General features: G+C 43.8%; 1 protein-coding gene across 2 annotated transcripts; it reads left to right on the top strand.

The window, feature by feature from the left end:
* Window positions 1-45,375: 45,375 nt before the first annotated feature.
* YPEL2 (yippee like 2) lies at window positions 45,376-104,164 on the top strand. Of its 2 annotated transcripts, none has more exons than XM_032871913.1 (5): window positions 45,376-45,552; window positions 65,269-65,582; window positions 97,173-97,216; window positions 98,235-98,343; window positions 102,254-104,164. In XM_032871913.1, the coding sequence occupies exons 2-5, from the start codon at window positions 65,466-65,468 to the stop codon at window positions 102,341-102,343; spliced, it is 360 nt and encodes a 119-aa protein (XP_032727804.1). In that variant the 5' UTR covers window positions 45,376-45,552; window positions 65,269-65,465; the 3' UTR covers window positions 102,344-104,164. The 2 variants fall into 2 exon arrangements, with proteins under 2 accessions (XP_032727804.1, XP_032727805.1); XM_032871914.1 differs by lacking the exon at window positions 45,376-45,552 and adding an exon at window positions 64,892-65,135.
* Window positions 104,165-117,324: the final 13,160 nt, after the last annotated feature.

Raw genomic sequence — 117,324 nt, 5'->3', positions numbered from 1 at the left:
TCAGATCAGCTCATATCATAAGGCCAGCATATATTTTGTGTCAACAGTAGGAGATAAAGTACCCTATATGGTAAAGATGTTTAGGAAGTCATATTTTAAAAGCCTGCTAATTCTAGGATGCCTGCCTGGCTCTGTTGGTAGAGCATATAGTTCTTGATCTCAGGGTTGTGAATTTGAGCCCCATGTTGGGAGTAGTTTACTTAAAAAAAAAAAAAAAGTTTGCTGATTTTATAGTCGAGGTGACTTTAATTCACTTAACGTAAGTATTTACAATAACAAGAGAGTTGATATTCATGACCAGATAACATCTCAGTACTGCTTTACTGATTGAAGCATCACATTTTATCTGTTTATTTATTTACAGTAATCTCTATGCCCAATGTGGGGCTCAGACTCCAAGACCCCAAGATCAAGAATCACATACTCTACTCCAACTGAGCCAGCCAGGATCCCCTGGAACATCACTTTTTTTTTTTTTTAAGGTTTAGTTTATTTATTAGAGAGAGAGAGCGCACACGTGCACAGGAGTGGGGGTGGAGTGAGGGGCATAGGGAGAGGGAGAGAGAGAGAAGCAGACTCCCTGCTGAGCAGGGAGCCCGATGTGGGGCTCCATCCCAGGACCCCGGGATCATGACTTGAGCTAAAGGCAGACGCTTAACCGACTGAGTCCAGGCACCTCATGGAGCATCACATTTTAAAAGAGCTTAAATACTCTTTCATTTTGAGATAGCTATTGCTAGGCATAGCGGGAAAGGTTGAGAACTGGTCACAAGATATGATTAGACCTTTCTACTGGGATGAAGCTGGCAGTAAATATGACAGGCCCAGCTATATGTCTAGTCTAGCATGCCAACAGTAGCCTAAGTATGTGGCAATAGGCAACAGTTGATCAAGCATTTTAGCAAGTAATTGGCAGGAGGGAGTTTTAATAAGAAGTAGTGAGAGCTTCCCTATAGGACTAAAGACCTAGGCATGTTACCAAGGCAAAACAGAACACAAGGTAGTAGTGAGAGCTTCCCTATAGGACTAAAGTCCTAGGCATGTTACCAAGGCAAAACAGAACACAAGGTAGTAGATGGGGTTCCTGGGTGGCTCAGTTGTTAAGTGTCTGCCTTCGGCTCAGGTCATGATCTCAAGGTCCTGGGATCAAGCCCTGCATCAAGCTCCCTGCTCTGCAGGAAGCCTGCTTCTCTCTCTCCCACTCTGCCTGCTTGTGTTCCCTCTCTCGCTATGTCTCTCTCTCTGTCAAATAAATAAAATCTTTAAAAAATTTTAAAAAGCTCACAAGGTACTAGGACTAGGACCCAGGTCTTAGAAAGAAGCTCATTTAATAGAACTGAAGAACAGAGTGATAACATTGGACTAATTATAGGAGTAAGATGCTACTGAGTCCCAGAATTATTAAACCTCATGTTTCTGGCCAGGACTGGTTCTAGAAATAGGAGTGGGGCCCTAACAACAAGTGGGCATCTAGGAGCCACAACTGTGGAGAAAGAATGGCTGCAATGGGTTGGGAAAAGAGAACATAAAACATAAATTGTAGGATGTTGTAGTATGGGAAATCATTAACAGAATGACTCATACATGAATGATTCTGCTTAGAGCTGTGCAACATGGTGGTGGTGGAAAGGTGCATTTAAACAGTATACAGGGAGGGGCGCCTGGGTGGCTCAGTTGGTTAAGCATCTGCCTTTGGCTCAGGCCATGGTCTTGGGGTCCTAGAATTGAGCCCCGCATCAGGCTTCCTGTATTCAGTGGGGAGTCTGCTTGTCACTCTTCCTCTGCTCCTTCTCCCTGCTCATGCTCTCTCTCTCTCTCTCAAACAAATAAAATCTTAGGAAAAAAAGAAAAAGTTACAGTTGAAGGAAAGTCATGAGTGCCAGGTTAAAGAGTCTGTTCTGAATAGAACCTCTTTCAAGCCAGTGGCTAAACTCAAGACATTAAAAACAAGAACCAGGGTCACCTGGGTGGCTCAGTGAGTTGGGCCTCTGCCTTCGACTCAGGTCGTGATTTCGGGGTCCTGGTTCCGAGCCCCACATCGGGCTTTCTGCTTAGCGGGGAGCCTGCTTCTCTGCCTGCTCCCTCTGCCTGCCTCTCTGCCTACTTGTGATCTCTCTCTGTCACATAAATAAATAAAATCTTTAAATAATAATAATAATAATAATAATAAGAAGAAGAAGAAGAAGAAGAAGAAGAAGAAGAACCAAAACTGCTAGGCAGTAATATGACATAATCATTTTAGTACCAAAAGGAAAATGTAATTCACTGTCAGACCAGGCACCAAAATAAGATCAGAACTAAAGCAGTCAGATCCAGGAATCAAAGAGATCAGAATGCTAAGAGCATTCCTAAAGACAATCCCAAGACAATTCCTAAAGCTATGAGTGATGTCTAGCTTTTCTAACTCTTAACATAGCAGACACACTGGAAAGTGGGAACATCCTATAGTATGAAGGAAAGATACAAGCCTAGACCAGAGAACAGTCCAGAAATCGGGTCAGAAGGCTAACCAGATCCAGTTGATCTTAAATTGCACACAAACTAATTTGGCAATAGTGTACAGACTGGGAGACTCTTGCAGCAATCCAGGCCTGAGGTAATAAGGGTGCAAATGAAAGTGGTGGCAATGTAAGTAGAGAAACAATGAATTTACGTTTCTCTGAAAGGAGGAATTAATAAGAGTTTGTGACTAGAGCTTAAAAGGAGAAGGGAAAGTCAGTACTCATTCCAAAGTGGCGAGAAAATGGGGAACTTGAAGAAGGGAACCAGTATGATGGTAAAAATAATGACTGTTGTGCTTTTTAAAATGACAGAAAGTTTGAAAGGAGAGAAAGACATTTGAGTGGCTGTGCTTTAAGTATATTAGCCCTTGGAGGAAAGGCTAGTTGGAGAAATAGATTTAGGAGTTTTGTATGCTTTCTAGGTACGATTTTGCAAAGGTAGTACTTTAGAGGTGATGTTAATTCCTTCTCAGGATTCTACGTGCAATTTGAATAGGTTGCTACGCCATACATTTGTCTTGTTTGTCCAGTGGTTTTAAAATTCAGAGGGAAGGTTTCATCATAAGATAACAAGAGGGACCCAGACAGCTTCTACTGGGGGGATGGGGATGACCATGCTAAGAGAAGGCTGAGCAGGTATAGCTTTGTGTTACCCATTCCCAGTTTGACCAGAACTGCTTCACTTTTTTCTGTTTCATATGTGAGTTCCACATAAGGTTTGATTTAAAACAGGAGTTTTCTGCAAAAAATTTTTTTGGCTTTTACAATCTTTGATCTAAGATCTTTTTCCTTTCCAGGCTTTTCCTTCTTCCTTCCCTTCCTTACTTCCTAACTCACTCTAAGCCTTTTTCTTTTCTTTTCTTTTTTAAAGATTTTATTTATTTGAGAGAGAACTGTGCAAGTGCAGGGGTGGGGGGTAGGAGAAGCGGGGCAGCGGGAGAGAATCTTCAAGCAGATTCCACACTGAGCGGAAATCTTTTTTAAAATATTTTATTTATTTATTTATTTGAGAGAGAGGGAGCACGAGCTGGGGCAGAGAGAGAAGGAGAAGCACACTCCCTGCTAAGCAGGGAGCCAGATGTGTGGGACTCAATTCCTGGACCCTGGGATCATGACCTGAGCTGAAGGCACATGCTTAACCTACTGAGCCATCCAGGCATCCCTGACACTATCTTTAAATACATCCTGTCATTCAGAAATTCCAGTGCTATAAATAACATCCTAAGAAAACAGGATAAATGCCCCAACAGTAACTATGAAGAATGAAAAGCTGGAAACAATCTTAACTATGCAACATGAAGGAACTAGTTAAATAAATTACAGATGCACTGAATGATCTCATATTACTGTTCTATATCTACTATTAAGTGAAAAGACATCATAAAGCTGTGCACTGTGTAAACAAAAATATACATACTCATTTTATTTTTTAAAAATGTTTTATTTATTCATTGGACAGAGAGAGACACATTGAAAGAGGGAACACAAGCAGGGGTAGTGGGAGAGGAAGAAGCAGGCTTCCTGCAGAGCAGGAAGCCCAATCCGGGGCTCGATTCTAGGACCCTGGGATCATGACCTGAGCCAAAGGCAGAGGCTTAAGAACTGAGCAACCCAGGTGCCCCTACATACTCATTTTTAAAACTGAAATGATATCAAAGTTTCAGTTGTGGTTTTTATGATATTGGTATTATAAGTGACTTATTTTTACTTATCTAGTTTTCCAGCTTTATCTACAATGAATAGACATCAATTTTAATTAATCAAAATTAATGAAAAATCACTCTTAAAAAAAAAAAGGCTGTCCAGCTACTATAGAGTTGTCCAGGACCTTAGCAAGGGACTCTTCTCCAAATCTGGTGTTCTTTCTTAAGAAAAGAAACCGTTGGCCAGACAACCTCTCTACTGTCCTACCTGCCACTCCCTTGCATTGTATTCAATAAACTTCTACTTCCTTTGGGGAAAAGAAAAAAAAGGGAAAGAAACCTTTAACTGCCAACTTGGAGTTAACCAAAGAATCCAGGTTTCCTGCTAAGTCCACAAATCAGGAAGGAGGGATTATGGTTTTGCTTTGGATATGATCTAGAGATTAGAAATGCATAATTTTTGGAAATTCATAATTCCACAACTCAAAGACAGCTATTTGTTATTAATTTTTGCTCTATTCCATTATTTTTCACAGTACATAATTTTAGAGGTTTTTACATGATTATGACATATTGTATAAATACTTTCATATCCTGTGTTTTTTTTCTTACCTCATATAACATGAACAGTTTCCCATGTTACAAATTCTTTAAAAATATGGAATGCTGGGGGCCCCTGGGTGGCTTAGCCAGTTGGGCATCTGACTCTTGGTTTAGGCTGAGGTTGTGATTTCATGGGTCATGGGACTGAGTCTAGTCAGGTTCTGTGCTCAGGGGGGAGTCTGCTAGAAGATTCTCTCCCTCTGCCCGTCCCCCTCCCCCGCATGTGAACATGTGTGCTTTCTCTCTCTCTGTAAAATGAATAAGTCTTAAAAAAAATGAATACTGTTTAATCAAGTAGATGTGCCATGATTTACTTAACTATTACCCTGTCATTAGAAATTTAAGTTGTTTCTAATTGTTTATTAGTATAAATAATGCTGTGATGGACATTCTTAGGTACACCTTATTCATTCCCTCCCAATCATGAAATCCTGTGATGCCCGAGTTTTTGTGTCCAAGAGACCACCAAGGAGCCAAGCACCGATGCAATCCCATGAGGGTTTATTTGACAAGCTTAAGCTTGGGCCCAAGTATACCCAACACAGAGGAGTTGGGACTTGGACCTCGAGGCTAGTTAAGGCAGGGGTTTTAAATGGGTCATTACAAGAGGCTTGGGGGAGGAGGAGAAGTTTCAGACTTTCTGCAGTAAGCTGATTAGCTGTTGCCGGGGTGTTGCAGGGTGGGGTACTTTCTTGGAACTAAAGCAGGGTGGGGGGTCCCTGGAACTAAAGCAAAGTAGGGGAAAGTTCAGCCGTTGGTCACAGGGGCCTGAGATGGCTGCTGAAGCTAAGATGGCTGTAGTTATGCTAAGGCTAAACCTGAGGTGGGATGGCCTTAATTCTTCTCAGCCTCCACAATCCTAGATACCGAATCTATTCAATTCTTCCCAGCCCCACTGCCACATGCTAGTACAAACCACCATCATCTCTGGACTGAAACAGTACAACTGCTTTCTTTTTTTCCAATTTTAATGAAATTTATTTTTGAATAGCTAACATAGTCCTGGTTCATACAGTACAAAAGGGTATACAGTGACATTTCTCTTTCCTCCCATCCCCCAATCACTGAATTCCCTCTCTGGATGACATAGGAAATTGATGTTGTCATTCATTTTTGCAGTAAATATTTACTGAGCACCTCCTGTAGGTTAGTCACTTATTAGGTCTGGGGTATGGTATAACAGTGAGCAAGAGAGACATGGTATATAGGCTCATGGATCTTACATTCCGTTTGAGAATATAAACAAAAAGAGCAAACAAATATGACAACTTCAAGTTGAAGCAAATATTCTGAAAGACATAGAACAAGGATTGCGATGAGAATAAAGTCGAGCTTATTTCAGGTAAAGGGTCAAGATAGGCCTCTTTGAGGAGGTGGCATTTACACTGAAATCTAAAGAAGAAGAATGAACCATGCAAAGAAAATGAGGAAGAGTGTTCTAAGCAGCTGGAAAATGCAAAGGCCCTGAGGCAGGAAAGAGCTTGGAGGGTACTAAGAATAAAGGAAGAGGAAGAACACAAGTGGAGAGGTTAGCTTTTCATGAAAATAAGGACTTTTCCACCATTGTAAATGAAAATAATCAAGGCACAAATAAAAACAGGGCTTTATAGTTTGGGTGGTAGGGAAATTAGAATTTTCATCCAGTGGTTTCTAATTTTTCCATGATAGCTGAGCCAAGGTCTTTGCTAAAACTCAAAATGGAGAAAGAGAAAGAAAAGTTTTGAGGAAAGAGAAGGCTTTCTTTCACAGTCATCTTCAGGAGTGGGAATGTGTTCCTATTAGAGAGACATTGTGGGGTTCCTGGGCTGTTCTGAGGGGTGATTTGAGGCTTGAGATACTGTATTTGAAACAAAACAATCAACCTGGCTGTAATTTCTGGAGTCACTAACAAAAGAGTTAACCAAGAGGAGAAAAAACACAAAAAACAAAAAACAACTCTTAAAGGAAGTGAGTAGGGAAAAAGAGAGCAGAGAGTTAAGCCTTAGGATATGCCCAAAAGAGACAGAAAAGGTGTGGTCTGAGAAACAGAAGTAGGAAAGTACAGTGTGCACAATCCCATGGAAATAGAGATTTTAATAAAGAAGGTAGTTATCAACAGTGTCCTAAATAGGACACTGAGATCAAGGAAGGTAGGGGCTGGACGAGGATGACTGCATTTGGTTTTAAAGGAGGCCTCCATTTTTTTTTTCCTTAAGATTTTGTCGGGGAGAGAGAGAGAGGGAGAAGGAGAGAACATAGCGCCGAGCAGCAGCAGACTCCCTGCTGAGCAAGGAGCCTTATGTGGGACTCAATCCCAGGACCCTGAGATCATCACCTGAGCCAAAGGCAGCTACTTAACCAACTGAGCCACCCAGGTGCCCCTTAAAGGAAGCCTCCTTAACTACGGTTTATTTATTAATTGATGGCAGATTGCAAAGGAATGAAGAGGACTGAATGATACTAAATGAGGCTAGTAAAAATCAGTCATTTATTCAAAGAAATTGGAGAACCAGGACATTTGAAAAGGCAGTGTGGTATCAAGCGGGTTGTGTTCTGAATGGGGAGGCTTATCAATGTGTGAAAGCAAGAAGGAAGTAGTGGAGAGAACTGGAGCTATGGAGAGAGGACATGTGAGCAAGGATTTCTTTCAATCAAGACTGAACGGGTTGTAACTTATTCAATAAATGTTTTTGAATCCCTGCCATGCGGGATGCCTGGCTTACGGCTATGAAGCCTACAGAACAGCGCCTGCCCTCCTTAGTGTTTACGGTCTAGTTAGGCAATTGAGAACAAAGAGAAAAGGAGGCAGAGGTCATCTTTTGTTGTTATACTCCAGTGAAGAATAGGAGTATAAAAATAGGATGTTGGCTCAGTCGGTAGGTCAAACATCTGCCTTCGGGTCAGGTCATGATCCCAGAGTCATAGGATTGAGGCCCTGCATCCAGCTCCTTGCTCAGGAGAAAGCCGGTTTCTCGCTCTCCCTCTGCCCCTCCCCTTGCTTGTGTTCTCTCTCTCTCTCTCACATACAAATAAATAAAATCTAAAAAACAAAAAAACCTTGGATGTTGGGGTGACCAGGTGGCTCTGTTGGTTGAGTCAAGACCTGAGCTGATATCAAGAGTCAGATGCTTAGCCGGGTGAGCCACCCAGGTGCCCCAAGAGAGACCTCTTATTAAAAGGACATCAGTCTATCCGATTAGGGCCCTACCTTTAGGTCCCCATTTAACCTTAATTATTAAAGGCTCTACCTCCAAATATAGTCACACTGAGGGTTAGGGCTTCAACATCTGAATATTGGGGGCACAATTTAGTCCCCCTAAAATTCAGGGAGTCTATAACACTTGGGGCAAAGTGGGAGAGCAGGAGATCGATTATGTGTGGGACAAGGTAGAGATGGGAAGGGTAAATTGAGGAAATCTGAGAGATTTGGAGAAGGAAACACTGCGGCCACCTATGGTAGGGCTAGGTTAGACAGGAAATCTAGCATGGCCCAGAAGTATTAGAAAGACGCTGATGTTTATTTCTTAGTTTTCGAGGATAACTAATTGGAGATTTACAGACAGCTGATACCAAACAAGCCCACAGATTGCTAGAGGAAAACAAACAAACACCTTTTCAAACATTTAAATTCAAAGTAAGATTCAAGTAACAGTGAGTTTGAAAATTTGGGTATTGCTGAATAATGGTAATATATTACATCTATATAAGTATTTAGGTTTTATTCATTTTTACATACATTCTCATGTATTTTTTACAATAACCTGGCAGAGTAGGTTGATCAACATTCCTGTATTTTAGCTGAAACTGAAATTAGGGAAATGACAGAGTCACCTAACTAGAACTGATGTAACTGCATCTTCTTAACTTTCCCTTTCATTCTGATTTTTCTAGTTTGTCTTCAATTCACCATTCAATACTGAGAGAAACATTAAAAACCAGGTCGAAGAGAAGGTTATAATGTGATACTATGAAAAGTGAACTTTCTAAATAAAAGCTACAAAGGAGAAAATCTCAGGTGCTTGGGTGGCTTGGTGGGTTAAGCAGTCAGGTCATGATCCTGGAGTCCTGGGATTGAGTTCAGCATCAGGCTCTCTGCTCAGTGGGGAGTCTACTTCTCTCTCTGACCCTCCCCCGTCCCCGGCCTCGTGTTCTCATTCTCTCTCTCTCTCAAATAAATAAATAAAATCTCTTAAAAAAAAGGAAACTCTCCACATGTCAAATGCATTTACTATTCTCTGACACGGCTTCAACAATATTGGTAGTACATGGAAATGGGAATCAATGGCCAATATTCCCAACAGTAACTGATCGTATCAACAGTGGGAGCAGATGAAAAACTGTGCCACCACTTTTGATAGAATTAAGAAATCACAGCTAAAAACAAAAAAGTAAGTTAATATTTGCGAGTCTAACATCCAGAACTGACAACCATTAATATGTGATTACATGAGCCTTTGTGGTTTTCTTTTTTTTATGATTTTATTTTTTTCAGTAAACTCTATACCCAACCTGGGGCTCAAACTTACAACCCCAAGATCAAGAATCACATGCTCCACCAGCTGAGACTTTGTCTTTTCTAGTGGAAAACAAAAAATAAAAAACAAAAAAAAACCGTATAGACAGATGTTATCTAAGTCCTATTACCAGTCCCATTCTCCTTACAGTTTCACCAATGGGAACCTATTATGAGATCAGAGAGAGAGAGAGAGAGAGAAGAGAGATTGGTATTGATTTTCTCTATAAAATTGCTTTGGGAGGGGATGCCTGGGTGGCTCAGTTAGTTGAATGTCTGCCTTCAGCTCAGGTCATGATCTCAAGGTCCTGGGATCCAGCCTCGCATCAGGCTCCCTACTCACTGGGGAGGCTGCTTCTCCCTCTCCCTCTGTTGCTCTCCCCTGCTTGTGTTGTGCTCTCTTGCTCTCTCTCTGTCAAATAAATAAATCTTTTTTAAAAAATTGCTTTGGGCTAAGTCCCTTGACTGAAGGGCAAGCTCATTTCAAGTTGGTTCTGTCTCCAGCATGCTCTCCTTTTAAGTTCCAATAACAGCTCCCAAGCTTCCTACATTTCATGGCTTGGAGAGCCTTGGGCATATCACTATCCTTACTTCCTCATACCTTTGTAAATGATCTCTTATTAGACAATACTCAAATTATTCTAAATTGAGTATGCATCTATTTCCTGCTTGTTCCCCGGCCAATTCAATTCTTCTTCTCTTTAGCTGATTCATTTCCCTTTTTCTTGGGTATTCCCAAAGTCATCATTTTTAGGTCATGTGATTATGAAATAAGAAGCATATAAGCAGCTTTGCAAAATGAAACAGGATACACCTGGCCCTATTAATCACTTGGCACAATCCAAATTTAACCTATCCAGAACTTAGATAAATGATATCATCATGGAAGAAATAACCTCTTGGCTCAGGTGGGAAATGCTAAGAAGAAGTATAGCAACATTTTTCTCGGGAAAAAAGATGTCTTTTTCTAAATTCAGTTTTTGGAATCTCTCCCAAATAATTTGTTTTAAAAATTTATGAGAACAGGGGCATCTGGGTGGCTCAATTGGTTAAGCGTCTGCCTTGGGCTCAGGTTGTGAGCTAAGGGTCCTGGTATGGAGACACGTGTCAGGCTCCGGGCTCAGTGGGGAGTTTGCTTCTCCCTCACCCTTTGTCTCTCTCTCCCTGCTCCAGCTTACTCTCCGTCTCTCAAATAAATAAATAAAATCTTCTAAAAAAAATAAAATTTACGGGGCGCATGGGTGGTTTAGTCAGTTAAGTGTCTGCCTTTGGCTCAGGTCATGATCCCAGCGTCCTGGGATTGAGCCCTGTATCAGGCTTCCTGCTGAAGGACGCCTGCTTCTCCCTCTCCCTCTGCTCCTCCCCTGTTTGTGTTCTCTCTCTCTCTCTGTCAAATAAATAAATAAATAAATAAAAATTTAAAAAAATTATGAGAACAACAACAAATTTATGAGAACCATCTCACAATCATTACAATGGCTACTACAAAATTTTTTTCAGAAAATAAGTGTTGGCAAAACTATGGAGAAATTGGAACACTTGTGCCCTGTTGGTGGGACTATAAAACGGTGCAGCTTGCTATGGAAAAATAGTAGGGCAATTCCTTAAAAAAATTTAAAAATGGAATTATCCTATAGCAATTCCACTCCTGGGTACATATACAAAATAACTGAAAATAGGAATTTGTCGCCAAGATACTTATACACCTATGTTCATTCTTCACCACAGTCAACGGGCAGAAGCAACCTAAGTGTCCACTGATAGATAAATACATATAATGGAATATTATTCAGCCTTGATAAAGAAGGAGAATTGGCAATATGCTATTACATGGATGAACTCTGAGGACATTACATTAAGTGAAATAAGGCAGTCACAAAAATACAAATATTATATGATTCCATTTATATGAAGTACCTAGAATAGTCAACTTCATACAGACAGAGTAAAATGGCAGATGGCCAAGGACTAGGGCAGGGGGGAATGAGGAGTTTGCTTAATGGATAGAGTTTCAGTTTTATAAGATTAGAAGACTTCTAGAAATAAATGGTAGCGAATGCACAACAATGTTATTATGTTTAATACCACTGAAATGTACACTTAAAAATGGTTAGGATGGGGGCACCTGGCTAGCTCAGTCAGTAGAGGGTGCTGATCCTGATTTCTGGGATTGTGAGTTTGAGCCACACATTGAGTGTAGAGATCACTAAAAAAATAAAATCCTTTAAAAAATGGTTAGGACAGATTAAATAAAGGTATGGTTCAAAAAAAATAAGTTCGAAATTAATTTTTAATACATTTTTGATGGTAGATAATTAGGGCTTTCTATCTGTAGAGTCATTCCAAAAGTTACAAGGGGGGCCTGTAATTTTTGGCAAAGCATGCAACCTTACTCATTTAAAAACAAAATGTGAAAGTTTATCTGTATAAAACTGGTTAGCTGACATTTACTAAAACTCCACCTAAAACTTAAAAAAAATTAAGAGGCTAAATTTTATGTTATGTATAATTTGCCACAATTATTTTTTTTTTTAATTTTTAAAAAGATTGTTATTTATTTATCTGACACAGAGAGAGATCACAAGTAAGGAGAGAAGCAGGCAGAGAGAGAGGGGGAAGCAGGCTCCCCGCTGAGCAGGGAGCCTGATGTGGGGCTCAATCCCAGGACTCTGGGATCATGACCTGAGCTGAAGGCAGAGGCTTTAACCCACTGAGCCACCCAGGTGCCTCCACTTTTTTTTTTTTCAATTTTTTATTTAAATTCTAGTTAATATTGGCTTCAGGAGTAGAATTTAGTGATTCATCACTTACATATAATACCTGGTGCTCAACACAGGTACCCTCCTTAATACCCGCACCCATTTACCATATGCCCCTACCTACCTCCCCTCCAGCAACCCTGTTTTTATTTTGTAGTTAAAAGTCTCTTATGGTTTGCTGCCCTCTCTTTTCTTTCTTCCCCCCTTCCCTTATGTTCACCTGTTTTCTTTTTCTTTTTTAAAGATTTTATTTATTTATTTGAGAGAGAGATAGTGAGACAGAGCAAGAGCGCAGGAGAGGGAGAAGCAGGTTCCCCACTGAGCAGGAAGCCTGATGTGGGGCTAGATCCTAGGATCCTGGGACTTCTCTCTCTCTGTATCAAATAAATAAAAAAATTTAAAAAATTAAAAAATTAAAAAAATAAAATCACATTCATTAACATAGTGTAATCAGGGCGCCTGGGTGACTCAGTCGGTTAAGCATCTGCCTTCCATTCAGGTCATGATCCTGGGGTCCTGGGATTGAGCCCTGGATCAGGCTCCCTGTTCCGTGGGGGGCCTGCTTCTCCCTCCCCCACCCTCCCCTTGCTTGTGTTCCCTCTCTTGTTGTGTCTCTCTCTCTGTCAAATAAATAAATAGAAATCTTCAAAAAAAAGGTGTAATCATTTTATTGCTGGTATCAGGATAGGACGGACTCTGGTGCAACAAGATCACTATTTCTTTTTTTACTTTATTTTATTTTATTTATTTATTTGGAAGAGAGAGAGATCACAAGTAGGCAGAGAGGCAGGCAGAGAGAGGAAGGGAAGCAGGCTTCCTGCTGAGCAGAGAGCCCGACGTGGGACTCAATCCCAGGACCCTGAGATCATGACCTGAGCTGAAGGCAGAAGCTTAACCCACTGAGCCACCCAGATGCCCCAATGAATGTGATTTTAGTGTCTGTGTTCTAACTTACTCTGCTTTTTCAGTACATGTCTTCTGGTCTTCTGGAAACATCAGAGGGTAAAAATGTTCTATTTTTTAAATCTAAAAATTATAGATACATGTAGAGGAAAATAATGGTTCTTTCATTCCTCATCCAGTTCCACATCGCAAAGATGACAACTGTCCATCATGTGTCCAGAATATTTTCAAGTATAAACAAATCATTCTGTTTTTATCACAAATGATATCATAGTATTTGTATTGTTCCATAGCTTCCTCTTCTCATTTTGCAATCTCTTCTGTGTTGTTTAATTATCCAAAAATATTCTGTTCACAGGATATTTTGAGGCATCAGTAAAATCACAGTGAGGGCTTCAACAGAGGATTGTGGATTTTCACGTGTTTGTCTTGCCACTTCCTTATCCAATTAAAACTTTCTCACAAACCAAAGATTTGATATGTATAATATCGAAACATGAGCTAAGGTAAAACAAATTTAAAATCTGGCAAATTGCTTTTGAAGAGCTCCATAGGAAAACATACAAGTTAATGACCTTTACCGTATTTTGAATTTCTATTATCTTTCTTTTGGGTTCTTGAAATGAATTATTAGTACTAATTCCTGAAAAATCCCTGACCAACAGAAGTCCTGTAGCCTCACAAGTACCCTATTTCCATCTGGGGTTGATTGATTCTTCTTGTAGGAACTTCTTTGTTCCACATTCTTCCTTTTGCATTCCATTTGAAATGTTGTTTATATTTTACTACCTGACCTATACTCCCCTATGCAACTGGTATTTGGTTTAGGGTAAAGTCTGAGATTCTGCCAGTCCTTGTAGAAATAACTTCTATGGGGTGCCTGGCTGGCTCAGTCAGTGGAGCTTGCGATTCTTGATCTTGGAGTTGTGGGTTCGAGCCCCATGTTGGGTGTAGAGATTACTTAAAAATAAAACCTTAGAAAAAGAAAAAACAACTATGATATTTCTGACATACAGTCACTCAGATTCTAAGTGGAAATGTCAGTATGTACTCTATGAGCAAAATCTCAAGGACTGGAAGAGTAGCCCCAAGAACTTTACTGTAGAAAGATCTGCACTGTGTTCCTACTTCATCAGGATTAAAAGACTTACACAATCAGAGAAAGACAATTATCATATGACCTCATGATATGAGGAATTTGAGAAACAAGACAGAGGATCATAAGGGAAGGGAGGGGAAAATGAAAGAAGATGAAACCACAGTGGGAGAGAAACCATAAGAGACTCTTAATCTCAGGAAACAAACTGAAGGTTGCTGGAGGGGAGGGGGGTGGGAGGGATAGGGTGGCTGGGTGATGGACATTGAGGAGGGTATGTGCTATGGGGAGTGCTGTGAATTGTTTAAGACTGATGAATTACAGATCTGTACCACTGAAACAAATAATACATTATATGTTAATGAAAAAAGATTAAGAGACTTATGAAACATAACAGCTAGAGGCATCATTCTGGATTAAATTCTGGTTTTGATAAGCCAGCTGTAAAGGCCATTTGGAGATTGTTGAAATTTGTATACGGGTGTTAAATGAGATGAACAATTACCGAAATGAACAGGTCAAGATCATTAAATTGAAGCGGGTTATAAAGTAACAAGTATACAATCTCATTTTGGTAAAAATGCATATATCTATATATCTTACCAAAGAAAAATATCTCAAAAAAATTACTCAAATATATAGTAAGATAATCTTTGACTGTGTTAGACGTTTTTGTATTTTCTAATTTTTTCTAATTTTCTAAAATGCTCACAAACTGATTTTATAATACTAAAAGCTAATTTTTTGTTTGGAAATAAAAACTACAGTTTCTAGAAAAATAGAAATTTGAATTAAGCTCATTATAAAGATAGTATTTCAAACCAGTTGGAAAATGGGATTATACATATGGTATGTGACACCTGGTAATCACCTGGGAAATAAAAACTAAGAATCCCTGCCACATATGTTATTACAAAACAAAATCAAAATGAAGTAAAGATTTAAGTTTCAGAATGAAACCATAAAAATTTTTTTTTTTTTAAAGATTTTATTTATTTACTTGAGAGAGAGAGAGACAGTGAGAGAGAGCACAAGTGAAGAGAAGGTCAGAGAGAGAAGCAGACTCCCCGTGGAGCTGGGAGCCCGATGCAGGACTCGATCCCCGGACTCCAGGATCATGACCTGAGCCGAAGGCAGTCGTCCAACCAACTGAGCCACCCAGGCGTCCCGAAACCATAAAAATTTTTTATAAAAATAGGCTAAATTGGAGCCCCTGGGTGGCTCAGTCAGTTAAGCATCTGCCTTCGGCTCAAGTCCTGATCCCAGGTCCACATCAGGCTCCCTGCTCGGTAGGGAGTCTGCTTCTCCCTCTTCCTCTACCCCTTCCCCCAACCCTGCTCATGCTCTCTTTCTCTCAAATAAATGAAATCTTAAAAAAAAAAATAGGCTAAAATAATGTTATATTGTAAAAGCCTTTCCTAAAAACAAAATCCAAAACCAAAGAAGGAAAATATATATACATTTGACTACATAAAAAAAGAAACCTTCTGGATGTATGATATATTAATTATATCCCAACGAGCTGTTGAAAATTTGGACCATATATGCAAAAGTACTCTAAAATCAAAAGAACTGGGAAAAATATTTGCAGCACATAGGATAGTTAAAGGATTAAGTTCTTTATCTTATGTAGAGCTCACACAAATGAAGAAAGAAAAGATGAAGAACCCAAAAGAAATAGGGGCAAATAATATAAATAGGCAAGTTAGAGAAAAAAAACAAACAAACAATTCTGATGTTTGCTGTTGCTTTAAACCAAAAGTTTTGAGGCCATCTGATCTTTAGAATTCTTTCATGGTGCTTCTCTTTCCCAGAGCCTGTGATCCTTAGTTGGTCTTTTAATTGCCTGATATCTTTGCATTTTATAGTCTGGTTAGTTTAATTAATTGGAACCTGAGTTAATGAGATACCCACGTGACTTCTGACCCCCATTAGAATATGTCACTTCTGCCGGAGAGCCATTTCATGTCACCGAACCCAGGCAATCTGCCTCACAAATGTGTGCCATTATCCACAGGAAAACTGAGAGAAATGGTGTGGCTTGTTCATTGCAAACTATTGAGAAAACTTGAGGCACCATATCTGACTGATATTGTTAGTAAAATTATCTTTATTTTTTTTTAAAGATTTTATTTATTTATTTGACAGAGAGAGATCACAAGTAGACAGAGAGGCAGGCAGAGAGAGAGAGAGAGAGAGAGAGAAGCAGACTCTCTGCTGAGCAGAGAGCCCGATGTGGGACTCGATCCCAGGACCCTGAGATCATGACCTGAGCCAAAGGCAGCGGTTTAACCCACTGAGCCACCCAGGCGCCCCATATCTTTATTTTTTAATAAAGATTTTATTTATTTATTTGACAGAGAGAGACACAGTGGGAGAGGGAACACAAAGTGGGAGCACAGGCAGGGGGAGAGGGAGAAGCAGGCTTTCCGCTGAGGAGCGAGTCCTGTGCAGGGCTGGACCCTGGACCCTGGGATCATGACCTGAGCCAAAGGCAGATGCTTAACCAACTGAACCACCCAGGTGCCCCTGTAAAATTATCTTCAAAATAAAAGGCATCAACATTATCAGCCTTGGAGTGATTTTTTTACTTAATGTGCATATTCCATTTTCTTTAGTTAATACATACCTGTGGAGTGTCTAATGAGTAGAAAACTCTGGGGTTGGGCCCTACCATCAGGAAAATCATAGAGAAAGGACTTAGACTAAACGCTTAATGGTTCAAGGACAGTTGCTAACTTGGCATCTTATATTCAGTTACTACCCTAATAATAATCTATAAATTTTGTAAAAGTTGCTATGGAACAGCTGATATTTCTATGGTAAAATATGCCTTCAATCAAAACTAAGCATCTTCTATGGACCAGGCCCTGTCCTAGATGTTGCAGATTTAATAAGAAATAAGATATAGTCCCTACTCTTGAGAGAGATTAGTGGGAATGTAATTGAGGCACAGGGGTACAAAAGCACCTGGCTCCTGGGATCCCAAACAGATCAGATGTGGCCACTCACCACTGACAAAAATCCAAAGGCAGAGAAACAAGTGGCAGTGAGACAAGAAAGGAATTTATTTCAATGAGGCCAATATAGGGAAGACAGAGGACTAGTGTCTCGAAGACTGTCTCGAAAGTGTCAAAAATACTTCTGGGTTTATAGAAGGAAAATGTGAGACCAAAGCCCAGTAGGTACAAGCAGGTGGACAGTAAAGGTCAGGTCATCATTGTCTCGGGCTCAGTCATGCAGGAGTCTTGCTGTTTCAGGCAATCCTTATTGCCTGAGAGGATTTCAATTCCAATCATGAGATGCTTTGCCAGCAAGGTCTTTTTTTTTTTTTTTTTTTTTGCCAGCAAGGTCTTTTGCCTGAGTTTAGAGATAAGCTAGAAATAAGAACTTAATCAATTAGAAAATTATAGACTGAGGTAAAAATGGAGGTAGTAGAAGTCATCCTTCAGGAACTTGTAACTTATAAGGCATTTGTATATGTATTTCCTTCAGTGATTCTTACAGGAGTTCTGTGAAGGAGTCATGAAGAGACAGAAGCTCAGAGTTCCAAGAATTGCCCATGGTTGACAATCAAGTAAATCCCAGAGTATTCAAACAGGTTTTCTGATGGCAGAAAATCTCATGATCTATATAAAGATTAATATTTAGTATCTGATGATATGATACTATACATGGAAAACCCAAAAGACTCCACTCCAAAACTGCTAGAACTTGTACAGGAATTCAGTAAAGTGTCAGGATATAAAATCAATGCACAGAAATCAGTTGCATTTCTCTACACCAACAACAAGACAGAAGAAAGAGAAATTAAGGAGTCAATCCCATTTACAATTGCACCCAAAACTATAAGATACCTAGGAATAAACCTAACCAAAGAGGCTAAGAATCTATACACAGAAAACTATAAAGTACTCATGAAAGAAATCGAGGAAGACACAAAGAAATGGAAAAATGTTCCATGCTCCTGGATTGGAAGAATAAATATTGTGAAAATGTCTATGCTACCTAAAGCAATCTACATTTAATGCAATTCCTATCAAAGTACCATCCATTTTTTTCAAAGAAATGGAACAAATAATCCTAAAATTTATATGGAACCAGAAAAGACCTCAAATAGCCAAAGGAATATTGAAAAAGAAAGCCAAAGTCGGTGGCATCACAATTCCGGACTTCAAGCTCTATTACGAAGCTGTCATCATCAAGACAGCATGGTACTGGCACGAAAACAGACACATAGATCAATGGAACAGAATAGAGAGCCCAGAAATAGACCCTCAACTCTATGGTCAACTAATCTTCGACAAAGCAGGAAAGAATGTCCAATGGAAAAAAGACAGCCTCTTCAATAAATGGTGTTGGGAAAATTGGATAGCCACATGCAGAAAAATGAAATTAGATCATTTCCTTACACCACACACGAAATAGACTCAAAATGGATGAAGGACCTCAATGTGAGAAAGGAATCCATCAAAATCCTTGAGGAGAACACAGGCAGCAACCTCTTCAACCTCAGCCGCAACATCTTCATAGGAACATCGCCAAAGGCATCAGAAGCAAGGGCAAAAATGAACTATTGGGATTTTATCAAGATCAAAAGCTTTTGCACAGCAAAGGAAACAGTTAACAAAACCAAAGACAACTGACAGAATGGGAGAAGATATTTGCAAACGACATATCAGATAAAGGGCTAGTGTCCAAAATCTATAAAGAACTTAGCAAACTCAACACCCAAAGAACAAATAATCCAATCAAGAAATGGGAGGAAGACATGAACAGACATTTCTGCAAAGAAGACATCCAGATGGCCAACAGACACATGAAAAAGTGCTCCATATCACTAAGCATCAGGGAAATACAAATCAAAACCACAATGATATATCACCCCACACCAGTCAGAATGGCTAAAATTAACTAGTCAGGAAATGACAGATGCTGGCGAGGATGCGGAGAAAGGAGAACCCTCCTACACTGTTGGTGGGAATGCAAGCTGGTGCAACCACTCTGGAAAACAGCATGGAGGTTCCTCAAAATGTTGAAAATAGAACTACCCTATGACCCAGCAATTGCACTACTGGGTATTTACCCTAAAGATACAAACGTAGTGATCCAAAGGGGCACGTGCACCCGAATGTTTATAGCAGCAATGTCTACAATAGCCAAACTACGGAAAGAACCTAGATGCCTATCAACAGATGAATGGATAAAGAAGATGTGGTATATATACACAATGGAATACTATGCAGCCATCAAAAGAAATGAAATCTTGCCATTTGCGACGACGTGGATGGAACTAGAGGGTATCATGTTTAGCGAAATAAGTCAATCGGAGAAAGACAACTATCATATGATCTCCCTGATATGAGGGAGAGGAGATGCAACATGGGGGGTTAAGGGGGTAGGAGAAGAGTAAATGAAACAAGATGGGATTGGGAGGGAGACAAACCATAAGTGACTCTTAATCTCACAAAACAAACTGAGGGTTGATGGGGGGAGGGGGGTTGGGAGATGGGGAGTGGGGTTATGGACATTGGGGAGGGTATGTGCTATGGTGAGTGCTGTGAAGTGTGTAAACCTGGCGATTCACAGACCTGTACCCCTGGGGATAAAAATATATTATATGTTTATAAAAAATAAAATAAAACAAAATATTTAGTATCTGAACTTGGAGAGAACCTGGAGATCTGACTTATGTCTCTCTATTTCTTTTCTTTTTTATAGTAGGCAAAAGGAAATTTTCATTCTTCACCCGTAGTGCATTGGTACTTAATATTTCGGAGAACCATTCATGTTCTGGCTATTTACCTCTTGAGACCACTTAGGCAATAATCTTTAAACGATCTTAAATGATAGCATAACAACTCCAAAGTGCTCTTGTTGGACTTTTTGTTTTTGTCATAAAACTAAGTAATTTCCAGTACAGCAGAGATTTCTTACATTTTTCTTTTTCGTCTGCAATATGTAGTGTAGTTACATGAATTCCACTTTCCCTTCGGCTGTTAAAGTCATGTACAAAAATCTTTCATTACACTGAGATTCTGTTGTGAACAAAGCTCGTCTTACTCACCTCTGCTCTTACTCTCTTTCCCAACTTGGTGAAATGCATCTGAGGTACACGACAGATCCTCATTAAAACTTCAAGTTGAAAAGAGCAAGAAAAGAGGAACTGAGTCATGAAAATTTTGGGATGGATAACAGCAACATTCTTCAGGGTTCATATTTCAGATAATTTAATCTCATATTTGCAATTAGAAAAATCAGCTTGGGGCGCGTGGGTGGCTCAGTGGGTTAAAGCCTCTGCCTCTGCCTCTGCCGAAGCTCAGGTCGTGATCTCAGGGTCCTGGGATCGAGGCCCACATCGGGCTCTCTGCTCAGCGGGGAGCCTGCTTCCTCCTTTCTCTCTCTGCCTGCCTCTCTGCCTACTTGTGATCTCTGTCTGTCGAATAAATAAATAAAATCTTAACAAAAAAAAAAAAAGAAAGAAAAATCAGCTGGGAGCCCTATGAACTTCTTTCAGTATTTAGTGAATGAAGGTAACATAAATTTCTTTGTGTATATAAGAGCATTCTGGTTTGGGGTTTGTTTTGTTTGGGTCAGAATTTTCTTCTGTAATCAGCAGTCTGAAAAACAACTGAAGGGGAAAAAAGCTTTGACTGCAGAAGATGTGATCTGGAGGTTGAGCAAGGTTGTAAACATTGACTCTGCTCTTACTGTCTGATGTTGGCCAACCTGAAAGAGGACGTCAGCTAGTTCCATTTTGACCGCAAACTCTTTAATTGATAAAGTTCTTCTTTCCAGCTTATCTCCAAACTCAGGCAAAAGATCTTGCAGGCAAAGCATCCCTTGCCCCCTCAAGCAGTAAGGACTGCCCTGAGCCAGCAATATCTCGACTGTGACTGACCCCAAGACAATGATGACCTGACCTTCACTGCTCACCTGCATGTACCCACTGACCTTTGTCCCACATTTTCCTTCTCTAAACCTGGAGGTATTTTTGGCACTTTAGAGACAGTCTTTGAGATTCTAGTAAATTCTTTTCTTGTTCCATTGCTGCCTGTCTCTTTGCTTTGGATTTTTGTCAGTGGTGAGTGGCCGCACCTGGTCTATTTGGGATCCCAGAAGCCAGGTGCTCTTGCACCCCTGTGTCCTGGCTACAGTACCCAAAATTGTGTTTAATACCACAGACTGAGGAAAACATGAAATGTAGTATATATATAGCTTTCTTCTTAAGCGTGAACAGAGAGTTTATTATAATGTATTCACTCAACAAACATTTGAGCATTCACATTGTAGAGAGTCTAGGGACACAGTAGCAAAAAACACACACAAGGTCTCTGACCTGAAAACCCATTTTGAAAATGTTAATCCAAATGTGTGCAGGTTGATTGAATCCCTATTTTGTATTATTGAACTGTAAGCAACCTTTTCTCTTTTACTAACTCTCCATGAAAAAGAACAATGTAAGAGCAGAAAATATGATTATCATCTGATTCTAGTTGACTAAAGGGATTAGTATCCCTTTTCTTTCTTGGAAAAGGGATTACTCTCTACTGCCTAGAAAAAAGGAATGCCAAGTACTACAGGTAAAAGCTATATACATGCAACATGAACCAGTTTTGTTTTTGTGCTTTTCCATTTCCAAGATGTGCCCTTAACTGCATTTTGGAAATATAAGTTCCTTCAACTGTTATTCTTTTTGTTTTTCTTTTTAAAATTTATTTATTCATGAGAGACAGAGAGAGGCAGAGGCAGGTTCCCCTGCAGAGCAGGGATCCTGATGTGGGACTCGATCCCAGGATTGTGGGATCATGACCTGAGCGGAAGATGGATGCCCAACTAACTGAGCCACCCAGGTGCCCAGTTGTTATTTCTATCTTTTATCTTTTATCTTCTATCTTTTATACTTCTGTGTGACATCAAGCAGAGAGTTGGAAAACTTTGGGAAGGACCAGACAGTAAATATTTTAGGCTTCTCAGGCTATAGGGTCTCTATCACAACTACTCAAGGCAGCTGTTAAAATGCAAAAGCAATCACGGATTCTACCTAAATGGGTAAGTGGGGCTGTGTTCCAATAAAAATTTACTTATGGGGCGCCTGGGTGGCTCAGTGGGTTGGAGCCTCTGCCTTCGGCTCAGGTCATGATCTCGGGGTCCTGGGATCGAGCCCCACATCGGGCTCTCTGCTCAGCGGGGAGCCTGCTTCCCTCTCTCCCTCTGTCTGCCTCTGCCTACTCTCTGTCAAATAAATAAATTAAATCTTTAAAAAAAAATGTACTTATGGGGGCGCCTGGTTGGCTCAGTGGGTTAACCCTCTGTCTTCGGCTCAGGTCATGATCTCCAGGCAGTCTGCTTCTCCCTCTCTCTCTGCCTGCCTCTCTGCCTACTTGTGATCTCTCTGTCAAATAAATAAATAAAATCTTTTAAAAAATTATTTATGGACACTGAAATTTACATTTCACATAAGTTTCACACATGACAAGATATTATTCTTATTTTTATTTTTTTCCCAACCATCTAAAAATGTAAAAACTGTTCTTAGATTGTGGGCCATATAAAAGGTGAAATTTGGCCCATGAGTCATAGTTGGCCAAGCCTTCATAAGAAGGACTGTTTAGTTCATTTAATTAGGCCCTGGTGATGCAGCCAGGTCTGTGGATTTATTCCTCACATAAATGATTACATCAGCTTTGCACTGGTGAACCTCTGTAACTTCAAGTTCCACCCTCAATCCCGGACAGTGGCTGGAAGATGCGGGCCATTAGTTGTCACCAGTAGAAGCCAGTGAAAAATGCCACTTCCTCATGCTTTCTTTTCTAGCAAAGCATTATTCACACTTTTTCTGTCGCTTGAAAATTTCTGAATTCCACTTCCTCAAAGTAAGGTAACACAAATCGTTGCGTGTTCTCGCCCTCTCATTAAGGCAGGAAAGGCAGAAATCTATTTTGTCACATAGAAAAACTGACTCATAAGCATTTTGGATAATTTTCTGAGAAAGTGAAACAGCTATGTTGGGCATATTTAGTATTAATTTCAAACTTTTTATTGACCAGGATCATTTCATTCTGTGAATGAAGAAATTCCCTTAGGAATTCCCTAAGCCACTCCCTTAGGTTTGCTCTCCTATTGGGAAATAAGAAGAATATTTTTGCTTCCTGTTTAGGTCATTTCTAAGCACTTCTGTACAACTTAGAGCTCTGTTTACCTTAACTAAGTATTTCAGATAGCTTTGTGCTATGTTCTTATGAAAAAGCATTAGTTTTCCTGACCTAGATTCCCTTGCCTCTTTCACATCTCTTAATTCTCTGCTTTTGAAATGGCTTTGTTTTTGAGGTAAAACCACTGGCCATGGGGCATTTGTAAAGTGTGTAGAGCCTTTGGGGAACATTTATAAACAAAGCCAATCTTTGTCAGTTATAATTGTAAATTGGCTTAAATTCTTCCAGTAGGAACAATTTCTTGATTACAATGTAAGTAGGTTCAAGGCTATTCCAGCAAAGCTTTGTCACAGGAGCTTTCTCTTAAACTTGATGTTACTACATTGAGGTTTGAAAGAGTGACCCCTGCTGGATTCTTTGTGTGATCAATCATACCAAAAAGTTTGTACAAAAGTCTGCTCAAGTCTGAAAACCTGGAATCATGCTTGATACTCTTTTTCTTGTATCTCAATCCCATCCAAGAATGCTGTCATGTTTACATTCAAAACGCATCCAAAATCGGATCCCTCCTTATTTCTTCGTACAGTGCCACAACCCTGACCCAAGCCCGAACCAGCTCTCTCCTGGATTACTGCAAAAGCTCTCCCTCCTTTTCCCTGCTCTGCTTCTTCCCTTGGTCTTCTTTAGTCTACTCTTAACAAAGCAGCCAAAGTGGTCCAGTTAAAAACTCAAGTTAGATCACATCTGTTCTGTTTTTAAAACCCTCCAATGGGGAGGCCTGTGTGGCTCAGTTGATTGAGTTTGAGTGTCTGCCTTTGGTTCAGGTCATCATCCCAGGGTCCTGGCATCGAGTTCCACATAGGGCTCTCTGCTCAATATAGTAGCTGCTCACTCTCTCTCCCTCTCTCTGACAAATAAATAAGTAAAATCTTAAAACAAACAAACAAACAAACAAAAACCTCCAATGATTTCTTCTCTATTTCAGCATAAAGCCAAAGGTCTTAAAATGGCTTATTTTAGCCTCCTCAGCCCCCCTACCTCTCACCTCATCTCTTATTACTCTCTCCATTGCTTACTCAATACCAGCCACACTGACCCCTTTGCTTCCCTTGAAACCTTTGTACTGCTCTTCCAGAGACAAGGTATTCCAAGCAGTGCATACTGCTTCAGGTCTGTGCTAAAAAATCACTTAACAAACACACAGAATGGCTGAGATGAAAAAGACTGACACAGTGAAGTGTTAGCAGGGATGTGGAGGGGCCTGAACCACCATACACCGCCAAGAGGAGTATAAATGGGTTCAATCACTGTTCATCATTAATTACTAAAGTTAAACACATGCCGACTCCATGACCTAGCAATTCTAGTCCTGGGCAGATACCTAAGAGAAATGAGTGCATACCCCTAGAGACATAGACAAGAACAGTCACAGCAACTTTCTTCATAATAGTCCCACATTGGAAGTAATCCAACTTTTATCAAGGGGAGAAGGGACTGGATTCGCATGGGTGGCTCAGTCATACAAGCAGCTGACTCTTGATTTCGGCTCAGGTCATGGTCTTGGGGTCTTGGGATTGAGCCCTGTGTTGGGCTTCACACCCAGTAGGGGGTCTGCTTTTCTCCCTCTCCCTCTGTCCCTCCTCCTGCTCATGTGTTCTTTCTCTCTAAAATAAATCTTTTAAAAAAAGAGGAAAATGGATAAATTGTGAATATAATCATGAAACGGAATCCTATATAGTAATGAAGGGGACAGCTCCCTTAACTTTAAACAGTATGGATTCATCTCACAGACATTATGCTCAGTGGAAGAAACCAGACACAAATACATACATATTTTAGGATTCCACTTTTTTTTGAAGTTCAGGAATAGGTAAAATTCATCAACAGTGATAGAAGTCAGAACAGTAGCTTGCTCTTGGTGGGCGCTAACTGGGAAGGGGCACAGGGGAACCTTCTGGGATGTTGTAAATGTTCTGTTTCCTTGTCCTGGGCAGTGATTATATGAGTGTGTGTAAAAATTCACCAAGTTGTGCACAGCTGTATAGTTTACATACCTTAGAGTATGTATGTTTATCTTGATAGTTAAAAAAAGAAAAATAAAGCAAATTCACTTATCTAAGACAGCCTTTTTAGGGCGCCTGTGTGGCTCAGTCATTAAGCGTTTGCCTTTGGCTCAGGTCATGGTCCCAGGGTCCTGGGATCAACCCCTGCATCGGGCTCCCAGCTCATCAGGAAGCCTGCTTCTCCCTCTCCCATTCCCCCTGCCTGTGTTCCCTCTCTCACTGTGTCTCTCTCTGCCAAATAAATAAATAAAATCTTAAAAAAAAAAAAGCAAATAGCCTTTTCTACCTTCTCATCTCTTTTCCCTCTTACTCTTTTTTTATCCATAGCACATATCACCAGCTGACACGTTTTATATACTTAATATATTGGCTTATTTATTATCCCTCTCTCCCACCAGGATGCAAGTTCCATGAGAGGGAGGACTGGGTTTCATTTACTGCTATATCTTAGAGCTTAGAACAATGCTTGGCACATAGATCTCAATAAAGATTTATTAAATAAATGAATTGCTATATTGTAGCTTCAGCTCTGGATGTACTCACAAATCAATTTTTGTCTGGAACAGGAGATACTCTTCTTTCCCTATAATCAGCACTATGACTAATTTACAAACTGCTTACAGATTGTGAAATGGGCTTGGGGACAATGATGTCAATCTTTGGGTTGAGTTGCAGGTTTTATTGACAAAGACATTAGTTGGTTGACTTCTGGGCCCAAAGCTAAGAAGGCAGAAGAGTGGGGGACATTGGTTCATATTTCTCACTCTCCCAAGATTGTTGAGTTGTTCAGTATTATTTTCTCAGAAGCCAGAAAAGGAAAATAAATAAGCCATTGTCTCCCTAAGCAAAATTGCCTATAGGCAAGATTTTTTTTAAAGGTTTTATTTATTTATTTGAGAGACAGAAAGATAGCAAGAGAGGGAATACAAGCAGGGAGAGTGGGAGAGGGAGAAGCAGGCTTCCCACTGAGCAGGGAGCCCGATGTGGGGCTTGATCCCAGGACCCTGGGATCATGACCTGAGCCGAAGGCAGACGCTTAATGACTGAGCCACCCAGGCACCCCTATAGTCAAGATTTTTGACCCTGGAATCAGGTAGAAAAAGTTAGTGAAGCAAAGCTTAAGAAATATGATATAATGAAAGGGGACAAGATGGAGGAGGTGGTGCCTCCAGACCTAGAATGGTGCTGTTGATTCGAAAGGTCAAATGCAGGGAGAGGATGAGGAACGTATAACAAAAAGGTATTTGTGTTAGGGTAGAAGTGTAAGAATGTAGACATGAAAAATGAAATGGGTAGAGGATTTTGAGAATTACAGGAGCATGAAAACAGTGATAAGTACAACTGTCAACTTTTCCAACTATAAGCTTAATCATAAAGGTAGGACCTGGCATGGTTGGAAATAACATTTATCAAATACTTACTACATGTTTAGCATTTAACAGATTTTTCACTTAGTTCCTGCAACAGGTATTTAGGTAGGTGTTATTAGCTTTGTTATTTTATTAAGGGTCAGGCAAATGAGGTTCAAAGGGCTACAAAATTTGTTCACAGATGATGATGGGAAGAGCTGGAATTCCTACCCAGGTCTGATTTCAGGGATAAGATCATCCTCTGAAGTAATAACTCCCTCCTCTCCATGCCCACAGTTATTACTATTTGTGCCATTCATCATCACTTTATTATTTATTTGATTTCATCACTCCATTGCCTGTAGGTTGAGTTCCGTATGGCATGCAACACCTTTCACAATCTGACTCCCCACCATCTTTCCTGTCTACTCCCTTCCCATTCTAAGCCATCCTTGGTGACAGAATAGTTTTTGTTGGAAGCTAGTTCTTTTTTTCTTTAAAAAATTTTTAGGGTGCCTGGGTGGCTCAGTGGTTAAAGCCTCTGCCTTCGGTTCAGGTCATGATCCCAGGGTCCTGGGATCGAGCCTCACATCGGGCTCTCTGCTTGGCAGGGAGCCTGCCTCCTCCTCCTCTCTCTCTCTGCCTGCCTCTCTGCCTACTTGTGATCTGTCTGTCAAATAAATAAAAATCTATTAAAAAAAATTTTTTTAAATTGGGGCGCCTGGGTGGCTCAGTGGGTTAAAGCCTCTGCCTTCAGCTCAGGTCATGACCCCAGGGTCCTGGGATTGAGCCCGGCTTTGGCCTCGGGCTCTCTGCTCAGCAGGGAGCCTGCTTCTCCCTTTCTCTCTCTCTGCCTGCCTCTCTGCCTATTTGTAATCTTTGTCAAATAAATAAATAAATAAAATCTTAAAAAAGGAGAAGGGAGTTGAGGGAAATTGGAAGGGGAGGTGAACCATGAGAGACTACGGACTCTGAAAAACAACCTAAGGGTCTTGAAGGGGTGGGGGGTGGGAGGCTGGGGGAACAAGGTGGTGGGTATTAGGGAGGGCACGTATTGCATGGAGCACTGGGTGTGGTGCAAACACAATGAATTCTGTTATACTGAAAAGAAATTTAAAAAACGAATACAAATTTTTAAGAATTAATTAATTAATTAATTTTTAAAAGATTTTATTTATTCATTTGGCAGACAGAGATCACAAGTAGACAGAGAGGCAGACAGAGAGAGAGAGAGAGGAGGAGGAAGCAGGCTCCCTGCTAAGCAGAGAGCCTGATGCGGGGCTTGATCCCAGGACCATGGGATCGTGACCTGAGCCGAAGGCAGAGGCTTTAACCCACTGAGCCACCCAGGCGCCCCTAAATTTATTTTAAATAAGATTTTATTTAGGGTCATCTGAGTGGCTCAGTCAGTTAAGGTTCTGCCTTTGGCTCAGGTCATGATCCCGGGGTCCCAGAATTAAGTCCCACGTTGGGACTTTCTTCTCCCTCTTCCCTTCGCCCTGTTTGTGCTTGCTCACACATGCTCTCTCTCTCTCTCTGACAAATAAATAGATAAAACAAAAAACAAATAAATAAAAGGCATCCCAAGAGAGGAGTACACCATGTGAAGACAGAAACACACAGAGAAAAGAGAGCTGTGTGGCTGTGGAGGTAGAGATTGGAGTTATTTATCCGTAGTAGTCCCCCCGCTTATATCGTTTGGGGGGGGGTATGTTGCAAGAACCCCTTGCATACCTGAATCCACAGATAGCACTGAACCCTATAAAAATGATTTTTTTCCTGTATAATACATACCTACAATAAAGTTTAATTTATAAATTAGGCAAGTAGGAGATTAGCCACAAAGACTAATAATCATATAGAACAATTATAACAATGTACTGAAATAAAAGTTACGTGAATGTGTCTCTCTCAAAATATCTTATGGTACTGTACTCACACTTCTCGTGGTGATGTGAGACGATACCTCGCTGACGTAATAAGACGAAGTGAGAGGACTGACGCAGGCATATGACGTAGTGCTGGGCGGTATGGACCGTCCCAGGATTCGTCAGGAAGATCATCTGCTTCCCGAAGGCAGTTGACCGTGGGTAAGTAAAGCCACAGAAATTGAAACCATGGATAAGGGGTCTCATACCACTGTATAAGCCAAGAAATACCAAGGATTGCCAGCACAACAACACAAGCTAGAATAAAAAAGGAAGAATTTCAGAGGAATCGGGGCCTTTCTAACACCTTGGTTTTGCTTGTCTCCGGACTGTGAGGCAGTACATTTCTTACATTTTAAGCAACCCACTTTGTGGTAGTTTGTTATGACAGCCCTAGGAAAGTAATACACTATTCTTGGGGAGTAATTAATATGAATAAACATATGTATTCAAGGATCCTCGTCGAAATATTTATTTATTTTTAAATTCAATTAATTAACAGTGTATTCTTAGTTTCAGAGGTAGAGTTCAGTGATTCATCAGTTGCATATAACACAGTACTCAGGGACACCTGGGTGGCTCAGTCAGTGAAGCATCTGCCTTTGGCACAGGGCATGATCCTGGGGTCCTGGGTTCGAGCCCCACATTGGGCTCGCTGCTCAGTGGGAAACCTGCTTCTCCCTCTCCCACTCCCCCTGCTTGTATTCCCTCTCTTACTGTCTCTCTCTGTCAAATAAATAAAATCTTAAAAAAAACCCAAACCAAACAGTACTCTTTATTCGCCTTCCCTCTTTAATGTCCATCACCCAGTTACCCCAACCCCCACCCACCCCCTTGAATTATATATAATTATGAAATTTAGAAGTCACCAGAATGTTTAAGCAATAGTGGGAATCATTAAATGAAATATATTTATAAGGTGCCAATAAAAATAATATTTTTGAAAATCCAGGTAAATGTTTCACAATATAATAGTGAGAAAAGGCAGGAAATAACACTGTATATGCCATGTCATTCAAATTTCATATTAAAAATCATAAGTCATTACATATTTATAGAAAAAACTGGTAGTAAACACTATTTATTTTAAGATTTTACTTATTTATTTGCCAGAGAGAGAGAGAGCACCAGCACAAATAAGGGGAGCCACAGAAGCAGAGGGAGAAGCCGGCTGAGCAGAGAGCCCAATGCAGGGCTTGAACCCAGGATCCCAGGATCATGACCTGAGTCAAAGGCAGATGCTTAACTAAGTGAGCCACCCAGGTGCCCTTTGTGGTAAATACTTTAAAGGGCTAATAGTGGTTAGATTTTTTTTTCTCTAATTTTCTACAGTTATAGCAAAGTATAGATGTTAGAAACATCAGAAGGAGACAGTATATATAAATTTGATGGTCTCGAAGATAAAGATACAAAGACAAAAAAAAATTATATGTATCCAATTTTTTTTGAAGATTTTATTTATTTATTTGACAGATCACAAGCAGGCAGAGAGGCAAGCAGAGAGAGAGAGGAAGGGAAGCAGGCTCCTCGCTGATCAGAGAGCCCGATGCGGGGCTCGATCCCAGGACCCTGAGATATGACCTGAGCCGAAGACAGAGGCTTTAACCCACTGAGCTACCCAGGTGCCCCTATGTATCCAATTTATACTATTCATTTCTCCATACAGCTGGGATTTGTTTTACCCTGGAAATACGGACTATTAGCGCAAAGGTGGCAAAGACTTTCAGGCCCAAGCCTTTGTTTCGTAATGCAAAACCAAAGGTAGAGGCTATGAATTGACTTATATATTTGTTTCCTTTATAGCCTATGCAGCCTAAGAGAAAGCACTTAGCAGATTCTAATGAAAACCAGAGGGTATATGTTCTCAGCTGAAATGCTCAGTTATATTTCAGGATTACCCAAGTGCCCAGCAATGAATGAAAACTCACATGCCTATGGGAAGGACAAGAAGGGCCAAATGGGGACATTTACAGGAGGGGGACGGGGCGCCACAGTGGCAAGGGCTGTGGACACTCACAGGGAAGCAAGGCCTAAGCCAACATCATGCAGCTGAAGGCTCTGCATAATTGCCAGAAATATGAGGTACATTCCTTCACTGCAAGTTCTCTGAGGAGTGATGAAATCCAAGGCCTTTTTGTGTCTCTCCTCCCCTACACAAATTTTCCTGGTTAAAGTGATCTCAAAACATACTTTACCTACAGATTTGCATTGTTAGGAAGACAATTTGCCCACGAAAGCAACATAATCTAATTAAAAACTTATTCCTAGGGCAGTTGGGTGGCTCAGGTTAAGTATCTGACTCTTGATTGCAGCTCAGGTCATGATCTCGCCACGCTCAGCAGGAAGTTCCTCCCTCTGTCCCTCCCCCAATAATTCCTAATAATTAAGCTAACTTTAAAATGACTCATTGTTGGGCGCCTGGGTGGCCCAGTTGATTAAGGGTCTGCCTTCAGCTCGGGTCATGATCCCAGGGCTCTGGGATCGAGTCCCTTATTTGGCCCCCTGCTCCTCTGTGAGCCTGCTTCTCCCTCTGCCCCTCCCCAACTCGTGGGCTCTCTTATACTCTCTCATAAATAAATAAAATCTTACCAAAAAAATGACTCATGGGATTGTAGTAAAAATGGTTGCTTTTTTTTTTTTTAATGGTCCCATTTTGCATTGCCTGTGGCATTGGAAACTGGTACAGTCTTTTAGAAATATGACATAAGTATCAAGAGCCTTAAGGGGGAAAAAAAGAAAAGAAAAGAAAGAAAAAAGAAAAAGAATAACAGTAATTTGTCTATTTGCCATCATCTATATGATGTACTTGGCATACACAATTTCGTTTAATCATTACCACAATCCCCGGAGGATCAGGGAGCTTAAGCAAATCATTCAAGTTGCACAGGTGGTAATGGACAGAACTGAGTTTTGGACCCAGGCTGCCTGGTTCCAAATTCAATATTCTTATCCATTCTGTGTTGCCATATAGTGTTTACATTTTGACCCTAAGAATTGGACTCCTAGAAAGGTACCCTTAAGAAATACTTTAAAGGGGTGCCTGGGTGGCTCAGTGGGTTAAAGCCTCTGCCTCCGGCTCAGGTCATGATCCCAGGGTCCTGGGATTGAGTCCCACATCGGGCTCTCTGCTTGGCAGGGAGCCTTCTTCTTCCTCTCTCTCTGCCTGCCTCTCTGTCTACTTGTGATCTCTGTCTGTCAAATAGTAAATAAAATCTTTAAAGAAAAAATAAAGAAATACTTTAAAGAAAAATACTATATGGCAACATCAGAAAACAGAACAATTTGAAACAGTATAATTGTCTAACTAGAACAGCCATAGTATGGTTTACCTTCATAATGGATTATCATAGACTTTAGGAAAGGTAATGGGAACTCTAAGGATATGAAAAAATACTTCACATACAATATTCAGTAAAAAAAAAGTGGAATACAATAGCTTATATTCATTGCACAAACAATAATATATATGTATAGGAGAGCAATCAAAAGTTTTAGATTGCAGTTGTAATAGACTGGGTGTAATTTTTTCCCTCAAAATTTAGTTGTTGTTTTTTTTAAAAGATTTTATTTTATTTATTTGACAGACAGAGATCACAAGTAGGCAGAGAGACAGGCAGAGAGAGAGGGGGAAGCAGGCTCCCTGCTGAGCAGAGAGCCCGATGTGGGGCTCGATCTTAGGAACCTGGGATCATGACCTGAGCCGAAGGCAGAGGCTTTAACCCACTGAGCCACCCAAGCACCCCTCAAAATTTAGTTTATTATTTATTTCAGAGAGAGAAAGAACATGTGTGTGTGGGCAGAGGGGAAGGGCTGAGGGAGAGGGACAGAGAAACCTTAGCGGACTCCAAACTGAGCAAAGAGCCTGACACTATCCTGAGATCAAGACCTAAGCCAAAACTAGGAGTTGGATGCTTAGCTGATTGTGCCCCTCCAAATTTAGTTTTTAAAAAATTATCTGAAAAAAAAATTATCTGAAATGAAGAGTTTTATCACATAATCACCTTCTCAAAATACTGGCCCCAGTCGAGTTTCTTTCTCTACCTGCACCTCTTCTGCTCTGAACAGCTTTCCATTTACTGTCCTCTTCTGTTCAGCTCCACAGCATGAGCTCTTGCCACTCATATTCATGTGAACAAGGTTGACCCAAATAGAAATTGCACATTCCCAGAAGTCACTTGACCATTTCCTCTGTGCTGTGACAGTGTCGAGCCACACATTTTATTGAAGAATTTGTCCTCTTTTTTTTTTTCCCCACAAAACAGGCTCCCCCACCCCCGACCCTATTATAACGGTATTCCTTTGAGCATAGCTGTAGCTGTGCACCTGTACACTGCCTTGACCACAAGGCTTCTCAACCTCTGCATTCTTGGCCTCTTACTACTAGACATCAGTAGCATCTCCTCCTAAAAGTCTGACTACTAAAGACATCTCCAGATGTTGCCAAAGGGTTTCAAGGGCTGGGGAGTAAAACCCTGTGGAGAAACACTGGACTGAAGGGATTATCAGTGGCGGAAGGGGAGAACCTGTAGTTGGCCAGTTATGCCCTCATTTAACCACAAGAGGTCTCCCTAGACCTCATTATGGTTCTAATCTGGCAATTACAGGGCTATGGCCACCACCAAATAGGTTAATTGTCGTGACTGGGTGGGAGGTGACGGCAAAAGGTTTACAAACAGAAGCATGAGATCAATCTCCTGTGCAGGAAAAATTCCAAATAAATTATGTAGATATTCCATAGTAAAGGACAGTAGTATGAATCCCAAAAGTGTGCTGTATGCAGGGACTTCCTGCCAAAGAATACAGTATTGAAAGGGGAGTTGTGGGGGTGGCAACGGGGTGGCTCAGTGGGTTAAAGCCTCTGCCTTGGGCTCAGGTCATGATTCCAGGGTCCTGAGATCGACCCCCCCAGCCCCTCATCAGGCTCTCTGCTCAGCGGGGAGCCTGTTTCCCCCCCACTTCTCTCTGCTGCCTCTCTGCCTACTTGTGATCTCTGTCAAATAAATGAGTAAAATCTTTTTAAAAAATAACAAAAATCAAAGGGGAGTGGGGAGTAACCACAGTGGAGGAAGCTGACAAACGACCTCAGCCAGGTGTTGGAGGTCAACATCAACACCAACAAATCATATTGATAGTTTACGTCCCCTTGAAATGATGTGATAAAAATGGTACTTTACCTCCACGATCTTTCTCCCCAAACCCCATAATCTCAGCCTGATCATGAGAAAAATATCAGATAAATTCCAGTTGAGAGGCAGCCTACCAATACCTGACCCGAACTCCTCAAAGCTGTCGAGCTCATTAAAAACACGGAAAAGTCTGCCCCACATGAGGCTCCCTGCTCAGCAGGGAGTCTGCTTCTCCCACCGCCCCTCACTCCGCTCTTGTGCTTTCTCTCTCTCAAATAAGTAAATAAAATCTTAAAAAAATTAAAAGGAATCACTTGGTGACTATAACTAGAAATGCCACCATCATGAACCAATCAGTATCAGGCAAGAAAATCAACGATTGATACCGAAGACAACTTAATAAAGGAGCCCAAATAGTTAAAAACAATCTTGGAGATCATTTCTATACTATCAAGTAGGTAAATGTGGCACGATCATGTCATGAGAATATCAACTGTTAAATCTCACTGATACCCCCTTTGAAGCGGGTTCTATAGTCCAGTACTATATTCAGGTGAGGAAGATTGAGTCTCAAAGAGATAACATAGTTGCTTAAGATCATGGAGCTAGTAAGTAGCAAAACTAAAATTCAGATTTTTACATCCGATTGTAAAGTCTTCGCTTTTGACTCCTGCGCGTTATTTTCGGCCTATATTTGGCAGCCGAGGTTATCAACCTTCACCGTAGAGTTAAGTATTGCATAATTAAAAGGGTGCTGAGCAAAAAACAGAAGTCTGGGGCCTCGGGCAGCTCAGGATATCAATTTCCTTACCAGAAAATTGTGGATAATGATACCCTCACTGGGTTATTTAAAGAGTCAAATGAAAGAATATATAAGAAAATGTCTTGCAACCGGTGAAGTGTGGCGTTGTATCATTAACACGTTTTTTTTTTGTTTTTTTTTTTTTAAAGATTTTATTTATTTATTTGACAGAGATCACAAGTAGGCAGAGAGGCAGGGAAAGAGAGGAAGGGAAGCAGGCTCCCCGCCAAGCAGAGAGCCTGATGCGGGACTCGATCCCCAGACCCTGGGACCATGACCCGAGCCGAAGGCAGTGGCCCAACCCACTGAGCCACCCAGGCACCCCTCATTAACATGTTTTTACTTTCTTAGCTTTTTGCAAACATGTCTTCGAGCTAATTGCAAAACGGGATGTGAGCAGATGATTGAAGGGAGCTTCAGAGCAGAAGGCTTACAAGAGAATTGTGTCAGCTTCAAGCCTTTGAATGTAAGATCTCAAGTCTGTGGTCTTCATCACTGACAGCACATATCACCTGGGGACTTTCAAAGGCATCCGCGCCTAGGTCCTTGGGCCCCAGACCAATTAAATTACAATGGCTGGGAGTAGGGCACAGTCAGTGCTGTGCTTAAAAGGCTCTCCTGGTGATTCTAATATGCAATGAAGATTGAGCACTGCCATTCTAATTGATCTAAAGTCCAGTTCCCTGCATAGGCTGCTCCTTACCCCTGGAAATTACTGGAGTTTGAATATTACCATCAGGCAGTGAGGCTAAAATAAAAGTCTGGTCAGCCAAGCTGCTAGGACAGCTGATGATCTTGTCATTTGACTAAAGAAAATGGATCTATTTTGGTTTTATTCAAAGAAGGAAGAGTCCAGTCATGGGAGAGAGAATCCTGCAGAGGCTGGCTAATGCCATCAGTTAGCAGTCTGCCACCGTCACCGGCCAGGCTAGCAGAGAGGCTGCTCCGAAGTCTTTGCAAACTCTGCTCTGCACGTTGGTTTATCTTGACTATCATGTGGTCGGTCTGAGAGCCTTTGTTGGGCTCCTGAGCCTTCGTGCCAGGCAGACCAAAGCAACAATCAGCTTACAAATCAGCAAATCAACAGTATTCAAAACCTGAGGCCATAGAAGAAAAAAAGCTGTTGAGCAAGAATAACATTAGATATGTTACAGATTAATGTAATTCAGAGCTAGAAAACCCCTTCTTTTAGAAATAGGCCCAGCCAGTTTCCTAAATGTACTGCCTTTTAGGGTCTTTGGTGGAAGAGTTTAGGTTACTGCCAACCACCGCTATGAGAGAGTACCGAGAAGTCATCTGGGGGAACTGAGGGTCCCTGTCATGTAGGGTCTGGGCATCACCGTCACAAATCCAGGAACTTATTATGTCATAACTCTCAGAAGTGAGCAGTCTCTTGGGAATAAACCCACATTAACCAAGCTCACAAGAAGTCCAATGCTGAATTACACAATGACCAGACATTAACACCAGATGGTACATTCTCTCCTTGTAAGAAAGACAACATTCGGAGCCACATTTGAACCATAAATTATACTTGAAAGTCAAGGATATAATTAAGAAATTAGTTGGGTGATCGTAAAAGATGGTACCATCAAGCTAGCTAGAGTAGTTGGATTCACTCCATCTCTCTGTAAGCGTAACCAGTGAAGTAGAATAAAATACCTCAGACTCTGGCTGGGCACCCTCTGTCTGGATCACGCTGGAGAGTCACTGACAAATTCTTGCTCTCCAGGAGTCAGTTTTTCAAACCAGAGATCTCCAAACTTCTTTTCTGGTTGTGTGTTCCTAACAGAAAAAAAAAAAATTATAATCCATTTTTCATACGATCTGCAGATAATTTTGATTTTTTTTTTTTTTGGTATCATCTTCTTGTCAGACCTGACAAGAAGGTTACTGCTTTTACTGAATAATGTAGCTGACAGCTTATATTAAAGGTAATAGAAATGTCAACCCTACGATTTTACAGTTTGCTTGTGCTTTAATTATTAGTATCCTCTTTAATTTGTGGTTTCTTTGCAGGAATTTTGTTAAGCCCTTGTCCATTTCGTGAGAATCAACTAAGGGAAAACCTGAGTACTACTGACAGAATATAATCTGTAAATAATCCGCTGAACAGGGTTTAGTAAACTGCAAGGTGCCACACGCTATGCTGAGAGGTAAGCAGTGAGTGAGGTACCACTGTCAACCCTCCCGTTGTGGAATTCCCATTCTTCACTGGGATACCTCAGGAATGAATGAGGCTATTCTTCAGACAACGTATAATACAGTGCATTCACTCAGAGCCTAGAATATTTTGCAGCTTGAGATACAATAGCTATATATAGTTGTCCTTAGAACAATAGTTTTAAGTTCTAAAACAATAGTTCTAGAAATTATGCCCTAATCCTTAACTGGACAGTGGCACTCTTAAATCTCCGAGTCCCTAGGTGACTCAAGTCAGTTAAGCGTCTGCCTTCGGCTCAGGTCATGATCCCAGGGTCCTGGAATCAAGCCCAGCATTGGGCTCCCTGCTCTGCAGAGAAGCCTGCTTCTCCTTCTCCCTCTGTAGCTCCCCTTCTTTCTCTCTCTGTCAAGTAAATAAAAAAATAAAATCTTTTAAAAAAAGCAAACTCTACCTATTTGCTGACTATGTGAGTCTTTTGTGTAGATGTTCAATATCTTTCATCATATTTTGATTCTGCTTATTGTTATGTCCTGAGGGAAACTTTATCTGAAGATTTGGGGGTGACTATTGACTCTATTGCTTTGTAAGAACCACGAAATGAGTATGAGGGAGCCATCGTTATCACATTTTACTATTAGGAGAGTGGCTTTGTTCAAACTCAGAAGCAAAACAGCTGAACAGAGTTAATTTGGTTGAAAGGCTCAGGATGAACTAGTTTTGTACCTCTCTCTTCAGAGATTTCACATACAGGGCTTCCCAGGAGTGGGAAGCCTTCCACAGAGTTTGAAAACTACGGCTCCAGAACATGAAAAAATTGGTTGAGATGGAATTTTGCTATAATTAGTGCTGTGTTATAAGTAAGTCTCCAGGAACTAGAGACAAAGGAGATCCTATGTACAGTTTGTTTGCAATGAATTAAGAAAAACAACAAAATTCTGATCCATGTTTTATCCTAAAGATATTATAGCATAGAGTTTTAGAATTTGAACTCTATAGTCAGACAGTGTTGGGCTGTTATTTTTATTTCCTCCACAGAGAATTTAATTTTATTTTTAAATAGGTAATGCACGCACATGATACTAAATGGTAAGGCTCTCCCTCTCATTCCTAAGCTCCCCTCCTCTAGTTCTTCTCCACAGTGGCAACCACAGTTACAAACTTCTTGTGTATTTTCCTAGAGGTAGCAAAGGCATATCAAAACATATATATATATATATATATATATATATATATCACATGTAAATATATATTTTAAAACAAATGGTGGCATGCTCTGTACAATTGTTCTGCACCATGCGTTTTTAAAAAAACTTAATTCTTGGAATTTGCTCACTTTCTATTCAATATTTATTTATATATTTATTGAGCATTGTGATAGGTTGCAATATTCTTCTCTATTCCTCATGATAGGGTTACACATCCTACTGACTTTGGAGGCTCTTCTAGTTAAGAAAAGTGTAATAAACTTCTCTCTTGATTTAGGGCTTGGCCATATTTTCTTTGGCCAATGGATTGTAGGTAGAAGTGACAGTGTGTCATTCAAAGTAGAGGTTTTAAGGGGCATCATATGTCTTCATGTGCTTCTTGTATAGCAGTGTCCCCTAAATGAGAAGATACTAGAAGCCAGTCTAAACCTAACGTGTGTGACCCTCAGCCTAGAGCAGTGCCCTGCATATCAATGACGGAAAAAGAAATGTTTTGGGGTCACTTGTTACCACAGCCAGAAGCAAATTAATGCTGCTATATGCTTAGACAATTTCCTAGGTGTTTAAGTTCATTAGGGAACAAAAGATCCTCACCCTTATGAAATATACAGAGCTACATATAGATCTACTTCTTTTTTTTTTTTTAAGATTTTATTTATTTGAGAGAGAGAGAGAGAGAGCACACAACTGGTGGGAAGACCAGAGGGAGAGAGAGAGAAGCAGACTCCCCACTGAGCAGGGAGCCTGACATTGGGCTTGACCCTAGGAACCCGAGATCATGACCTGAGCCAAAAGCAGATGTTTAACTCATTGAGCCACCCAGGTGCCCCTAGACCTTCCTCTTTTTAATGGCTGCATAGTATTCCTTTGTATAAAGGCACTGTGATTTATTTAACCAGTCCTTTACTGATGGATTTAGGTTATCTCAATGCATCAGTCTCAAAAGGTAAAAATCATATATTTTTTAAAGATTTTAATTATTTATTTGACAGACAGAGATCACAAGTAGGCAGAGAGGCAGGTAGAGAGAGAGAAAAAGAAACAGGCTCCCTGCTGAGCAGAGAGCCCAATGTGGGGCTTGATCCCAGGACCCTGAGACCATGACCTGAACCGAAGGCAGAGGCTTAACCCACTGAGCCACCCAGGCGCCCCCAAAATCATATTTCTAATACAAATGCATAGAAAGCATATATTCAAGTTTTATTTAACCTATAATGAAGAACCCACCAGGATGACAAAGTTGGTTTGAAGGAGAGTATGAGGGATACCTGGGGGGGCTCAATTAGCTGAGCATCTGACTCTTGATTTCAGCTCAGGTCATGATCCCAGGGTCATGAGACCGAGCCCTGAGTTGGGCTCTGTGCTGAGCATGGAACCTGCTTAAGATTCTCTCCCACTGCCCCTGCTCCCTCCCCCATGCACTCTTTCTCTCTCTCAAAGAAAAAAAAGAGAGAGAGAGAGAGAGAGAGAGAGAAAGAAAGAAAGAAAGAAAGAACATCTGAAAATTGAAAATTGTAGTCAGTGGATAAAAAGAAATTCTAAAATAAAATTGTTAGTTTTTCAAAAAGATTTATTTATTTTATTTGAGAAAGAACAAGCAAGCAGGGGGAGTGGCAGAGGGAAACAATCCTCAAATAGACTCCCAGTTGAGCAGGGAGCCCAAAGTGGGGCTTGATTCCAGGACCCTGAGAACAGGACCTGAGCTGAATCAAGAGTCAGATGCTTAACTGACTAAGCCACTCAGGTGCCCCTGAAATTGTTAATTTTCATACAAAACTGGCTACTGGCCTATGGGCTAAAAATAATTTCTGAGATTTTCTTCTACAGGATAGAGGAAATAATCATCTCCCATTATCAGTTTTCATTATCAGTTTTAGAGAGCTGTAAAATGTCTGGCCTTTCATCAACAGCAAAGTTAAATTCCCCAGAGAGAGTTTTTGCTAATACGAACCATGCTACAATATACTTTTATATTCATTTTTGTGCACATGTGTGAGTGTATCTTAAGGATAAGTCCCTCGAAGTGAACTTTTGAGAACATTAATTTCTACTTTTGAGAGAGGTTACCAAATTGCCCTTCATAGAAATCATACCAATTTACCTCACTGCGAACATTTTAATGGCTGTTTCTTCATATCTTCTCCAATACAATGTTATCGAACATTTTACTACCTGCCAATCTGATAGGATAAAAATAGTACCTCATTATGATTCCAATTTAAATTTTTTCTTATTACTATGGTTGAATATTTTCTTCATATCTTTATAAGTTATTTCTTTTTCCTCTACCATGAATTGTCATTTCAATCTTTGCCTTCAGAAAAATGAGCCCTTATCCATCATAGGTGTTCCAAATTTTGTTTTCACAGTTTTAGACAGATTTTTCATCCTAGCTCTATTGTTCACTAGCTGTGTGACCTTGGGCAAATTAATTAACATCTCTGAGCTTAAGTTTACTCATCTATTAAATAGGGAAATGACATAGTCCTTGATCCCATATTTGGAATCCTGAGAGAGAGGTTTTTAATTCTAGGAGCTTTCAGGGCATACACTATATATCACACAAAACCCTAGGGAGTATGAGCTCTTCAAGCATTAATATTCCCACAAGAAACATATGAATATACTAGATGGGATTAATAAAGCCTACGAATGACCTCATATCAGTTGAAGTTTGCCATCAAATGAGCTGCATCAATTTTTTTTTCTTGAAAAGTGGAGCATGGAAAAATCTTCCATGATTTATTATATTAGTTTGTTGAAAGTTAAAAATTGTGCAAAAGAGAGACATCCTCAACAGTATTGTAACCGATTGAGAGATACAACCTATTGATTAGACAAATATTGAGACAAGTCCACGTGGGAAGGACTGGGAATGAAAAGAAGCTCTGTGAGAGTGCTATTAGTAGCTTATGAAAATAAAGGAAGAAAAATATAATTGCTTGTATCCTGTCAAGTGTTTTTTTACCCTACAGATTTTACTTATTGAATACTAGTGTTCTGTTATTGTTCCATATGAGCTCTGCCGAACTTACTTTTTGATTTTCAGAGCTTTTTGGATTTTGAACAGTGCTTAAGGTATAGAGAACTGTGGTACCTTGTTGTGAAGATTGGATTAAATGAAACAAGGCATGTAAAGTGTCTATACTAGCTCCTAGAACATAGGAAGAATAAGATAAATATTATTGTTCCTGTTGTTTTTAAGATGGAAGTGTTATGCCCTTACAACTCCTGTTTCCAGGCCCTTTAGCTTGGCATAGGGCTTTGCTTTGTTGGTAGTTTGATGTTCAGATGAGTTTCCTTGAAGAGGAGAGAAGCATTTTTAATCTTTGTTGGTGTAGAAGAAAGAAACTGAATGGACTTTGAAGCTAGATAGATCAGGGTTCAAATTCCATAAGATGCGCTTTAAAGAGAGAGAGAGAAGAAATTACCTCTCTTCCAGGTTGCTTTGAGGGTTAAATACAACTAGATAGACTAGAAACTGCTCGGTGCACAATACATACTCACTAAATGATGGCAGCTTTTTTGTTGGAGTATGTTCAGGAGGACTTAGGTACAACACTTTACCCATTTACAGTCTGAAAAGCATTTAATCAGCCACTTTCATGACTGAAAATGAGGGACTTGGACAAGGATCAGAGAAAGCATTTATTGTACATAAAGAAACAAAGCACTGTAACCAAGATCTGTCCACAGAAGATGACACCAGGCCCTCCTCTGTGATGTAATGTCATGGGATTTTACTTGTTGGGGGAGGAGGGGTACAATAAAGCACAGGAGGGGTAACTTCCCCACCTCACACAGGCAGAAGGGAATGTTTCCCATCTGATATGGTAGTGTGAGAGCCTATAGCATTTAGCCTCCAGGAACTTTCTGTTGTACTGTGATTTTAAAATGCCTGCTTCCCTTTTATTATAGAATATCCTTCACGTTTCAGGTTTAAAGTCATACTGCAAAGTAAGACTGCTATCTGTTGATCGGTATACTCTGAGGACAGACCCTATCTGCTTCTGTTTGGATCCCTACTGGATTCAATTCAGATACAAACCTTGAGAAGGGGCCTGCCATGTGTCAGCTGCTGAAAACACAAAGACATCCGGTAAGGTTCCAGCCCAGGAGGGACTGGCAGGAGGATGGATAACTGATAACTGAGTGATATAATAGGACTATGGATAAAGTACTATGAGGGTACTGAAGAGAAAAAAATAATTTTTTTAGGGAGGTTAAGGGAAACTCTCCAAAAAAGTGACATTTGATCTGATTTTTGGCCTGAGTCGTTCAGCAAAAGGCTTTGAGATAGAATGATGAGAGGAAGAAGTGGTGGGGGAAGGTCGGGGGGTTAAGGAGAGAAAAACGTTCCAAGTGAAGGAAACTGTGGGGTCAAGGGTGTGAGGCAGTAGGCATATTTATTTATTTATTTGTTCAGTTATTTATTGAACAAACAAATATTGGTTGAATGTCAGATCCTCTTGGCACAGGGAAAACAACAGGAAGCAAGATAGACAAGGTCCCTGATGCTCTCATATAGTTGACACTTGAGAGCTGGATGGGACAGAAACAGAAAACAAATAAATAAGTGTATACAGTAATTTCAGAGAGTGATATGTGTTATGATGAAAATAAGGTGGGAGATGTGATAGAGAGTACCTTGACGGGGGGAGGCATGAAGATTGGGTAGTAAGGACAGGGGGCTCTCTGGAGGAGGCATTTGACCTGGGAACCAAGCGGCAAGGAGGCGGTCTTCTGGGGCAAAGTGTTTCAGGTGGAGGGAACAGCAAATAAAAATACTATAACAGGCCTAGGCCTGGTGTATTTGAGGAAAAGAAAGGGAGCCCCCTTGACTGGAACAGCATGAGCAAAGGAGCTATAGGGGAAAACCTGGGAGGTTGGCAGACCTTGTTAGTAGGGCCTTACGGGTCATCATAAGGGGTTTGTTCTGAAAAAGCACCATTTGGTGTTGTGTAGAGAATGGATCGAAAGCAGGGAGATGTTGGGAGGCTGTTGCTTACTCCAGGCAAGGGATGTTGGTGGCTCCAATCAGGTGACAGCCGCAGAGACAGATGTGTTCAGAGCAAATATACATTTAAGTAGAGCTGACAAGACCTGCTGATGGATGGTGTGGGGGTGAGGGAAAGGAAGATGTAAACATATCAAATTCTACGACGTGGATGTGGCAACGGTGGGAACATGGGGTAGGAGAGAAGATGCTGGAAAAGAATGACTGTTCGGCTTTGGGAATGACTTTGGCCTCACACAGAGGAGACAAGTGGGCTGGGCCACTAACAAAGCCAGGCTGATAACCTGTCTGTGAGGCCAGGAACCTCTCAAACTTTTACCATCAAGGGTTGTTGTTGTTGTTGCTGTTTTTTAAACAAATAAACCAACAAAAAAAAACCTCTCTGGCTAAATTTGAACAAATTTATGTCTTTCCCTATATTCTCTCCATCTCATTTTTTGCCCTACAGGATAAATATCTGTCTGTTCTCCCACACTCTCCATTGGTCCCAGCTTCTCTCCTCAGCAGATTCTTCAGAATACTACCATGCAGGTAGGAAAATTCTGCACGTAATAGGCACTGAGAATGTATGTACTCGGGCAATTAGAGGTGCTTGCTTTCAGAGAGACAGAAGGTGCTTCTACTACTTTGTTCCACTTCTACCTTCATGCTTAGCAACTCACCATACTTGGCTCTTTTGACTGGGAGTAGGTATGATCAGACTTATTAAATTTTTTTGTTGTTGTCCTTGGCTGGCTGGCTGGTTCTATTGTCTCCTGGTCCTACCGTCCTGTTCCCTTCTCCAGTCCCCTGCATACACACTGCAGGCCTGCAGGGGTCCTCAGATCTCCCTCTGAACCACTGCACCAGGCTTGTCCTCCTTAGCTAACATTATCTTTTATTTAAACAGAAACAGTAGCCACCAATCTTGTTACATAACATCCCGGTTTCCTAGGGTGTTAAACTAATGCCGCATCTACTGTTGGGGAGTGTTGATCTGGCAACACAAATATTCACTAGGAGAATATTGCTGAAATGTTGTAACAAGTTTGACTTCCTGGCCTTCCTTAGAATTTTGGAGGGGAAGGGACTTTAGAAATCATGCTATCTCAATCTTAGTTTTCAACTGTAAAAATGAAGGCCTAGAGAGACAAAGAAATTTGCCCAGAAGGCACATCAGAGCTAGATAGAAGTCAACCTCTTGATCCTCTAAAAAGAGTCCATTACATTTCAGAGAAAGGAATGTTAAACCTTTCTTTCCAAGTTTGTCAAATGCGAACAGTGACAGTGACGTGGTGCTCCTGCTTACACCCGGATTGCAAATTTGAGGCTGATACAGAAGTAATGAATGGATTTGAGGCACTTTTCTTGTTTATACAAACATTTTACTGACATTAGGACTGGATTCACATCCAACCATGCAAGGTATATTAACTGAACCCGATGGGAATGCAATGTATAGTAACTGAATCAGATATAGTTTAAACACAGCTGGCTAGAGCTGCAGGTGAAGTTAGAGCCACATGGGGGTCTACTCCAGTAACATTCTCAGTTTATGTGCAAACCGGCATATGGAAGGGGGTGGAGTCAGCTGTACCTCCAGGGGCATCTTACATCCTGAGAGCTGTTCAGTAAAACATGGGGTTTCTTACCGCTCTCTGAGGAACTGCAGAACCTTGGTGGTGACGTGAAAAGGCTGGGATCCTCTCTTCCCCTCACCCCTGCCAGCATTCTTTCTCAAATTGACCTGTTTTCCTGCGGGGAGACTACCCCACTCCACCCACCTGGTGCCTTCCTGGATTTCCTGACTGCCTGGGCTTATTTTTTAACCTTCTCTTCCTTGAAAAGCACTGATTCAGAACGTGGGCTCCTCCCCTCTGGTCACTGACCATCTTACTTTTCTAGGCTAACCATCCGCATTTCCCTGCAAAAGCTTTGGAAAATCAGCAGCAATAGGAGGCTGGGGGCCTTCCAATTCCCCTACCACATCTTTCCTACTCTTAACTCTCTGAAATTACTAGCAGAACACAGAGAAGTGGAGAAATGCCTTGCTTCAGACTAGGGCCTGGGCAGGTTTGGCATTATCTTACTAAATTCAGCTGGCCGGGGTCCTGAGGCCCTCTTCAGGTAACTCAGGCTCTGAGTTAGAAATGACTAAGGTAAGGAGGGAGTTGCTGCTTTGGCCCTACAAGTCTAAGTACTATACAGCCTCCCCACTCCTAACCCTAGGTTCCAGGAATCCCAGCCTTGACCTGGGGACAAAACCCAAACGCAAATAAACGGTCTCTTCCCAAGCACTGAAAGCCAACCATCCTCATCACTCTGTCTCTCTGTTCCTTCAGTCGGTGGCCCTGCTTAGCCAAGCTTTGCCGGCGGAGCCGCGCCGGGCCAGACCGGGCTCTGGAAGCACTCCCCGCACCCCAGCCGGCCCAGGACAGAGCGGTGGGGGGTGGGAGGTTGGGGAAGCGGGGGGGCGGAGTTCCGTCCTTCGCTGATTGGCTTCGGGAGGATGGGCTGCGGCCGAGCCGAGCCAACCCGCGGCATGTTGCTATGTGCTAAGGCGAGGGGATAGGCGCGGGGGCGCGTCCGTCACAGGGCAGCCCCCGGCCCCGACCCGAGGGATGCGGAGTGGCGGCGGCGGCAGTGGCGGAGACTGTGGCTTTAAGAGCGCGCCCGGAGCCCGGGAGCCAGCCGGGCGGTCCTTCGCTGCTGCGCACCCCGGCGGAGCTGAGCCCAGCGCTGGCCGGACGGGGCAGCCTGCTGCCCGGTAAGCAGACCTGGCGCGCGGCGCGGGCCGGGCGCGCGTGGGCGTGGGGCGCGCTGTCAGCGCGGACGCCTCGCACCCGGCGCGGGGCTCGGGTCCCGTAGCCCCTCCTGCCCGGCCAGGGCGGAGCGCGCGGCACCCCTTGCGCTGCGCCGCCGAGGCGGGGTTCTGCGTGGGGTCCCCGTGGGGGCCGCGGGCGCGCGGGGTGGGAAGCGGGCCGCCGGGGCCACGTGACCGGTTTGTTTACAAACACTGCCGGCCCTGCGGCTGGCTGCGGAGGGACCCGTGGCGGCTCGGGTTCCCGGGTCGGCGTCGGGGACTTGCGCGAGGAGCCGGGCAAGTCTAGGGTGCGTGCTTTGGTGGATGGGACTTGGACACCGGGTCGCTGCTGCTTCTCAGCATACTTTTTGCGGGTTCGGGCTCCCTGGGGGTCGGGAGGGGTGCTTCGGGCGTTTTCTGTCCCTGGTGACGCTGGGCCTCCGCTAGAGACACTGGGTTCGAGGCCGCCGCCCTCGGGGCCCCCCGCCTGTGGGGGACTGGCAGCCCACGAAACTCCCAGGAGCGCTTGGCCGGCCCTGGGCCGAGGTAACTGCAGCCGAGTTCCTGCCTGGCCGCTTCCCGGAGCCTCCCCACTGCCCTTGCCAAGGGGGTGGGCGCCGAGTTCTCTCCTGCCCGATGGAATGTAGGGGCCTCTCCAGCGAGTACCTCCCAGGAACTGGCGCAGAGGGGCAGACCCGACCTCTCACTGCTTTAAGTTCACCCTCCTTGGCCGCTGACCTCCTCTGGGTGTCTTGACTCAAGTTGGGGGTTGGGGTAGCCACCTGTTCTTTTGGACGAAGCCCAGGAGACTGCCACCTCTGACTTCACTCTCCTCTTACAAGCACTTAAAAAGCCAAGTGAGTGAGTGTCCTCCGTTTGTCTCTGTTGCAAGTTAGCAGACCCTCCCGTAGTCCCACCGCCATGAACAGCACACGAAACTGCACCTGGGTTTGCTGGGGTTTTTGCTTTTTGGCCTTCTCGTCCGTTTGCTGCCTTGGGGTTACAAGGCTCTTTTAAGTGAGTCCTTGCTTCTGGTGAATCTAAGCGCTAACAAGACCTCTAGCTATTTATCTATTCTTTGCCCTTCCTCTGTTGTTCTCTTTTGGTCCAGCAAGATGGGGTTCCCTGTCCTAGGGCGTTGGACAAGCAGGGAAGTTTTCTGCTTCCCTGTATCCCATTTGGTGACTGAACATGGGCAGAGCAAGGAGCTTGGGGTTAGAACTTAAGTGACTTGCCAGAGGTAACTCCTGTCACTCACTGGCTCTGGGGAGGGACTTGATTTCACGTGCTTGATGCTCTTCAGTACTCTCCTGGTTGTGAGAAATCCGTTTGTAATCAGTGGGCTTGGATGACCACTCCCTAGCTTTCCTTTGTCAACTTCATGGCCACAGGATGCAAAGATGGGCGGAATCTGAGTTCTATTCCTCTCCTCATTTCCTTAGCACTTAGACTAAGGATGAATCTTGCTCCTGATGAGGAACATTTTAATTCCTCTGAACTGTGATATGAGTGGCTAAAAGTTCTTTACCAAGGAACAGGTCCAGCCTGAGGAGAGTTGTGCCACCTTCCCTTTGGCACCATCCTTTATCCCCAGCTTCATGGTAAGGGTCTCAGACAAGAGTGGGGGCCTTGGGGCTCATACCTCTCCTTAACTTATTTACCTTATTGGTTTAGTATTTGATAATAGAATTTCTGGGATCTGTCTTGGGATCTGTGCTTGAACTAAAATAAAAAAACTTGAAGTTAGGGGTGGAAAATGGGAAATAAACATCATGTACAAGGGTACCGTTTTCCTTCTTCCCTCAAGGAGAGTGGTTTCAAACTTTGGGATCCAAAGTAAGGAATACCTTTTCACTGCACTGAGGTCCACAACTGTGGTAAGTTCCAGGAAACAAATGTTCTTGCTACCTGCAGTGTGCTATTTTTTTCCCCTCCATTAAAAAACAAACAAAAAACCCAACTGCTGGTCATGGCCTGTTAATTTGATTTCTTTAGCAAATGGGTGAATGGGTGATGGCCCACCGTTTAAGAAACATTGCTTTAGGACAGAGGTCCTCAAACTTGAATGTGCACCAAGATGACCTGAAAAGTGTTTAAAAATGCAGTCTGTCAGTCAACTCTGGAGATGTTTATTCTCAGTGGGGTGCATTTTTATTAAGTGGACCATGAGATTGTGATGCAGGTGGTCAATGAGAAACCCAGATCTAATGGGAATTGGGGGCAATGAACAATGAAAGGCATTATTAACTGGATATGAAGCATGCAGAGCCTTAGTCACATATGTAACCTATTCTGTGCAAACTCAAGATCACTCATCTGCTGGTCACACTAGCCTAGGCTTTGAAAAGTCCAAGAGTGTGTTTGCTTTTAGCTGCTGTGAAGCCTTGGCCATAGGAACCCCGCATCCCTCCCACACCACTCTGCTCAGTCCATTTGAAGACTGCTGTTTGGTGTTCTGTATGGCTGGATGTTTCTAGGTGTGTGGGATGGGGGTTGTGAGTAGTGCTGATGAGTATGCTATACTATTCATAGATTATTAAAATCATTAAACAGTGAAAAATCAGATAGTTTTGAGGCAGTGACATAGTTATTATCCCTGGGGTATTAACAATTGGCCTGTAGAAAATGTCAGTGTTGTTTAATAGCTGAGTATTCCAAGCCATGTGGCCTGGGGGAAGGGCAGGCAGGCTGTTGATTTTGTTTGGGAGTATGGGGGAGTCAGGGGTTTGTCAACAGTTGTTAATGATATTAGCATAAGTTGTTAATAAGATGAGTTGTTAATAAGAGTTTCCCTGACCTCCTTGCCTACCTCAGCCCTGGTTCTTTCCTGTGATGACATCTTGGCTCCTTTGTGCAGGTGAATCTTGTTACCTCTATCTCTACCTTCAGGCACAAACATACCCACACCTGATGCATCCCCGTGTTAGAAGTTTTCCTCTTATTGAGTCCAAACATGTTGGTAAAAGAAATTTCCTTGAATTAATCAAAGCTGCATTTAGCTTCAAATAGAACTCTGTCCCAGTTCAAATTCAACAGTGGTCCTTCCTGCCAAAGGTATGCTTAATATGGGAATACTAACTGTAGGCTTGTTGAAATGAATGATGTTCAGTATGGTCAAGCCACTCACATTTAGGATGTCTGTTTTTGAGCCTGTAATAAAGAAGAAAGCAACAAATGGATGGCAGAGGATAGGATGTCCTAGTATAGAAAAGGAGAGGGAGGAGATGTCCAGGTAGTACTCAAATGGAGGATAAGTGTCAGTTTCCTTTGTCAGTTATCTTGGCATTTCCCTAGGGTCCATCAACAAACCACTAGGTGCTCTGTTACATTCCCTTAGCCTGAAGGGGTCTAAAACTGTGGAAAGGGAGTCCTCTTTTTTAAACTTGAGCTTCCCAATTTTGGAAAGCCAGGGCCTGCAGGCTAATGGTATTTTGTTAGAGTTGATAGTTTTTAATGATCTTTTCCTTAACAAAAGATGAGACATGCATCTTTAAAGGACCACACCTACCCGAATTTTCCTGAGATTTGGGAATATAGCCCCTGGAGGGTTTAAAATAAAATCGGATTATGCTATTCTCCTGGTTAAAGTTTTCCAGTGGCTTCCTATAATCCAGCTCCCTTCCCTGTGGGCATTGTACATCTTGTCTCCTTCCTCCAGCCTCTTTCCCCTCATCTCCTACAGGTCCTTGCCAGGTCCGTGTGTGCCAGCTTTCCTCCGGTTTCTGAAATGTTGAAGGTTTGTTTTTGTCATTGGGCTTTTCTACTGGTAGTTATTCTTTCCAGAATGCGATTCTCTATAAATTTTTACCTGATTGGCTCTTGGGTCTCCGGAGAACCTCTCTCAGATCAGTTATCTAGAACAACAACTCCCGTCCCTGCCCCTCTTAATCCCCTTAATTTTATTTTTTTCAAGGGACTTTAATACCATCTGGAAATACATTATCTGCTTGATGGCTAGATGCTTCTATCTCACTGCTGACAGTACCTCGCATCCGTAGCTCTGGATAAGTATCTACCCATCAGTGGAATGAATGAATAAAGAGAGCCAAGGTTTTGAGTCTCTAAGAGTAGGAAATAATACTTTCATTTTCAAGAGGAGAAGAGGAAAAGAATTTTTCTCTCCCTTTTCCTGGGGTGTGATAGTGTTCCCTTGGAATTTATTTCAGGATTTCCGCTTTTCACTATTTTTCACCCTTTTACACTTTTTAGTAGGTCTCTAGAAGTTCCGTTGTCATTTTGTTGTGTTAATAAACCGCCCCCACCTCCCCCAGTAGCTTTATTTTGTTTTCACTTTTCCTGACAAACAAGCATTTCTACCACTAATCACATTTCATTAATACTAGGAGGTACTATTAAGTAGGGCTAAGAACCTGGGCTTTGGAACCAAAAAGACCTGGATAATTAGCTTTGTGACCTTGGGCAATTTGCTAAAAATCTCTAAATCTCTGTTCTTTATTCTTTATTTGTAAAATAGGACTAATAATAGTTATTGTCTCACATAATTGATAAGGACAAAATGAGGGGATGTATAGGAAACCAGGCACAGAGCCTGGCACATAAACACTTGCTGTTAGCTTTTATTTATTTATTTTAAAGAGAAAGCACGTGGGCATGCGATCTGGACGGGGAGAGGGGCAGAGGAGAGAATCTCAAGCCTACTTTGGCCCACGTGTTCAGCCTGACTTGACCCTGAGATCATGACCTTAGAGCTGAAAACAAGAGCCCCACACTTAACCGACTGAGCCACCCAGGCTCCCTGCTGTTAGCTTTTAATAATAACACTCACAGTTAGATTTCCCTCCTCTCTTTGGCAGGAATTCCCAGCCCATTGATTTGGGAGTGTGCAGTAAGAGGGAGAAAACCACCCTATCTTAAATTAGTGCCAGTAAATGAAGACCCAACATGTCACGGAGATCTAAGACTAGAGTGGAAGTTAGGAATCCTCTAATCACAGACTGCTACCCACCTTTTGATGATAACACCTACGTGAAAGAAGTCGTGGGAGTTTTTGGAAGGACAGGTCGTCTGCCTGTTCCTCTGGCCATTCTTAGTTTATCCTTCGATTAAGCTAGGCTGGCTGAAAGCTGCATATTTGGACCATGTTACCTCAGCCCCTCCAGAATTATTTTCACTGAGATGAACTTGGGTGTCCTGCCCTTTGCTTTCATGGAGGGACACAGTCCTAAACAGCTTTATAACTCTAGTATATTTCTCAAAAAGGGATGATGTTGCTGCTCCTTTAAGCTACAGTTTCACTTAGTATTCCCTGTAAGTAGTTAATAGGAGAAATTTCGTTCAGGGGCAAGTGCCAGAAAAAGCTTTTGCCTCTTCTGAGGAATGGGCATGATATTTCTTTGTGGACAATTGGAAATGTATAACTGATCCTGTTTCTCTTTTTTGCTTTGGGGGCCAGGAAGCACAGAGCCAAATGTGTGGCCTGACTTCAGTAACTTTAGGGCCCCTCATCCTAATTTTTTCCTTGTAATTTGTATTTTCTCTAATTTCAAGTTAATGATTTATCATTCTTTTTTTAATTGGATGGCTGCTGATTTGGGTATTAAAATCATTTCAGATTTTCCATTTTAGAGATACAAACATTGAGGTTCAAGTAGGCAAAAAGGACTTGGTTAAGACAGAGCTAATTAAGGCAAAACAGAGACTGTAAACCATACCTTTCATTTCTAGGCCCAGAGTTCTTTCTGTTCCTCTATGTTCTTGAAGAATGTCAACTCCTGAATAAACCTCCCGATAACCCATAATGTCCTGATCCTAGGTAAAGCCTACCTCCTTTCTGTGATGAGGCAAAGTAATATTCTGCCTATGAGGTAACAACACTGCCACTCACATTCCTGGTTGGGTCAGCAGCCCTGTGCTCTCCTGTTTCCTGAGCTACAGCCTTCCCCTGTGGTCTTGAGAATGTGGTATGTCTAGAGTTGGTGGTTTTGATCTGAAACTAGATTGCCAGCTCAGAATGAAATTTGTCTCTAGTGTCTGGAGTTCCCTTGTCTATTTCTTATTAGGGAAGGAAGGCTTGATTTCCAGATGGCCGATGGGTGTCACTAAGGCTGAAACAGGGTCTTGTCATGAACAGGAGCTGAATTTGGTTCTGCTGAAGAAAGTGGCATTATTTTATCTGATAAGAAATTTAATAATAGGAAATACTGACCTTACCAATGATTTGTTTTGTCTTCCCTGCTGTTTTGGTTGTGAGTACCTGGGGCAAGAGAGGATAGGCTTGGAGCATATCCTGCCTGAATCAGTAGCATTTTGATTCCTATTTTGGGCTGCTTAGAAGAGGAACCTCTGGCCTAGGGCTGAAAATGAACCTTGGTTTTGCTTTATTTTCCTAGCTAATAACAATTCAACAGATAACATAAGACCTTTGGGAGATGAAGATGGGATAAGCTATGGACCCTGCCCCTAAGAGCATACACTCAAGGAGGAGTGATTAAGGCATATGTGTCAATAACCAGAGTATAAGGTACAAAAAGCTTAAAGTCATTATGGAGCTACAGAAAGAAGGGTGGGTGTTCGGAGATGGAGGTGTGAAGAATGATGAGGATTTAAACATGCAGAAACGCTCCAGGGGGAACAGTGTGTGCAAAGGCACAGAGATATGAACATAAAAGGTAATGTACGGTGAATGTTCAGTAGGCACATGAGATGTTGGAAAGAGAACATTGGGATTTTGCTTAGGCTGCTATTGCTACAGTTTACTTATTTTTTTTTTCCCCAAAGTTTATTTTTTTAGTAGTCTCTACACCCAGCATGGGGCTCGAAGCCACGGCCCCGAGACCAAGAGTCCCATGCTCTACTGAGCCAGCCAGACACCCCACTATTGCTACAGTTTAGAGTAACTCCATGGAAATGGACTGTTGGCTTCCATTCACAGAAGTCTGTGAACAATGGTTAGTTGACATAGATAATAGACATCCTCAAAAATGGGACTATCCCTAGAGATTCCCAAACCTGGCTGCCATAAGAATTTCTGGTCCAACCACAGGCCTACAAAATGAGAATTTTTAGCTAGGGAATCTAATAAAAGCAAGCAAATAATAGTCCCCCCCCCTACAGTTTTCCCAAGTTTTTTTCTGATGTAGTCACCCCTACATGTCTGAGGCCTGGGAATAACTGAGGTAGTTGATCTTCTTAGCAGAAACCATCTACGCAGCATCTTCGACCTTTGGCCTCCTTCCCCTCACTGTATTTTGCCACTTCCTTTCCTTCACTTGTTTGTATCTCCTGCATGTGTCATCCATTATATTTGTCTCCTGTTTATCTCTTCTCTTACTGCTTTGGTCTTTTGTCTCTTGGGGGTCCCTCCCTAAATTGATCCACAGCCAAATGGACTGTAAAGTAGAAATGAATTCCCTTTCAGTATTTGTTGTATTAATGGTATAAGCATATGTACTGTGTATAAATGCAAATTAAATAGGGCATTTGGTTAGTTTTCCTTACATGATTCTTTCTTTTCCCCCCTCAGATCCTAAAGGAAACAAACGATCGCTATGTGTGACTGCTGCCTTAAAGCTAAAAATCCCTTAGCAGGAAGATATGACAGGAACTGAAAACTGTTTTTTTTCTTGTGCCTGATCTATTGTCCTGCTTTCTGGTTGAGGTTATTCCCTTCCCTCATTTGTTTCCTCGTATTTCTATAATTAAAAGTTGAAGCAGTGAGCCAGCCCTGAGAGTTTGAAGATGTTCTAAGAGCACTTGGCTCTTCCTCTGAAAGGTGTTCTGCTTGTTGCTGTAATAAGGGCTTTAAGGACCAATGACGCCCATCTTCCGTGGCTCATCTGGGTTGAAGGATCCATGTGGGGTAGGGGTAGAGGTTTGTCAAAGGATTCAAATCCTGGTCCTGGTACTTTCTAGTGGAGTGATCTTGGGCAAAATGTTTAATTTCTTGACTTTTTTCCTCACCTTTCAAACAAGAGTAATCATAGTAATTCCTGCCTCTCTGGGTTGTTGTGAGGATTAATTGAGCTCATCCATATCAAGTACTTGGCCCCTCATGGAACCAAGATAGGAAATTATTATTATAAACTGTAGAGTCCCAGAGGCTTACTGACAGCAGATGACTACTCCTCTTACCTCCTCCCCTCACTTCCTACATTCCTTCGACCAAGGAGTCTGAACTCTTACTGTAAGCCAGGCTTTGGCCTGGGTAGGAAGGATGATTAACCAGAAGTGGTCTTGGGCCAGGAATGGCTCACAATCGGGGTGTGGGGGCAGGGACTTACCATAAACAACCAGCTTTGTGGATGTTTCTTGAATTATATGAAAAGCTGCATGGGCAGCATCCATGGCGCCCCTTGATGTGCCAGGCCTGAAAGGAAAAGAAGTTCTCATTCTTCCTAACAAACCTTCTGCCATTCCCATAACAGGAGAAATCTAGAAAGCTGCTCTAGAATCAGTCTTTCCCTCTCCATCCTCCTCCTCTTCCTCTTCTTCAGTAGATGGCAACAATACTAGATGGCAGTTTAATAATTCTTAGGACAGTATACATCCATCTTTGAGCTGGTGAAGCTTGGGACTTTAGACATACAGGCCTCCCTTTGAAAGTGCTTCTGCCTCCCCCCCCCCCCCCGCCCCCCGCCTTCAGTTTTAAGTTCAGTTTCCAAATTCCAATTGTGGAGAGGCAGAGAGCCCAGCCACAGATGTCAGAGTCTGGAGTTTGGGATTTATTTGAATTGGGAGATTAAAGTGAGGACACCAAAGGCATGCTGACAGCTGAACAACAGAATTGTATTGGCAGATTGGGGATGGATGGTTTGTAACTAATTGGGGCCCCAGCTGTGCCTTGGGGAGCAGCAGTTAAAGAGAAATCAAGGTCATGCAGTGCCCAGGGTCCAAAGAAGTTCATTTATTCAGTAAATAATATTTGATCTTTGAGAGTGTGAGATACAGACGACAGTCAGATAATCTCCCCAGTAAAATAGAGCTGCAGCTGTGAAGAGTGTTCCGCCTGTGGGAGAGGAACCTGGGCAGTGGGCGTTGGTGGAGGCTAAGGGGATGGGTCCCCTGTGAAGTCACTTCCAAAGATTGTCTGCCATCTCTTTGCTATTTTCCAGAATGTTGTTTTCTTGATAGATCTTCTAAGTGACTGTTTTAAACTGTGGTTCAAGTGTAGCCCTGTCTGGGGGCAGAGGGATGGACCCGGCCCCACTCTGGGTCCCAGAGCATGAGAAAAAAATATTTATTTTGTTTTCACTAGGATTGTCTTCTCTGAGCCTGTACAATACAAGGACTGATGCTGAGGGCAGCAGTCTCTGGGGGACTGGAGGAAAAGGGGAGATCTAGCCTTGTTTTGAACACAGAATCGGGGGGCTGGGTTTAGGGACCCCTTTCCTTGCTGACCTGAACTGTATCTGACAGTTCATTTTTCTCCACCTCAGAGTGTCCCAGGGAGGTTCTGTGGGGACCACCTTGGGAGAAAGAACCTTTGTGGGTTGGAAGTCTGAGGGTTTCTCTGGGAGTCAGAAGTCTATGCCAGTCTGGGGAGGGTCCTTTGGAAAGCTACCTGGTGGCACTCAGATGGTGTGAAGGGCCAGGGGAGGTGGAATGGGAAGTACTTCTGCCATCCGACAGCACAGATACAGGCATCAGACAGTCTTGTCATGTGTTCTTTTGGAGCCATGGCTCCACAGTTCTGAGTTTCATGCTCCATTCCAGCCCAAGTGAGTTGACATCACAGGAGTTTGCTGGCTTTTCAACTTTGTGGAGCTCTAATGGTATGCGAGTCCCGTGTGATGGCCAGAATTAGATATTTTAAATGCACTGGATAGTGTTTAAGTAAGATTAAAAATATCAGCTTTACAGGGCAGCACAGTTTCACTAATGGTCACTCACTTTACTCAGTTAGTTACCATTTATCAAGATTCTCTGGAGGGGGAGAAAAAGACTCTGATATGCCTGAGACTAGGAGACCAAGGGGCGTTAAAGACTGGATTTGAGCTGCAGGAAGCTCCCAGTCTGGGAGACAGATGGGAACAGTGTGATGGAGTGCCATTCAGGCAAAAAGAGTGTTTTGCATGCTGGGAAAAGGGAGCCACCACCTCTGCTTAGGGTCTCATTTGGGTATTAAGGGATGATCAGGCATTTAGCAGGTGATGAAGATAGGTTAGGGCTTTGCAAGAGGCTGAACCAGCTTGGGAAAAGGTAGTGAACAAGCTTGGTCCGCTGGGGAAACAGGTTTGCAGGGAGGTGGGAAGGTGATAGTGAAGAGAGATGAGGAGAATAAGGAGAATCAGCCCAGTTTCTTAGTGCCACTGGAGGGGTTGGACCTTGTCCTATAGGCTGCTAGGTAACCACTGGAGGTTTTGAAACTTGAGCGATGTGATCAGATTGTGTTGTATAAATAGAATTCTAGAATGGGCTGGAGAGGTAAGAGCTGAGTCAGGGAGACCAGTTTAGGAAGCTGTCACGTGAGTTCAGGATGAGGGAGGGGAGGGCTTACACAGTGCTGCTGGCAATAGCTATGAAGATGGCTGTGGGATACTGGATTACAGAGCCAACTGTCTAGGGGACTGAAGGACTGCGACATAGAAGGGAGAGAAAGAGTAAAGGGTCTTGACTGCTTTGGCAACTTGGCCTTCAGGAGAAAGGAACAGAATTAGGGTGAGGGCGGTAGGACCCAGGGGAAGGGGAAAAATGGTGCTGGCTTTGGAGGCATTTGGTTTGAAATGCCTTCCTAGGAGCCAGTTAGAGGCCTCCTTTAGAAAGGAATCCAGGCTTCAGGGGCAGGAGGCAAAGGTTTAGAAGACTTGGGTGTGGCTAAGGATGTACGTGGGGAGCAGGCAGTCAGGCACATGGTAGAAACACCTCCAAGGAGGAGGAGGAAGAGCAGCCAGAGAGGTGGAGGCTTAGAGAAAGAGAAGCAGCAGGAGAGGCATGAGGTGCAGGAGAGAGTTTGAGGGGAAAGTAGGCTCAACCAACCACAAGAGAACTAACTGAATGCAACACCAGAGCCAAATGGTGTTAGCATTCAAAAGTTTTAGTGTTTGGACTTGGCATGCTGGAGGCTACCCATGTTTTTGTAACTCAAAAGCCTGGTTGTGATAAATGATATTCATGGAGCTTTGCCAGAAGGCTTTGTAGCTCTTCCATTCCTCTGGAGAGTCTGTATCAGTGGATCTAGCCAGATCATCAGAAAGCTGTGTTCTTGGACTGCCCTGACTTGACCCCCATGTAGAATCCCTTTTACTGAATTGCCCTTTGGTGTTGACTTAAGCTGTGCATTTTCATGGAGGGACCTCTGAGGAACAATCTTGGAAGAGTTTTATGGTAGGAACTGTTGGTGTGTGCTGAAGATCTTGTCCACTGGGTTCATTGCTCGTGGTTCCCTCTGCAACCACCCACAGAAGAAGTGTCTCTGAGAAGATCTGTAGCTTGAGGGCCATTTGGGTGGCTCAGTTCGTTAAGTAACTGCCTTTAGCTCAGGTCATGATCCTGGAGTCCCGGGATCAAGTCCCGCATCAGGCTCCCCACTCAGTGGGGAGTCTGCTTCTCCCTCTGATCCTCTCCCCTCTCATGCTCGCACACTTGAGCGCTCTCTCTCTCTCTCTCTCTCTCAAATAAATAAATAAATAAATACTTTAAAAAAATCTGTAGCTTGAACAACCAGGATTTATAGGAACTGTAAACCTTATTAACTACTGATTTTTCTTTTCTGCCTTGCTTACTACAGAGCTCAAAGCCAAATATGCAATTGAAATTCAGTAAATATTTAGCAGCTTAATATAAGCATGCATTTCTCTGTCTAATATAAGCATGCATTTCTCTGTCCTAACTCATCTTGTGTTCTTCTGCTTTTCTTACCCTAATTTCATCTATTTTAAAAGTATTGTTTGGGGCGCCTGGGTGGCTCAGTGGGTTAAGCCTCTGCCTTCAGCTCAGGTCATGATCTCGGGGTCCTGGGATCAAGCCCCTTGTTGGACTTTCTGCTCAGTGGGGAGCCTGCTACCCCCCCCCACCGCCTGCCTCTCTGCCAACTTGTGATTTCTGTTAAATAAATGGATAAAATCTTTAAAAAAAAAAGTATTGTATGTTTTTGTAAGTTACCTTAAATCCTCTTTTTGGAGTTGGGAATTGTATAAGAAAAAGGCGGAAACCATTGATGAACTTCAGTCAGGTAGTGAATCTTCAGACAGATCATTTGGGTTTTTAACATTATTTTTTATTGAAATTGTAGAAACAATGCAAAGTAATACCTGATCTCTTCATAGCCAGCTAGTAGCAGCTACTTCTGTCTGATACCTGGTGAATTCCATGCCAGTGTCTGGATGTTCAAGGGGAACCACCTTCTCTCTCTGCAGATGTTCTGACAGATGCAGGCCTCATGTGGGGACCTTCCCAGGTCCCCAGAGTGTTGACCTGAGTGCCATTTAGTAATATATTGCTCTGCCAACAGATGTTGCAAAGGCACCGTCCAGCAGCCATTTCTGAGTGGGCTCTGCACGACTGACATGTTCTGAAATCAAAGTCTTACCACAGTGAAGGCTGGTGGATGGCTACTGGGCTCTGGGGCAGGATTTGGCTGGCAGAGACATCCTTACAGCATGGAATCAGAGCTTAAAGAGCCGAAGGAATCTTAGAGCTCATGTAGGATTATCATCTGACAGATAAGCCCTGTGAAATCAGGACTAGGCCCTGTGTCCAGGGTAGAGATGAATGGTTGGCTTTGTTTATGAAAGACCATGGTTCCTTGACTGTCCAAGCTGACTTTTATTATCATCGGGATGAATTTGAAATGAAGTACCACCTGGGTCCGGTGCTATACAGTGGGTAACTATGAAATGATGACAGTGATTTTCCTGTGTGCCTTGCTCATCAGCTCTACGGTCGTTATAATAGGGGCATTTCAGTAAAGTTGTTAGTAGTGGCCTCATGAGTCAATGTGGGCTGCCAGGGTAACTTTTCCACTGCGATAAGTGATGGATTGGTCTGTTGTTTGGAATGGTACAGCAATAATGTAAGATCCCCAGCTAAGCCACAAGAACCTGCTTAAAATCACAGTGTACCTTTAAGTGGATTAATTTAGGCCCTACCCCTCTGACCACCATGAATCCACATGGGAGACAGAGTCACTGCTCCTTTGGGTCCTGTGAATAGGAACAGTTCCCGCACTTTTTCTCCGTTGCTGGTGAGGACGATTGTAGCTAATTAGCAGTATTGAATGCAAACGCAGGTGCCAGGTGCTGTGCTGAGTGCTCTACTTGGAATGTCTCATTTGATTTCTTTTGTCTCCTCCACAAGGTAGGCAGTGTTGGTCCTTTTCAGGCAACTTGCCCAGTGGTAAGGCAGTTAGTGAGTGAGAAGAAGCGAGACTGGACCCAGGTCTATTGGCTTCTAGATCCTGTAAGCCCTCACTTATTTGATGGTCCAAGAAAATTGGGTCTCCGCTCCCTGGTCTGGGTTCAGGATTCTGGTGAGATTAGGAATGGGGAAGGAGGACCTTCCTTCTGGGATAGAGGCCTTCCACGGACATTGTCTCTTTTTTCTGCCTCCCAGTCCTAGAAATGGCTCACCAGGTCCTTTTCCACTGTTGCCTTTTATTCCCTCTAATTAGGACTTCTCCCTTTCCCAATACATGTATATATTGAACCTAGGCCCCACAAAAGCAAAGAATGAACCTGGATGTCAATGACGGGCCTTTGGTTCACACCCAAGACTTAGAACATCTGTAGTCCTGAGGAACCATAGTTCTGGGCATCTTAGCACAGGATCTGAGTGGGCGCAGTCAGGGTAGAATAGTATTTCATGGGCCTTGGGGACTCAGAGTAACTTTGCCTCCTACCTCGGTACTAGAGGGAGAAGGGAGGGGCCTCAGTCATGTCTGCTACTCACATGGGTGGGTGGACTGGTCTAGTCAGCAGCCTGATGGGACACAGAGGGAGTTTAGTTCAATAATGGCTGCTACTGTGTGCTGCTGAGTCCAGGGAGTACAAGAATGTGGTCCCTACTCTTGGAGCTTACCTCTAGTAGAGGATACAGAGGCAGAAAAGGATAATTTTAGTTTTGATATAGTCAGTGTTTCAGTAGAGGTGAGCCCAGTGGAAGGACCAATAAACCCCATGTAGAGGTGAGTGGTGTTTTGTTTTTTTCCCCTTAAGACTTTTAAAAAATCCTGTTTATTTGAGAGAGAGCATGAGCAGGGGGCAGGGGAGAGCGAGGGAGAAGCAGACTCCCCTCCGAGCAGGGAGACCGAAGTAGGACTCCATCCCAGGACCCTGGGATCATGATCTGAGCCGAAAGCACCCCCTGAGCTGAGTCTTAATGGACAAGTTAAAGGGCCTGGTGAGGGGCGCCTGGATGGCTCAGGTCATGATCCTGGGGTCCTGGGATCAAGCCCCACATTGGGCTCGGCTCCCTGATCACTGGGGAGCCTCTTGCTTCTCCCCCTGCCTGCCACTCCCCCTGCTTGTGCTCTTCTCTGTCTTTGTCAAATAAATATTTTTTAAAAGTAAAAGAAAATAAAAGAAGTAGTAGCTCCAGCCACAGGAGAAGACCATCCCATTGTTTTTGTTGGGTGTTTGGTGGAGGGTGGGCAAAGACTGCCTGGAAAAGAAGTGGGGTGTGGAAGCACTTCTACTCCTTTCTAGCTCAGTGGCTTTTGGCAAGTTATTCAGCCACTGGACCCTTAGCTTCCCCAACTGATACGAGCATACACAGTGTTGGCACACAATACACACCACAATTACAACTATTATTACTCTTAGTGGTCAATTAAAAAAAAATGCTGCTGCTTAAAAAAAGAAGAAAAAGAAAAAGGAGACCCGAGAGTTACATTGCCAGTTCTGTGAGGACACTCTAGCTTGTCCTCGGGCATCACAGGAGATAGTCCTATTGGGGTGATATTTCTCCAAACCTAGACTTCTCAAGGAAAGACAAGCAGGTGATGACATTGGAGGAGCCATTGGAGTGTTACCCTAATTGCTGTTGAGGTCTTTCGAAGAGGTGGCTTCCTCAGTGGCCAAGCTCCCACAGGCCCTAAGGGAATACCAAGAACATAGCATCTCTGATTTACACAACCCTAGAAGGTCTCTGTACCTCTTTTCCCCCTGAAATCCACCTTCTGCATTTCAGCCAGTAGAAAAAGTAGATTTGACCATGACCACTCTCATGGCCTTCAGAAAGGCAATACAGGGCAGTGGTTTAGAAGATGGGTTCTAGAACCTTGCTCAGGAATTTCAGATCTCAAGTTTTATCCTACACAAGCTGTGTGCCCTGGGGCATGTTTATTTGACCTCTCTGGACCATACTTTCCTCATAAGAAAAGAAGAAGAATAATAGCAACCTCCGGAGGCTCTGTGAGGACTAACTAAGCTAATACTCCACATGGGCACCTGGCAGGTAGGAAGTGCACAGTCAGGTTTCAGGCATCTTACGCTGCCAGCCAGCTGCCATCAGCACCCACGTATTGCTTCTCACTCTTCTCTGCCATCTCATACTCTGCGCTCCCATTTTTTAAGCTGACATTAAGGGTCTGCCCTGTGTTAGGGACTGTCTTAAGTGCTCCAGTTTAGCAACCAAATTCTTTTAGTTCCCCCGAATACACTATACTTTACACACCCTTGCACGGTTTTGCTGATGCTGTGACCTCAGCCCGAGGCATCCTTCCTATTTTTCCTCACCAGGCCATTGCTTTATTTATTTGTTTGTTTATTTATTTATTATTTATTTATTTATTTAAGATTTTTACTTATTTGACAGAGACAGAGCAAGCAAGCACAAGTCAGGGGAGCAGCAGGCAGAGAAAGAGGGAGAAATAGGCTTCCCGCCCAGAGGGGAGCCCAGTGCCCCAATGCGGGGCTTGATCCCAAGACCTTGGGATCATGACCTGAGCAGGAGGCAGATGCTAAATGACTGAGCCACCCAGGCGTCCCCTCCCCCCATCTTCTCAGTTTCTGTGGCCCCTTGTGTCGCACCTCGTTCATCCAGTTCCTTCATGGCTTACCTGGAGCATTCCTACTTCCTACCCCACCATCCTGGGACCACGCAGACATTTGTTTTGAGTTCCAGCTGCCTCGGTGGCTCCCTGTGGAAGAGGCCTGTCAGGTGAGACGGCCAGGTTCGCTGTGTGCTGCCTGTGCTTTTGGCTCTCCGAGTGCAGTAGCTGAGGCGTTTGTTTTTAATCATAATAGTTCACATCTTTTCTTTCCATGCTGATCAGCAGGAGCCAGCTGGGGGTGGTAGCAAATCTTCCTTTAATTTCCACTGTGATGGATTATTGCTTCACTTAAAATGGTGTTTAATTTGTACATGTGCCCTGAGGCTTTTAAACATCGAGCTCATTTGACGATTGTTGGAAATCAATTTGGACTCCACAGTATGTTGGACTCCATGAGTTGGACTCATGGAGCCCCATGGAGCCTGTGGCCCCATTATAAGTACCAAAGTCCAAAAATCAGAATGTGGTGAGTTCTACAGCCCCATAATGGTCATTTCTTCCTTTAAAGAAAAAAAACTCAGGGGCACCTGGGTGGCTCAGTTGATTAAGCATCTGACTTCAAGGCCCAGATCATGATCTCAGGGTCTGCTCAGCAGGGAGCCTGCTTGTCCCTCACCCTGCTCATGCTCTCTCACTCTCTTTTTTCTCTCTCTCTCTCAATAAATAATAAATAAATAAAAATCTTTTTAAAAAACTAAAAAAAAAAAAAAAGAATAAATCCATCTATTTTACTTTCCTTCCTAACAATTGACTCAGAGAAGCAGCTTTTAAAATTTTCCCTTAGGAAAGAAGACAGTAATAGGTGATTATTTTTGGGACCTCGCTGTCACCTCTTTCCTGTGACAGCCTGCTCTCTTTCTTCTCAGGCACAAAGACCCTCTCTTGATTCGGCTTTAGCTTGCTTTCTCCTGACTTCTCTCATTGCTTCCAGCTTGCCCCGTCGTGGTTGAACAAGATGTGTATTTCAACAAGCCACTTTTCCCTTCCTTCCTTCTCAGGGAAGGAGTCCTGTTTTGGATGCCTATGAATTTCTGTGAGAGAGGGAGGGGAGCAGAGTGACAGCAGAGTCCCATGCTGGCTGGCTAGGCACTCTGAGGTTTCTCTAGCACCAAGCAGCCTGGGACGTTGCTTACGGGGTCATTTCTTGTCTTTAAGTTCAGAGCTATGGTGTGTGATGAGTGTGTGCATGGGTATGGGTTTGTATGTACAGTATGTATGTATAGTACGGACTGTAAATGCTTATTCTTCAGAAGGTAGCTTTGAACAAATTTTGGAATTCAGATTTGAAGCTGAGCATAACAGAAACCCCTGCCTGCAAACTTTTTTGTTTGTTTGTTTCCTACAGAAGAGAAGTGAGAAAAGAAATAATTCTACTCTGGGGAAATGCATAATTTAGAAGCTGTCTGCATGTATAAGAAAACAGACTCTGTGGCTGCTCTGTAAACCCAGACTGGCAGCCAGGGCTCATGGTTTCCTTTTCTTCCTTCAGTGTTTTTATAACACGGATGGGACCCCTGCTCTGAGAGCTCCCCACTGGGCAGTGAGGGCTGTGGACTTCAGAAGCTGGCCTGAGGCAAGCCTCCAGCTCGTTTCCCTGCCTGTTTTTCCTATTTCTTACCCTGACCTACCACCCCTTTTTTCCTGGAGATACTGCCCTTTCTGAGAGCGAAACAGGGCTATTGGAAAGTTCAAGGGTATTTCAGGAAATGTCAGACAGGGTACTTGTCTCTTTCTACCATCTATAACAACTCAACAGCCTCAACACCCAACACGATTGAGCTACCATGGGCTTACGTTTTGACCACACTTCACCTTACCTACTATCAGGGGATGTCCAGGATGAGAAAGAGGGGCTCTAGATCCAAGGGGTCATATGTATTCCTTCCTCATCTTCTGGCCAGTCCTAACTCCAGTGCCAGGGAAACCCATTCTCCCCTCCATAGTCTCCCAAGACTATGTATCCAACTATTTCTATAATGTTCAGTGTCACCTGATTTCACATCTTTAAAAATAGTGGTGGGTGAACCAAGCAGGGAAAACACTATGCCTGGGTCCTTGTAGGTCTGATTTCCTTCAGCAGTTGGGCATCTTCATGTGTAATTGGTCACCCTGAACGGGCAGCCCTGTGTGGCTCAGGAGTGCTCAAGGGAAATGCGGGGTGAGAGTAGTGACCGCTGTTTTCCTTCAGCCTGGTGCTGGGCAGTGCTGTTGGCCCCTCAGGAAGATGTACAGAGGCCCAGGGGTGTAGTGACTTTCAGTGACTGCTGTGGTGGGAAGGATGTCAGGGAGGAGGACATCAGCCCTTTGGAAAGATTTAGTTAGTAAGGTTTAGAGGAAAAAGAGAACTATGATTTGCAGCTTTCTCTAAACATCCAGATGGATCCCAGACATAATCCCGCAAAGAAGATCTGATTTTGTTTGTCTTCCTCCCCCATCTCTCTAAATAATTTTATCTTCAAAGTGTGGTGCAGGCATTAATTAACACTGTGCCTCCCCTGGGAGGTAGGCAAGTGGGAACACCACCCCTGTCAGTGAAGCCCAAGGAATAGGCAGGTCCAGAAGCTTTGGGCAGGGGAGCCCGAGAGGCACAGTGTGCCTTGGACCTTGGGGCTTTCCCCTCAGACCTTTACTTGGACATAGCCCGGAAACCACCCACTTTCTCAGTGTCCTTGGTTCCCAGTAGAATAGAATTGCTGAGGCAATGGCAGGAGAGATGTTTGGTGCTGTGGGATGACTAATGGAAATTTTGAGGGTTGAAGAGAAATTCTGGTAAAATTCACTGTCATTGTGAATTCTAGATGCAGGAGTCTGATTATGTCATTTGTTTCATTCATTTGCTTGCTTGCTTTTCAGACAAAAAAGTACTGAGCATCTATTTCTGGGCAAGGTATAGCAAAGGAAATCATTTTGCCTAAAAGAGCTGGCTAGCCACGAGGAACCCTGCTGGTTGGGAGTTTGATCCTTTGTATCTTGCTTCGTCCCAAGCAAAGGGTGGTGGGGTTTGTTATCTCTGTAGGTGGTGGGGTTTTTGTTGTTGTTGTTGCTGTTTGTTTAAGATTTTATTTAATAGAGAGTGCGTGTGCGTGCGTGCAAGAGAGAACGAGGCAGAGGTAGAAGTGGACTCCCCACTGAGCAGGCAGCCCAGTGCAAGGCTTGATCCCAGGACCCCGGGATCATGACCTGAGCTGAAGGCAGCTGCTTAACTGAATGAACCACCCAGGTATCTGCTAGGTGGTGGTTTTAAGTAGTCGAAGACTACTGGTATCTGGAGGTGGATGAGAAATACATACATGACTGTTGATCTAGTGACTTTGTAGAGGTTAAACTTTTCATTTAGCCTTTATCTTGGTTGGCTCAGAAGAGGAGGCCACTTAAGAGTCTTCTCTTTGGAGCTACAGGTGGCACATCCTTAATCCTGGCCTCTTCTATGGTTCCCTAAGAATGGTGTTCATGCCAGTGTCTGAATGTTGGTGGAGGGTACCTTGGGTGACTGCTGAGAAGAACCCTGGGTTGATACTGAACCTCCAACTCTGGACAAGCAGCAGCACTGAGATCCCCAGTAGTTCCTTTCTCATAATTGGGTGTCTTGACAATGATGGTAAGAAACAGAGAAGCGGTCATTTCTTCCTGTAAATGTTGCCCTCTCTCTTGGTTGGCAGTTGGACTTGACTTGCTTTGCAGGAAGCCCTGTTCCATCAGCTCATGGTATTCCCCTTATCTTGGTGTTGCAGGCTGCTGAGAACCAGCCCTCGACCTCTGCTTGAGGGTCCTTCCTCTGAAGACATCACCAGTGTGTGGAGCCTGCCCCACACCCACCCCCTGCCAAACCACGGCCTTTACCTGTGTCTTCCGGTGTTTCCCGTGCGACCCATCCTGTGGGAGTGCCTCGTGGGCCACTCCAGAGTTCACCCCACGCTCAGCGGCGCCAATGGTGAAGATGACAAGATCCAAGACTTTCCAGGCATATCTGCCCTCCTGCCACCGGACCTACAGCTGCATTCACTGCAGAGCCCATTTGGCCAATCATGATGAACTCATTTCCAAGGTACCTTCCTCTGTAGGCCTTCCTTGCCCTGCTCTGGGTGGGGGGCACTTCTGGCTCATAAGGTTGCATAGGCTTACGAGCTCTTCCGAAGAGCCCGAGATCCTTGTACTTTATGTTTTGTACAGAGAGGGCTAACGTGTGTGGCTGTCTCACTTAGCTGAGAGATAACTCCGAGTTGGAGGGAGGATGTACTAGTTTAATTTGTAATTTTGAAAGTTAGATGTGATCCTTGTTGGAGGCTGGGGGGCTGGTGGCTCGCAGGCCGGAGGGGAGAGGGGCTGAGCAGTGATTGGAACCTCTTGCTTGGCTGGCTTAGCTCAAGTTGGCGGGTGAACGCCATGGAGAGTGCTGCCTGCCTGGAAAGAGAAGTCCAGGAAATGTGGTCGGGGCAGGATACCTCGTAGGAGGGACTTCTTAGCTGAGATGAGGGGATATTGCCTTCCAAGCTCCCTGGGAAGGTTGTAACACTGCTGAGCTACTAAAACGGGTGGCCTTTGGGGAGGACCAAAAGTGGCTTGGTAAAGAGCTGACCCACTCACTGGCCTCTTTAGGGCTTCTGCATGAGGTAAAATATGGAGTGACACTTGATCATAATCAGAAGAAAGAATGGAACCCTATTTTTCCTGAAACACTTGAGCAGCTGCTTTCTAAAGTTGGGTTGGGGGAATTGTTAACCAGTAAACCCAACATCCCAGTTGTGCAATCCAGGAACTGGCTCCTTCAGGCAGCATTTTCAGGGGAGTTCCCTCTCTCCTAGCCCTGAATTCCCATGGGAGGAGAAACGGGTTTTAACTAGGATGCATGAAAAGGGAGAAAGATCATGGGGACCTCTTCTCCTTAAAAAGCACCCTTCCTCAGAACATGGACTCATGCCATTAAGATTAAAAAAATCAAACCGACCTCTCTACATATCCAGACTCAGTTAAAAAAAAAAAAAAAAAAAAGTAGTGTTCTTGATCTGTTAGTAAAGGTGGCATTGCTTTTCCTGCCTCTAGCTTGGTAGTCCCAGGCACAGAGGGATGAAGGCTTTGTTCTAGAACAGTACTGTCCACCTGGCTGATTTGACAGGAAGTGAAGGAGGCTGCTTGAACAGCCATGTCTGTGGTTGTGGGGCTTCTCAAATCAGGTCTGAGGACAGAAGTCCTTCTAGGCCTGTCCCAAGATCTAGGGTTACCACAGAGCTTGAACCCTGGAGTCCTCAGAGTCTTGGCCTCTGGCCTACTTTCACTTCCCTAGGCTTCTGCTAATTCTCCTTTATGCCATTTATGTTCCAGCCAGCCTGTAGCTTCTTTATCAGCAGACTCACCTTGTCTCAGATTCCTCTTGAATCTTTTGGGAAACCCTCAAGTCTGGAATTTTGGATCTGGGGAGGCTGTGTCAGTGAGGGAAGAGAGGAGTCCATCCCCTTTGCTTTGGAAGGGGGCCTGCAAACTTGGAGGGAAAATGTGAGCTGTCCTATTTCTCGAAATCTCCAGAGAAAATGGAAGCCAAGACATCTTTTTAATACCAGGAGGAAGTGCATATGTATTATAAGAAATTGAGGTAACAATAAAATGGATCCTAGCACCTTCTGTGTACTAAAAACTGCTACTTGACACTTTATAAATGTTATCTCACTTAACCCTCATAAGATTTTAAGGTAGGTGATGTTAATCATATTTTCTGGATGGAGAAGTTGAGACTCAGAGAGGCTGTCCAAGAATGCAAATTGGAGGCTCAAAGAGGAGAGAGCAGTTTCTTTGAGCGTGTTCAATCCAGATGAGTTTCTGGAAGAGGTGGTATTGAGCTGGGTTTTGTAAGATAGACAGAGGGAACATGTGGAGATGATAGTGGTCTTCAGCATTGATGTTTGAAGCCTGGTATTCAGGGCCTTGGACAGTCTGGGCTTTTTGAGTGAGGTTTCTTGCCAGTTCCTTGCTTTATGTTCCAACCACTTGGAACTCACCAACATCCCTGAATATGCAGATGGGGGTATTTCAGGCGTGTGTGCCTCAGCCAACAGCAGCCCTTTTCCTTAACCTCTTTCCTCTCTCCCAGGAGCTTTTCTACATCCTCTTTCACCTGGGACCACATCTCCTAGTTTTGTATCTTCCTGGTCGGGAACCTGACCCATGGCCAAGAGCTCACGAAATGATCAAATAGATATGGGTGGGGTGTGAGCCTTGGGAGAAGACAAGTGATGAGCAGAAAAGTCTTTTTTGGCCTCTTGTCCTCCTCCCTGCCCCTTTTGGGGCAGAAAGGCTCATTCACAAGTCCAGGCCAAAGTCAGCACAGGCTTCAGTTTCATGGGCTACAACCGGTGCACAGATGGGGTGCATTAGAGCTTGATGATTTAGAGTTGGGTTAAATGCCTGGCTGTGGGGAGGGAATGAGGGAACTGTGGCCGGCGCTGCACAAAGATTCCTTTATTTCACTCCACAGCCACCCCCGGCGTTAAATAATCTATAGATTCTTAGGCAGGTCCCCTTAATGGAAACATCATTCCTCCAGCCCCCTCCTTGAAAAATGGGCCTTTCTTTTCATTTTGCTTCTCTCTTCCATTTAAGAAAGTTCAGGGAGAGAATGTTTCTCCTGTTCTCCCCTCTTGACATAATCTCTTATGCGGTTTCACAATCTGCCCAGTGGGAGTTAGGAGCTGGGAAGCAGATAACTGGAGCAGCAGTGTAATTAAATGATACTTTGTACTTGTAATAGAGCCTTTCATCTGGAAGCCTGACATTCCCTTGTTTGGTTTAAAAAAAGGTGGGGGGGGAGTCTGACTTCTTTATGGAGAAGGCAACACAAAGGTCCAGAGAACTAAAGCTCTGAGTATGTGGCTGGTAGAGAACTGGGTACAGGATTGGGACTTCGGGCTCCCATGGAAATGTGTAGTTGTAATGTTTTGAACAATTAGGGTCTCTACCGATGTGGCGGAAAGAATCCGCCACCAGCCTTTCTGCCTTCCCAGCTTGCTGTAAACCCCCAGAGGCCTCATTGCCTGGAATCAAGTGTCCAACCTCTGAGTCTCAGCCTCTCACTAATAAGATGAGTAAAGTAATATTTGCTGCTGTGAGTAATGCCTAGTAGCTAGCACTTACTGTATGCTCACTGTGTGCCATCCCCATGACAGTCCTGTGAGGTAGGCATACCTTATTTGAAGGTGGGGTGAGGAGGGTTACCTCACTGGGTTGTTATGAGACTGGATGAGATCATGGGTGTGTGTGGGTGGTTGGCAAATCACAAAGCTCCTATACAAATAGACAGTCCCTTTGCTTCTTTTGGTTTTGCTGTTCAAAGGAGGTTTGGGGGTTGTGGAGGGATTATTCTTGCCTGATACCAAGCAAATGTAGTCTAGCCAAGGTAGTTTGACTTCAGAACTTGGAGTCCAGGAGTTGGATTTCTCAAAAGGCCGTAGAAGCAAAGTTGTGTCTGCTCAAAGGTAATAGGGCATTTTCTCTGTAGGATGGCAGTAGGGGGCCTCTTTGAATTGATGACAGAGCTATCTAGGGAATGTGCTGAGACATCCTGCATTTTCTTTCTTAGGGGGTGTTGTGGTCTAAATGCTGGCGTGTTTGCATGCAGAGGTACTTTAAGTTGGCACGAGGAATTGCTCACATTGTTGTTTCTCGCTTAATGGTGCAAGCCCCATTATAAAAATATACTTTGGTTATAAAATAATAATAGTTTCAATTGGAACAACTAGTTGCCCCAAGCGAGAACAATCTATTGCTCATTTCAGTGGAAACTAGCTGTCATGAAAAACTGGATCTTCACAAAGCTTTTCCGTGACAATTTTCTGTCTGTAAGCCTTCCTTTGCCTCCCTGCTGCTGACCCATCACCCTTTGATGGCATTGTGGAATAGGCTGTTTGGGAATGGTGAATTGGATTAATCTCTCATGAACCCACATTGAGAAACTATGCTGGTAGGACCCACACCACAGTGGGCACCTTTGCTTCTTTTGCAATGTTTGTAAAATGTCATTGAATGTTTGTTGGTTTCCTACAGAGCATTTCTGCATTTCTGAGGTATAGCAAAGGCAAAAGTGATAAATTATGGAAGAGTTCCAAAGTAAGCCAATAAGCCCCATTAACACATTCAGTCAGTGTTTTTGTTGTTGTTGTTGTTGTTGTTTTTAAAGCCCCTTGAACTCTGGACCCTGCGAGAAAGACCTGAGCTGAGATCAAGAGTCTGGACACTTAACTGACTGATCCACCCACGTGCCCTTACATTCACTCAATCTAGCTTTTGTAAACAAACAAACAAACATATCTAATCTAAAATTACTGACTTCTTTTTCCCAAGTATCTGACCTTTGAAAGCCCTGATCTTCTTTTTAAAAAAATATTTATTTATTTATTTGACAGAGATCTCAAGTAGGCAGAGAGGCAGGCAGAGAGAGAGAGGAGAAAACAGGCTCCCTGCAGAGCAGAGAGCCCAATGTGGGACTCTATCCCAGGACCCTGAGATCATGACCTGAGCCGAAGGCAGAGGCTTTAACCCCCTGAGCCACCCAGGAGCCCCCGAAAGCCCTGATCTTCTTAGAAGTGTTATTTCTGGAGGAGGGCAAAAGGGTTATCTGTTGGTCCCTCAGGAAGGGGTGACAGGTGAACCAAATCTATACAGATAATCTGCAAACAAAGGGATATGGTTAGATGACTGTGTTCCTTGGTGAAAAGAAACCATTTGGAGCTCCTAAGATGTAGTATCTTATGCTATCTTCTCTCCATGGGGATAGAGATTGAATTGCTTCAGGATGAGATAAGCCATAAATTAGGCTGGGATAATTTGTATAGCATGATAGTTCGAACATGTGACCACCTTAACTGAATCTCTGAGGCCTCTGGCATGTGTGGGTAATGGCAGTGGACACTGTGCCTAGACTTGTTTTGTTTCATTGGCTCTGTTCTGTCGTTGCACATATACTAAATATGTACTCGTGTGTGTGTGTGTGTGTAGCACTCTAGATGGTATTAGAATATTACCCTCAAGGAACTTGGACTCTAGCTGGGAGATAATAGGTTCATAAGTCATCTCTTCTTGAAGTTTGTGTTTCACCTTATGTTTATCTTAGAGCAGTTATCGCAGTGTAACAGTACATGTCACATTAGCCTGTGAACTGCTTGAGGAGATAATTGTGATACCATCTTTGTTTCTCTAGCACTCCACACAGCTCCGAAAGACTTCCGTAGATTTTCAGTGAGTATACGAGTGAATGACTATTAGTACTCTAAACTGGAGAGACAGACCTAGAGGATCTTAACTGGGGGTCCATAGACTGGCTTCAAGGGATCCTTGAAATTACATGTTTAATTCTGTGTGTAGTCTGCTTTTCATGGGAGGATTCCATAGCTGCCTTCAGGTTCTCAAAAGGTTGATCAAAACCTTAAGATTCATCTGTCTAGAAGTTGTGAAGTTCTGGGAAGACTTGGTAGAAGTGACTTTGAGATGTGCCTGGAAACAAGAACCAAGACATGTGGAAATAGATGGGGAGGGGCCAGTAAAAAGAACAGCAAGAATAACGAAGTGAAGGCAGGAAGCATGTGGGGAACGGCCCATTCTTTTAGGTTAGATACTGAGGAGCTGTGTGAAAACAGATCGAAGGAGTAGGTTGAAGCCAGATTGTTGCAAGAAGCCAGATTGTTGGAAGAATAGAAGTCCTGACGTTCTCCTGCTGGCAGTTGGGTACGGCTGAAATTTATGAGCACGTAATGCCACCACCAGAGAGCTTTGCTGTGAGATGGCAGATGTTGTCATGGTGTGGTCGGCAAACTGCTGGAGAGAGACTGGAGATGGAGCAACCAGTCAGTGTGTGCGCGTCGTGGTGGCTTGTGGGTGTTTGGGGGCACGTGGTCGTGGTTCAGTGAAGATTCGTTGAGCATTACTTGAGGAAGAAATACAGGCATTGTAGGGCTTTAAAAAATTCTGTCATTTGTAATTATGAATAAGAACAGTTGAGCTCAGGAGGTCACAGTCTTTGGATGGGAGGCCGACCTATCCCATAGTCGTGCCTGCTCCCTGTGGAAATGAATGATGTAGGCACAAGTAGAATTGCTCACCCATTTATTATCAGAGGAGCTGCTAGGGACCAAGTCCGGTGAATCATCTGTGTTTTTTGCTGCAGACTGCAGGCAGCTGGAACATGAATCTGCTCAAATGCGATCCTTTCTATGTGGTTGTTTTAAATACCAAAAGGAAAATGTTGACTTGAGCTATGAGGCGTACCCTGAAAATTAACTCTGTGGTTTGCAGATGCCTGTAAGGTTCCAATCATAAGATTGGTTTATACATTAGTGTTTTGGCATTCAGTAAGGATGCTGATGATTGCAAGCTTGTGTACTTACTCAAAATCCAAAGACACGCTTTTCAACAGAGTGTCTTCTCTGGGAAACATGTACTAGGTGCAGGACCCTCCCCTTACGTTTTTATTTGAGCACTGGCACTCGGTCTGTCTCTGGGATGGTAAAGCTGTGCCATTGCTGGTCCGGCTCTTTTGTTTTGGGGGCCTGAACAGAATCCAGCATCATATTCTGATAGGTCAGTTCAATAATACTCTTATTTCAAACAAAATACCAGGCTCTGTGCCAGGGATAGGGAGATGACGTCACTATGATTCCTGACTTAGCCTGTTATCTTCAAGATGCATGGGAATGTGAGGCTCACTGTGGAGGGCAGGAGAATGTTTGCAGATGTGGTTGGGTACCAACCTGAAAAAACACAGGATGAGAAATGTACGTTGCTGTCTACTGTTTCTTGAACATCTGGGTGGTAGGGATTCCTTTTTACTCCATCACTTAACTTTACAAGATCCCTTCAAGGTGGGAATTAAGTGACTTGCCTGAGGTTATAGGTTACCAAGAAGCTGTGTGGAGTACAGATCTAGACAGGTCTATGCCCTCTTTACAATAGCTTGATAGTCATATCTAGGTAGCTCCTTTTGGCATCAACTATTTTTTTTTTTAAGATTTATTTATTTATTTTCAAGATTTTATTTATTTATTTGACAGAGATCACAAGTAGGCAGAGAGGCAGGCAGAGAGAGAGGGGGAAGTAGGCTCCCCACTGAGCAGAGAGCCCGATGTGGGACTCGATCCCAGGACCCGGGGATCATGACCTGAGCCAAAGGCAGAGGCTTAACCCACTGAGCCACCCAGGCACCCTATTTATTTATTTTTTAATAGAGCAAGTGAACGTACACACACAGCAGGGGGAGGGGCAGAAGGAGAGGAGGAGAGAGAGAATCCAAGTAGACTGCACTGAGCACAGAGCCTGATATGAGACCCAAACAGAAATCAAGAGTCAGACTTAACCACCTTAACACCCAGGGTTTCCACCATCAAACGTTTTCTGATCTCTCAGTAGTGTTGGTGGTAAATCCTATCCTGTTTTCTTTCCTGTCATTTCCTTGACTGAAGAGTCCTCCTTTCTTTCTTTTTATTCACTTTCTACCCATTCCTAAAGAATAGTTTAAGTATTTTCTAGGACGTCCTGTTGGACTGTGGGATTTTCTCCCTCTGTTGAACTCCTAGGGAAGTTCACTGCCTGGTTGTTCATTTTGGCAATTAATAATGACTGTCTTATAATAATATGGTTTGTGTTATTGTGGTTACATGCACTTTTTGTACATAATTGTCTTGCTTCCTACTAAGATTCTAAATGACCTGGAGTCAAAGACTCTAAAGAACGTTAGAGCTTGAGGGGCCTTTGAACCTGGATTTTCTACCTCAGGTCCTCATTTTACAGATTAGGAAACCAAAGCCCAGAGAACCTCTTGACTCTGTACTTTGCCACGTCCTCTCTGCCAAACCACCTACTGCCTTGCACGTAACTGATGCTTGTAAACGCTGGAGGCAGGCCTGGAGGAGAGGGCCAGTCGGGGCAGAATGAAAGCATCAAGGCTGTATGATCTTGGCCAAGACCATTCTTTTTGGCTTTCCTTTTTCTTCAGCCCTCCAAATGAGGCATGAGTTCAGACTGTCATTCGGGCGAGTGTCCTTCCACCTCTCCCATATCCTGCTTCTAATAGAGCAGCGGCCAATGATACAAGGCAACATAGTTTAGCAGATAACAATGTAATCTCAGAGCCAGGCTACCTGGGTTCAAACCCTGACTTCTACGTTTAGTAGTTACGCAAGGTGAGTCACCTCTCTGTGTCTTAATGCCCTTTTTAGGAAAATGGAAGTAATAGTAATACTAGATACCTATAAGATTTTTGAGGAAATTACTGAGGTCGTCAATATATGGTACTTCTCACAGTGCCTGACATGATAGGAAATACTCCATAAAGGTTGGTAGTTGTTACCTATGAATATATTCATTGAGCAAAACCAGAGTGGCAAACATGCTGGCACCCCTAACTCTCCTGGTGTGTTGGCTCCTTTTTTTTCCTGAGTCTCAACTATTGCCCTTCAGCTACACAGGATCATCGAATCTCTGGTTCCTTGTAATTCTGAAGGGACCAGCAGGTCTCTGGAGATAATGAAATAATCACAGTAGTCTCCACTCTCTGGACAGTGATGGGGTTGAGCTTCCCCACAAGCAGCCTTGAGGCCGCTCTAGAATTTAAATGGAAAAATCTGCCCCTGCTCCCTTCCCTTCTGGTCTGTCGGGTGGTGATTTTTTCCTCCGCCCCCCAGAGCCAGCAGTCAGAGACCTCACTGCTATAACAGCAACCCAGGCAGCCTTGGGCGTTGGCGCCACAGCCAGAGAATCGGTGGTCAGTTTGGTTCACCCTGTGATGCTTCCTAGTGGGGATGGAGCAGAGGTTCTTTTGAAAGAAGCCATTTTCATTATTTAAAAAAAAAAAAAACAAAGCTGGAAAAGAATCTCTGATACCTTTGTTTCCAAAGCCTTCAGTCAGCTCCTTTGGGGAGGGTTTGACCTGGTGACCCAGAGTATTGTTTCTGGGGTCAGGGCTGCCAAGCCAAGGAGAACTGTAGCTCTGGGCTTCCCTCCCCTCCCTTGCCTATTGCTAGTGGCTGGGCTGTGACTCAGGGGCAGAGGGGGGAGGAGAGGAAGAGAGGAGGAGATGGCTCCGCCAGCTGCTGCTAAAAACAACAACATCTCATCAGTCCGTGAACTCTCTCCCCTCCAGACCACAGTGATGTCAAGAACAGGTGGCACTGGCTCTCCCCTCCCCCATGACTCCTAACACCTTTGGGTCTTTGAAGGGACAGTTTATCTTGTCAAAAGGAACATGATCTATCTTTGGGGGACCAGGAAACTCCTTTTTCTCCGTTAGGGCTGGTCTCATCAGTAGCATCTGCTATAACTTGCACTCTCCCAACAGACGCATGGGGGGTCAGAAACGTTATTCCTTGCCAAAACAAAAGATCCCAGAGTGAAGCCTCCCACACTAGACCCTATGGTTTGTTTCGCATTTTGTGAACTCTTCTTGTGTGTTAGATATTGGGGAACACAGTGGCAAACAGGTGTATGCTCTGCCCTCACCCAGCTTGTGTCCAGTACCCTTTGGTCACTGGAAAGCCCATCATCTGAAGAAGCAGCTGGTGGCGATAGAAGTGGGGATCCCTATCCTGAACCTGCTCCCCAGGGCTGTCAGAGGCAGCTGAGAAGCCAACATTTCCATAGTGCTTTCCATCCAGTTGGCTTGATTTTCATGAGCTTCCCACCGGTGCACAGCTTTCTCCCCCGACTGTCCCAGTCATCCACTGCAGTGTCAGCTTGGGCTACCCCAGCCTAGTAGAAGTGCCAGGTAGGCTCTTGAAGTTCAAGGTGCCCGGTGAATTAGACCCGCTGTTCTCTGATGTGGCTTTGAAGGAATGTCTGTTCTCAGGAACAGACCTCTAACCCTTGGGTGGTGGTTGCTTTGTTTACTTCTGAAAGGTGCACGCTTCTACCCTCAGCCCCTCCCCTCTAGACGCAGAAGGTTCCAAATGACAGGCTCTGGAGAGCCCTTTCAGGTTCAGCCCTCAGACAGATTCACCCAGGCGACCGAAGGAGAGGAAGCAGGAGAAACCCGACTTACTGGACCTCCGTCAGCTCCAAGGCCCCGTATTTCCTGATCCCTGCTTCAGCAGGAGAAAGAAAAAGCAAAGTATATATCTGTGGGGGAGGAAAGCTCCTCCCTGTCTGTCTCCTTCTCTGTAAAAACAACAGGCCAGTCTGCTCTGGGCCCTGTGGGGGCAGGTGCTGGGTAAATACACGAGGAAGGAAAGCCGATAAGATAAGGTCTGACAAATCTAGGTCACCGGGCTGCTGCCAGGCACCTGTGTGACTGGGCACCTTGAAACTGACAGGAGGGAGGATGGACTTGGGTTCCGGGGCACAGACGGACTCACTTCCCAGGCCTTTGTTTGTGTCTTTATTTAATAAACACTCGCTGAGCACTACTATATCCCAGGCTACGTGCTAGGTGTTTCAGGCCCCTGTGTGTCTCTGTCAGGCAAAAATCTCCTCCTAGATCCCAGGCCTGTAACCAGTGCTAAAAAAAGAAATGACATCATGCAAAAGCCAGTTGGTCCACTAACGTGCAGAGTGGGGGCAGCCAGTCTCTTGCTGCGGGAGGGGGGCTCTTTGGAGTCTTCCATCCCTCTGCCTTCAGCTAAATCAGGGGTCGGCAGACTTTTCTGTGAAGGCCGAATAGTAAATATTTTAGGCTTTGCTGGCCATATGGTCTCGACCACCCAACTCAGCAGCCGTAGAGACATAAACAAACTGGCATGGCTGTGTTCCAGTTAAATGCTTATGAAACAGGTGAGAGGCTCAGTTGGGCCCTTGCGCATTTTTCGCTGATTCCTAGGCTATGGAACAGGAATGAGTGTTGTGAAGTGAGTGTTGGGGAAAGGGGTTATGTGATTTCAGGAGGATTCTAAAACCATCACGGTGGCTACAGGTGGTCCAGATGCTGTAGGAGCTGGTGCACTGCGCTCATTGAGTAGCCCTGCTTGACACTCTGGTGTCATTCAGCTGCTCAGGCCAGACTTCAGCCTCAGCCCCAGGTTCCCACCAAAGTTACAAGGTGACTAAGCTGGACGGTGCACATAGTTTCACATAGTCTCATCACCCTCATGGGAAAACCGTGTGGGGCCCCACAGATGGAGAGTCTGTGGCATCGTTTTAAAAGCCCTGAATGAAGGGTTAAGCCACCTCTGCTCCAGGCCTGGCTCTGCCACAAACTCTTCAGCATGGCACTGAGTAAGTCCTGTCACCTCTCAGACCATTCAGCACTTGTGGAATACTGCTGCATGAGGCGCTGGGGAAACAGCAGTGGACACATGAAAATGTTTGCCCTTAAGGAGCTTATGATCTAGTGGGGAAGGCAGACAGATAAATTATTATAAGTGAAACACCATATATAGTGAAACACCAGCTTGGAGGAGGTGATTGTTCACTATGCTATAGGGGCAAGGAGCAGGATGAATTTTTTTTCTAAGTGAATGGGAAAAGGAAGGGGGTTCATTCTGATGAGAGGCAGAGAAATAGCCTAGCAGAGATCAGGTGTAAGGAATCAAAGGAAGAGATGGAGAGGCTGAGAAGGGGAAGCAGGAGGTCAGGGGTACATCGCACAAGGCCCAGAAGGCCCAGCTAAGGAATTTAGATTCAGTTTTGTATGCTGTGGGGAGCCACGAAAAGCACTTCGGGCAAGGGAGTGATAGCATTTGATTGAGATTGGACTAGAACGTTATATATAGCATGGCCTAGTTCATAAAATCAACTTACCCACCTTCTGGAAACTGTATATCTATGAGCTTTATGTAGACATGAAGGTTGATACTGTATCAAGTTCATAAATGCTGAGAATTAAACCTGTGCTGTAATTCATAGGCAGGCTCATTTCCTCCCTGGTGATGCCTTTGGTTAAGCAGCAGCCAGATAAAGCATTAGCAGACACCAAGCACCCATAACTCTGAGAAGAGGGCCTTTCACACTTATCTGGTTTGCCGGAGCATGTGTTCCCTTTTGCGTGACCCTCTTGGCTGGCTGCTTGAAGCTCACTGAGTCATCATGAGGTGGCAGTTGCAATGCTACATTTATGAGTTTTTCTATTACGTTAAAGTGAGAGCTGAGTTGCAGAACTCAAAAGGCTTTGGTGGAGTCATGGGGGTAGGGAACAGGGGAGGGTGAAGGGGAGAGACAGATGTTAGCCTATGCCTGAGGGTGGTGGAAACTGCCCTGAGAAAACAGGGATTCTTGGGCACAGATTCCCAGATCTGACAGCACATCAGAATAACCTGGGATAAAAAGGCCAATCTTCACGACCTGCCTCTAGAAATTCCCATTCTGTAGGTCTGGATGTGACTGGGAACAAAAGCCCTGCCTAGGGGAAGGAAACAAGTCACTTTGGACACGAGATTTAAGGAGGCACCCACTCTCAGGGCTGTCCAAGTGTAGGGGCAGTACCTCCAACCACGGGCCTCCTTAAAAATGCTCTGCCAGCTTTCTGGCTTGCCTCCCACTAGTCCCAGCCTCCTCAGCACTTTGAAAGTAGCCAGGGCTTACTGTCTACCTTCTAGCCCTTTCCTCTCCCCAATGGCACAAAGGGCATTTTTGTTTTGTTTTGTTTTTAAGATTTATTTATTTGAGAGAGATAGAGCGTGCACAAGGTGGGGCGGGGAGGGGGTCGAGGGAGAGAATCTCAAGCAGACTCCCTGCCAAGCACAAACCCCTAAGTGGGTCACTGAGCCACCCCAGCACCCCACAAAGGGTGGTTTTGACTAACATTTGTTTGAAAAAGGAAAGTTCTTTGGAGACTATCTTCTAATAGTGGTGGTAATAGTCATCATTTTACGGAGTGCTAACAAAATACCATTAGCACAGTGCTGGGCACTGTTTCTGTAACTTGCATCTTTTGTCTCAGACTGACCCAGGGATAGATGTACTACCACTGTGACCATTTTGGGATGAGGAAAGCAAGGCTTAGCCACATTGAATTGTTCGAGGGGACCAAGTTAGGAAATGGCAGAACCAGAATTGGAATTCAAGAGTGACTCTCAGTTCATACTTCTAAGAATTTCTTGCTCTAAATTTGCCGAGAAACTCAGCCCAGCCTACTCTCCTGGTGCTTCTGAGGCTGTATGCCTGGCTCTGAATCTCAAGGTAACCCCTTATTCCTGGGGTCTCGAACTTAACACCACACGTCACTCAGTGGTCTCTTGGGTTTGTTTGTTTTTCAAGATTTTATTTATTTATTTGCCAGAGAGAGAGAGTGCACTCATAAGCAGGGGGAGCAGCAGACAGAGGGAGAAGCAGGCTCCCGCTGAGCAAGGAGCCAATGTGGGACTTGATCCCAGGACCTCGAGCTCATGACCTGAGTGGAAGGCAGATGCTTAACCGACTGAGCCAGCCAGGTGCCCCGGTTTGTTTGTTTGTTTGTTTGTTTGTTTTTTAATAGAGCTATGGCACGCTGGAAGGGATGGAGAAAGAGCATAGGTGATTCTCAGCAGGGGTGGAAGTAGAGTTATTCTTTGTTAAGCTGTTTACTAATTAGCTCCTTTTGCTCCTGAAACCAGAAAGAAGAGGAACTCAAGAGTCAGCAGGGCTCAGAAGCCCTAATTAATTTGTGGTCCAACTGGGTCAGGGAGAGTGACCCTGTGCAGTGGCTTCCAGCCCTCCCCCCCCCCCCCCCCCCCCCCCACCCTCAGGGACATGTGGTCTCCAGCTCACTAGAGTAGAGCTCCACAGCGCTGAGGGGAGAATTCCACCCTGGGAGAGAGATCTCCTGTGAAACACTTGTCTGCCTATCAGTCCCTTCCTCTCTGACCCTCTGGCTGGGCTCCTGCTGGTGTTAAGTTGCCCCAAATACTCAGTCTCTTATTTCACATTGTCAGGCAAAGATCCCACAGCCAAGGTGCCCTTTCGGCTTAGCTTTCCCATTGGCTGCTCTCTGACAGATAAGCTCCTAAGAGGAGAGAAGAGGGAGGGTGGAGAGGTGGATAAAACCTGGAGCAGACCCTTTTGTCCCTTTGTCATGTGGCATAATGGGTCCTACTGCTCCCCAGTAATGTGTTTGATGGGGCAGGCCCTGAGTGGCAGCCATCCATCCATCCCATGCTTTTATTGGTAGATGGGACTTAACTTGGCTGAGGCATAATTGTACATGTGCTCAGACTTTACTGTAGGGTGGAAATAGGAGGCTGAAAGTTTTTAAGTGTCAAGAGACAAGGAAACTCTCTGTTGGATGTGTGGGCTGGGAGAAGAGAATGCCCGGGACTCCTGAGCCAGGCTCTTGTTTCTGCATAATCTGCCACAGCCGTGCCTGACTCCCCGTCCAGACTTTTGCAGAGATGTTTCATTCCTTGGGCTGGCTGGAACTGAGACATGAGTGCTGCTACTAGTCAGGAGGGGGATGAAGCCAGCGGACAAAATGTTCCTGGGCCTGGATGACCAGCCACAACACAGGCTGAGTCCCTGGGAACTGAGAAGAGAAACCTTTACTCTTTGGTTAGCCAACCCATATCTTTTTTTTCTTTTTTCTTAAAAAATTTTTAAAAGTTTATTTATTTATTTATTTATTTATTTATTTGACAGAGATCACAAGTAGGCAGAGAGGCAGGCAGAGAGAGAGAGAAGGAAGCAGGCTCCCTGCTGAGCAGAGAGCCCAATGTGGGGTTCGATCCCAGGACCCTGAGATCATGACCTGAGCCAAAGGTAGAGTCTCAACCCACTGAGCCACCAAGGTGCCCCTGCCAACCCGTATCTTGAGTCAACAGATGAGTTACTGTCACATGAACTGGTTTTAATTTACCTTTTTGAAGAGGTGGATGCACTTGAAATAAAAATGAGCAGGAAGTTTGCACAGTTAGCTTTGCCCGGCTCACTGCTCTGGGGATGTATGAACATGTACTCCCAGATTTACATACATCTTCTCTGTCCTCTGCAGCCAGAACAAATCACTGAAATCCAGGTATAAGGATTGTTGTGTTATGTGGAGTTAGTTGATATTTCAGGCAGGAAATTTCCTCAAGACGAGGTCCTCAACTGTGGCCTCCAAACACAGCCTTGCAAGTCAATACCAGCACACTCGAACCCAGGAACTGGGCATGGATGGATAAGCTAGTGTTGAGTATCCAGAGACTGTTTTAAAATGTGTACAGAAAGGTAGCAGTTAAATGTTTGTCTTGGAATAAGCCTGGCCTCTGCATTCTCCCAAGGAGCCCTCGCCTAGGGAAGATGATTAAAAATAGATCTGAGTAGCACTTCCTGCTTGGCAGATGGCTGATAGCAAATGCTAGGGCTTGCAGCTGACCTTTCCTTTCTGAAATCTGCTCCGTGTTTCCATGATGCTAATTGAGTCCCTCTCTAGACCTAATCAAAGACCTGGCTGCAAAAAAACAAGGTTTGCTGTCCTGGCTGGGCTCAAAGTTCATGGAGCAACTTGAAAGTGCTGGAATTTGCATGGAAACACCCACTCTGTGGTCCAACTGGCTGGTCCTTGTTTAAAAACGAAAAGTTCTGCTTTCAAATTTGCTGCCTGTTGCTGTTAAGGATCCCGCACCATCTCCACCCCCATCAGTAGGGAAAAATTAGTGGAAGGGGGAGTGGTAAGAATGCCTTGTGTAAGATGTGTGCACAATAGACAATGCTTACACTCAGCCAAAAGAGAAGCAGGGATTTCTTGAGACTTAGCTTCCAGGAGAGGTTTTGTCCCCATCAGCTGTTGTCTTTCCTCACTTATAAAAAAACACAGATAATACTTGAGACAATGCCCTGAGGTGATAGCAAACTATGGAAGACCCAAGGTACAATTGCAAACATCTAGGGACATTTGCTGAGTTCTCGTGGAGTTATTAGCCTCTCCTAGGAAGGAGATGGGGATGTAGATGGGTATTTCTGAGACGAGGGTAAGTGCTCTTATTTCTTCAGTGGGAAGGACCTCTTGCTCTGTCAGCACCGTAGAGTGTTCTCATCCTCTTCAGTTCCACATGTGTTCCCAAAAATTCCATTCGCATCCATAATGTATCACAATGATATGCATTGTTTGATACATATTTTGTGTATTTTAGTCCTGTTTTCTAGTTGGCTGGATTATAAGCACCTTCAGGACAGAGCTGGCATGCTCTGTTTTCCTTGGTGCCCAGCAAGGTCTGGGCCATCCATAGCTGCTTATTAGATACAGTTGTTGACTTATAATTATGGAGGCACACAATATTCCTCATTATGATTTATCACAAGATTCTAAGCTACAGCCTTACTATTGGACATTTAGATTTTCCCCCACTTTTTATTTTATTTATTTATTAAAGATTTTGTTTATTTATTTGAGAGAGAGGGTGAGAGAGCACACAAGCAGGGGAGGGGCAAAGGAAGAGGGAGGAGCATCAGCAGGGAGCCTGATGCGGGGCTCTATCCCAGGACCCTGAGATCATGACCAGAGCTGAAGGTGGACGCTTAACCAACTGAGCCACCCAGGCTAAATCATAGACTACATTCATGTGACACAAAACTGTTTTGTTCGGAAAATGATTTTCCAGTGCCTGATATTTCACAATCTGCCTGGGGCTTTTGTGTTGGCCAGGGAAGAAGGTTGAGCACCAGAATATGTGAAAAGGATTAAGTCTCTGTCTTGAAGATGAGAGTCCTAAAATAGGAATTGTCAGATAAGATAGGCCAGCTGATGAGCAGAAAAGACTTTTTATGCAGATAAACAGGAAGTTTAAAAACATGAGAGAAGAGGTCTAACTCTGAGTCAGAAATGATCGTTTAATGTGTGAGGCGTTTACTCTCTTGAGAACGTGGACTCACAGAATGTTCATCCTCGAAGAGACCTTACTCAACCCCCTCATTTCACAGATGATGCAACTCTCAGTTCAGAGGATCAGAGATCTGCCCAAGGACATCATGTTGTTGGAGGCAGACGAGCTAGCCTTGTCTGGCAGGGGTGGGAGTGAGTGAGCTAGTTATTCTGACCCAGTCATGTTCTGTTTCTAGAAGGAGTACCTTGAATTACCAGTGCCCAGCTTTTGCACTTTGGCAAGCACCTTATCCTCATTTATATGCTCCTGTCTCTTTCATAAGAGCCTTTTGGCTGTGATTTCTTCAAGCCCCACCATAGCCCTTTTAAATAACATTGTCTCGTCCTTTATTACTATTTCTTATAACTGGACTCCTAAGCCCAGTCCCTTGGGTGAGGGTGGTAGTGTATGATATAGGGGGTAGGTGTAGATGTGTGCGACTCTGCTCGCTGGAGGAAAGCCCGATGCTGGACAGCTGCCACAGTGGGGAGCAACACGTTAGTTGGCCTGCTTTTGCATATACAACCCAAAGTCAATTGTGTAAGGCCCTGTGCTATGCTTAGCATTTCCAGGAGAGCAGAGTGTTGAAGGTGTTCAGAGAACACCTAATAGGAAATGAAAAATGAGGTTTAGAAGATAGTGGTAAACTTGGTAAGGGTACAGCCACGCCACATACAGAAATTAGAAGGAAGTGGTGGAAGAGTGCCGCCATTTATGAAACCCTGTTCTGTGCTATCCCCTTGACTTTCTGTAAGGTGGGTATTGCAGTCCCATTTGGCAGAGGAGGAACTTGAGGCCAGAGGTGAGTTTACACAAGAGCACATGGTAGAGGAAGTGCCACAGCTGGGCATTGTATCTAGTTCATACAACTATATAATTCTTCCATCATACCAAGCTCCTAACCCGGGGGAAGTTCGGTCGGTACAAGGAAACCTTGATGTGAACTCTAAAGCTGTCACTCAAAGTGTTATTTGGCACCAGAGGATATAAAGATGGGGCATTCAGGAAGCTCTCAGGAGACAGAGTTCAACTCATACAAGGAACTTTGGTAGAGTCAGAACAACTGGAAGTAGGATGGGCCTCCTGGGGAGGTAGCTAGTACCCGATCCCTGGAAGAGGTTTGGTAGAAATGTGGGTAAGAGCCATGTATCAGATGAATGGCTGATCTTTGAAGATCCTTCAAGTCCCAATGGTCTATGAAATTAAAACTAGACAGAGTCATGGGTATGTTTTGTTTTGAGATCCTCTGCTGTACCCAAACTGTAGTCTACTGCATGAGATTCCTGAAAACTACAATTAGTTAAGTCTGTCTTTCTTTTTAGCTCACTTTTCTGGGTTCTCTTGCTCATTGCCATGACATCCAGGTGCCAAAGAAGGAATTTTAAGGGGCTTCTTTGCCTTTAATCCTTTTTTCCCACAGGTTGTGAAATGAGAATCATTCATTCAGGAGTGAGCTGGGAAGGCTGTTTTCAAGCTGGGTTGCGGAGAACATTCCTTTGGTGGTCATCAGTCAGCCTTAAGCATTATAGGTTTACAAATTTAATTTTACCTCTCCACTCAAGAGTGGCCAAGCTCTGGTGAAGCCGTTCACCTAGCACAACTCATAGGAATTTAATTGGTAGACCAGAATTCTAATTCATTAATTTACAGTGGAACAGATAATCCCGAAAGCTCAGACTGTGTGTTGTCTTCCTTGAAGGTAAACCCACTTAAGCAAGAGAATTAAATTTAGGCAGTTGCTAAGTAAATATGGAATCAGAGCAGAGGAAGCTGAATAGCCTGAGAGATTGTCATCAATTCTGACAGCTTGATCCATCCTTCTTCATCAGAGAGACAGGTTTTCCAGGTGAACATGCTCTAGAAAAATCTTGGAACTTGGAGTCAAAAGCCATAGATTTATGTTCTGACCTTGACTTAATAAGCTATATGAAATGGGAAAGTCATCCAAACAGCTCTGGGTTTCAGTTTTCTCTGTTGTGTTAGAGATTGAATCACGTAATGTATGGGAAAGGGCTTTGTATACTGATGCCCTATATGCATGTCAGCATTAGTCTAATTGTGTTAGGCTCCTTTCTTTTAGGGAGTCCCTTGGACAATACCCTTGGTGTCCTATCTTCATTCTCCCCTACACTAGTCTGTGGGTTTTGCCCCCTGACATGAGATATCTTTTGTGGTGTAAGGAGGACATCCGCATCTGCCGGTGTCCATCTGGCTTTGGAAACAGAAGTGTGGATTGAGACAGAAATCCAAGAAATTGGTATTTGTCCTTCCTGGGTATATTAACTTGAATTATCTATTTTAGCAGCTCATAGTGAATCATTTTCAAGAGGCTGAGGGTTTTGAGAGAAATTCGGAGTTCCATTATTTCAGCCCCCTTGAAATTTTAGTTTTATATTTGAACTGAATTGCAAAGGGCCCCCGTATTTATCACTTGGCTGCCATTGCATTCTGATTCTACTACCTCTACTTTCTTAACTCAGAAGCCAGTCTCCATGGAACAGTCCTAGTGAGGGTCATGACATATCAGCTTTCTTCTATGGAGGGTGGGACTTCTCTGATTACAGGAATCCCCTGCTCTATCTTTCTGAAGAATGCATGTTTTTTGGGCCTTCTGTATGGAGAGCAAGGAGCGAATGCAGGATGTTGAGTGAGCAGCATCTGTTTTCCCACTGGCTGCATGTTTATGTTGGCATCTGCTGTCCTAACCCTTTGCCACAAACTAGGGAGTCTTATCTGCTTTTAGTTCAACAGAGAACAACCCCACGGCCCCAAACCACATCTGAAGTTCTTAGAACAGCTGGGAGAGGTGTGGGAGAGGAGCTGTGGGGCTCTGTGGCTGTTGGGGGTTTGGAAGAGAGTCTGGGGAGGCTCTGGCAAGACGGCCCACCCTTTCCAGAGTAGTCCTGCATCTCTTATTTTAAATCCAGATGCCCATGGTGGTGAAAGGAAACAGACATTTATTAAGTGCTGTTTCATGAGCCACACACCGTGCTTTATGTACAGGCATTCGTTGAATACAACATCCCTTTGGAACAGAGCATTATGGAGTAGGCATTAGCTTTCTCCCTTTTTTAGATGGGGCCCTGAGGCTGAGAAAGATGCAGTGACTTGCTCAAGGCTGCATAGCTTGCTCCAAAGCCTGCATCCTTTCCAGTGAATATCCGGCAGACATCAAGAGGGAGCAGACTTTGCAGGCTCTTTCTCTAGTCTGTTCTCAGTTTCCCTTCCATTTCTCTGTAGTCTATGTCCATCCCCAAGAGCAGCCTATTTCAGGCAGGTCAACAGGAAGGTGAATTTGAATGGTCTGACCGTTAAGTGACTTAGATCCCAGAATATCCCCCTTTAAGCAATAAATTGTGGTGCCCAGACTGCTCAGCACCTTTTGTTTTTGCCGTTCAGTCCTTGCATCATTTGCATCATGTATGCTCCCATGCCCTTGGAATTTTATGACTCCACACAGCAGATATTTCCTCCTTGAGAGCCAGTGCCTTCTCAGCCCCTCCCTCCATCTGTTGAGGGAATGTGAGGGTGAACTGAGACCTACCAGAGCTCAAAGCCAGGGGACAAGGGCTGTAGGAGGCCATACTTCTGCCCCTAGGCAGCCCACGTGGCTTCCTAGCTCATCTCAAGGTTTCTAGACAGATATGTGAAAGCTTTTTGTAATCCATAAGCACATATAAATGGCTTTGATCTTTCCTAGTGATTCGTGTCCTCGTGTGGAAGTCCTACAGAGTCAGGAAATTCTTCCCTTATAATTAACCCAAGTCTCTCTTATTTCCATTTATGTCCATTTCCTTCTCCTCCTCTACGGCAGAGAAAATGGGAGAAATCCCCTTTAGTCTTCTATTCCTCTTAGTTAAAGGCTTACTGGCTCAAAGTTGCACTTGGGTTCTAATTCTGGAAGTTTGCATCATTTTTATTGTTCCTTATTATCACCCTTCCCACTTTCTCCATATGCTTCCTCAAGGGTGAAGTCCAGACAGGATCCAGTATTCTTTTGCGTGGGTTTCAGTTCTTTGGAATGGAGCCTGTGGCTTACCCTGACCCTAAATGGGAAGCTCCACTGGGCCTGACCATGGATGGAGAAAAGAATGAGAACGGAAAAAGGACTGACTGGGCCCTCCCCAGCAGACTGTCAGATCTGCTGAGGCCGGATGTTTAGCCAACATCCCAAGGGCAGGGGGTTTTGCTAACCCTCCTTTGTATCTCTGTCTAATACTTCTGCTGTCTTCTTGCTCAGATGGTTGATAGTATAGTGTATGGTGCCTTTTGCAAACATAGGAAGACAGAGAATAGATTTGTGGGTGCCAGGGCCTGGGACAGAGGGCGTGAAAGGTGACTGGTAATGACATGAGATATCTTTTGGAGAGTGGAAATGTTCTGGAATTTTAGTGGTGATGATTGCATAACCTTACGAGTATATCAAGAACCACTGAATTGTATACTAAGAGGATGACTTTTATGATAATGGGAATTACATTTCAGTTAAAAAGAACTCAATTTTATTTGTGTACTAATAAGTTCTTTTATAACAGTATAGTAAAAAAAAATTGTAACAACAACAAAATATATGTAAAGTCTTGAAGTTTATGAAGCACTTTCTTTTTTTATTTATTATTTATTTTTTTTAAAAGATCTTATTTATTTATTTGACAAAGAGAGGAGACACAGCCAGAGAGGGAACACAAGCAAGGGGAGTGGGAGAGGGAGAAGCAGGCTCCCCACTAAGCAAGGAGCCCGATGTGGGACCCGATCCCAGGATGCTGGGATCATGACCCAAGCCAAAGGCAGATGCCTGACAAGTGAGCCACCCTGGCGTTCTATGAAGCACTTTCTTTCATCACAGCATCTCCTTTACTTCTCATAGAAAGCTGGTGTGAGTCCTGTTTTATTGTGCCCATTTTATAGATTAGGAAATTAAGTCTCAGAGCAGTTAATTGGCTTGCTCAAGTTAGTAGTGTGGATGGTACATGGCAAAGCCAGGACTTAAGCTCTGGTAGTCTGCCTATTTGAAGCCCATGTAATTCACACTGCCTGTGGATGGGAGGTCGGAGAAGCAAGCACTAAGTGCTTTAAAGGATTCACAAAATATGACTGGAAGGGATCATGGGGAGCTTCAGTCTCATCCCTCCATTTTTATGGAGACGTTGAGTTGCAAAGAGTGGAACCCTTGCCCTTTGTCATAATAGTAGAGAAATGGGGAGATCAAAGTCACCAAAGAAAAGGATTTTGAAAACCCAAGTAGATTAGAATCATCCTTTTCATCTCACTTGTCCAGGCTCCTGAAAAGGCCAAAGAGGAAGGAGAGGGAACTTAACCTTCCTTTTACTCTGGACTTCATTTACCTTGTTTTACTTATTATCCTCAAACACCCTATGAAATAGGCATGGTTTCCATCCGCAGATGTAAAAGATGTCAAAGCTGAGAGAGACTAAATATTTCTCCCCTTGTCAAGTAGGTAATAAGTTGTGGTAAAACCAGGATTTGATCTTGATCTTCTGATTCCAAGGCTAGATCCTCTTCTCATACGCAGATAGGCACCTAGCTCCCAGGTGGTGCAACTGGGTGGACAGATAGACATCTGCTTCCCTGATATCTCTGCCCCTCCTGAGGCACATGCTCCATTAAAAATGGTTGACCTCTAGGGCGCCTGGGCGGCCCAGTCGGTGGAGCATCGGACTCTCAGTTTCGGCTCAGGTCATGACCTCAGGGTCGTGAGTTGGAGCCCCACTTTGGGTTCTGGGCTGGGTGTGGAGCCTCTTTGGCTCTGGCCCGCCCCCCAACCTTTCCTACCCCCACCCTCCCAAAAAAAGAGAAAAAGAAAAACAGTTGACCTTCCCAGTGAGAAGAGAGGGCCTAAGTTGGAGAGGCTCTGTTTCATGCTAGGACGATTTCATGCCTGAGTCAGCTCAAGGGTGAGGACCTGTGCCTGGTACCGACGGGAAGGAACCCATATGTTTGCTCTTTTGCCACCTCCCCCCGAAAAGTATTCGTTTTCAATGGTCCCCTTGCTTTTAAACGGAATTACTGCCTTCAGACTTTCAAAGGGGCCAGAAATCAGTGGTTTTGGATACTAAACAGGAAACTCAAAGCCTTTTCCGTTCCTTTGAGCTGGCTGGAAGGGCTGGGCCTGGAGCTATTACTTTCCTTTAAAGGACAGACGAAAAGTGTTGTGTAATTTTTTTAAAAAAACAAAAAACCTTTCCTGGAGTCCTGAACACCAGCCTCCGTTGATACACAACATGGAAAAGAACTGCCTTGTTGCCTGGCGGTAATGACAGCAAACAAATGTGTCTGACAGTCTGTTTGGGATCTCCTGGTCTGAAATTCTGTTTGCTTCATTCTAATTGCTTCCTTAACTTCCTTTCAGTCTCCCCACCTTTGGTACCACCCTCACTCAAGGGAGTGCCAGGCCGTGCCTGGGTATGCCAGGCTGGGCTGGGCCCCACAGGATACAGTGACCCAGCCGGCGCTATTCTCGTCTGTCTCTTTGCAAGATGCCTGTTGTTCTCAGTGGCTGTTTTTCCCATCATAAATGTTGCCTTGGCAGAGGCCCAGAGTGGAAGCCATGGTGGAAGAGCTTCCAGAGTTCTGTCCCAGGAAATTCAGCTTGTTCTGAGTGCCAGCTGAGCCAGCAGGTTCACCATTATCCAGGAGGGTACCTGAGGGGGTGGTGCCTCCAAGATAGCCCTTTGCATAGTGTGGGCCTCAGCCAGCACACTTCGTGGAAGCAGTCTGGGGGAACCATAGTGTCCCTGGGCGGCACCTCTGGGCCTGGCTGGCATTTCTCTTCTCTGCCATGTGTCCTCCCCATCCTCTACTCTCTAGGAATTCTGGACTATGCCAGGCTAGGGGAAATTACTCGTAGGCCGTGCCCTAAAGCAGGCAGAAACCCCCAGAATGGTCCCCAGACTTTTAAAATCACACATCCGTACTAGTAAAATGTTTTGAGTATATACTCCTAGTCTGTGGATTTTTAAGAGTGGTATACACATACTGCTATGTAATATATACATTATAAACCTATATTCAAAGAAATGATTAATAATTAAAATTTAGAAAGGAAGAAAAAACTATTATAAATTGGTTTTCAAATTTTACTGAAGCTATGTGATTTAATACGCTCTTTTAAAAAGATTACTGGTTGGGGCGCCTGGGTGGCTCAGTGGGTTAAGCCGCTGCCTTCGGCTCAGGTCATGATCTCGGAGTCCTGGGATCGAGCCCCGCATCGGGCTCTCTGCTCAGCAGGGAGCCTGCTTCCTCCTCTCTCTCTGCCTGCCTCTCTGCCTGCTTGTGATCTCTCTGTCAAATAAATAAATAAAATCTTTAAAAAAAAAAAAAAAGATTACTGGTTTATCACTTTCTGATATAGTAATTCTAAGGTATGTCCTAATGAGAGTATTTTTCATACTTTAAAAGTTTCCCTTGCTGGAAAGTTCTTATAAGAAAGGCAGATTCAGATGCAACATTAGCATGTTTGTGCTTATGAAAATCATGATCCCCACGCTCCAACCCATTTACCCAATTACACAAAGGTTTTTGCAGAACTTTGCAGTTGGCTCTTTGTTTGGGATACTTTTGAATAGACTAGGAAATTGTGTCTTCCTAATTGTCTAAATACAGAAATACAGTGTATGGATGGGAGATTGTAGAGATGGCTTGTTTTTAAATTTTTATTGGATTTAAATTTTTTTTTTTAGTTTTACAAAGTAAAACTCACTCTTTGGTATACAGTCCTCATACGTGATAAACACTTGGTCTTATAACCACCCCCATAATGAAGATAATAATTCTGTCTCCCCCATTACTCCTTGTAGTCAAACTCTCCCCCCAGCTGTAACCTTTGGCAACCACTTACCATAGCCCAGTGCATTTCAGATTCATTCATGTTGGTATGTGTATCAGCAGTTGGTTCCTTGTATTGCAGACTATGGTTATATGGGCGGCCCCATTTTATCCGTTCGCCAACCGAGAGACATTTAGGTTGTTTCCAGTTTTGGACAATTAAGAATAAAGCTGCTCCAAAAACATTCTCCTGCAGGTCTTTGCTTAAACATAGGTTTTCATTTAACTTGGATAAATGAAACCACCAAACTCTTGTCCAAAGTGGCTATGCTGTTTTGTAGTGTATGAGAGAGTTCCAGTTGCTACATATTCTTGACTTGGTTTTGTCAACTTACAAAAATTGAACCATTCTAATAGGTGTGTCGTGATCTCTCACTGTGTGTCCTTTTTTTTTTTTTTAACTTATGACTACCATTTTATTATAAAGGATACAACTCAGGAACAGCCAAATGGTGGTGAAACAGAGAGCAAAGATTGAGGGTGGAACTTTCATGCCCTTTTAGGGCATGTCACTCACTGAGCGCTACGATGTGTTCACTAATCTGGAAGTTCTCAGAATCTCATTATTCCAGAGGTTTTTGGTTTTGTTTTTTAAAAGTTTTTATTTAAATTCAATTAATTAACATTTGGTGTATTATTAGTTTCAGAGGTACAGGTCTGTGATTCATTAGTCTTCTATAACACCCAGTGCTTATTACCTCACGTGCCCTCCTTAATGTCCATCACCCAGTTACCCCGTTCCCCCATTCCCCACTTCCTCCCCTCCAGCAACCCTCAGTCTGTTTCCTATGATTAAGAGTCTCTTGTGATTTGTCTCCCTCTGATTTCATCTTGTTTTATTTTTCCCTCCCTTCCCCTATGATCCTCTGTTTTGTTTCTTAAATGCCATATATGAGTGATAATCCTATGATAATTGTCTTTCTCTAACTGATCATTTCGCTTAGCATAATACTGTCTGCAGTTCCATCTGCATCATTGCAAGTGGCAAGATTTCGTTCTTTTGGTGACTGCATAGTATTCCATTGTATATGTATACCACCTCTTCTTTATCCATTCATCTGTCGATGGACATCTGGGCTCTTTCCATAGTTGGGCTACTGTGGACATTGCTGCTATAAACTTTGGGGTGCTGGTGCCCCTTTAGATCACTACATTTATATCTTTGGGGTAAATCCCTAATAATGCAATTTCTGGGTCATAGGGCAGCTCTATTTTCAACTTTTCGAGGAACCTCCATGCTGTGTTCCAGAGTGGCTACACCAGCTTGCATTCCCACCAACAGTGTAGGAGGGTTCCCTTTTCTCCGCATCCTCGCCAACATCTGTTGTTTCCTGACTTGTTAATTTTAACCATTCTGACCAGTATGAGGGGTGGTATCTCATTGTGATTTTAATTTGCACTTACCCCAGTGACTAGTGATGCTGAACATCTTTTCATGTGACTGTTTACCATCTGCTTATCTTTGGTGAAGTCTGTTCAAATCTTTGGCTCATTTTATTCTTTATTTAAAAATTTTTTGAGTTTTTTTTTTTCTGGGTACAGTACACTTTATTGGTTGATACATTTTATTGATGATCGAGGGGCTCCCTGAGTCCCTCTCTTTCTTTGGGGTTCTTGGGTGGAAACTGCCTAGAGGTCATGAGATTCTCATTGTGCCAGTGGTGAGTTGGGGCAAGGACTCCCCAGCAGCTGAGGGCCTTTCTGTCTCTTCTCTTGCTCTCCCTGGTGCTGGTGATCCAGGGGGCTTTTGCTCCTTGGAGGCCATATGGACCATAATGTCCACCAACTGGTTTCTGTAGCCAAATTCACTGTCATACCAGGAAATGAGTTTGACACTATGGTCATTAGGGAGAATGCCAGCCCCATCATCAAAGGTGTAAGAGTGGGTATCACTGTTAAGGTCTCAGAAGGCAACCTGGTTCTCAACTGTAGCCCAGAATGCCCTTGAGGGGGGCCTCTGATTCCTGTTTCACCATCTTCTTGATGTCATCATGTTCGGCAGCTTTCTCCAGGAAGCAGGTCAGTTCCATGACTGACATATTGCAGATGGGGACAGGAAGTCCATGCCATTGAGCTTCCCATTCAGCACAGGGATGACCTTGCCTACCTTGATGGTGCCAGTAGAAGCAGGAATGATATTCTGGGCTGCCCCTCAGCCATCACACCACAGCTTCCCAGAAGGGCTGTCCACAGTCTTTGGTTGGCAATGATGGCATGCACTGTGGTCATGAGTCCCTCCGTGACGCCAGAGTTGTCATGGGTGACCTTAGCCAGAGGGGCCAGCAGTTGGTGGTGCAGGAGGCATTGCTGACAATCTTGAGGAGGTTGTCGTACTTCTCATGGTTCATGCCCGTCAGAAACATGAGGCATCAGCAGAAAGGGGCAGAGATGGTGACCCTTTTGGCCCCACCCTTCAAGTGAGCTCTGGCCTTCTCAGTGGTAGCAAAGAGCCCAGTGGACTGGATTCTACAGCATACTCAACACCAACATCACCCCATTTGATGTTGGAGGGATCTTGTTCTTGGAAGATGGAGATGTACTTCCCATTCACGACAAGTTTCTTATTCTGAGCCTTGAGTGTGTTGTTGAATTTGCTGTGGGCGGAATCCTACTGGAACATGGAGACCACGTAGTTGAGACCTATGAAGGTGTCACTGATGGCAACAGTATATCCACTTCGCCAGCGTTGAAAGCAGCCCTGGTGACCAGGCGCCAGTATGACCAATTTTGCCGTTTACTCTGACCTTCACCATTGTGTCTTGGGGATGTGGGTGGCACTACACCAGAATATTCTGATGACTGTTGAATGGGTTAGGAGCAGAGAGCTACTTTTGCTTATTTTAAAATTGGGGTTTTTGTTTCTTATTGTTGAATTTTGAGAGTTCCTTGTATATTTTAGGTACAAGTGCTTTGTCGTAGATGTGATTTCTGGGTATTTTTTCCCAGTCTGTGGCTTAACTTTTCTCAGGTTTGAAATTTTGATAACATTGAATTTAACAGTCTTTTTCTTTTATAAATTGTTTATGGGGCAGGATCTAAGAAATCTTTTCGAACACAAAGATTTCCACCTGAATTATCTTCTAAATATCATTCACTTTGATCAATTTTTTGTACAGTCATGCCAGTTCTAAAGTACAAAGATCATATAAAATGGATACATTGCCAGATACCAGTTTTCTCCATAGCATAAGTACCTTTTGAAAAGAAATTATATTCCCATTTCCTGTTAAAATATCACCTATACTTTGAAGGGACAGATTTTTGTGGGTTTATTCTTTGGAAAATATTGCAGAGTAAGAGTGCCATAGTATTGTCAGCTACTTTTTACAGCAAAGGTCAGGGAGTTTGGAATGTTCATCTTTTTACAGAAGAAAAATGTAAGACTTTTTTACATTTTTAAGTACTTTGATGTAAGTGAACCTCTTCGTGGTGTGCTATTCTATACAAAAAATTGCAGGGATCCTACTGTTTAAATATCCTGTTTTTTAAGATTTTATTTACTTATTTTAGAGAGAGAGATAATGAGCAGGGGGAAAAGGAAGAGGGAGAGGGAGAATCTTCAGACAGACTCCCTGCTGAGCACAGGGGCTTTTAGGGGGCTCAATCTCAGGACTGGAGCCGAAACGCACAGCTGACTGAGCCACCCAGGAGCCCCAAGTATCCCGTTTTTGTCTGTTGGTTTTTTGTTTGTTTGTTTGTTTTTGTTTTTTTTTAAGATTAGTCTCATTACTGACATCCTTTTGCACAAAAAACAGTAGTATTCACAATATGCTGAAAGCAAAGACTGAAGGGTACCATTGTCATGCCACACACACATACAGTGAGAGCCCCACACTTCCTTCTAGACACCTGTGCACATGTGGCAGTAGCCCAGGGAAAATCCCAGTGGCAAAGCTCTATGACTGTTTAGTGAAACTTTTTTTTTTTTTGAAGATTTTATTTATTTATTTATTTATTTGACAGAGAGAGGCATGGTGAGAAAAGGAGGAACACAAGTAGGGTGGGTGGGAGAGGGAGACACAGGCTTCCCACTGAGCAGGGAGCCAGATGCATGGCTGGATCTCAAGACCCTGGGATCATGACCTGAGCCAAAGGCAGATACTTAAGGGCTGAGCCACCCAGGCGCCCCTGAAACTTTTTTTTTTTTTGAGATAAAAATATAAAAACATAAAAGTAGATTAAAATTTTAGGGTTTTTTTCCCCCTACTCCAATTGTCTTATATACCTTCTGGGGATACCTCTACCCTGGGAAGTCTTACAAGTGCTGCTTCTCTCCCTGCATTCCTGATGGTCTCTAGGTATAGTAGATGATCTGTGTTTGTTGGGGAAATAAATGCCTTGTCCTGTTACAAATAATAGAGGTGTGTTACTTTGTGTTGTCATCTTCCTGTCTGCTTTCTTCTAGAATTTATTTTCCCATACCCACATGCTTCCAAGCTCCAAACTTGAAGTTTATAACAAATGTTTCTTAGAAGATGGTGCTCCCAATTATCCATAATGTAGAACCAGGAATCATAAGAGAATATAATTTTGGAGCTGTAAGGGGACTTGGGAGGTTGATGAGTCCAAATCACTTATGAAAATCAAACCAAATAAAAAGGAACTATGGTAAAAGCATAGAATGGAATATGACTCTTAACAATAAAAAGGGAATTTTTTTTAAGATTGTATTTATTTGAAAAAGATGAGGGGGAGAGAGGGATAAGCACACTCCACACTGAGCATGGAGCCCGACGCGGGGCTCGATCTCACGATGGAAGATCATGACCTGAGTTGAAACCAAGAGTCAGAAGCTTAAGTGAGGGCGCCACCCAGGTGCCCCAGGGAATGAGTTTTTGATCAAATGCAACAACATGGATGTATCTTGGAATAATTTTTGCTGTGTGACAGAAGCCAGACAAAAAGCACTGCATACTGTATGATTTCGTTTATAAAAAAGCGGAAAATGCAAGCAACAGTGACAGCCGGGGCTGCCTGTGGATGAGTGGGAAAGGAGTGAGGAGGGGACGGAAGGCAATACGAAGAAGGCTGAGAGGAAATTTGTGGGTGTGACAGTCTTGATCCTGGTGATGTTTTCACAGGTGGATACAAATAGTGCACTTTACACAGATTTGGTTTACAACGTCACTTACACATCAGTAAAGCCACTTACAGAAATAAAGGAAATCAGAGGCAATTCACCTGTGGAGTAAATATTTAGTAAATGCCTGCAGTATGCCAGATTCCTGTGCTCTGTGCTAGGGGTTCAGAGAGAGTGAAGGCTTGGCCTACACTTTCAGGAAGCTCACAATCTAGTGAGGAAGTTAGAAAATAAACATATAAATTAGATCCAGTATGTTAAGTGCTATGAAAGAGGAACAGACGGGGAACAGGAGGAGTCCCGAACATGGGTGCCAATGGGTGCCTCTTCCGGGGGAGGGCAGGGAAAGCCTTACGAAAGAGAGGAAGCTGAGCCAAAGCGGGCTTAGCATTGGTCAGGTGGAAGAGCGCCCCCCTTCTGAGGGAACATTGTGGCCAGATGGGTGAAATGCAAGTTCCAGGAACTGTGTGTGGTTCAGCCTGACTAGAGCAAAGGACACTCTAGCGAGAGAAGAGACTGCAGAGGTTGGTGGGGCCAGACGGTGAGGCTTTGCTTCCCTGCCAGTGCTTGGATGTCTTGTTCTCCAGGGTTGAACTAACAGGTGGTCTCAATCCATAGTCTGTGTCACAGGGACACCGTCTCTTCCAAACACCTAGCATAGACCTCCAGGTTTTTAGGCCTGCTTCATGCTAGCTTGGGAGTTCTTCTGTTCCCCAGGAATGTTTCAAAACCCAAAGGAAAGAGCTGGTTTAGGTCTGAGCGACAGCTGGGGGAACATCTGCTTGCTTTTTGGAGCTACACCTGGGAGCACAGCCTCTGGTGCATTTGCATGTCGGAGGCAACCAACAATCCAGCTGCCCCAAAGGCAGTTTTTCCACAGGCCAGAAATGTTGCCTTTGGTTCTGGCGGGTGGCACTGATCCCTAAAGTCCTGTATTTCTGACAGTGGCTGTCTGGTGTGCAGTGATCTGTGTCCTGTCTGGTTCTCTCCTACCCTCTGGTTCTCTTTTAACCAGTCACCCCTGGATTTCTCCAGCACAGAGTAATAGAGGTCATGGGAGAGTCCCTTATTTGTTTGTTTGTTTTTAGAGTGGTTTTCTGAGAAGACTAGGAGGTTGGATTCAGAGTACGATTGTCAGACCACATTAAAAATGCAGGCAAGCGGTGCAGAACACGGATGGCTCATGTCAGCCAGACATTTCAGTGTAACCAGAGGAGAGAAACATGGTGAGGGCCTGTGTTAATGGAAGTAGATGCCAGACTGCATGGTAAGGTCTGGCTCATGTTTCTCCTATTCCCTGCCACCCTTCAGCCGGAAGAGAGCAGCTCATATTTAAGTTAGAATTTAAAATGGGATTGCTGCTTAATGAGCATTCCTGTGATCTAGAGATCAAGTTGCTTACACCTCGAAAGGAGAGCTCCCATGCTCCCAGTTGGGAAGATTTTTACTCTTAGGGCAGTTAGTATTTCCAGCAGGTGAGAAGTACAGGTTTGGTGGTGTATTCCTTCTTGCCTTGGGTATTCTTTGCCATCTTCTCAGGGTTGGACCAAGAGGACAAGCAAAAGTGCTTGCACTGATTTCCCTAACCAACGGGAAGAGAGCTGTGGCCAGCACAGATCCCTGGAATCAAGTGGGTCCAGCAAAGGCCAGTGTCAGTGATCTGGGTGGATTAATAAAACTGATGGTGTCAGGAGGGAATACGTGTCCAGTGGTAATTGTGGAGTTTGGTTTTTCTATCTTCTCACCTGGGCTGGTGAAAACAATCCAAGTGTGGGCTGGCCCAAGTTCTGTAGCTCTGTTTATTGTCTCCTCTTGTCCTCCCCCTTGCTAGCTGCCAGCTCGGCTATTAAATGGCTCAGAGCCCTTTTTTTTTTTTTTTTTTTTTTTGCTGTGTCGATCCTAGAAGGTCATGACTGTTGTGATTTGGGGCTGGTTTCCCAAATGGGTGGGTGAAATGGATCTCTAACTATCGATTTGTTTTCTTGCATTTCAGTCGTTCCAAGGAAGTCAAGGACGAGCATACCTCTTTAACTCAGTGTGAGTGTCTCTGGTACATCCATGTTTTGGTGCACATTTTGTCGGGTGGTAGGAGAAGGAGCGCTCGGTGATAATTAAACAATGGTCCCTGCCCCCCTCCGCCATGATGAAACATTACTACGAAACATTACTGTCCACAGTAGGTAGCCATTTATCTTTGGGGAATTTTGCGGGGGGTGGGGGCAGCATCTTTGGCTAAAAATAACACACTTAAACTACCCACAGTAGGCACATCAGAGGGCTGTAGGCTCATAGGGAAGAAGTTGAAGGGCCTCCGGAGAGCCTCATCATGGAGGCTTCAGAACCAGGTCTAAGATGAGTCATCCGGGAAGAGAGGAGGTCGAACAGAAGACACGGAGATCCGCTGCGGGAGCTGGGACTGGAGGAAAAGGCCTGAAGAGCCTCCCCACTGCAGTCTCGGCCTGGAGGGCTCTTGGTCGCTGCGGGGCAGGTCATTCATAGTCTCTTACCTGGGAAAGGAAGGTGAAGCTGACACAAGTGTGGCGAACCGGGGGAACGGCAGTCTCGCATGTTCAGCTGGAGATAATACGGGGCTCGTTCGTGTCCTTGCAGTCAGGGACAAGACCATGCACATGTCCCATGCGACATCTGCGGCTGTGTTCAGTCATCAGTGAGCTCGGAGCTGAGGACCCGTGCTCCTGGCTTTGGTCTTCACAGTGTGGCCATCACGTAGTCCCCGTAGGTCACAAGGTTAGAAGGATTAGTTAGAAACATTCCAAGCAAAGTCTCAACCATAAAGACTTTTTTTTTTTTTTTTTTTTGTAGACTCACTGAATCAGAACTTGCAGATCCCAAATGCATTTCAATGGGCATGTTTCCACGTGGCTACATTTTAGGGGCTGTTACCACGTTTGGTCATAAACAACGCCCTTCTCAGCGTTGGCGTCCCTTGAGGCATACGTGCCCAGTTATGTTCTCGCCGCAAGCTCAGCTTGAACGACCAAGGCTTAGTGTGTGACTAACTACGCGTTCTCTCTCTCTCCGTCCCTTGGCACAGAGTTAATGTGGGCTGCGGGCCCGCAGAAGAGCGAGTGTTGCTAACAGGACTCCACGCAGTCGCAGACATTTACTGTGAAAACTGCAAAACCACTCTGGGCTGGAAATATGTGAGTACTGAGAAGTCTGGTCCGGTGGTGAGAGGGCTGTGAAGGGAGTAGCTGAGAACCTCGTGCTGGAAGATTGCTTTCTTCTCCTGGCTTCTTGTGGCCTTGTGGGGTTATCTTAGTCCAGGAACAGGCAGCTGAACCCAAAGAGCAGCTCCTGGCACTCTCCTGTCTGTCACACGCATTCTTCCCTTTCCTCTGACAGTCCTGTTCTCTTACTCATTCCTTCGCACCTGCCCCTGAGATGGACAGATACACACACACATCTCCTTTACAATTTAATTAATAGTGATAAGAAGAACAACAGCACATAACATTTCCCTTACTGTGGGAACTTACGTGTTCCAGGCCTGTATTATTTTATGTACTCTTCACAGCATTCTTAGAAGGTAGGTCATATTTTAACCCCTATTTTATGGATGAGGAAACGAAGGCATAGGGAGGTGAATAGTCTATCTGATGTTCTCTAGCCATGACATGGCCAAACTGGGATATAGGTATCTGGGAGTGTCACTACAGAGCCCATCCAGTAAATGTCCCCCAAACATCGCTCAGGTCCTAGGCCCTGTGCTAGCATCATCAAACATATTAATTAATGTCCACTGTTAGATATAGTCATGGCTGGGATCTCCCTACTGGACATTTGCTCCTTCACTGTTTAACTCAACAAGTATTATTAATGTCTTCATGACACCTAGAGTGAGCAGTCCTTCGTCAGGGTGAGAGGAGGTATGGGTGATCGGTGAACATAAACTTCTGTAGTTACTGCTGGTAGATACGTTAATTACTGGCAGATATCCTCACGTGCTTTCTTCTGCCCAGTCATGGTAGGATATTGAGTCTTCCCGTCTCTGGGAGGACAGTTTAATCCATGTAAATGCTGTAAATTCCCTGTCCCATCAGTTGCCCAGGGCCAGTGTGGGGCTGGCTCAGATGATCTGTGGTTAGGTAGCTTTTAGTTAGCTTGGGAAGAGCCTGGAGGAGTTGTCAGAACTGCCCACAGAGTGATAATGATGTGTCAGTGTAGGTTTGTTGATTATGACAAAGACGCTGCTCTGCGGGACTCCGGGAATGGGGGAGGCCGCCCATTATGTGGGAGCAGGGAGTGCAGGGGAAACCTCCTTGCCTTCTGCTCCCTTTTGCTGTGAACCTAAAACTGCTCTAAAAATATGAAGAAGTCTATTTAAATAAAAGAGATGTTGAGCAAAAGAAGCCCGACATACGAGTATGATTCCAGGGGCTCCTGGGTGGCTCGGTCGTTAAGCGTCTGCCTTTGGCTCAGGTGACGATCCCAGGGTCCTGGGATCCAGTCCTTCCTCAGCAGGAAAACTGCTTCTCCCTGTCACATTCCCCCTGCTTGTGCTCTCTCGCTCCCTGTCCATCTCTGTCAAAAACAAAAACATGATTCCATTTAACCAAAGTTTAAAAATATGCAAATCTTCACTACCACAGGGAGAGTCCGCCATGGAGTAGCACTGCCTTTACATCCTGTCTTTCACGTCTCCCTTGAAATGTTCAGAATTAGAAAGAAACCCTGGATGGCATGTTTCGCAATGCCGAGATGGTCACAGATCCCTAAGGTTGCCCTGATTGCTTCTTGTGGGAAACCTGGCCTTGGCTCTTCTCCCCTGGATGGCCGGTGGCCCCCTCTGGGTGATCTGGGGGCCACGGTTCTGGTTGTGATTATTCAGAAATGTTCTCCCCTTCTGTTTCTCCAACCTCTTGGTCATCTTAATCCATTGAAGATGTACAGGATTACAGACAGAAGATAAATCTGAGTTGGTTGGTTTTGCTCCTTCAGGTAAAATGATTCAGTCCTTTGACAAAGGTTTATTAAAAGACTTCGTGTTGGATACAAAAGTAAATGCGATCTAACACCTGCCCTTGAAGTTGTTTATAGCCATGATATCAAGGAGGAAAACTAGAGGTAAACAGGTAAAACAGCTTGACCAGCATAGTGATACGCACGGGACAGTGGGAAAACCTCCTTCTCCCCAAATATTTATTGATTACCTCTCACGTCCCAGGCCCATGCTCCAGTCTTTCATTCCATTATTTCTTCTGACCCTCACAGAAATCCTGTGAAGTACTTTTAATAATTCTCCCAGTTTTGTAAATGAAAAGTTTGCATTGGTAAACTTAAGTTGTTAAGTGATGCTTCTGGGGCCAGGGTTCAGTCTGGGATGTTCTGCAGACTCCACATCTAGTGTTCTGTCCAGGTAGGACATTTTGCAAGTGTCCTGTGGCTTGGGGGCTGTTGAATTTTTTTCCTTTTGGCTTTTTTGTTGTTGTCTTGTTTAATAGGGGTATATTCTTACTTTCCTAGTTTTCTTTTTACCTCCCCCCTATCCTGAACACACTACCATGGAACAATAGGTCTTATTCTTGAACCACATTCCTTTGTTGTGTATACACATACACAGACACACACACACACACACACACACACACACACACACACATACACACACGAAACTGAGGAATAATGAAGTGTCAGGGAAATGATTGCTGAGTCCACAGCTCTTGTGTGTGTTTGATGTGTTTGCATATTTTCTCTTCGCGCCCCTCCCCTCTCCACTTTGTGGAATGATTCCTCTCTCAGCGAGAGGCTCAAGTGTGAGCCCTTGTTCAGAGTCCCAGATCCCCAGAGCTCTAGGAAGTGAAGATGCATTTCATACAAATGTTGTCCAGAACCTACGGGAGGCAGGAGGGTTGGATCCCTTTCTGAGCTGGAAGGCTAGGAAACAAAGCTGATGTCCACTGCTTCTGCACGTCGAGCTCAGCCATCTAATGACTGTGATGACCAATGCTTTTCATACGATATACCAACATGTTTTTATACATCTATGCCTAGGAATAAAATACCCTTTGAGCCTCTACCTGTGCAGGGCTTTTTTTGTTGTTGTTTAATATCCCCCTGTGTGGCTTACTAGCCTGCAAGCCCACCCACAGTGTTGTAAATTCAGGATGGTTATCTGCCAGGTGGTTTCTGTTGCATTTTTCTCTCTGGAGGCCTGGCAGCTGGTGAGGCTTGAGGGCTGCCAGGTTCTTCAGGCTGGAGTCCGTGGAGCTCCTTACTCCCTGGAGAAAGGCAGTGAAGGAAAAACAGACTTAACACACTTGACATAGAAACAGCAAGATAAACAAGAGAAAGACCTATTTGGCTCCCCAATACTTAGTACTCTCCCTGAGTGTCTTTTCTCTAAGTGGAACAAAGTGCAGTTGAGGGTTCTGCCATAGAAACTTGATGGATACATCCATAGAGCCCATTCCTGGTCAGCATCCCAAACCAAGTTCCCTCAGACTTTGTGCGCACAGCGCGCGCGCGCGCGCACACACACACACACACACACACACAGCAGTTTCTTATTGAAGACCTATTATCTGGCAAGCAGTCTTCTAGGCACGAGGGATACAGCAATGAACAACGTAAATGAAGACCTCTGCCTGCCATGAAATTTGTGTCACTGTGGTGAGAGACAGTAGCTACAGTAGATGATGTGCAGGTTGTACTGTGGGTTTGAAAATGATAAGTGTTGTGAAGAAGGATGAAGCAGGAAAGGGAGGGGGGAGAGAGAATTCAGGGGTAGAAGTTGTGCTTTTAAAGTAGAATAGATGGGGAAGACCTTGCCAAGGTGGTGACATTTGGGCAAAGCCTTAAATGATGAGAGATCCTGAAGAAATTCCATGGTAAATATTGAGAAAAGTGTTTCAGATACTTAAATTGCAAAATATTGAAACTTGGTTGTAAATATTGAGAGAGGCCCAGTGCTGCCTCAGAGCTGGAGCTCAGGGGCATGTTCGAGTGGCAAGAATGCTTTCATTCCGGGTGAGGCTGGTCCTGATCGCACCCGTGCTACAAGTCACCTACTTGTCTTTGGTCATTCGGTGTCTTTTCCTTTGTGTCTCCTAGGAACATGCCTTTGAAAGCAGCCAGAAGTATAAAGAAGGCAAATACATCATTGAGCTAGCACACATGATCAAGGACAATGGCTGGGACTGATCGGAGGGTATCCACCTAACCCAGTGTCCACGTGAACGCCATCCAACCGAACATTCTACCCAAGCGTGAGAGAGTGACTGAACACTTGGTTCCATCCATTTAGGGGCCTTGCCATCTGGGGCATTCTCCCACCCTGACACCGTCTTTCTGGTGACCGGCCTCTAAATCTTTGTCTCTCTGTCTCTTTGCTTTGTATCTGTTTGTGAGTTGATCCTGGCTTCTCTCTCTCTGTTCTAGTGTTGGCTGAAAACAAAACAACAAAAGGAACAGATATCTGACCGCATGGCGGCAGCCCACCTTGATCAGGGCCCTAGGGCCCATAGAAGAGCTGCCTGATGGCCTCTTGTCAGGAGAGCAGTGGCACAGCACGGGGGTGTGAGGAAGAGGGGAAGGAGAGAGCCTTGAGGGTCCCAGGGGTGGGCAGGGGATGGGCCGTTAGAGGTAGGAACAAAATAGTGCTGCTCCCGGAGTCCTGGTAACTTAGGCTTGAAATAATCTACTTGTCTAAAAGGACAAAGAGAAAAAAAAAAAAATACCTCATGACTGCATTCTCTCTGATCAGAAGCTTCTGTTCCTGACACCGACAGTGCCGGGTTAGCATGTGAGCCCAGGAACTGGCCCTAACTCCAGGGGGGTCAGGGGCCTGGTTCTCCTGGGTTGAGTTGGGGGTGTCATGGAAGCAGAGGGTAAAAAGCCCAGGTGGTTTTGATAACTCCGATGCCTCACTGCCCCTTCGGGTCATCTTTGCCTCTTCAGTCACCGTAGGTGAGAAGAGGGGGACTGCCATCTGCAATGGGTGCAAGATCGAAACATCCCAAAGGCTTTGGCCACCAACCAAGTAAAATCAGTAATTTAGGAGGACAGGGAACAAAGGGGGCGGTAGTTTGGGAGCTCCTTCAGAAATGGCTCAGATACTGCTCCAGAAACAATAAAAAGTAGAACCAGTTAGCAATTCTGACTATTTAACCTTTTTTCCTGACCCTTAGTAAGAGAAGAGCCTTGTGGCAAGGAGGGGGGTGGGGTGGGGCAATGCTGGGAATAGTTTAGATTTGAACCATGACAGGTTAGTGCATCTTTCCCCTTTGGTATGCAGTGGCTTCGGTGAGATCAGCAATTCTTTGTACATAGAGTTTTGGGTGTTTTCTCCAGTTCTATCCCTGTAGACTTGTGGAAAACAAAGTCCCAAGGCTTTGAGCTGAGTGATAACCTAGCCAGGAGGTTCCTTATGCCCCTGGAGCTGTTCTCGGACTTGACTGCTTTGTGTGGAGAGAAATTGTCAGAGTGGTCCATTAGTGGGAAGGGCCTGGGTGTGATAGCCAACATCAAGTTACAAATTCCAATATTAGCCTCTGCCTCCCATCTCGCAGCCCAAACCAAAGTTCTTTATATTAAGGAAATGGAGAACAAGTCCTTACTAAGTCTCCTGAGAGAAAGGAGTTTGTCACAGTTAACCAACACTGTGCGGTGCATTCTACAAACAGCTAAGCCAGTAGTAGTACACTGTGCACGACCGAAACTCATTTAACCGAGTTAATTTTATTGCTTAGACCGAAAATGTAATTAATGTTAAGATATGTGCAGGTTATGTTAGGTAATTCTCAGCATTTCATTCTCTAAGTAGGCTGATCCTATAGGAACATTCACCTTAAAAGTCACAGAAGAGTGAATTCGTAGAGACAAGAATCTGTAAAATTGATTCATCAGGATTCAAGCAGGCAGCGAGGGACATTTCCAGAATTCTGACAAATTCCTATAGGGAGTGAGTCCATGGTGGAAATGCCTTTTCATGTCTCTGTGGTCTGATTGCAGAAAGGGGACGGGAGCTAGAAGCTTGGCGTGGTCCTGCCCTGGAGGGTGACTGAAGCAGGATTGACAGGAAGCTGGGTGGCTCCAGGCTTAGCAGTAGAGGGCTTCTGTGACACAAAGGGATTCTTAGAAATTGAATCTTGTTCCCAGAGGCTTTTAACCCACATTTTTTGGTACTTCAGCAACCCTGGGAGATTAAGTGCTCCCCACATTACTAAAAAGCAGACTGAGGTTCAGAAGAAGTATTTCATTTCCACTCCCAAAGAAAGAGTTCTTCTGGCTCCCAGGGCCAAGATCTCAATGAAAAAATTTTCGACTTTCACATTCCTAAGCTGGCTCGCCAGCACAAAAACCATAGATCCCCCCCGCCCTTTCTGTTTGTGCTGAAGGTAGTGGCTTTCACTTAGAGATTTTGATTAGCCCCTTTGCTCAGGGAATGTCCTGGCTGTTGATACTCCTTTCCATAGAAAGAAAATGGGGGTTAAGCATGGGTAGAGGTTTTGTCTTTGATACTGAAAATGGAATGTGGTGACATAGAAACCAGACACGGGGTGTCCTAGAATTTTCAAGGGGCAGAGGAGACCGATGTGCCACTGTTCTTCCTTGGGGATGAGGCCTCTGACTGTTGCATGGATCAGAGCAGGCTCCAGTTAGACCCAGGTTCTGGTTTTGGTTTTGGTTTTGGTTTTCCAGTTCTTACCCATCAAGCATCCAGTGGGTGTGTGGCACCATACTTGGTGCGAAAGATCTGAGTAGAATGTTGGTTTTTCCATAACTACAGGGGGAAAAAAACAACTCATTAGGCTTTCCCTTTGTGTCAATGAAACCAAAAGTGCTTCTTATAACTTCAGCTCCACTCGTGGCTTGTCTACCTAACGTCAAGCAGTATTGGAGAGACCGCAGCTGAGTGATGGAGACACATCAACTCATGGCCTCAGTCAGTTCGTTCTTTAATTTCCTCACCAAATTATTGACTCAGAGCATAACCAAAGACCTCATCCATTCACCCCTGGCAGGTTCAGGGAATTGGAGTTTGACGGTAAAGCCTCGGCAGGGTGCAGGGAGTAGGGCAGGGGAAAGGGCGAAGTGAGAAAGGGAAAGGCATGACGTTCTATACCTCAGCCAGCAGCTGCCTTCTTTGCAACTGAAGTCCAGCTGGCCGACCCTCTAGGTCCATCTCCCCTGTGCTGTCCTAGGTCGTGTGGCCTCGGTGGCCCTGGATACACCGAGACCCCGGGATTTTAGTCTCAGGCTGTGATGGATTGATTTGACATAAATCAAATACAGCCAGACTTGATGGCCCCAGATTGTCAGCTGGGCCTGACTGAGTGCTGCCCCAACTCCGAGACAGCAAGATCATGGAGATGGGATAAATCTTGGCAGGTGGGTCAGTGTGTGAAAAAGAGGTGTCCCCCTTAGAAAAAGATTTTCAAGTGGATATATATATGAAAAAAAAAGTTGCTTGTGAAATATACTTTTGTAAATAATATTTAATTTTTTAAAATAATATATTTGGTGCTGTTTTCTCAGATCCCCTGAGAGCACTTTTTATTTTCATTTTTAAATTCTATGGTTTCCTCTGCATTTCTTGAAGTATATATTAAGGGAAACAAGTGATCACCAATATACTCTTTTTAAAAAAAAAGATCTGTATCACTTTTGTCTGGACAGAGGCAATAAAGCAATGCCTCTCTGCTCCACCACCCCCCGAACCACCCATGGAGCAGACTCTGCAGTTTCATTACCAGGTTGAGAATTGAAATAGTTTCTTGCACCAATATTGGCTAAGAAAAAAAATAAATAAAATCAGATATAGTTACAGCTTAGTGATTCCTCTTTTTGGAAGAATTTCCAACAAATCGGGATCTTGTTTTTAATGTGTGTGTGCGTGTGTGTGTGTGTGTAAAAAGCACTTTGGACTGTGCCTCCTGTTTTCTTTCTTATTGGGGACAGTATACCTACAGTTTACACCTTGGGCACATAAGGCTTTTTCTTCTCTTTCTTGCTGGTTGTTTTGTTTCTGAGTGGACCAACAGCACAAACCATGAGGATTTTGATTTTCTGAGCATGGAGCTATTGCCACTTTGCTCCTTTTTCTTTGTGTGCTCAACTTTCCCAGATGGTAAAGGAAATCTATTGTTTGTGAAGGTCAAACGGAATCAAATCTGTGTGTTTCTAACTGACATGTGCGTGTGTTCCTTACATACCCTAGGGTTCCGGTTGTTGTAGAAGCCATGTCTGGTTTGGGTTGAAAGAACATCGGTAAAATAATACACATACCTTGTAAGTAAACAGTTTATTTTATTTTAAGGCCATACTGCCTCAGGTTCAGGAAGAGGCTGGGAAATCAAATCTTGAACACAATCAACTTAACATATTTTAACAGAGGTCTGCCTTGCATGAGGAAACATGCTAGTGGTCAAGGTAGAGGAGAGAGATGTTTCATTTTCCTAAGCAAAATACAGTCATGAAATCTGCCAGCAGTGAAAGATAAAGCCAAGAAGAAACAAACTATTCCCATCACCAAATTCAATCTGCCTGTATGTTTTTATATAACATTTTGGTGAAAGTGAGAGTCGCTTCCCTTTTCAACCTGCAGAGACGATCTTTAAATACGGAATCTGTCTATTTATGCTTGTGTTTACAAATTGTATTTGTTGGGTTTGGGTTTTTTTTTTTCCCCTCTCCCCCCCCCCCCCCACCCCGTGGCGTTTTTCAGGTCACTTTGCTTCAATAACAAAGATAATTATTTTCAAATAATTTGTCTTCACCTTTTCCTGTATTTGTACATAGTGGTTCAGTATTAGAGAAAAGTGCATTGTTTCTGTCATATTTCCAATCTGTGTTGGTGCTCATTTGAGAAAATAAAGTTTTCAAATATTCTTTGGAGGGCTGTACTGTCGTAATTGACCCAAATTGACCCAGCATATTTTATCGTGACTTTTAACATTGAAAGTAACTGAAAAGCCTGTAGGAGGTCATCTGTCTAACCCCATTTACACAGCTCTGACTGACAGACCCTGCGGGGTTGTTTACTGCAAGGACAGTTGGCCAATTAATGAATAAAAATCAGGTCTCCTGCTTATCTGCAAATGCTTCTCTTATCTTCAGATATCAGAAATGCCTGAGTGACCTTTAGGATTTCTGTCTACTAAGCCCAGTATTCTCAAACTCTGCAAACTTTTCTGTTTATACCATTTTCTTTGGAGGAAATTGGATTGCATTAAGTGAAGAGATAAAAGAATTGTAAAACCACAAAATGAGGTGACAAAGAGGCAGCACTATCTCTGAATAATGGGCTGACAATGGGAAAGAAGTAGGCACAGTTATAGAATATGGAAAATCAAGTCTTCTCACTGAGCAGATATTTATTAAACATCTATTAGGTTCTATAGGCACTGGGTGAGGCAGTTGGACCATTCTAGTAAATCGTCTGTTTTTCTTTTCAACTCCAGTATCTTCCATATGCATAGCCAGGCAGCGTCCTCAGTTGTGTATTGTGGTGCCTTCATTTAACAGACTAAATATTTTTGCCTAGACTTCAGCTTTTTCGAAAGCTAGTCTCCACAGCTTACAGTGTTCTCACCTTATATAGGCAATTTAAATAGTAAAGAAAGAGGATATTATAACAGCCCAAATGTGTGTGTGTGTATTTGTGTGTTTTCACATTGGTGAGAGTATTTTAAAAGCCTGTTCTCTATAAAATAAGAAATACCTTGTGTTCCCATGAATTTTCACCTTCCCAGTCTGGGCCTAGCTGCAGTTGACTTTTATTTGTCCTTGAGGGATTTATCTTATTCCCGTGACCTGTTTTGCTTCAGTGGATGTGTCTGTTATCATTTCGTTCTTGTTTGCCTTTGGCGGACCAGGAGGAGAGAAAAGATAACATGTGTGGGAGACAACCAGTTCCAAACCAGCAATCTTTGGGTCCTCTCCCTTCCAAGCTCTTACACCGCAGTGGCTGTCCAGGACATCAGGCCTGACCCTGGGTTGGGTGCTTTGCCTATGTGACCTCACTTAAGATCATGGCTGGGAGGCAGTTCCTCCCATCATCCCAGGAGTCCTCACCACCGTATGGGAAAGCAGTGATAAATGCCGATTATTCCCATTTTATAGATGATGCAACTGAGGTCAGGAAGGTTTCTTGGGAATGACAGGGTCAGGAATCACACATAGCCTGGCTTCACCACTCTATGTTCTTACCCTGCACTGTGTTCCAGATGTCAGCCTCTCTCTTCCTCCAGCCTTCTTAATTCTTGTGTGACTTCACAGGACAGTTTCTCAGTCTGCCCATCGTGACTGCTTAGTATGTGAGGGGTCAGGGAATGTGAGTGAGCAAATTAATGTTAAGCAGAGCCACAAAGGTTACTGCTACCTGAAAAGTATTGTGTGTCCCATAGCTGAACTTAAGCTGGGCTTTGTTGTTTTTAATACTCTGCGGTAGATCCCATGTGTAATCCTTGGCCCCTTGATTAATAGTAGGTACTTAACAGCTGCTTGGTGAACACTGAATTAATGTGGATTCAAAATCTGTTTAGTTTGTTGGTATCCCAAAGAGGAGAAGAGAGGAGGTTAGCACTGAATGTTTCCTGCCTAAGGTAAATGGTTACATCAGGAACACTCCGTTTACTATTTGCATTTATTTATTCAGCAAGGACTTTTTTTTTGGACATCTATTATGTGCCTACTCTAGTCAGGAAGCTAATCCCAGGGAGCAGAGTATCAGTGGTACCAACTGTACCCAGTGGGAAAACAAAGGGTTATGTGTGGCCCTCCCTAGCTGGGGAAATCTCCAGCCACATCAGCCACCACCCTCACCAGCAGCTGTTTCCTGTAGAGGCAAGTGCACATAAATCCTTTCATCTGAACCTAGAGCAGGGCACAGGGCAACCTCTGGAGTTAGTGCGCCTGATTTCAAATACTGGTTTCACTTAGTAAAAAGGTCATCTATGGAAAGAGCTCAGCCCAGTGCCTGGCACATAGCAAGGAATCAGTAATACAATGGTTGCTATGATTACAAAGTGCTGTTATGAAGTGGCCTGTTAAATTATATTTTTATTTCCATTATTTGCTTAATTTTGCAACAGTCCTGTGAAGCAGGTACTCCCATTTTATAGAAGACAAAACTGCGGTTCCGAGTGTAAGTAACATGCTCATGGAAGAGCTGGGATTTTTAAACTCTTGTTCTGATTTGAAGCCCTCCCCTCACCCCCCGATGACTCCACCACAAGCCCCCTCCATTCTGTGGCCCCAGCCTACTATTCAGGAAGCAGGAATAACCACCAGATATGAAACTTCCTGACAGATGAGACCAAGCACACACCCAGACTGTCATTGAGTGTTTTGTTGACTCTGTTTTATTCTTCTTTTCATGAAATAGAAATTCTGGCTTTTCCATTGGAAGCCAGGAGCTTAGAACTGAGGAAGAGTTGAGTTGTATCATACCTTTAAAATATTTTATAGGATTTCAGGCCTGTTGATTGCAGGGCTTTCATTTTAAGAGGAAGAAGTGTCGCTTCCAGTTGTTCAGACTGGTAGAAAAGATGGAAATGAAAACCATGCCCATGCAGAAGTGACTAAAGTATCCTAACATATAGCACATTTCTGTGGGGAACATTTGGGGGTAATTCTCCAGGCCAGCTTGGAACAAGCCAAACATCAAAAGTTCATGTGGCATGAAGATACTTCTAATCTGCCCCTCTCTTCTCCCCAGGTGATAATGGGATCATTTTAATGAGAGACAGGAGAGCTCTGGGAAAGCTGTATTTTTCAAGGCCCTAGCAAATCATTTGAAAACTATGACAGAACTATTGAGTTGTATTTATTTTGAATTAAAACTATGCAAATGGTTTATTCCAAGCTCAGAAATTACCAGGTTCGAATAGAAAGAAGGCTGGCTTTGGAGTCGGACAGATGGGGATTTGAAGCTTGACTGTATGCTTATCTGTTGATCACTTTGAGGAAGTCCCTGCAGTTCTCAGGAGTGGTTTCTGTGATCTGTAAATCAGATATACCAGCAACCACATTTAAGTTATTGTCAGGATCAAATAATAGCCATGAAGTGCCCAGCACATTGCCCAGATCGAATAGGCTTTACCAAGTGTCACTCGCCACTCCCCCATGGAGCACGAGCACAGAGGATAGTGAAGATCCAAAATTCATCTGTCCAGCCCACCTCTACAAAGGAGGAGAAGAGGTTTAGTCAACACCTGGTGTTGGGCCTGGGAAGTTACAGACTGACCTTAGAACCCAGCACCCAGGTGACCAGGCTAGTGGTCCCTGCTCCATGCTACTTGCTCTTAGCTCTATGGTGTCAACATGTATAGAAAAAAAAAAAAAAAAAAAAAAAGGGCATCGGCTAGAAAAACATCCTTGAATTTTAGAATCTTGTTTGAGAATTTTTATAGTAACCATCTTCGGTGGTCTTCAGTCAAGCATAATTTGCTCTGTGTTCTTGCACTCTGGCCTTGATAGGCAACACGCAGAAGGACAGAATGCTTTCAGATCTCACTCAGCTCCCCAGACTCCCCTGGACTGCCTGTCCCTAATACTAGTTTCCAGAGCAAGGCCCCGCCAGCACAGCAACCAAGCAGGGATGTTTTTTTTATGGCTTTAATAATGGAGTCTCTTGGGAAAATTTGGTTTCCCATTCCCAGAAGCAAAAAAATCCATCCACAGAATGTTCTTAAAATTTATTACCATTTGTTTTTTTTTCCCTACCACATTCTTTGAGCCACCTTAATAGACTTTAAAATGTCCCTTCACAAAAGTGGGATAATCTGAGCTGTCATTCATTTGCCTTGTACGTTGTGTACCAGACCGGCACAGTGTCAGGAATTAAGAATATAGGTTGGTAATGCCACCGGTGAGATAATCCTATGTTGAACATGCTGTGTTTATGACCCAAACTGCCGTCAACCCAGAAGGAGCTTGTTTTAGCTTTGTCCGGTTCCCCATCCCTGATTGCCGCTGCCACTGCAAGACCAGCACCCACTTCTCCTGAAGGCACTCAGGCTTGAAGTTGTTTCCATGGTGACGAGACAGCCCCAGGACTCGGGTTTCATTTCATTTTATATCTCAATGATATTATAAAGAAATTGCACCAGTGAGAATGTCAGCTGTCTGAGGGAGGAAGATTGAGGAAAGGAAGAGCCACTGACCTTCTGGGACCCTACCTATCAGAAGAGCCCCTGTGGGAGTTTGTGTTTAACAAGGGGGTTGGGTAGCCATCTTGCAAAGGAGAAGTCAGAGTCAGCCCAGAGATAACGGGTTAGGACCTGTTGTGTCCAAGGCCTCGGATATTTCATCTTGCCTGGGGTAGATCCAGAGTTAGCCTGAGGGAAACTTGGTCCAAAAAGCTATGCCATGAGGCAGGCAGAATTCCACATGAGAATACCTGTAAAGATCCTTTCTGCCTGTGGGCAGGACACTAACTGGCAGGTGGGGACTGAAAAGCAGGCTTCCAGGCTCAATTTAGCTCTGTAACCTTGGCTAGTTGGTTCCCTTTTGAGGCTCCGCTGATGGTCCTTAGGGTCATAAACGCTAAGTGTGATAATGTACGCAAGTGCTGGGATGGTGCCTAGCTCCCTAGAGCTGAAGAAACGTTTTTTTGTCATTTCAGTAGTAGTGGCAAAGCAAGGCAGGGGTGTGTGTCCTTCCGAGCAGAAAAATGCATGTGAATCACTGAACAAATGAGAAGAATCATAAGATGGTTTAGAACTATCCTTTTTCATTGCATACATTTTCTCAGCATATTTTGGTTGATATTTATGCATATTTTGGCAAATAGTATATACCCCAAAGACAGTAACTTACACATTCTTCCCACAGGTCTTTATGAGCCGGACTTTGTGCTAGAGATAGATGAGATCCCTGCCCTCAGGGAGTCTTCTCAACCCATTCAAGGAGTACTTGTTTAACAGCCGGTGGGGGGGGGGGTGGAGTGGATAGTTGCCCAATGAGGGAAAGGCCAGAGCCACCATTGCTATTACTGGCTTGGACTGAAAAGTATAGTTGTAGAAAGGCTTCTCAGAGACCCCTTGCTGCCTGTCTTCCACTGGGTCCCTCCAGCTCTTGACGCAGGCCTGTCCTGTGATCCTTACCAGATTCTGAGGCAGGAACCCAGAGTCTTCATGGTTGACTGCACTAGAAGCTCAGTTTATGTTTGATGAACAAATACTCATGTGGGTATAAGGATGGTCATCGAACAAAAGACTTACTCCTTTCAACCCCAACCCAAGAGGAAACTAGTGTTATTTATTGACTGTTGTGAGAGGGAAAGATTGTCTTAGCTCTTAACTTCATTCCACTGGAAACAATAAGGTAAATGAGAGAGAAGTTCAGAAGATCGGAAAGGTCACTAAAGCAGGCATGTGTTTCACATCTCATGGTGGGAGTGAGGGTTCTCAGATGATTTCATTCAGTCCAACCTAAGTACAAGGGTTGAGCAGCATGGGATGGCCGGCAGTCATTCATGTCATAGCAAGGAAAAGGGTCTCTCCACATGGGGTATGTGGGACGGAGCTGAGCAAGGTTTTGGGAGCACAAACAAGAATCATTTCAGCTGGCTGCCAGAGGGTGATGTCAGTTTGCCACCCAAGGAGAGTCCTCAGTAGTATGACCTGGTGAGGCCATGTATGGGCTCACTCAGTCATAGGTAGGGCAGTCAGTGAACATGGACTCTAATCCTTTCCATGGGGTCTCTTTAGGTTTAACCTTTTTGTCTCCAGACCCCACTAATCTCTCTGATCATTTTCTTTCCCTCTCTCATCCCTATCTCTTTAATCTAGGGAATCTCTTTCAAGTGAGGTATAGAGGCAGGTACATCTTGCTTTCATTTATGGTATTTTCTCCCAAATGCTTTGTTCTTGCCTGGAGTATTTTTTTCTTACCTTTGATGGCCTAAGATTTGAAACTCCAATTTTAGTATATGTGCTGCCTAAGCGAGCACAAGACTTGAAACTCAAAGCCAAAGAAATACAAATTGTTTTTCAAGTCACATATAGTTTACAGATTGCAAAATTTACCCCCTTGAGGTGTATGGTTCTGAGTTTTAACAAATGTATACAGTCACATAACTAACCATCACAGTTAAGATATAGAATAGTTAAATCACCTCCAAAAGTTCTTTCATGTACCTTTTATAATAAGCCCCTCCTTTCTCCAGCTCCCAACAACCACTGATTTTCTGTTAATGTAGTTTTGCCTCTCCCAGAATGCCGTATAATAACATAACTCATTCAATCTTTTTTTTTTTTAAGATTTTATTTACTTATTTGAGAGGGAGAGCACACGGGTAGGGGTGAGAGGCAGAGGAAGAAGGAGAAGCAGACTCCTCACTGAGCAGAGAGCCTAATGCAGGGCTTGATCGCAGGACCCTGGGATCATGACCTAAGCCAAATGTAGCTGCTTAACTGACTGAGCCATCCAGGTGCCCCAATCTGTCTTCTTTCAAAATGCTTTAATATAATACTTTGAGATTCATCCATGCTAATGCATGAATCAATAGGTCATTCCTTTTTATTGCTGAATAGTGTTCCATCATATGGATATACCACAGTATGTTTACCAGTAATGGACATTTGTGTTGTTTCCAGTTTCTGGCTATTAGGAAAAAGCTGCTATAAACATTTATGAACAGGTTTTTGTGCATATTGTGTCTATATTTTTACTTCTCTTTGGAAAATCAGATAGCTGAGTTATGTGGCAAGTGGTTGTTTAAATTTAGAAGTAACTAACAAACTTTTTCCAAAAAGGTTGTGTCATTTTGCATTTCTGCCAGCAGTCCATGAAAATTCTGTTCGTTTATATTTCAATTTAGTCATTCTGATAGATGTGGATACTCACTCTCTCTCTCTCTCTCTTTTTTTTTTTTACCCGATTTCTACTGCCACGTTTCTCTCATGGTATAAATGTACAGAAATTCCTATCTGACCAAACAAGGAAAAGAGCGAGAAAGACATTTAAAAGTGGCTTTTTTTTTTAAGATTTTATTTATTTATTTGAGAGAGAGGGGCAGTGAGAGCATGAGCGAGGAGAAGGTCAGAGGGATAAGCAGACTCCCCGTGGAGCTGGGAGCCCGATTCGGGACTCGATCCCGGGACTCCGGGATCATGACCTGAGCCGAAAGCAGTCGTCCAACCAACTGAGCCACCCAGGTGTCCCTAAAAGTGGCTTTTTAAAAAAAGATTTTATTTATTTATTTGTCAGAGAGAGAACACAAACAGGCAGAGGTGGAGAGAGAAGCAGGCTCCCTGCCGAGCAAGGAGCCAGATGCGGGACTTGATTCCAACACCCTGGGATCATGACCTGAGTCAAAGGCAGCGACTTAACCGACTGAGGCACCTGGGCATCTCTAAAAATGGCTTTACATGATAAGCAAAAATATCTTTTACTTCATAAGAAAACATAAAGACAAGAATGAAAAAATGAAGTAAGAGAGCAGGTGTTGGAAAGAGTGATCCAGGTATAGGATCTCAAAAGCTCTCCAGAGTGACTCCTTTTTGTCATCTATCTAGGTAGGAAACAGTTTGGCCAAATTTTCTGATTGATCCATTTTAGAAAAACCCATTTCTGCTCTGGGTATAGATTATAAAACCAACCCCTTCTACTAACTCTTGTGTTCTAACCTCGTGTCCTACAAACCAGAAATGGGAACTTTTGCAGAAAGAAGGCTGTGGTGACAGCATTGCTAACGTAGCCACATGTAAAATAATTATGAAGGGCTGTACATTCAAAGGACAACCTTAACCCTTGATCCCAAATTATGTATTTTCTTAGTTCTTTGGAAGGTGATTTGCCATGAAGCCTTTGAAATCTTCTGAGGAATCAGTCTTGTTCTTTTCCTCATCACTCCTCATTCACTTCATTGGCACACACGTTTTCAAGATAATCTTGCAATTTATAATCTTGGCCACTTAGTTCAAGACCCCAGTGAAACTCCTATGACCTCAAAAACAGGCTGCTAGAGTCGGCATCTAAAAAACTCGGATCTGAAATGGAAACTTCACCCCCTTCCTTCTGCACGAGAATTCAAAGAAGATACGTCTTCCAGGTACGTATGAAATACACACAGGGGATCTGTAGACCCAGAAGTTGCTTCTCGTACTCCTCTGTGTGGCCAACACCCCGTAGACTACCTGACAGTCTCTACATCCTGTTGCTTTTCCTCCTTCCTCCTTTTGCTGTTCATACCCAGAACTGCCTATTCCAGTCCCCTCTGTTTTTCCAAATGCGAGAGAGAGCAAGAAGGGAGAAGGGTGGGAATGTTGAGGAACTGAGGTACTCTGCTGACTGGATGGCAATGCTTACTTTGGTTTCTAGGCAATAAATCATAACTTATAAGCAAAAGGCCACTCCTGGTTTTAGCTACCATCTGGATCCATATTCCCCAAGGCTCTGTCTCCAGGGTGACCCAGTACTATGTGAAATGCAAAACCTGCTAGAAGGAGTGTCCATGTTTGAGAACCAGACTCTAGACATTTGGTTCAAAGAGTGATGGTGACACAATGGGGTCAAGTGAAGCTGTCGGGAAAATAGCTAATAATAACAGATCATATGTATTGAGCACTAGCTCTGTGCCAATCATCAAATGCCTCCTCATGTTCTTTTTTTCATTAGCTCTCACATTAACCCTATAATGTAGGTGCTGTCATTAACTCAGTAAACCGTGATGCCTGGCTGGCTCAGTCGGTGGGGCATGTGACTTGATCTCAGGGTTGTGAGTTTGAGCCCCACACGGGTGTAGAGATTACTTAAAAATAAAAAAAAAATAAATTGTAAAAAAAATAAATAATAAGAAATAAAATTTAAAACACCCTGAGGTTTAGTGAGATGGCGACTTCCTAAGGACCCCCAGCTAGTAGATGATAGACCCAAGTTTTAAACCTAGGTAATGTGACTCCAGAGTCTTCATTCCTAACTCTCCACAGTATAACTACCACTAGAGCCCCATGGCAGTGAAAATCCCCGGGTAGATCAGTGCAACAGTGGGAAAGTGTGAGAACAAATGTTTTCCAGATTTCAAGACCTACTTTGAAAATCAAGTCATCTCAGCAGTCCCTCATTTATTCATTTAACAGTGATTTTTGAATATGTACAGGTGCTGGGGATACAACAGTAACAAGATAACTATGGTTCCTGCCCTCATGGACCTTACCATCAAAAAGAGAGAGTTTGTAAAGAGAAAATTGCAATTAAAAAAAGATGATGGGTTTCATCAAAGGTATGAAGGGGTGGTGCCAGAGAAGAGGAAGAGGTACCCGAATCTGGTTGTGAGGGTGAGAACGTGCTTCATAGAGGAGGCATCTTAGGAGCCAAGTCTCAAAGAATAAAGAGGAATCACCGAATAGACAAGGTATGTGTGCATGCAAGTACATAAGGAAGGGTGTGGTGTTGCACCCAGGAGAAAAGGAGGAAGCATTGTGGGTAGAGAGGGCAGCCCAGCCCCACTATTCCAACCTGAGAGAGCACATGTTTGATGATGCCTGCAACACAGGATTCAAGGTAAACAGCAGGAGAGGAAGAAGAGGCTGTATAAGGTAGGTGAGGCCAGCGTGGGCATCAAACTCCAGTTTGGTCAGTTATGGAAAGAAGGGTGAGAGAAGGGCAGAGAGGCCAGATGGGAATAGGGAGATAATTTAGGAGGATGTAGTATTATTGCTGATGAGAAAAGACACAGCATCTAGCCAAGGGCAGTAACTGGGGGGATAGAGAGGAAGAGGTGAATGAGAAGATGCCTAAGAAGCCAGAATCCAGGGCGCCTGGGTGGCTCAGTGGGTTAGGCCTCTGCCTTCAGCTCAGGTCATGATCTCAGGGTCCTGGGATCGAACCCCACGTTGGGCTCTCTGCTCAGCGGGGAGCCTATCCCCCCCTCCCACCGTGCCTGTCTCCCTGCCTACTTGTGATCTCTGTATGTCAAAGAAATAAATAAAATCTTAAAAAAAAAAAAAAAAAAAGCAGAATCCACAGGACTAGAGACTTTTCCAGTGAGGCCGCAGATGGGTTCAGGGCACAGGCTGTGTGGTTTCAGCCTGCGCTGATTCCAGTCACTTCTAGCAGTGTGACTTGCCAAGTCATGTAAGCCGTCTGCCTCGGCCTCCTCTCTATAAAATGAGGATAATAATAGTATTTACAGCACAGGGTTATGGTAAAGATCAAATGAGATCCATGTGCCT

Source organism: Lontra canadensis, unplaced genomic scaffold (assembly GCF_010015895.1).
Source record: "Lontra canadensis isolate GAN:19392208 unplaced genomic scaffold, GSC_riverotter_1.0 scaffold43, whole genome shotgun sequence".
Taxonomy (NCBI): domain Eukaryota; kingdom Metazoa; phylum Chordata; class Mammalia; order Carnivora; family Mustelidae; genus Lontra; species Lontra canadensis.
Note: the sequence above shows the minus strand (reverse complement) of the source record. Positions and strands in the feature narration are given on the sequence as shown.

What these genes read in the sequence shown, in the direction of transcription:
- YPEL2 (XM_032871913.1), top strand. Translation starts at nt 65,466, where the DNA reads ATGGTGAAGATGACAAGATCCAAGACTTTCCAGGCATATCTGCCCTCC. An exon ending in GCATACCTCTTTAACTCAGT is followed by an intron (nt 97,217 to 98,234) that starts GTGAGTGTCTCT and finishes CCCTTGGCACAG; the next exon opens with AGTTAATGTGGGCTGCGGGC. An exon ending in CCACTCTGGGCTGGAAATAT is followed by an intron (nt 98,344 to 102,253) that starts GTGAGTACTGAG and finishes TGTGTCTCCTAG; the next exon opens with GAACATGCCTTTGAAAGCAG.